Source organism: Melospiza georgiana, chromosome 16 (assembly GCF_028018845.1).
Source record: "Melospiza georgiana isolate bMelGeo1 chromosome 16, bMelGeo1.pri, whole genome shotgun sequence".
Lineage (NCBI taxonomy): Eukaryota > Metazoa > Chordata > Aves > Passeriformes > Passerellidae > Melospiza > Melospiza georgiana.
Window position 1 is genome coordinate 14141103 of NC_080445.1, and position 103842 is coordinate 14244944.

At 44.9% G+C, this 103842-nt stretch overlaps 1 protein-coding gene across 2 annotated transcripts; it reads right to left on the bottom strand.

Moving 5' to 3' along the window:
- Positions 1-1089: 1089 nt before the first annotated feature.
- Positions 1090-87952, bottom strand: ADCY9 (adenylate cyclase 9). 2 transcript variants are annotated; one of them, XM_058035906.1, is made up of 10 exons: positions 86088-87952; positions 40777-40949; positions 34925-35029; positions 30168-30385; positions 25654-25756; positions 22001-22209; positions 14925-15084; positions 11679-11827; positions 8799-8840; positions 1090-3211 (listed from the first exon to the last, which is right to left on the bottom strand). In XM_058035906.1, the coding sequence occupies exons 1-10, from the start codon at positions 87784-87786 to the stop codon at positions 2023-2025; spliced, it is 4047 nt and encodes a 1348-aa protein (XP_057891889.1). In that variant the 5' UTR covers positions 87787-87952; the 3' UTR covers positions 1090-2022. The 2 variants fall into 2 exon arrangements, with proteins under 2 accessions (XP_057891889.1, XP_057891892.1); XM_058035909.1 differs by lacking the exon at positions 34925-35029.
- Between the last annotated feature and the right edge of the window lie 15890 nt (positions 87953-103842).

Consider the following 103842-nt stretch of genomic DNA (forward strand, 5'->3'; position numbering starts at 1 on the left):
GCACAGGGATTTGGGGGTGAGGATCCCCTGGTCTGTTGTGTGCTGGCAGATTGAGCAAAGAAGATGAATTCTGAGCAGCTTTGCTATCAATGGAATACTGACATGGATAAGGAGCAGCTTTGCAGGACCTGTGCACAGAGTTCTGTTTAACTGAGATCCAGAAATCCCAGAGACTCACATCTCAGAAAGGCTTCACAGGCTCCATGCAGACTGTGGAGAGGAGATGGAACAGGAGCCCCACAATGGATACATTTATTACTCATACCCCAAAATCACATGGGGATGAGAGGAAGAATCAATACACTCTGACTCGAGTTCAGATGGAAAGAGCCCCCATTCCATCAGCAGCCAGTGCAGCACCACCTTTCCCCAGCTCTTCCCTGGCTGACCAACTTGTTTTGGGAATAAAAATCCTTTCACTTGATTTGGTGAAATCAGAGGGAGTTGGCTGAACTAGAACAGTTCAATGGTCAATATGATCCCCAGCAGGGCACCAAATGCCAGAGAGGGAGGTGGTGGAAGAATGCAGAGGGCACAGACTGGTACAGCCCAAGCCCCCAGGCCCAGAGCTCCCTCTGTGCAAGCAGCTCCTGGGCTCCTGCAGGCTCTGCTCCCAGGGACCTGCACAGAGCTCTCTGCAGGGCTGGGAAATGTTTGTGCTTCTCAGCTCACTACAAGGACTGTTCCCTATTCCTGCTTGCAGCAGCAGGAAGGGAGCATTCTAATTTCCTCCCTGCTGCAAAAGCACAGAGGTGTGTGTGTGTGTGTTTCTGTGTGTGTGTGTTTCTGTGTGTGTGTGTGGGTGTGTAAAATCCTGAAAATATTGTGCAGCACCATTGGTTCAGTCCAGAGGGAAGCTGGGATACTCAACTGTGTTTGGTGGCTTCCAAAGTGTCACCAGCTTGGAACCAAATATTGCCAAAGATAACATCCTCACAGTGGTTGGTAGTTCAAAGAGGCTCAAACTCTGTCTCATCACTCCCATTAGACCCATGAATGATTTATCTCTCCCAGTCCCCTTCCACGAAAGTCCCAAATGAAATTAACAAAACCCCAAGAAACCAAACAGGAATAAAATAAATAAATAAATAAAGGCATTCCCAAAACATTTATTTTGCTTCTCTCTTTGTCTCTCTCCAATCAGCTCAGAGACACCGATGGCACCTACCTTCACCCACTGAGCTGCACACGGAGCAGGGAGCCCTGAACTGCAGCACTCCCGTGGTTTCTCCTGCTTCTGGACATCTGTCCCCAGAGCTGGCACTGTCCCAACCCTCCTTCCATTCCCAGGATCAGTAACTCATTGGCTATATGGAAAAGAAGTGTATCCAAAGCACACGATGGCACATGGAGGCTGCAGAAGCATGGGGAAAGGAGAACAGAAGGGCAGCAGCTGCTCCTCCTGCCCTGACTAAAGGCTGAGCCACGGCACAACTCCCCTCCAGCCCGGCCCAAAGGGTGCCACCCCTCGCCCAGACATTCTTGTGGTGCATTACTGGCACTTTATAGCAGTCTCATATGGCAGATACATGCACATGTCTGTGTGTTACATACAAAAGGTCTGATAACAGTAAAACATTGTTCCGAGAGATATAAAAAACCCAAGGAGTTGCGTTAGCCAAAAAAAGTGTTTTGTGAGAAACGACAATAAAAATGATATAACCACAGCTTTTCTTTTCTTTAAAATTAGATAAATACCCAAAGCTATGATTTCACTTGGGGCCTCTGTACCTTGACAGGGAGTCCAATGGAGTATATCTGAAGGCACTTAATATCCTCTACTCAGCTGTAAGATGGTTGCACAGGGAGCTGGGGAGCTTGGGATGTGGTTTGGGGCATGGAGGAGAGAGATGGATGAAAACAAGCCCTGAAGAGCCATGATCCACACAGCCCCAGGTGCCGAAATGAACACAAACGTACAACCCAGGTGTGGAGAAGGTCTCTCTTGGAAAAGAAAACTGCCAATTGCAAAAGTCTGTGTGTTTCTATGGACAGAGCACTTCATGCAACTCTGACAGTTCATCATACACTCTTAGAGATATTTAGCTTTGTCAGTTCATTGACCTCCTCAGTCCCCATCTCCTCACAGTCATCCTTTTCCACGGCTTTGCCAAACCTGCACCTCTCCTCTGCCTTGGCCACGTCCTTCTGGAGCTTCTTGGCGGAAGGAAGGATGTCCTTGGCTTCTGAGCTATCTGTGCCATGGGCTATCTTATCAGAATTCTGTACAGAAGGCACCAGGTTGGCAATCTCATCCGTGGGAGACCGCCCAATGCTGCCATCCACTTGAACCCGAATGTCTGGAGATATGGACAACTGGTGGTGGGGCACGATGCCGTTGTCCATGCACTTGGGGTAAAGGTAGGTCTTCATCTGCCCCTTCCCCTTCACATTGACCGTCCCCCTGTAGTCAAAGTCATACCCCATCTTGCTGAGGATGCGGTAGCTCTCCTCACTCACCTGGATGCGGCACTCGACGCCGGTGGTGTCCATCCTGCTGGCGATGTTCACAGTGTCCCCCCAGATGTCGTAGAGCAGCTTGGTGGTGCCGATGACCCCGGCCGTGAGGGGGCCGTGGTTGAAGCCGATGCGCAGTTTGAAGTTAAACCACAGCATGTTGTTGTTGAAGTCGTCCACCACCCGCATCATTTCTTTGGCAAATTCAAAAAGGGTCTGCAGGTGCCCGTGGGGATGGCTGCTGTCCTGGCACTGCGACGTGTTCAGCCCCGACGCCGCCATGTAGGTGGCCCCGATGGTTTTGATCTTCTCGATGCTGCTGTAGTGGGGTTGGCTCAGCAGCTCGTCGAAGTCCCCGATGAGCTCGTTCAGGACCCGGTAGCACTCCTTGCCTCCCTCGTAGTTCTCCTCGTAGAACTCGCTGAAGTTCACGATGCTGGCAAAGATCACCCCGCCGCTGTCGTGGTTTTTGGAATAGCTCTGGGACACCTTCAGCTGCTCGGCCACGTGGTAGGGGATGATGTTCCTCAGCAGCCAGTCAGCCTGATCCCTCATGCTCTGGATCTTGGTGCGGTGCAGGTCGGCCTCCACGTCGCCGTGGTAGTGCAGGCGGTAACTGACCTCGAACTCGCGGTTCAGGAACCAGACGAGCAGGAGCAGCAGGAAGGACACCAGAACCACCTCCTGGCCGATGAGCTCCGCCGGCCGCCGCGCCTCGCTCGGAGCCGAGCTGTTGCACGGGCTCTTCCTGGAGCTGCACAGGGGGAGAGCACACAGGGGTGTTTTAGCTTAGGGCATGGCCATCCCTGCCCCACAGGTAGAAATGCTGGATTAGAAACGCTAAATTATGAAATATCCATTGAGAACTTCATCTGCTGTTAAGGAAATGCCAAAGAATTAATTTAATTTTTAAACTCACCAAGTACTTCCATAAACCCACAAAGATTTCTTTATCATCATGTTCAGTGGCACAGGCCAATCCTGTTTTAAGGACTTCAGCAAGGAAACAGGTACTCTTATATCTAAATATATATCTAAAAACACTGTATGTAAATTTGTACCTGTGTGTGTGTTTAGGTATCTGAGTGCACTGAATGTCTGTATGTGGGGGTGCCTGTGAGTTTCCTGGAATTTATTTGGTTTTGTATTTTTTATTACCTCCAATATTCAGAACCAGCTGCTTTACACTCCTGTGCCTTTCCCTTGTGTCGCACCAAGGACCAGGAACCTCTGCCATGTGCCTTTCAGGCTACACAAGAAGGGTTTGGGAGAGGATAACCCTGTAAAAGACACATTGTGGAGAACCCCATGGCAGGGGGTTGGAACTTCATGAGCTTTAAGGTCCTTCTGACCCAGCCCAGTCTGGGGTTCTATGAGCTGCATGGAAGTGGGGAACATGGCTGTGCTTTTCTGTGATAAAACCACTTCAGCTTTTCATGGCGGAGACAGAAAGTTTCTCCAAGTGCCAAGATTACATAAAATAATCAAGAATTCCTGTCTGCCATGGATTGGGAGCAATATTTCAGATCCTTTCGACAGTTCAGTGCCTGCCTGTGCAGATTATGAGGTGCTGATGGAGCCTCTGCCAGTGCCAAACCACCCTGAACGAGGAGACATCTGCACTCTCCAATCTCAACTTTCTGCAGAGATGCAAAGGCACAAATTGAATCTGAGCAGGCCCCACCTATGCACTCCCAGAAGCGAAGGCTGAAGGCAGATAGCTTGGCACGCAGTCATTTCTGCAGGGATCCAACTGCATTTTTGGGATAAAATTATGCCAAAGCTTGAGATCTGATATGAGCAGACATGCGCTGAAGTTCTTTGAGTTAAGAGAAGGTTTGAAAAGGGAGAGCATCACATCAACCTTGCTCCTGGAGAGCCAGACAGGAATCCACACTCAGCACCTGCCTGCACTTCTCTGGGAAGGCAGGAGGGGATTAAAACTCAGCACAACTGGAGCAACAGCTCAAGAAGAGAAGGCTGAATTTGTTACTGTAACATATGAAAACATTCCTGAGTTCATTTTGTTGCTTCATGTCCATGGGGGACAGGCTTCCACTATGGATATATTTCAGAACTGAACTTTATTACAGGCACAGTTTTTTTTTTTCTGAGTTTCATTCTCAAATACTTGATTGACAGGAAAGTGTGATGAAACAAAACCACAGCACAGCTGTGAGACAGATGAACGTGCCCCATATCCAAAAACATTTCTCTGTGCCATAGTCTTTGTATCTGTTCCCTTTTTTACAGAAATCCTATGGGGAAAAAAGTTTCTGGTGAGTGAAATATTTACAAGAGAGTGCAGGCTGAATTTCAGATGAAAGACAGGACAGATTACATTGAAAATTTGTTCTTTTGTTTTCTACCATAAATACACTTCTCCCAGGAGAAGTGAAGGTGTATTCATTTATTCCCTCTTCACAAGGGGACCATGAAAGGAGGAGATGTCCCAGCTCAAACAGAGCCCCACCATCAAGTTCCTGTAATTGCTGTACCAAGACACTCCCTCCTCCCTGATTCTCAACAGAACCTCTGGTCTGAACCTGTTTATTTCCTCCCTTGAAAGACAAGTCAGAGACAAAGACAAAGACAAGGTTTAGTGGTGGCCTTGGCTGGGTTAATGGTTGGACTCAATGATCTTTGTTGCTCCCTTTTATTCTATGATTCCCTGATCTTGGAGGTCTTTTCCAGCCTAAATTATTCCATAATTAATGACTAGCAGGGAACAATTCCTGAAATACAATCCCTGTTATTTTGGAGGTGACAAAATGCCCTCCCAGCTTGATGGGCCAATAAAACAAAATGATGTGGGTCAGAGAAAATATCTTGGAAAATAAGAAGAGGTGGGGGAAAGTGAGGAAGGAATCTGGATTCAGGAGCACAATTCAGATTCTTTGAATCTGAGTTCATTCTTTCATACATCTTGTGGGCAGAGATCTGTTACTGACTCTGTTACTGCTCTGAGAGTTTGATCCAGATAATCCCCTCTAACATCAGACATTCCTGCCACAGGGATTTATTTAAGCCATTAAGGGCTTTTTATTTACAGGTTGCTGTACAAAACACTCTCAAAGCACTTTAACTCCTCTGCAGTGAATGAGGTGAGCACCCAAAGTTCTGTGAGGAGCAGTGGGAGGCAGGATCTGCCTTTGGGCAAGGAGCTGCTGCTCCCACTCCCATTCCTGGAGCTCCCCATGAGCTGCTCAGCGTGCCCTGACCTCGTGGGCTCCAGCCCTGAGATGGGCATGGCAGGGAGGGACTCACTGTGCCCTGACCTCCTTCCATGAATGGGGAATGGGGTGGGATCCCTCCTCCAGAGCAGGAGATTTTATCCCATTGTGCATCAGGATGGAAAGCTCTGATTCCAGCCTGAAGGAGAGAGGAACTGCATCACCCTCATGTGGAATTCCAGCCTGGGATGTTGCAGTGACCAGGGTACAGGACCTAAAGGGCTGGAAATCACCTAAATCACCTCCCCAGGCAGCAGCCATGACCTGGAGTCACTCTGGAATGAAAAGAAGAAAAACTGTCCCACACCTCCAACAGAAAAAATCAACCCCCCATCCCAATCTTTCCCAATTCTCCTTTTTATGAGGTGCTGCAGCAGAAAACTGATTTTAAAAATCATTCCAATTGAGATCTTGAGCTGACAGTGTCTCTTTAACTCAAACTGGTGAAATGCTGCCTGGCACAGCCCCCTCACTATTAACTTGGCACCTCCATCCAGGCTGGGAACATGGAACAAGTGAGACTCCAGAGACAGAATCTCCTTTGGCTTGATCACAAATCATCAAGATAATGGCTTCCCACTTACAGAACTTTCTGGAAAGCCAGTTTGCTTCTGAGCAGTAACCCCTGTTTGGATTTGGTATCTTGCTATATTGAAAGAGGAGCTCTCCCTGCTAAATCTGAGAAGAATGCAAGGGAGGAAAGGTGTGGAAAAGGGGATCAAAGTGCTGCTGTCCATGAAAATCCTGCAGTGGGTGCCTACAAACCCTTCCCTGCACTCAGGTGAGTGCAGACTCCACTCAAGTGACCAATTCCTGCTTCCCCTTGGAAAGTGGCACATCCCAGCAGCTCTGAGGTGAGGAAAGAATGAAAATGAAAATGAGAAATGTTTCCTTCAAAGTTCATGGCTGTATCCTTTGGGCTGCCTGGAAAACAAGGGAAACTCCACATTTTTATTTACAGACAGTCCAGAGGTGAACTCTGTGCTAAGGCTTCATTACCATTGTTACTGTCTCCCTTCCCAGGCAACATTAATATTATCTCAATTCTTGATCAAGGAAAGGGAACAACCCCATTACAGACAACACACAACCTTGTCTAGCCCTCCTAAAACATGAGAAAACTTCAGTGCTGAGTGGGGTAAGCAAGGAACCTGATTTATGTAATTCTGGCAGAAAGGTACAGCAAAAAAATTTTGTTAGGCTAAGAGAGTTTCACCTTCTGTTAGTCCATTATCAGAAAAAAGGGGAAATTCTGTACTCTAGAAATGTGATATTCAATAATATACAGCATAAGAACCCTGAGGAAAGAAGCCAAATTCTCTTTAATGGCAGAAACAGAATAGGATTAACTCCCAGCTCTCTCTTTTAACTCCCAGTGTTTGTTAATGTCCAGGTTTGGGCAGGGTCAGGCAGGGGAGCTGGACTGAAGGGCAGTGCTGAGCAGAATTAGCACATGGGTCTCTTCCTCAGCTCAAGGAGCACAGACAACATCCTAATAAAAAGTGAAAAATGAAGTTTAGGAATGTTTAACAGGTGACACATCTTGGTCACTGCCTTACTTGGCCTTCAGATCACCAGCCAAGCCTTACAAAGGAGGGAAAGCTTCACTCCACAGCTGCTCACCACAGACACCTCCATGGTCTGGTCAGCAACTCTCACCTTCCCCTGTCATCACTCAGAAGTTACATATTTATGGAAGAAAAATATCTGCAGGACAACAATGCTTGACAGGTGATGTTTTCACAGATTTCTGTCACTGAGGGGAAGACCCAGCTGTCAAAGGTTTAAGGCAGGATGAATTATTGATCAGTAATCAGCAGCTGCCCTGGAGCCTGCTGGGGAAGAGATTTGGAATTCTGAGGAGCACAAAAGCTTCACAAACAAAAAATAAGGATCCAAACTTAGGCTGATCCTGTGACACTACCGGAGTGATCAGCACACTGATGTTTACCAAAAAGAAAAAAAAAAAAAAAGCCTCCTCTATTATTTTGGTTTTAACTTTCCATTCTGGATTCAATGAACTGGAATTCTGTTACAAAAAAGAACTTTCATTAATCAAAACCAGGAAAAAGGAAAATCCCTGCAAGAAAAGCCAGAGCCCCCCCAAACTCCAACACTGCAGTAAGAGCTGAGTCCTTGGTGAAGAAATACCCAAAGCAACCCTGTTCTCATCCCTCTGTACCAAACCCCATGTGTTTTCTGAACTACCACAGCATTTGTGGAGATGAGAGTTATTAGAAAGGAATTTTGTTTTTACACACCCTCCCAGGACAAGCAGCATGCTCCTGAAACCCCTTTTACCAAAGTCACAGCTCCACAGTTCATTCAAACCCAGCAAGGCCCAAATATTGCCCCAGATCTGCAATGAGCAAACCCAGACTTGTCTAATACCAAGGGCCAGTAAAACACTGAAATGGTATTGCAAAAACTTGCAATAAACCCATGAGAAACTCAACACTGAAATCACCAGAGTGAATCTTTAACACTCTTCTTTTAAGGGGCCATTAATTACCCAGGAAGGGATTTTTGTTTGCTTTGAAAGGCTCCAGGGTAAATTCCCTTTGCTCTCAGTTTTATGACTCCCTGCCCTGCCTGGGAAGGTGACAGCCAGGCCCAGAGTGTCACATCCCAGCCTGGGAAGGCAGCTGGCTGCACATCCAGCTATTCCACAGCTTTTCCTCTGCCCCAGGGAATTCTCACCTGCCCAGCTGTGAGAGCATCCAACTCCCACTGCTTCTGAATGGTGCAAATCAGCCAAGGAAATCAAAGAAACAGCTCGTGGTGGACACATAATGCTCTAAAAACTGCTGCTACTGGAAAAACAGATGCTGTTTTAAATAGTTCCTCCACAGTTCTATTGCCTAGAAATCCAATTTAAGGAGAAAATATCATTACACAACTCTGTGAGTGCAGCACCAGCCCTGATGAGTTTTGGTCATACCCAAGTAATCTGTAAAGGAAATTACAGGAGAAGCTTAAACACAACTTGCTGAACCAATTTGTTGAATTCCCAAGTTATTACTGTGGATGCAAAGTTTTGCTCCCTGTAATTCAGTGAAAATGTTTTTATCCCTAAATATAAAGATGGTAATTTTATAGAAAGCTTACCTAAAGTTCTGTGCCAAATCTAGATGAGGAGCTTCCATGGAGCTGAAATGAGAAAAGCACTGATTTCAGAGGGAAAGCTAAAGCAATAAACAAACATCCTGCAGCATTCCAGACAGAATTTTCCATTTCCCTATTGCACAGACCAAGAACTGCACTGCAGACCTGATAACTGCACACAAACTTTGTCTGAACATGACTTATCTGCTTGGGAGAGAGAACCAGCCAGAGTTGCAAATCCCTGAAAAGGGAAACTGGAACTCTGTCATGCCTGGAACAAGTAATTGTTAAACAATCCCATCTTACCTGGAAATAGGGAAAAGCAATCCCAGAGCTCTAAGACTCCATTATGCCTCCATCTTATGTGAGAACACAGCACAAATATTTTAAAAATAAAACACAAAGAGAACAAACCCCAACATCTCCAAACAAAAACCAAAACCAAAAAACCCCAAACAAAAACCAACAAAGCAAACAAAGAAACAAACCAAACCATCCAAAACCAAAAGACCTCCCAAATCCCCAAAACCCTAACACAGAACCTATTTTTAAGATGCCATTAGAGAAAATAAGTAATTCAAACACTTTGCTTATTTATTTGAATTACAATTTCTATACTGCAACCAAGTAGCAAGAGAGTATCAAACTCTCAGGATTAGTTATAACTGGAAAAGGAAGTCAAAGTGCAGACAGGGCTGCAGCTGCCACCATGACAAAAATATTATCAGAATCATGGTAAGAGACAAACAAAAAGATGATTATTAACAACCTGAAGCAATGGGTTTCACTGACTAAACCTATGTGACTCTTGTTCAGGATTAATTTTATCAATTCCCTTTCAGACCTGCAGTTCAACAGCTCTATTACTTGAAATGTTTATTTTTGAGGGATGAAATAACAACATATTCCATGATTTCTGAACCTTGCCCATTAATGGTCACTGCTGCTCACACCACAGGTGGAAATAAGAGAATTATTAAGAGAATGGGGTTTCTTATCATTCACAGAGCCCCTTTAGCACTCAGCAAGAGCTGATGCTGTGACCTGACACAAGAGCAAGGTCTCCACCTCCCACCTTTGGAAGAGCCATCAATAAAGCTGAAATGCAGGGAAAATGCCCAGTTCTGGGTCCTTCTCTCTGCACAAAGTCTCAACCCAGAGCTTGTCCAGGAGAGTATCCATGGCCCCTGCACCAGGCTCTGCCAGGAGCCCCAGGAGCTCCAGGAACTGCTGGGGAATCAGGGAAGAGCAAGCAGGGAACCAAGAAATGGCACTGAGGGTCTGCTCTCTGCTAATTCCCCTGCAAAACCAAGCCTGGGTTGAGTTTGGAGCCAGGGGGTTGGGCTCTGCTCCCAGGGAACAAGAGGAAACAGTCTCAGGCTGTGCCAGGGGAGGTTTGGATGGATAGCAGGGGAAAATGTCTTAAACAAAAGCCCTGGCAAATCCAGGAGTACCCACCCCTGGGGGATTTAGAAGTCCTGTGGATGTGGCACTTGGGGACATGGGGCAGCGTGGCCTTGGCAGTGCTGGGGGACAGCTGGATTTGATGGCCTCAGAGGGTTTTTCCAAACTCAAGGGTTCTGTGATTCCCTGGCTCTCAGTGAAGCTGAGCCACTGAAAGCACCTGTGCCACAAAGGGAAAAAGGGAAAACCACAGGGAGAAATCTTTGGGACTGGGAGAGGGTCACTCAGGGCTGGGGACAGATGGGGGATCCTGAACCCAATGGGACAAACCCATGAGGAGACCAGGGAGGCTTCACAACCAAACACTCCCTTCCTGCCCTGCAGCTGGAGAGATCTCCCCTGCCCTCCCTGTCCAAGTCCTCTGCAGACAGACAAGAAAGGGATTTTTCTGCAGTCACTATGATTTACAAATCATTTGTCAACTGACTCCAGCTCCAGGATATTTTTTCCAGGACTTTCTCCCTCCAACCCTTACAGCCACCTCAAATCACAGATGTGAACAGGGGTAAGAAGGGACTTTTATTCTCCCTTTTTTTAAAATATAAATTTGATCAAGATTAAAAGAGACCACTGAAGACACATAAAGAGGCAATCAAAGCTAAATACTCACTAAAATATGTATCTGCAAACTCTTTTTGGTTTGTTTGGGTTTTTTTCATGTTTTTCACCTTCTGATTCAGCAGGTCTCTGATGGAGAGGAACTGAATGATTGAGGAGAAGACCTTCCTAAATCCATCCCAAGGTGGGGTCTTAAGCTACTGAGAAGTGCAAGTTGTTTATGAAATTTTGCCAATAGGAGTAGAAGGCTGGAAGGACCCCCTTGACAAGAAAACAGCAGGAGAATAGTGCAAACAAATTCTCCTTGCAGAAAACAATTTATCAGGGGAAAAACTGGGAAAATTTAAGGTTATTGCACAGAAACTGCATTATCTTGATTCCTCTGGTTACAGTTCTGCAGAGTCCTCTGAAAAGGCAGGAAACTGAGAATGGAACTGGCTATTAGATCCTATTAAACCTAAGGACCTGCCTTCCACACTGGAAAATGAATTGAGGAAGGAGGTGGAAGAAGAATATGTGGATCCTAAGAGCAAAAATAAATCCAGAGGGGTGTTAGGGAGCAGTTAGGCTCTCTGGCACCACAAAATACCTGGGAAATTCCTTAATAAAACAGATTTTCAAACTAATGGTGAAAGGCAATTCTGTGGGTCTGTAACTGTGTCCTAGAAACACATCAGGAAGCACAGAGTGTCACACAGAAGAGGCACCCCTGAAATCCTTCAAAAAATAAATAAATAATGAAGAAATAAAAATCATTAAGGTTGAGATGCTGGAGAAAGTCATGGCAGACAGCAAATCCTGTGCACCAGCCCCTTGTTTCCCTGGGAGGAGCCCAGCTGAGCTCCCTGGAGTGAGGCTCACCTGGAGGGACACAAGGAGACGTAGAGCAGGATGAGCAGCACTGCTCCCACCACCGTTGCCAGCAGGGATCTCATCCAGGAGCTGAGCTGGCAGAAGTTACAGTACTGCACAATGGTGATGAGAATGGCACAACACATGAACATGGTGTACTGCAACAGAGAGAGAGAGGGGGGTTAGCAGCTGCCCAGGGCCCTGCCACACAGCCAGCATGGAGAATTCATCCTGGGTGATGGGCACAGGGGGTGAGCCCACGTGGAGATGGAGATCTTCCCTTCCAGCAGCAAGAAAACCTTCAGCACTGGAGCTTGGTCACTGAACATGTTCCCTTCCAGCAGCAAGAAAACCTTCAGCACTGGAACTTTGTCACTGGACATGTTTCCTTCCAGCAGCAAGAAAACCTTTAGCACTGGAGCTTTGTCACTGAACATCTTCCCTTCCAGCAGGAAGAAAACCTTCAGCACTGGTGCTTTGTCACTGGACATCTTCCCTTCCAGCAGCAAGAAAACCTTTAGCACTGGTGCTTTGTCACTGTTTTCCCTGGATGGAGGTTTTATCACACACCAAGTTATTTCAGTAATTTCCAGATCCTCCAGCTTACCTTGGTCAAAGCTCAGTGCCTCTTCTCATTCAAACAAAGGGAAAAAAAAAAAAAGGTGAAAATTCATGGTAAACTCCCCTCCAGTGCTGGGGTTAGATCCTGCCTGCTTTGAACTGAATATTGAGATTCTATTGCATTGGAAATGCAGAGTGCAACTTCACCCACCTGTCTGCTTTTAGAGACTCCTCAGAGAAGTTCCCACAGTGCCCTGTAACAGCTGAGTCCAGGGAAGGAAGGATCTGCCTCAGTGACAAAAGGCAGCTGCAGTCACTGCCAAAGGACAAGCTCACATTTTGATTACGGTTTGATTGATATGAGGTTCCAAATTCCTCATCTCAAAACCCTTTTACCTGTCCACAGCTTGCCTGGATAAATGAAAGGAAATGCACATGCACTGCCCAGAGCACCTTCATTTCCCCAGTACAACCTTACAGTGCTCAAAACTCTCAAGTGTGCCAATGATGTGCCAATTTTGGTTTCCCAAATATATTCATGACCATCCAAGCTAAACTAGAGACTCCACACTTGGATGAAGGAGTTCTGGTCTAGCTTTATGCTGTGTTTTACAGCATGAAATGATCATTCTCTCCCCTTCTCTCTCCTTTTAGGTGTCCTGTGCAGCTGAAGTGCAGACTCTGCAGCCTGGCAGTCCTGTGGCATAACAAACAAGCATGTGATTGAGAGCAGACACAGAGGATGGGAAAAATCCTTACATAATTCACCATTTTTAAACCACAAACAACAATTGTTGGATTTTTTAATGACTTAAAAACGGATAAAGGAATTTCAGAAGTGTCCATAAAAACCCCATAACTTAAACTTACTTTTTTCCCCCCCATTTGAGGTCTCCTGAAGTGGCAGGGCAGTGCTTCTCACTCCAAGTGATGCCCCAGCATGAAGCCAGCCTATAGAGGGTCAGGATGTGCTGGATTTTACTATGGATGCATGGCTTTGGAAAGTTTTTTTTTTTTTTTTTTTTTCATGGTTGTTTTTGTTAATTTTCATTTTATAATTATTTTATATCCAGGGAAGGTATAAAATGCTATGAATTAAAAAAAAAAACTTTGCAAAACCATGTCATAGTAAAGGAGGAGACTTACCTGACCCTCTATAGATTGACCCCGTTTCCTAGAGCTCCATGAGTGTGGGAACACTGAGCACAAGCTGAGCTGGGACATCCCTTGGAGAGTGAGCCAACAGCCCCACGACTCTGGAGCACCTGCAAGAGGAAAAAAAGCAAAGCTCATTCTCAGTTTGGTGATGAAAATCACCATTTTACTGCTGCTGCCTCAAGTGGTTTGACTCAACCTGACCTGTGTTGAGAACACACTCATAAAGTGGTTCTGATATTATCTGAAACATCTGGAGAGATGATCAAGGATGGTGATGAATGGGATGGTATCAAAATCAACAGACAGATTTGAGAGATTTGAAGGTTTTCAGCACCCTTCCCTGGAGGAAAACATGCCTGTGGTTAATTTACTGATAATCATGGAGGGGAAAGACCATCATTAGACTGAATGAACAAATAAATAAATTTACAGCTTAAAATTTCTTCCCTAAAGCTCCAAAAGGTAGAAACTGTAGAATGATCTTAAGCATGGGATGGACCAGAATGTCAGCCACACCCTGCTGTGGCTGTGACAACCACAGGATGTGTGTTTAAATCAACAAGGACCAAAAAATGTGTGGTCACATGTTCCCATGGAACAAACAGCCCCCAGCACCAGGAATAAGCTGTGATAGGAAGAGTGAAGAGGATCTGGTCATTACCTACACCCTGAAATAGCAAAGCTTTGTGAAATAGAATTCCCTGAAGATCCTGCAAAGGAAGGATTGCACACTGTGCTGCCTCAGAGAAACCTGCAGAGAAACAATCTTTCATCTCCAGCTTGAGGCCATTTTGTTCACAGTTTTTAAGCCTTGATTTTATGCTACAGTTGGCTTTTAAATTCAACTGTTCTCCCCCCTCCTCACTGTTGCCCATGGCTGGAACAAGAGGTGCCTTCCAACACAAACCATTCTGTGATTCTATGAATGTTTAACCCCTTGTTCTCCCCTTCTGAGTGCTTTTAATAACAGAGACACCAAATTCCCTATGGATCTCTGTGTCTGGGTTAAACATGCCAATTTCTTTCCATTCCTTTTCAGAAGGCAGTTATTGGATTCCTTTAACCATTCCCACAACCCCTGCAATGGCCATTCCTAGGTACCAAGTGCTCTCTCCTTTGAGTTCCTTCATCTCACTCTGCAAAGCCAAAACACCCCTCACTAATCCTGTTCCCATTGTTGAGGTTCACTGATACAGCTTCTCTGACTCCAAACTCCAAATCCAGCCCAGGACAATAATTCTGGGATAAACCACTGGAATTATCTCAAAAAAATTCCTGCAGAAGTGCTTGGTTTAAGAGAAAAAGGTATGCAGGCAGCAGGAATTTCTAGGTATCCTCTCCCCTTTTGTCAGAGAGTTTTCACCATGGCTGTGTTTACATAACAGACCAGGAATTCCTTCATCCACAAAGCCCCATCCCTCCAAGGGATCTCTATCACACAGATGTAAAGCAGGAGGGAGGTGGAGGAAGGCAGGCAAGCAACAAGCTTTGGTAGCTGCAAACACTCACTTTAGGGAATGGAGTTCAACAACTTACATGTATATTTGTTTCAAAATCAGAGGTGAAGTGCGAAAAAACTGCAAGAGCTGGGAGAGAAACCAGGATTGCACCGAAGAAGTGTCGGGGCAGCCAGCCAGATATCACCTCCAGGAGACGCTTGGTGCAAGTCATCACCTCCTCCAGGAAAAAAGCCATCCTGGAACACAGGAAAGCAGGGAGCCAGGCATTAATGGCAGCACATCTCCCTGCACCCCTCATTTACCTGTAATAACACAGCTTCAAATCCATCACTTGGGTTCTGTGAGCAACCAAGGTGCCACAGCACCTGCTGGTGACACCAGGGAATAATCCAGCCTGGCTGCTCCAGTGAGGAGAGGCAGCAAAGGGAGGGAGAGGAAGCAAATTGAAAGCCAAACTTCACTTCCTTGGAAGCTTAAGCAGAGAGAAGACTCCTCTCCATTCATAAATAAAGCAGGCAAGGGAGAGGGGAAACTTTCACAAGTGAAACCTACTGAAAATAACACCAAGAACGTCTGAGGAGCAGGGCAGCTCCAGCACCCATCACAGTGCAACCCAAACCAGTTCTCCCAGTTGGAAGCAGCCATTCTGCAGGCAGCTCCCTGTCATTAGGAAGGGGAAGGGGAGCGTGGGCTGCGGGCTGGCAGGAGCCGAGCCCGGCTGGCACCGCCCCGCGGGAAGGAGCCGCTCCCGCCCGGAGCTGCCGAGAAAACCACGGCCCCAACCTGTGAAAAGCTGAAGGAGCCAACTGGGAAAGCTCTGGAGAGCAGCTTACCGGAGATGCTTCTCAAATGAGAGCAGCTCTAATTGCTAAAATGAATAAGGGAAGGGAAAAGGATGCTCAATGCTCAAGGGCATTGCATAGAAAACTTGTATTTATCCATAGAAATACATCTTCGGGATAAATCCTTCTCAAAGCTCAACATTAGTCACTTGAGAAAAAGTGCAACTGCTGTTCAAGTGTCTAATTATTTTTAAGAAGCTGTAAAAGGTGGTGGAGCACAGTTGGCTGCATCCAGAGCCATGAATGGCACGTGTGGAGTGATCAGACTCAGGCTGAGCAGGTGATTCTGGACTGCAGAGCCCAAACAATACAGAATCACACCTTCTGCATGGACAGAGATGCTCACAGCTGAAAAAAAAACCCCAAAAATGAAATTCCCAGTCTCCAAAGTCACATAAATTACCCCACATCACCTATACCTCCAAAAAGAGAAAATATATCCACTCATTTTTAACCCTGTTGTCTGAAATACCAGGTTTTATATGGGATAAAAACCTGACACAAACTAAGCTGAATTTAAATTTCTATATGCCTGTTTGACACTCATTCCACACCTTTAAATATAAATTGTTTGTGAATGAGATTTTAATTCTCCAGTCTGGAATTCTGTGAATTGCAATCAAAAGTATTTTGTGCAGCATAAAGAACTCTTCTCTAATTGCATGTGTTAAAATCTGTAAATTACAGTTAAATTCATGGGAAATGAGGAATTTGGGAGGATGGAACACATTGTAATTCATCGGGAGCCCACGAGAGGGTGCTCACAGATTTGCAGGTTTAATGAACTTTCACTCACACCAAAAAGTCTAACTGTGTTCCATTGGAAAACAGAATTTCCAGCAAAGCCCTGAAATTTCAAAACTGCATATAAAAGATGTTTTAAAAGGGTCTCTAGAGTATGAACTGGGGTTTCTGAAGGGGTACAGAGTGTAAGAACTGTCCCTGTGCCCAGGTCTGAAATCACCACCCAACTTCCCAGCTCTGAAATGAAGCCCCGTCCTCCAGCACCGATGGGTTGGGATTGGCAGTGCCAGAGCTGAGCTGGGAGCCCGGGAAGGGGAAAGGGGAAGGGAAGGGATGCCAGCCCAGGGCTCCCTGTGAGGCAGCAGTGCCACCTGTGCCCACGCTCCCCTGTGGCTGGCACAGCCCCTGTGGCACACGCCCAGCTCGTGTCTCTCACCCCAGCCCACACACCAGGGACTCCAGGGTTGGCATCTCCCTTCCTGCCAAGCCTCCATGCCAGGACAAACTCCTGTGGGAACCATAGCAACAAATCCAGGGGTGCAGCTGAGGGGTTAATCCTGCCAGGAGGACTCTGCTTTATTTAGGCAGGTGCAGATTCCAGGGCAATGCCACCTTTCTCCTGCTAATCTTTACCTTCTTGCACTCATTTTTTTGGGATGGATTTTATGTTGGGCTCTGCACTCTGGAATTACAGGATGGAATTCTCCTCCTTAGCAGTGAATCCAGCCCAATGCTCCCAGCACAGGAAGTCAGGGGTGCATTAAATCCAGACAGCAGTGAGAGCTGCAGACAGATTTAATGGCTACAGGGCAGTATCAGTAAATAATGCAGTGTCAGTGGGCAGCTCAACAGGGCTTAAATGCTAAAGCATCTGAGCTGTTTACACAAGCTGGAGTTCAAATTAGTAACTTTGACATAAATGATTAATGGCTAATGGAGACTGTTACCATCATTTTTATATTTACTGGCAGTTTAAAATCAATTCCCAGAGTTCAAATCAAAAGCTTTTGGCATAGCAGCAATTTGGTGGGATATTAAATACCAGATGTTAGAAATAAATAAAGGCAAACAGACTACATTGTTTTCCTCAGCATCAATACTATGTATCAGCCATGTTAACAGATCTGCTTCATTAGGCTCGAGGGGCAGAGAGCAATTCCTGCTCCTGGTCATGAGGAATTCAGGAAGATCCAATGCTGCCCACAGGTCTTGGCTGAGGACAGACAGGGGTGGCACCTCAGCAAGGCTGGGAAGGTGAAGCACCAGGTATAAGACAGCTCTTTGGTCACATAAGAGCACAGCTTCCCTTTGGCTATTGGATTGCACTTGCTTTCTTCATCCAGAGGATTCTGTTCTGCTGTCTAAAAAGGTCCTTTTAAATTCATGAATTAACTGAAAGTTGACTCTCTTGAACAGGGCTAAACACCCACTCTTCTGCCCTCCACCCCTCACTGAAGCACGCTATCAAAAGCAACACATTTCTTGTAAATAAACTTATTTATAAGCAGTTTTACTCGAGGGTAACGTGTCAAAATTATCTAGTGAACAAAACTTCTAGATTTACACTAAATATTGGGCAGCTGCTGGGCAGAATCTCTAATCTCTATTCCTGCAGAGCCAGTCCTCAGACTCCCAAGTGGAATCTCACACACCGTTGTACATTCAATGACAACGGGGTTTTTTTAAATACCAGAACTTTAGGATCTGTTACACTTCAGCTGAGCTCCTCAAAGTAGCTGCATTTCAAGTGGGCAGAAGGACATTCTTCAGAGAACATTCACAGAGGAGATGACATCTTCCACGTGCTCACAAATGAAGCACCAATTTTTGCCTGCAGCTTTATACAATTAATTTTCGAGTGGCTCTTGTGCTAACAGTGGGATGCTCATCTATAGGTACTCCAATAATTTATTATCAGACACTTCAGAGGAATCAAAACATCCTTCCCCCTCGTAAGCTTTGCTCCATGAGGACTTCTGCTGTTGCAGAATTCAAGTTTTAAGGTGTTTCCACTGCCCAGGCTGTGACAGTGCTGTGCTCTCCCCTCCCACAGCTGGGCTGAGCCAGGGGAGCCCTTGCTAGGCTGAGCCCTGGATTTAATTATTTAATTACAATTTAGCTGATTTAAAGGCAGGGTGTTTAGCATTATGATAATGAAAATACAATGTGAAACTTAGGCAAGAATTTTCTGGTCTTAAAATAATCCCTTTTCCTGAAATTCTGGGAGTGTGCCCAGCATTGTAGTCCAGTCTCCTCCCCAAAGATATCTCAGTGGTATTCTGTGATTGTCATTTGGGATGACATTTCTGCACAGGAAGTTCTGCACTGTTTCTGTGCATAATGAGTGGTCAGAGGGAGCAGTCCTCACTTGGAAGAGGATTTGAAGAGGAAAAAGATGATTTTCACCTCCCTGACAAAGTGTGTGCCTCAGGTTATGGAGACTGGGGTGGCCCAGAAGGGTATTTTGGGTATTTACTACAAAGCAAATACACAATAAAAATTCAAAACATCCCTGCTGGTTTGAAGGAGAGGACAGGGAAAAGCAGAGGTCACCTGTCCCATCCAGCCATTGCTGGTTCCCAAGGTAACCAGGACAGTTTGAGGGGTCTGGAGATCACAGGTCAAGCTGACAGCACAGAGCTGCAGGGAAGCCAAACCCCTGCACAGCCACTCACACACAAAACCACTTTGCCAACTCTATACAGACTGAAAACAACAATTTTTCTTCTCCTTAAGGAACCCATAAACCACCAATTACAGAGCAATAAAACCTTATGTATCTACCTATAAATATTTCTAATGTTATAGCAATAATTTTTATAAATGTACAAAATAAGGCAAAAGCAATGTCCTGTGGGGAAAACAACAAATTGAAAAACACGAAAATGAAGTAAGAATTCACCTGTACAGCAAGTGAACACAAATTTTCTCCAAATATACCTGGACAGCAGAGAGTAGCACTTCTGGAAAGCAGTGGTTGAGCTGTTCCCATCTGAACAAGTTCATGGCCACCAAACCCAGACCACCTGAAAGAGCTGCCTGAAAACTGCCTGAAATTCAACTTCTGCCCCACCCAAACCAGAGTACAGACACTTCTGCAAAGGGGAAAATGCATTTCTGATGCAAGAGAGAGGACACACCAATAATTAACACAGTTTAGAATGACAACTCTAGCAGTTCAACCATCTCCCAGTACAGCTTTTAACTCTGAATTTTTAGATTTTCTAAAAACTATTCAAATTGCAACAAACAAACACACCTGCTAAGAAATGCTATCTTTAAAGAATTTCATAGATTGCTTCTCTCCACTCCACATTCCAGCTTTGATGTAAATCCACTTGCACACATTTATATGCCCAGTGAAGTACAAATTCCTTCAGTGACTAAAGCATTAATTCAGTAGTTTTTAAACTCGACCCTGCAAAGCCAAAATGAGAGTGCAAACTGCAATCTTTTGTTTCTTTTGAAACAGCAGCAGAAATTGCTTCCAGCTCGTAATTACAAAAGCATTTTGACTGACAGATCTGCAGAAGTCCAGGAGAGGACACCCATGTGCACACACCACCCTTATCCCTGTGTCAGGGAAGGGAGGGAACACCAGGATGAGGAGGGCAGAGTGAAGGGGCTCCCTCAGGCCCAGACAAACAATCAGCTCATTCACAGGTCAGTCCCCTGGGTTAATGACAGGTTACACCCAGGAGAGCAGGAGCTGCACTGAGCTCTGAGTGTGTGAGTAACCCTGGGTGGAGGAGTCACCACAGCAGCGCCCTGGAAGCCCAGAACAGCCCAGCACTGGGGGGACTGGGCACAAATGGGGAATGAGGAGCTGCTGTTAAAACCCTGGCACCTGCAGCCAAGTGTGCTGAGGGCACAGGAGAGGCTGAGGGGCAGGACAAGGGCTCAGGAGTGGGGTTGGCACCTCTGAGCACAGCCCTGCCAATGCCACCCCTTCTGCAGAGACAGAGCAGTGCCCCTTCCCTTCTGGGGAAACACTGGACTCCTGTTATATGCCAGACACAGAAAACATGAACTATCTCAATGTTAACCCATGAAACTTAAAAAAAATAAATTCTGGGCAGACACAATGTGCCTTCAGCAACTTCTCTTTTTTCCTTCTTTGAGGGCAGCATTGCTCTTTGCAGCTCTGACACATGATGTCAGTTTTAACCCCAGAATTCTGTACTTTTATCTTGGAGTTTAAGGGAGCAGTTTTTTGGGTGGATTTGTTTGCAGGAGAGATTGTCACAGACATCTTTTGTGAAAAATCCTTTCTTTAGGATTTTTCCCTCTTCTGGAAGGCTGAGGCCCCAGAAAGAGAATTTAAACAATGATTATCTGCTGCTGTGGAATGCAACAGGAGCACCTGTGATTGGCCCATGTTCCATGTTTACAATTAATAGCCAATCAAAGACTGAGCTCTCTCTGGGACAGAATCAGAGAGAGCTCCCTTGTTTATTCATTCCTATTCTATTCTTAGCATAGCAGCTTCTAAACTTTTCTCTCTATTCCTATTAGCATAATCATAATGTAAAATATATAATAAAATAATAAATCCAGCCTTCTGATCATGAGATCAAGATTCTTGTCTATCTCTTCACCCCTGAGGAACCCTTGCAAGCCCTGTAACAAGAGATCAAAGTTTTCTGTTTGAATTCTGACAGTGCTGTGAGGAGAGAAGACATACAGTGGCACATGGCATCCCAAGGAATGGTCAGAGGGGCAGGGATGGGGTGCAGATTCCATTTCCCTGTGTGAACTCTATCAGTCACAAAATCCTGCTGCAATTCCTGCAGCCAGAGCTCTCCCTGCCCAGCCTGTGCTGTGAGCCTTGGCTGCTCTGCCTCTGCTCTTCCAGCCCATCCCAACCAGTGTTGTGGTGTGCTGTGATGTCCCATTTTGGCCTTCCAGGTCATCCCCCCAGGTGTGCCTGTGCCTCTCTCCCTTCCCCCTTGCCCCCATGCTGAGTGAGTCCTGTCAATCAGGCTGAACATTCCAGCAAGGCGTCGTGTGCTTGGTCAAGTTCAAAGGATGCCCCTATGCCCAGGGGTCATTGGCCTGTCTGGGTGTCATCTTCCCCTGAGACCCTGCCCCTCTCACCTGGTTGGTGGCTCACCTGTACCTCCCCTCCCCCTGTCCCTGAGCTTAAAAGGTGATCAGACCATGCGGCCGGGAGTTCTGTTGGAGCAGCTCCTCACGTTCAGACCTCTGTAACCATGGAATAAACCTCTGGACATTAAACCCTCCAGCAGAATCCTCTCCTTTTTCTCTTCACCATCGCCTGAAGCCATTCCTCCTGAGGTAAACGGGGTTCCTAACAAGCCTGGACTTGTTCAGTGCCCAGCTGCAACCCCCAGCAAGCCAAGGTATCTCTGGGGTGACACACCGCAGTTGCTGCCTTTGGCCCGGCAGCGAGGGTCAGACTGGCCCAGGCACAATCTAACTGGTAATACTGGGAGCCTTTTTTCCAATAAACCAGCTCCTGGGATGCTGTCAAACAAAATGTCCCTGAGCCAGGCACCAGTGCAGCTGTCCCTGCTCTCTGCAGGCTTTGTCACACTGTCCTTACCTGATGGAGACGACGAGGGACAGCACTTCCAGCAGGATGGCGATGACGAAGACGGCGACGGCGGCGGGCGGCGGCGGGGCTGCCACCATGCCGTGCCTCAGGAAACACGTGATGGAGAGGATGAGGAAGACTGTGGTGGACAGGAACACGTCCAGCAGAGAGCTGAAGGTGGCACTGGCAAACGTCTTCACTGGAGCATTCCTTATAACCTGTGTGGAGCACAGGGATTGAGGGAAGGGATGGAAAGGAATAAATGATATTTTGTTGGATTCAATTGGATGATGAACAACAGAATGAGGAAATTTTGGCCACTTCATTAATCCAGTGTAAGCACTGGTTGGAAACAAGAAGCAGAAGAGGTGGTTTGATGGTGTCACAGCTCTCTGAGCAGACCATGTTGAGAAGAAGTATTGGTGGCACAGCCCCCAGGCCTGGGGTGGTTTTTACACACTATTATGATATAGAAATAATACAACACAAAAACTGAATATTCTGTGCAAAGAAAGATAAATATAATAAGTAGAAGGTAAGTTATGGGATATTTTCTTCTATTCTTTTAATCTAAAATAATAACAGATTTTACTACAACCTTTTTAACCTTAAGAAAACCCGCCTAACACCACTCCACAGACACAACTCCTGTGGCAGAATTCACATTTCCCTTTCAGACCAGATTAAAAGCTGTGTAATCCAAATTGACCAGAGCCCAGGACATCCAGTTCTGCTCTTCCATAACCCCTCACCACACATTCCCATCCCATCCTGGCCTGGCCCAGTGCTTGTGCAGCTGTGCTTTGTGCTACCATGGCCAGTCCTGCTGAAAACCAGATCAGGAGCTCCACATGCTGATTATGAAGGTGAGCCCAGTCCTAGGAGTGTTTGTATCTGCCCAAGCTTAGAAAGCAAGCTCCAAAGAAAACCAGAAATTATGTTATCAATGTCACCATGAAGGCGCCCAGTTGGAGCGCTCTGGTTTAATTTGGAAGTTTCTTTTGTTCCTGTGCTCAGCAATACTGGGAAACAAACTTGTTCCTCATTTGTACCTCTCTGCAACATAACAAATCCAGCCAGCATCACTTCAGTGCCTAAATGACCTTTTAACTTGAAGGGGTGACAGAACCCTGTTCATGCACACCAAGTGCCATCAATTGAATTAAGGGAAGCAGCACTGTGTCCCCAGTGACAGAGTCAGAGATGCTCTAACAGTGCTAAGTAGTGCCTTCATTCCCAAATGAGAACAGACTGAGGCTCTTGGGAAGCAGAGCTGATTCCAGAGAGGGATCACAACCTGAGCCTGCAGCTGGCACTGCATAATCAGAGGGGAATTCAGGAGTGCTGGAGTCACTTTTAGCAGCATTGACTGTCAGGCCATTAGAGAACCTGGACTGTTGTCAAATCTTTTCACTCTCCAAAAGATTTCATTGTTGTTTTGAAGCAGAACTCTGCTAACATTAAAGCTTTAACAAGTTTTTGCCCCAGTGATCTAGAGAGAGAAAGAAAAAAGGTTTCATTGTTGTTTTGAACCAGAACTCTGCTAACATAAAAGCTTTAACAAGTTTTTGCCCCAATGATGCAGAGTTACTATTAGAGAGTGAAAATTCCCACTTTCAAGGAGGTTTATGTAATAATTTTCAAATTATTAGCTTGCCACTAACAAAATGCACAGGCCACATTTCTGCTCTTTCTAGGAATTTCCTACATAGCTACATTAATAGGTCCATCTTCATATGCTTTACTATCTCTGCTTTGCTTCTCTTTCCAGTCTTTCCACTGGAAACTACTTGATTTACTATTTTATTACAAAAGAAAATAGTAAAACTTTGCAAACTTTACTATTTTCTTTACAATAGAAAATAGTAAAGTTTGCAAATTTTGCAGGCTGCATCCCACAGGAAGTTTCTCCCTGTTGTTGCTACAGGAACTTTATGCAGAGAGATGAAACTAAATTACAGGATGAGCATGGAGCTCACCAAAGTGAGGAGATTGAATTCCAGCACAACTGGGCTTTCCTTTGCTAAAATACAATAAATTAAGTGAGGTGTCACCTGGAAGTATTGGAAAACAAGCAAATATTGCTAAGGAGAATGTGACAACAATGCCCAGAACTCAAAACAACAAACAGCAAAAGCAGAAATTGTGCTGCCCTCAGATGCAGGACACACTGGGAAGAAAAGAAACCCACCCCTGATTTCTCCAGATGCAATTGTGCAGAGGGATCACCCAAATGAGCAGCTCATGGTGCTGGAAGGGAAGGGCCCACTCCCCTTCCTGCTGCCGGACGCTTATCTGTGCTGCCTCGGGCACTTGCCAACCCCTCCAGAGCTGCTGCTGCTTCCACCCAGCACAAAACAGCCCCAGATGCAAAGAGAAAGAGCCCCAAACAGAAAATAAAAAGAGCCCCCAAACAGAAAAACCAATCATGAATATTTCATGCTAAGCCAGTAAATGAAGTGTTCACAAGGGGGAAGGCTGAGAAGCACCAGAGCCATCAGAAGGAGCAGGGAGGAAGAGGAGGAGGAGGAGCAAGGAGGGCAGAGCATTTGCCTTTTCTTGGCAGCAATTTTGCAGCTGCTGGTGGAAATGCAGCCTCAGTTCTAACTGACACCTAATGTCACTTTAGGTAAATTTAAACTATCTTGCCAGTTCCTATCAGTCAGGCAGGAAAATGCACTGCTGTGGAAAGCCTGTGATATTATTAGCCCCCAAGGGAATGAAGGAGTTTTTAGACTCAGTGCAGAATACTGAAGAAAACACCAAGTTCCTTACAATTCCAGTGTTTTGAGCTGCACACTTCTGGAAATAGGACATTTGAATTCAGGTTTGGATTCAGGGATAACCATGAAACTGTGACTAAACAATAACCAAATTCCAAGTTACCATTGTCAAAGTTAGAATATTTGATGAGAAGACAAGCAGCAATTGGTCCTTTACCATCTCAGCATGGTTCTCTGGCCACCCTAAAGACTTGGAACATTAACCTGGACCTGGAGATAATCAGTGTACCTCAGATTTCCAGCCCAAACACTGGACTAGGGTATGGCAAAAGATGTTCCAGAGGCTGGAACTCCTCTGCTCTGATGTCAGGCTTGGAATGCTGGGGGTGTTCAGCCTGGAGAAGAGAAGGCTCCAGGGACACCTCAGAGCCCCTGCCAGGGCCTAAGGGGGCTCCAGGAGAGCTGGAGAGGGACTTTGGATGATGGCCTGGGGTAACAGGACACAGGGAATGGCTTCCCACTGCCAGAGGGCAGGGATGGATGGGATATTGGGAATTGGGAATTGTTCCCTGTGAGGGTGGGCAGGCCCTGGCACAGGGTGCCCAGAGCAGCTGTGGCTGCCCCTGGATCCCTGGCAGTGCCCAAGGCCAGGCTGGGCAGGGCTGGGAGCAGCCTGGGACAGTGGGAGGTGTCCCTGCCATGGCAGGGGTGGGGTGGGATGAGCTTTAAGGTCCTTTCCAACCCAAACCATTCCATATTTCTATAATAAACTGAAATGAGACTCTTTACAGAGGCAGCAATATCAAGCAGCAAATCACATTTGACATTTCACAACCCTTCTCATGAAACAGCTGCAACAAAATGTGTTAAAAACCCCACGGACAGGCAGACAGGGCTCAGACAGATCACAGACAGAAACCAATGCCAGCAGAAACACACCTCCTCCTGGTAGCTCGTCCTGTAGGACATCTCCAAATCCTGATCCAAGAAGTTGAGGCTCAGCTTGTTAATAGGTGGTTTAAAGAAGTAATCTTTCATGAGGCTGAAGAGAGAAGACAAAATCAACATCAGTTTGTTCAGCTGTACCTCCTTCAGCCCCCCCCAGACTGTGGCTTCTGTTTCCAAGGATGATGGCACTTGGCTTTGAAGTTCCTGTGGTTTTTCTTCTTTCTTGATCACCAAAGTATCCTCTTACCCACATCACTTGCTCAGTGAAAGGAAATATTCCACAAAAAAAGCAAACTTTTATATTTCCAGGAAGAGTCTAATAAGTCCTTCCAGAAATTTAACAGATCTAACTGATGAGTACAGATAATTGTAACATAAGCCAGCAAATAGTAAAGGTTAATTGCTGCTGCAGACACACAACCTCTGGAGCCACGTGGCTGTGGGATATTTGTGTCTTGGGTGGAATTCTATGGCTCAAAGCAAGCCAAGGATGACAAAGGTGACAAATTGTTATGGGGGAAAAAAAAACCCATTGCCCATTTTAGAAAACAGCAGTTTCTTGTTATTTCAGACACTAAAATAACTAAGTAACTCAACTGGGAACATTCCCTTAATGATCTGGGCTGCAGAGAAGAAATGGAGAGCTGAGATTTACTTCTGAACTGGGAGATTTGCAATGACCAGCACCATCAACAAAGGCAGTGACAACTAATGACATCAGGGCTAAGGAACCCAGAGGCAGCATCCACCAGAGGGTGTTTGTGCCCTCCTTCACCTTCATCTTTCCTACAGAAGGTGGAAAAATCCCACAACAACATAAAAGAGACTTCAATCATTGCAAGTCAGGTTTATTCCCCATCCCCTGGAAGAAGCTGAGTTTTGCAGTATGAGGTTTATGAATGAAGTTTCCTGATGGCACCTCTGCCAGTCTTTTGTCCCCTGAAGGGACTGGAGAGCACCGAGTGCTTCATGCCAGGGTCACAGAGCAAGGTCACACCTGCTTGTGGCACTGGTGTGCCTGTCCCCTGCTCTGAGCAGCTTCCAAACACACTCCTCCCTGCCTGGGAACCTCCTCTCATTTTCAACCAGCTGATTCCATGTGTTATTTACAGGGAATTGTTTCTAAAATCCACCTGAATCCAAGGCTCCTATTCCCACCCTGGGAGCTTCAGCATCAAAGCCACAGGCACAGTGGGCAATTTCCAAGCTGGTGACTGAGCAAAAACCAGAGATGCACATGAGGTCAAATTCCAAGCAGATGAAGAAGCTGAAAGAAAGATCCTACAGAGCTTGTCTGTGCCTGAATTCTCTTTTTAAGGGGGTTTGGTTTCAGGGTTATTTTCTGTTTATTTTTATGGAGCTCTTGCCTAAGAGGTTTTCTTGGAAGCTCCCAGCAGAAGATGGCATGTGGGAAGCATTTTTTTTTTAAACTTAGATGCAAGATCAACCAAACACACATTCCTAGACTGATGCTAGAGAAGACAAAGGAGTCTAAGCATGAATAAGGCCAATACTTGGTAACCTTTAAACATTCTGGCTTTGGCCAACACATTAAAAATATCAGGATACACTCACTTGAGTCACCTCTCTCTCTTTCATTCTTGTCTTCATTCCTCACCTTTCTTAGACATTTCTAAGAGCATCTTATAATAAAATTTTTGAAAGCTTTTGGGTTGTTATTTTTATAAAGTACTGCTGAATCCCCTTTTTTCCTGCAGGGAAGCTCAGGGGGGGTGCTGATGGTGCTGCTGTGCTGGTGAGGGTGTAGGAGGATCAGTCCAGCTCCACAGTGCAGCACGAAACAGGAGGTGGAACACGATGGAGCCAGGGAAAGGCAGCATTCATGAGGCCTTCTCAGCTCCCTGTCAGCTCATTCTGCCTCCAAAAGGAAGAGCCCACTTGATGAAACAGTCAAGTACAGAATCTGTTTCCCAGGAGGTCTCTGCCTCCCAGCACAGGGTGTTCCCCAGATCAAGCAAGACTGGGAAGTGGGAAATGAAAGAAACAAAAATAATTTAAAATAATGAAAAAATATTTCAACAAGAAACTGCCCGAAGGAGGGGATGAAGGGTGCACAGAACCCAGTTCTGGGGGAGCTTCAGACATCCCTGAGATTCTGCTCTGGAGTCTGAAGAGATCATTGTAGTACTGCCCTGAGCAGCACACCAGTACTTGCTTCATGTACTTCAGAAGGTTTATATATCTTCTATAATCTAAGAAATACCTAATTTTTGTTGGAAACAAAAGTCCTCAAAGCAAGAATCCTTTGAGGACATTCCCAGTGAAATTAAATTCAAACATTCTAAATCTTACACTACAGTTTTCTTTTACAGAGCACAATAATGTGCAGGTTACAATGAACAAAGAACAGGATTTTTATAGAAGTAAAGCCAGACTTGAAGCTGGAAGTATTCACTGTTTGTCAAATACAGAGAATCAAGTTGTAAGAACTGGTAACTTTCACAAAAGGACTCTTTTGTAATGTACTAATACAAACATACCACACTAATACTGTCTTTATTAATATTATTTTTAAAGAACATTGGAATTGTGCCCAGGTATCAGCTCCAAGGTGAAATCTTGGCATGCCAAAAGCTCTCAAGCACACAGCTGAGCTCAATATCTCCAGTGTCCAGCATTTCCTCCCAGCTAGCCCCAAGCAGCTTCCTAATGCAGTCTCCAGGCTCCTGAATCCCCCCAGGAGATGTTTAACCCTTCCCAGCTCTGCAGGAAGCCTGTGGGATTAATTGATGCACTTTATCATCATATCTGGGTTAAGTATTTTCTGTTAACAGGAATTTATATCCAAGTGGAAATCACTGCTCAGTGCTCAGAGAAGATCACTTGGCTTTGCAACAGCATCAAACCAACACAGCAGAACTCACTGAAAATTGAGATTTCTGTAAAATGACCATGAGGAAATGTTGTTCCCTCCTTGAGACACCTCGAATTCAAAAATCCTCAGAGATACTGGATTCATCAAGACTAACATTATGTTTTACAAAAGGGGACCAAGAACATTTTTAAAATGGCTTATTCCATATAATTTCTCATTGAGAAATGTTGAAAAAAATCAGTGTAAACTGGTAGGCTTAAAGCATTTTGCATAGATCTAATTAATCAGAAGATTATTTTTGGAAAGTTATGTTTACATGAACTGAACTCAGCAGAGAAGTTTCCCTGGCAACAAGAAATGGCCCACTTAATATGGTAATGATGATATTTAATTGGGACCAAAAAAAAGCCAGGCTTTGACTGATCTCAAATCATGGTACTCCTTCTTCCAAATCAGAAAAAATTACCCATTTTGGGAGTGGAGGAGGAAAGCACCAGAACACAAGAACTTGAGTGAGGTATCTTCAGCAGACCAACTGCATAAATTAAGCTGTTTCTCTAACTTACAGTTTGCAGAGTGCTGGTTACATTTTAAAAAATATTCCTGTTTGTTCTGGCTGATTTCTGCCAACACCTGGACATTCCCAATTCATTTATTTTCTAATATTTGGAAATATCAGCTAAATCTCCATTCTCAGCCACTAATGACAGACCACACACTGAGAAAAAAAAATAAAGAAGCCTAAATTATGACTCAAATGGCAACAGGATAAAGGTAAACTGACAAAACCTAGGTAAGAGACTGGAGAGGGACTCCTGTCCCTCCTTCTCACTTCTCCCTGCCTAAGTCATGTTTCCATAAAGGTGATGGTGTCCCTGTTCCAAGCAGCTGAGTCCACAGGAGAACACAGTTTCAAGGATATTTAGACAAAATAATCTCAATCTGAATGGAAGCAATGAAATAAAAATAAAAATAAATAATAACAAACTCCAATTATCTGTTTAACTGCTCCAGTCAAGTCCCTGCCATAATGGAGATATGGATGTGTGTTGATAAAAATCCCACATTTCTGAATTTTGAGAATATTTCCTCTGCCCAAAATAAGCTTTTTTGTTTGAAACAGAGAGAGAAACTCATTTTACAATGTCTAAGTAGATAGTGAGTCCATGAGAATTCACTCCTATTATTCTGCCTCCAAGCCCAGTAGGATTTCATTAATAACATGTTATCAGACATCCTTCTTTTACTACAAGGTTTGTGGTTCAGATTTTCTGTTACACCCTAAACTGCAGAGGAAGGCACACACTACATGCATTAAGAGGACTTTGGTTTATAAAATGGAGCTCAGCTTCGTGACAAGTGATTTAAAGAGCAATTTCCCCTTTAAAGACTCAGCTGAAGGACTGACAGGAGGACTGTTCACCCTGGAAGCAATGAAAAACTGGTTTAACTTATTTTAAACAGAAAGTTTCTGACATCAAGTTTCTCCTGTAGTTTAAGCAGAATAAAGACTAAAATCAGAAAACTTATAATGTGTTGTATGTTGACAATTACTGAAATCAGAAAAAACCCACACAAATAGTAAAGATATGGGACCCCAGTATGCCTTCTCAGGATTTTCCTTTATACCTTCACAGTGTTTTCTACTGCACAGCTTCATTCTCCTTACCTGTCTTCTTTAATCACATCCACAAAGTGGGCATCTGTCTTTTCCCTGATGTTTTTGAACCTCAGGGGGAGCAGAGCTGACTGGTCCAGGCTGACGCCGCCCCAGCGCCCCTTCTCCTGCAGCATCTCATACAGAGAGGTCTGGCTGTTGCTCAGCTTCTCCTCCTGGGGAGGACTCAGAAGTCCATTCTGGGTCTTTGGGCTGTGTCCTCCTGGAGCCTGGACAGCAGAGAGCAAAACACAGCCAGGGAATGTCAGAAAAATGGACAGGAGAGGTTGCAAGGACAAAAACTGAGAGGGGCTCTGCCCTCAGCACCCTGAGCTCTGCCCCTGCCCTGAACCATCCACATTTCCTGGGCTTGTACCTCCCACACCTCCCATGTGCCTCCTCAGGTGCCACCTTTGTGCTTTCTATCAACCAGCTCTCCAAGGAGCAGAAAATAAAGCACATTTTCACACACTCAATGATAACCAACCACAAGCCCAAATTTCATTCACTCATTTTATGGATAAGATTCTTCTAGAAAGATTTTAAATACACATTTAATTTGTGCTGACTCTCCCTGGGTCATGAGACAGCTCACTCTGTCAGCCCTTGCTGATCCTGCCCCTGACCACCACAGGCCTGCTGCTTTCCCAGAGGTTCTTCCTCACCTGTGGGATCAGCCCTTTTGTACATCCCATCCTACAACAAAAACTCCTGCATCTCATCCTACAACAAAAACTCCTGCAAATTAAACTATATCTCCTTCTCTAAGATACACTTCTTTTTACTGGTTTTCTTTTACCTTTTTGTTAGTTAAGACAGCTTTAATTTTGACAATTTGCAACATGGCTTAGGTACACAGTATCACCAATTCTGCTGTCATCGGAGAGCACAAATTACTTTTAAACAAAAATAATTCTATTTTTGTGGAGCCTGAAGTTCCCTCTTTTGCATTTTGTTTGACCTAGACCAATATGTACTGAAGCAATTCCAAAAGAATTAGACAGCTAAGTGTGGTTAGAATGAAAATGAACTGCAGTTAGTCAGGATCATTTTCAAATGCAAACACAGAACAAACTTGGCATATTTGAGTGTTCATCTCCCCCCCTCCATATCTTATCACTTATCATGTAGCATTTATCCTCATCCTGAAGCCCACTCATGACAGAAGTTTCTCCATTCCTGCTTGTACAGAAGTGACAAGCTCCTCCAGAAGACTATTCTTAGATGCCACCACAGTGACCATAAATAAATACCATAAATATCATCACCACCCCAACCACGTGCTGAAATATGTTACTGACATTGTAAAATCAACTTAGTTAAAGTTAAAAAATATATTCTTTCTGGCTGCCCATGCAAAATCAGTTCCATTTCCTTGTGTGATGTGTCCTGTGAAGCAAAGGAGGCAAATAAACACAGAGAGGTGAAGGGAAAGGTTCAGACAGAGCCAGGCAAGAGAAGATTGAGGGGGCAGCAGGAGAACCCTGCACAGGGAAGGCTCAGGAAGCCCTTAGGCTTGGCTCCTGCCACAACCAGGACCTCCAGAGCTAAAGGCACAACAAGGTGTGTTGGAATGGTTCCCTGGAGCTGCAGGAAAAGCAGGAGGGAGGTGGGTTGTGCTTCCCCTTCCTCCTGCCTCCCTGGGGAATGGGGATCCCCACCCTGTGGGCTGCCCTGGCCCCTGTGAGCCCCAGAGCCACGTGCTGGGAGCCAGGAGATGGAAGGAGGCCCAGTCTGGGCCCTTCTAGCCCTCACAGCAGTTGTTTTGGCAGCTTGCAGGTGCTCCCAGCACAGTGACAGCAGCTGAGGAAGGAACAGGAAATGGGGTGGTTTCCTTGGGGTGCTGCCAATGCTTTGCTGCAGACCATAATCAGCAGAAGGGAAAGGGGATTGCAGCCACAGATCCCAGCAGGGGCACACCAGGGGACACAGGGACACTCTTGGAAGGGAGAGGCACAAGGATTTCTCACATAAAATGTCACCAGGTTCTTTTCTAAGAGAAGACACTGAGCAGCTCCTGAGCAAGTGCTCCTACACCTCTGCCAGGTTATCCAGGCTGCCCTGAGGGAACAGGGCTATGGAGCATCCTGCAGAGCCAGGCTGTAGCCATGATATTTTCTGAAAAATCCTTTCCTTAAGATTTTTTCCTCCTGAGAAGCTGGGAGGCCTCAGGAACAAAATGTAAACATTGATTATCTGCTGCTGTGGAATGCAACAGGTGCATCTGGGATTGGTCTCATGTGGTTGTTTCTAATTAATGGCCAATCACAGTCAGCTGGCTCAAACTCTCTGTCCGAGACACAAACCCTTGTTATCATTCTTTCTTCTTCTATTCTTAGCCAGCCTTCTGATGAAATCCTTTCTCTATTCTTTTAGTATAGTTTAAATATAATATATATCATAAAATAATAAATCAAGCCTTCTGAAACATGGAGTCAGATCCTCATCTCTTCCCTCATCCTCAGACCCCTGTGAATTCTGTCACACCAGGGCAAACCCCTCTGGTTTTGGGGTGAGGAGGAGTAGCAAAGGGAAACCAAATCAACTGACCAACTAGCTCTTAGTGAGAGCCTTCATTGCTTGGTGGGTTGGTTTTTCTCAATTTATGCTAAAGATTATATTTGCTTAGAGCATCTCCCAGAACAACCTGAGGCCTAAAGAAAAACTGAAAGTCATAGTTACAATCTTTTCTTTCCCCCTGTGAAACAATCTTTCTCCTCTTCCTCACCACTCCAGCCAGTTGGTACTTGAAAAGCAGAAACCAAGAACTCAGTTTTTGCCATGATCAGCTCAAACAAAAGATTTGGACTCCTAGGCACTGTCTGCTTTCCCTGCTGTTCCTCAAGATCATTTGAAAAATGCAGCGAAAATTTCTCTCTTTCAAAGAAGGTCAGCATGGACTTTCTCTTTAGCTTCTTGGCAAAGGCTCAAATCCCCAGGAAAATTCTTCCCTTCAGTCAGCTCAAGGTTTCTCTGTGCTCTGTTAATCTCAACAGGCAGGGATTAGAGTATGAAACTGTTTGTGTAGGAGAAAATCCCTATTTATTAAATGTTGTTAGCTCCAATGTTACTGGGACTTCTGAAGGAACAGGCTGTAGGGTTTCCCTGAGAACTTGGAGGCTTGTGTGGAGTTTCCTCCCAGCAAGAGACAAGGAAGCTCCAGAGGCTTGCAAGTCCAAGGATATGATTAAACATCATTAACATTCCCTAAAGACAGGGGGCTGGAGTGCAGCACGGGCTGTGGGAAGGGAACAGAGATGGGCAGAGGGAGCTTCCGTCTCTGCTTCCCAAGAGAACTGAGGCTGCAAGGAAGGCTTGGGAACCAAATGCCACAGCAACTCTGTGCATGTGGCTGTTCCCTGAGCTTTCAGCTGAACAGGCACCCCAGACTCACTGACAGCCATGACACAGCTCCCATTTTTGGCTGAGTGAAAAGTGAACCAAACCCAAGGAGTGAGATTTGGGCTCCACTGGAATTCCTCCAGTGCAATTACAGAGCTCTTCCTCAACTCTGTATAGAAATCTCCTCCAAGGAAGGTCAGATGATCTGCTGATTCACACACATGAAGCCAATGCAGGTACAGCAGGAAGCAATTTAAAGCAGGCAGTTGGCACCTAAGGACAATCAACCCCTCCTCAGCTGATTCTTGGAGATCCCTGCACGTGGGCAGAGGCCACCTGGGGAAGAAGCATCTCCTGCCTACCATCTTGGCAGCCCAGGCAGATCTCCCTCATGTTCTCTGTTTTAGAGATCTCCAGCTGGTTCAAGACAAGTCCCTGCTGACACCTCCCTCAGGGCTGAAGGGATCATGGTTTTATTCTTTTCTTAAGCTGTTTCCTGGAACTCTGGCACAGAGCTGCTGTGTAACACACCCCTCCAGCCCAGTGAGGCAGGCCCTGCTCCTGAGCTTACAGCTTCAGCATGAGGCAACATGTCAAGTAGAGAGAGGGACAAACACACATTAATGCAGTGGCTCAGCACTGTCAAGGTTTTCAATCTGCTTTACTGGTGAGAAGAGCTGTAAGACAGACATGAAGAACAAGCTCACTGTCTCAGAGCATGTCTGTGAAGTGATTCTCCCCAAGGAGGGAAAACATTCTATTTATTTGAATATATAACAACCAGGTAATGAGCACTGGTCCTCAGTCTGCATTTAGTTTAACATTCAGGGAGGAGTGAGAGGGAATAGGCAGAGCAGAGAGGCTGCAAAGGCCACAAACAGGATGACAAACAGGCAGTGTCTGGCATGGCACAGGAATTAGGTGGCTTTAGTGAGAATATCAAAGCAACAGGCAAGGAAACAAGCATGGCAGCAGCATGAGGAATATGAGAGAGGCGGTTTCTGTAGGTCAGGAAAGGATGCAAACTGACTTAAAGCTGTGAATTCTGTGTGTGAACAGAATAACCTCGTCTTAGAGCAGTGATGCAGGAGATGCTGGAGAGACACAGAACTTGTGGTGAGGTGACCCAGCCTGCTGTGTGAGCATGGAGAGTGTGGGAGTGCTCCTTGGACCTCCCTCTTTGGGTACCATCAGCATAGGTTAAAGAATCCTAACTTCAGGTCCTTCTCAGAATCAAGCTGAGCTCACAAAATTACTAAAATTTTGAAAATTGGGGCAGGGAAACTCAACTAAATTTCTGAACACAAAAAATCAGCATCAGTTCTGCTGCTTAAGAGCTTAGATAAAGGAATAGTGGTGCAAAAATAAGAAAGCTGGGGGAAGCAGAAAAATAAGGGGGAAAGGGAAGTGAGAAATACTTCAATTACCTTTGTACTGTTTTTATGCTCATCCTGACAACCATTTTGGATAGCTCCTTCATCTATGCTGACATCGCACTGGGGAGCAAGGGTGGTACTACATGAAGGGCAAGGCTGAAATGAGACAAAAGAATTTTAGCCAGGAATGTTCTGGTGTCCTTGTAGGATGATGCAATTCGTAATTCAGTCCACTTGTATACTTGCAGCACTGTTCAAAGATAAACAAAGCTACAGAATGGGAGGCAGGGAGCAAAATTTGACTGGAACAGAATGCACCATTTCAAAAATAAATCACAGATTTGCTGTTTGCTGAAGCTAAATCTAATCCAGGAAAGCTTCACTAGTGTAAGATCACAGATACACTGTAATCACTGTGCACAGGCAAAGGACTTCCCCAAGAGGAATAAAACATTCTTTAGCAGGAGAAGTGCAATTTCCTGGGTGAAACCTGCCTGTGAAGGGATCTAAATGCCATTAGGAGACAAGACAGCACAAAATGCAGCAAAATCCAGAAAAAACATGAAACACCATGATGCATTATGAACAGTCCAGGGAAATGGAAAGCAACAAATCTGAAATTCATACAGGCAAATGCTTTTTCATACAGAGCTCTAAAACAGGAGAGGGGAGATCAGGCTGTTGGAGCCAAACACCCAGCAAATGTCACAGGGAACAAGGAAAGCAAAACCATCAGCATTTGTACCAGTTTCAGGTTGTGCATTTTGGAAGAAACTTTAAATGCTGCATTTGAGCTCTTAAAACAAGCTAATTCCTTCAAGCTAAAATGCAATCTTCTTTAGGGGAATTAAGCCTGGAAGTTCTTCACTCTCTTCTCCAGTGCAGGCAGTGTCGAGGCAGGATCCTGCTCAGAGGGACCCTGAGCCTGAGCCCTCCTGGCTCTGGAGATGTTCAGGGCGACCAGGCTCACCAATAAACACCACAGCAAGTTTTCCAGCAAGAACTTGAGCCTTTTGTCCCAAACTCAACATCCCATTTAATTTTGTCTGTTTGTTCTGGACATGTTCAAGCCTCTCTAGTCCAAACCCACAACTTCTGCCTCCAGGTTCACTCCCCATTTCAGAGACCAGCATGTCGAGTCTTTTCAGGACTAACTTTTCACCTAATGCTCCCTTTCCACCTTTGATGTCCCACCTGGAAACACCCAGCTTGTTTAATTTTCAGATGTTTCTCCCAGCCTGCTCTCCCTGTGACATCTACCCACTCACCAAGGCCTCTCAGAGGCTTTCATGTAGGACCTGGAGGCTCCTCAGCAGCCAGCAGATCATCCTGTCTGCTGTTCCTCAGGGACACAGTCCAGGCTGGGCACTGAAATTACTCTGAGTTTCCTAAGCTGGCATCAGATAAACAATTTACATCCAGTTCTGAACCTGTGCAGTCTGAACAAATACCAACACAGCTGAAGAAACTGTGGAGTTGGTTCTCAAATGGTTTTGCTTAAAAATAATCTCTGAGTAACTATCACAAAAGTCTTGGCCACTTGGTGGAAGGCATTGCTAGATGGACTAAAAAATAAATCAGCAGTGGGCTACCAAGCCTTATTAACCCTCTGGGGAGTCAGATTTACATTTATCCATGACAAAAGTCAGGTAATGGTGACAAAAAAAAGTAACAAAAATTGAAGAAACCTCTCCCTGTTTGATCCTGCTAATAAATTAGCAAGACCACCTCCAACACTCAGCTCCCAGGGTGAAGCCAGAAGACAAAGGGCTTGGAAAAGCAGCCTGACCTTTGAGAAGAGGCAGAAGTTCCTGTGACTTTCCCCATGTGTTCAAGTCAACATCATTAACTTCCCTCTCTATGGCAGGCATTCACAGGCTGTGTGCTGTGACCTCAGTGCCATGAATAAAACATTAATGCACTTCCAGCAAACACTAAGACAAGCAAAGGACTTTCTGTTTTCATACCAAGCAATCATTAAAACATTTTTACAACAGCTTATGATTCCCTGTCAAGTGAGGCATGTCATAAAAGATGATAGGGAAGATAAACTGACACCAAAACCACTTAAGCAGGGTAGAGTGTTTTCATTCAAAAACCCACCTGCTATTATAGATTTACTCAGAGTTCTTACCCTCTGTATTCACCATTTCAGTAATGTAAACACATCTTATTGACATTCAAACTGCAACAAGGTTTGCAGTTAAATGAACGACAGATGCACCAGAGGAGGAAATACAATTCCTTTCATGGAATTCTCCCTCCTGACTTTCCTTTACAGATCTTGTCCTCTAGAACATCCTTTTAAGCCCAAAATGTGAAAGTCATCCTTTGCATCCAATATAGCCACTTATTCCCTTTAAAATAAAAATATTTCAACTTGCCTGTAATTTTGCCTCTCCTACTTAAGTCTCTTTTGCAGAGCTGGAGTCATCTCCTCCTACACTGACACCATTTCCAGCTTTGTATTTAAAACAGTCGGCATGTAAGTCATGATTCTTTTGCAAATTATTATCTCCAGACCCTACCAGCAAGCTGCAGGCTTTAAAAAAAACCCTCACGAAAAGCCCAAAAGCTGTAAAAAAGAAACCCACTCCTTTTCAAAAATTGTGCATGATCTCTGATCAAACTGCAGTCATACCTTGTGGGGGTTTTTTAGCATACATATATATTTAAAGCAAAAGAGAGGAAATTTAAATTCAATACAATGAAGAAATTTTTTACAATGGGAGTGGTGAAACACTGGCACAGGTTTGCCCAGTGAGGTGGTGGCTGCTCCATCCCTGGAAGTGTCCAAGGCCAGGCTGGAGGGGGCTTGGAGCAACCTGGGAGAGTGGAAAGTGGCATGGGGTGGATCAGATGGGCTTTAAGGTTGGAAGGACCTAAACCATCCCATGATTCTGTGATTCTCCCCAGCAGAGAGAAGGCTGGGGCACATCCAGAGCGTGCTGTGGAGTCAGGAATCCCTGGAGCTGGCTGTGCTGGAGAGGCAGGGATGCTCCACACTGCTGTGCTGCCTCTCCAGGCTCACAACAGGTTGTAGGCAGTGCTCACACAGTCACAGGGAAACCTGGGCTCATCCAGAACTCCCTGCAGCACCAGAGCCCTGGGGCAGGGCAGGCTCAGGAGTCACAGCTTGTGAGGCCACTCAGGGAATCCCTGGCCAGAGCCGCAGTGCTGAGGGGGGTGAGTAAAACCAGGCACCTCCAGACACAAACTCTGCAGTAGCTGGAGCACAACAGGGCAGCCAAGGCAGCTGAATCTGGGCTGGCACTTGTCTGAGATGCTCTTCTGAGCAGCTTCTTTTAGTTTCTCTATCTCACTCACAGCCATGCTGATATTTTTACACTCTACAGACTTTCACCTAGCAATAAAACATTTCAAGAGCCAGGAGGTGGACTGTAATGATCCTTGTGAATCCCTTCCACTCAGGATATTCTAAATTAACACCCAGCAATAGTCCTAGAGCAGAAAATCAGAGACTGAGTGTGGTGGGGCAGCAGCATGCTCCACATCACATCCCAGCTGCTCAGGAAGAATGGTGCACATGTACCTGCCCTTGTGCAAGGTACATCACCTCACATTTCAGAGCTGATCCTTAACCACAGACTCCATTTTGCACCCAGATCATTTTAACAAGTACCAGCCCAAGTTTGTACATAACAATGTGTCGGTTTCTCGGCTGTTTAGGTGGCCTGGAAAGGCCCAGGGTGGCCTTGGACAGTCCGTGCTTCAAAGGACGAGGAGAGACTTCAGATCTTTTCTCAGTCTCGGTGTTTATTAATTGTTTATCTAAAAGATTTTCTCTCGGCCCGACAGAGGTCTGCACAGCAGCCAGCCATGGGCACACTGAGAGCCCCCGGGGCGGTCACTTATCTTTATACTCAAAATTACGTATACAATATTTATTATTTTTCCCCAATACCTTTTACCCTTATTAACCAGTGCACTTTTAGTAATAACCAATCCCAAAGTGCCAACATCACCACAGAAGATGGAGGCCAAGAAGAAGAAGAAGAAGAAGAAGAACAGGACACGCCCCAATTCCTCCATCTTACTTCTCCAGACCCCTCTGTACAGAAATCCTAAACCCTGTATCTCACACTCTAATTAACCCATCCCTTCACCATTTATCCCAATGAAATCCTCCCATCCTCATACAGGTGTTGTCTCCTATGCAGGATCAAAGTCCAGCCACCAGACACTTCTGGCAACATTCCAGGACCTCCGAGCCCCCCAAGGGTGGTCTCGGTGACTCGGCACGTCAGTCCTGAGGTGCTGAGATCCCACATCAATGTTACCAAGCCCCAGCTGCAGGGGGGTCAGTCCCATCCTCCACTGCAGTTTAATCCTCAGTCACAGCCTCCTCTGCTGTCTGACATTCCCAAGGCATCCTCACTGTCTCTCAGAACAGCAGCCACAGCTTCACTGCTTGGCTTCATCCCTCCTCTCTCCCTTCTGCTCCACTCTGGCAGCTCAGCAATCCTGCTCCACTTGGCACATTCTTCTCCCTTCAGTGCTTGAAATGAAGGAGTTTCTGTCACTGCCACACCTGGAGCTCTGCAGGACCACAGCCTGGGCAGCACTCACAGCTTTATCTGCACAGCTCCCCCCAGCTCTAAGATGTATTTTCCTGCCTTATTTGCCTTTGCCTCCACTGAAAGGCAAGAAGGAGCTGGAAAGCTGGTGCCAGTAGGATGCCAAATATATTCTTTCTTACACAGGAAAAGGAATAGCAACATATCACCCATAACTTGGATGCTGTCAAACCTCACTCAGAGCACATTCTGGGGAGGGATAAAGATGGCTACAGCTCCCTTCTGTGGTTAAACAGCCCTGGCCTACTCTCTGAGGAGCTCACTCCACCTTGGACCATCTCTTTGGGTCAGCCCTCCAGCTGATCTCACCTGCAATCCAGTGTTTTTACTTCAGATCTTAAAACTGGGAGCAGAGGCAGGGTAAAGGTGCCCTACTCATGCTCTCCTAATCCAGAAACAAATGAGAAGCAGTAAAAATGAAGTAGCATGAAAATTATCCAGTTATCCACACATCAACTCTGTCAGCTGAGTCTCAAACCTGAGTTGAAGAGATGAAGTCAGGAGTGACCACACTGAAGTGTAAGGACAGGGACCTGCAGATGGCCACCCCTGGCTCTGACATTTGTGCCCACCTCAGGCAGCCCAGGAGAAGGAATTCTTAGCACAAATGAAAAGAGAGAATAGACATCTGTTGTTTGGGAAATCTGCTCTGAGATGGAAGATGGAGAGTAACAGCAAAGCTCTGAAGCAATACACATTGTTTCACAGATTTCCTTGTCAAGAGATCTTGTGAGAGGTGTGAACATAACAAAGTGTCATCATTCCTCCAAGCTGAATCCATACAAATCATTGCCCTCAGCTCCAGATATAGGTTTCTAGAGCAAGCAGATAAACCAATCTCCCAACCCACCAGTGCATTTTCTCCCATCACAAAAACAATCCAATTATCTTCTGCAGGGAGGTCTGTTGAATACTCATGGAAAGGTTCACAGGTACATGACCTTCACAACAGAGGAACAGCAGAAGCAGCAAAACCAGAAAATCCCAGAAGTTCCAGCAGCTGCATAAATCATATTCTTCCCCCCCATAAAATCCAGACCATTTAAAAAGCATCACTGACCTCTCAGAACTGAAATACAACTAGAAATATTTATGTGAAACCACCTTATTTCAGGGATTGTTTGCCAAGTGGGGAGCGAGCCATTTAACTTGGTACATTTTTCCTCCCTCAAACTCTGTTTTGTCACTCTATGCACACACACCCATACATATGTAAATATGTAAAGCAGTGCATAAACAAGCCCATAAGGTTTCCCCAGCCCTGCTTTGAGATCTGTGCTGCTGGGCTTTGAGAGGACAGCTCACCTTGGGCTTCTCCACCTGTTTGGTTGTCTTGGAGGGGTCGCTGGAGCTGTCGGCCGCCGACGTCCCCGGAGTCCTGGCTCCGTCTGCAGACTCCAAGCCAGGGAGCAAAGCTTGGGAACAGCTGCACTGGGGCTCCTTCACCTTCTGACCCGAGATCAGATAAGTCTTTAAACCTAGAACAAATAGAAATGACCAGTCAGAACTACAGAAAGGCAGAGAGAACACTGCTTTGGGCTTCTCAGACACAGTGACTACCAAAGCACTGCCAAGATTCAGGAATACAGCACACAGAAAAGACAGTGGCTGGGAAAAACAACCAGAAATTCAAATATGTTCTGTGCAAAGTGGTGGCACAAAGGGTTCCCCAAATCTGCTGTTCCAGACACAAGAGGTGACTCCAACACACAGCAATGTGTACTCTCTTTATTCCATTTTCACTCATGTATTTATTCCATTTTCACTCATGTATTTCTGAAAAACACAGCTAAGACCTTATGCATTTGCTTCTAAGTCATAATTTGAGCTTTCACTTTAACTCTTTACTTCTGGAAAGGATCTGCAGCCTGGTTTTCACTGATATCTGTATTAATATTCTACTTCTGCAAAAGCAGCATGTACTCCTTCACTTGCCAGAGAGATGTCGTGAACATTACTTAGTGCTGGTAGCACATTGAGAAAGGAGATGGCATTTAAGTGCTAGAAATTCTGATGGGTTTTCATAGTTAGTGCAGACTTCACATTTTTAAAGAACAAAATCAATCTCCCTCTCTCGCACGTACACCCACACACGCCCTCTGCAACTGGTGTATGAATTGAAGCATAATTGGAAAGCAGATCCAATATTAAAGGCCAGGCTGGTAAACAGCAGGTTGTATCAAGCTGAGCTGTATCAAAAACCTGTTCAAAAAATGAAAGATGGGAATTTCATTTAACATAGCACTTCTTTTACATCCTTGAACTTTGTGCTGTGGTGTTCTGGGGTATTTCTAGACACAAAGGCTGAGAAGAAGCTCTTAATCACTTAAGCTTTCTGAATTCACAGACGTTCATTTGATTGCCACTGGATGGGCAATGTCCTGCTCAGCACGGAGGGGCACCAATGTCCCCCAAAAGGAGTGTGCACAAGGGGAAAATGTTTCTTTCTCTGTGCTGCCAGAGGCCACATTCCCAGGGGATGCTGCCCCAAATCCCCCCTGCCCCAGGCTCCTGGGATGGCTGCTGGGTCCCATCTGGGGCAGCTCTGCATCCCCTCCCTCACCCTGAGGTTTGGCTCCCAGAGCAGCCAGACAGGGCTGGCACAGCCATCCCCCATTCATTCAACTGGCTCCGTGCACAGGGTGAGCACTGGAAATAGATGTGTCAAGCTGCAGCCTGAGGAAGAGGGCAGGTTCCTGCTCCCTGTGATAAGGTCACTCTCTCAAAACCTCCTTCACAGACAGAAAATCATATTCCATAAACCCTGCTTTAGGTCTGTAATACACAACACAGACTGAACGTGGCCAAAACCTTTCCAATAAAAATAACTCAGGCACACTGAGAGCAATTTTGCAGTTTCTCTCTTTATTCCACATGACAAGCAGCACAGAAAGCCACATCCCTACCCACCATGTCCCCCTCAGGCTCCAAAGCTGCTGGGAAAGCTCTGCTGCTCTCAGAGCTCCAAAGCCAGGCACACTTGCTGGCATCTCGAGATGTTACACCATAGCCAATCTTTATTTTTATATCATTTATAGCAGTGCTCAGATTTTATTTGGCAGTGCTGCTTAATAAAATCCTGACTGCTGCTGGCTTCCAGATGTCGAGTTCTCTCTTTCAGACTTCTGCTGATGGGGGCTGTTGTTTAGGAATTCACCACAATCAGCTCACAATTATATGTTTACTGTGGTAAAGGCTGGAGCATTAACTGACTACTCCTATTTTTAAAAGCTACCTTAAAGCAACAGGAGCAATTTCCCTGCTCCTATTATTTCCTCCAATTTTTTTTCCTACACAAACATCTTTTCTTTGTTTATTGTACTTTTGAAAAGGCACTTTTCATGTCTAACTGTGCCGTGCAGGAAAATTATTTTGTCAATCTTGTTGCATGCAGTAAAATTATCTCCAGTTTGAGCTCCACACCAAGGAAAAGGAGGAAAAGGAGGAAAAGGAGGAAAAGGAGGAAAAGGAGGAAAAGGAGGAAAGGCTACAACACACCACACACTGCAAATGGATCTGGGAAAGCAGAATCCCAGTCTGAAATATCAACTCCTTGACCCCACTGCCCACCTTGTCCTCTCCATCCCTGCCAACCCCACCAGCCCTCAGCACATCAAGAGCAGCCACTCTGTCCTCCAGGCTTTAAATGTGGCTAAAATGTTTGGTTGTTGGCACCAAGGACGCTAAAAATCTCTGTATTCCCTCCTCGTGCTCCCAGCCCCACCATATCCCTGCACAAGGAGTGTTACTCAAAAAGGGAAATTTAAATTGGGACAGAAAGAGAAAAACCAATATCCTGCATGTGTTTTGTGTGGAGCCAACAGGAGAGCTAGGAGGAGAAAAAAGTTCTTTTTGTAAAGTTTTGGAAAAGGAGAGGTGTAAAAACCTCTCATCTTTACAAAACTTTGCTAACATGGTTTAGCTGATACTTGTTTGTTATTAAATCCCTATGATGGGAAAACTCCATTTACCTCAGTGTTCCTTGGAACTCTGAGACACTTCACAAAGCACCTCCCAGGCTGAGTCTGAAATATTTGGGTAGAAAAGGGGTCATTAATTGAGTAGAACTGTACTGGTGTAACTAAAATGCATCATTTGAGAACTGTTCTTCCTCCTTTGACATTTCCAGGGAATTGGTACAACCAGCACTGTCATTTTCCACACAAGCAGGGAGTGAAAAACATCCAGAGCAGCACCTTTAAATCAATTAAGTAACATGACAATAAGGAATGAATAAATAGAGGAGCTGCTATTTTATGTGAAAATGCAATTTTTGGTCTGTGTTGCTGCGCAACCAAGTAACTCAAGACATGGCAATGCAGAAAATGATATGAGGTGCTTGGAGTGCTATTTATAAAGGCCAAGATCAATCTTGTACTCACTTCCTTCCCCGAAATTTATCCAAAATAAATGCTGAAGCACAACCTCAAAGTGCCTGATAGCAAATCTGTCCTCTGGCAAGCTTTAACCTGCAATTCTGCTTTTTCCAGAGGTGGTTCTTGGAAGGAAAGACAGGGAACAGGCTACAACAACCCCAATAAACCAACTGAACACAGTAATATTTTCTGCCTTGGGAAAAAACTGAGCTCTCTGGTGTTTCTCTGAGGAACACAAACCATTCCTTTCACTGCTCTTCAAGGTCTGAGATCCTGTAAGCATTATAAAGAATAACAGCTCCTGCACACTGAGCCAAAACACTCATTGCTTGAAGTCATCTACTTTGAATATTGACATGGCAGTGTTTGCAAAGTGTATTTTTGACAAAATAATAACAGATGAGATCTTCATAGAACGGCTGTGGCTTTCTTAGTCCTACTACTGTGGAATTTCAGAAGCATTAGTGAGTCTCTGTACTTGGCTCCTTCCTTCAGATTGCCTTGCTTTGATCCCTGGCATTTCTCTGAGCTTACAAAAACAGCAAACCCACCCCAACCACTAAAAACCACTGCTAAGAACAACAAAAAATCAGATGCATGTGCTCACACACAAATTCTTTTCCGTCTGCACAAAAATAAACAGGAGTTATTATAAATAAGGCTGGGTATAAACATCCCAGGCTTCCCCCAGGTTGTGGTGGCGTGAGAAAAGCCAGAGGCTGTGAGCAGAGGGGATTCAGGAACACAGGGAAAGGCTGCAGCTCCCTCCTACCATGAGCAAAGGGGATTCAGGAGCACAAGGTGAGGCTGCAGCTCCCTCCTGAAGTGATAAAAGGGGATTCAGGAGCACAGGGAGAGGCTGCAGCTCCCTCCTGCAGTGGGAAAAAGGGATTCAGGAGCACAAGGTGAGGCTGCAGCTCCCTCCTGCAGTGGGAAAAGGGGATTTAGGAGCAGAGGGAGAGGCTGCAGCTCCCTCCTGCAGTGGGAAAAGGGGATTCAGGAGCACAGGGAGAGGCTGCAGCTCCCTCCTGCAGTGGGAAAAAGGGATTTAGGAGCACAAGGTGAGACTGCAGCTCCCTCCTGCCATGAGCAGAGGGGATTCAGGAGCACAAGGTGAGGCTGCAGCTCCCTCCTGAAGTGATAAAAGGGGATTCAGGAGCACAGGGAGAGGCTGCAGCTCCCTCCTGCAGTGGGAAAAGGGGATTTAGGAGCCCAGGGAGAGGCAGCAGCTCCCTCCTGCCCTGAGCAGAGGGGATTCAGGAGCACAGGGAGAGGCTGCAGCTCCCTCCTGCAGTGGGAAAAGGGGATTCAGGAGCACAAGGTGAGGCTGCAGCTCCCTCCTGCCATCCCCAGGGACACCCAGAGCAGCCCTGGGGTGAATCCCCATCCCCAGCAGGGCCTGCAGAGGAAAAGCAGCCCAGGTAATGTGTGGGAAGTTACTGGCCAGGAAGCAACAGGGAAAGGGAGAGGGAAAATGTTCTGATCCTTCAAGTCCTTCATTCAGACATTTACTCCTTCCTTTCAGCTCATTTATCCTCGCTGCTTCAGGTCAGAAGTTGCTGTAATCCAATCTAATCTGATTTTTACATTAGGAGAGGACATCCCTCCATGCATCTGTTTAGGACAGGATGTCTTTTCCTACAGGAAATGAGGGATTAACACAAATACTGATAAGAAATTCTTGAACAAAATATTCAAGTGTCAATTTTTGATGCTTCACCTGTTTGGAAATGAAACTTTTTACCTCTCTGTTGATAACACGCAGGAAAATTTCTTTCTCTAGCAAAGATTTTTACACTTCTAATGTCTCTGCGTAAGAAATTCAAATTCTTTTGAAATGCTTCTCAGCACTGATTTGAAAAGAGACTAAAAACAATGGCAACATTTTCAGTCCTTGCCTTATGGATTCATTTCATCAAAATATAATCTCATTTTTCTCATACACCCCTGTTCCTCCCTCCCTGGATCACTTCACCTTTTTAGCTGCACTACGGGCAGTTTGACAGGTGAGCATCCTTTTCTGATTAAATGTTTGCCAGTCCACAGCCCTCTGTGCTGGGAGACAGCAACATTCCTTCTATTGATGTAATAAAATCCAAATTGTATTGATTACAACCCCTTTGACCAAACAGCTTTATATTAATGCTGCTCTTTCACTGTTTAACTTTCCAACATTTCCCTTGCAGTCTCCTTGCTTTAACCATTTAATCACATCTCAGGTCTGAGCTCCTTTCTGAACTGATGGATAACTCATTTCTGGGTTGTGCTTCTCTGCAATCCACCAGCTTTTTGCTTTCTCTTTTTACAAAGACAATAAAAAGTTTCCTCCATGCCTTTTAAAGACATATTTGCACTTTATCAAGAAAATACTGATATTCAGGCACTGCCACTCCAGGGAAAGGAAACACAGACCAATGGTGAGGTTTCCTCATGCAATAAAAGATGCTGCTCCACAATTTCATTAGACTGACTTGCTCTGTAAAATAAATTATTCACTGTGATTTCTGGTATGTAACATGACTGGCAAATAGTAACTAAAAAAATCCCATCAATGTATTTACTTCTAATTGCAGGTTTTTTATGCATCTCACTTTTCTGTGCTGGTTGGTTTGTTTTTTTCCCTTGTCAAAGCCCAAATGATTTTTCAGGCACTAACCTACCTTATCATGCAACAATCCAGCACAAATCACCAGTCCAGGAGCTTTAGCATTCTTTGGGTCCAAGCTGAATCTAAAGATGATTTCCAGTAGCAAATATTCTCCCTCATTCTTAAAGTTCAACAGTTGCCAAATCTGTATTTATGGGGACTGGCTTCTCACTTTATTACAGCCAGGGAGTTCACACAAATTTCTTCCTTCCTCCCTGCACAACACTGAACTGGGAACTGGGATTTTACACCACCACAACAAAAAGCTGTTGTTTTGTCACCACTCAAGGTTTAGTTTGGGAATTAAGGAAAATTTTTCAGAGAAAGGGCAGCCAGGCATTGGAAGGGCCAGCAGAATAGCCAGGGCTGCAGGGCCACCAGGAGCCTTATCATTCATGCTATTACAATTAGAAGCGAACTATTTCTTAATTACTATATATATAGATATATAGTTATTTATTTTATATTTTATTTATATATTATTATATATTAATGTATTAAAATATATTATATCTTTATATATTAATATATAATAATATATAAAATATATCATATGTTAAAATATATATTTATTTATATATTATTATATATTTAAATATCGTAATATATTAAATATTATTTTACATCTCTTTATATATTATCTTATTTTGATACAATTATTTTATATTTTATATATTTATGTGTTTATTACATATATGTAATTATTTTATTATATATTTTATAGTTCTATTTCTCTCTCAACGTCTCTTATTCTACAGCATTTCTTAGTTAACATTTATCTCAAAGTTTACATACAAATGTATATTATGTGAGCCTTCTGTCAAGATTTTAAAATTTTCTATGAATTTATTTCCCACACATACATAATTAATGAAGAGTTTTATGTTAATTTTTATAACCCCATAATAACCCCATGTTTGGGGTTATTGTGAATTTGTTATTATAAATAATATAACAATTGTGGTTATTATTATTATTATTATTATTATTATTATTATTATTATTATTATTATTATTATTATTATTATTATTATTATTATTCTGCTTATTCTTATAAACCCAGCTTACCTATTTCTACTCCTCCTACAAACCAGGGTGTGTGTAACATCACACACAGCAGTTCAAGACCAAATACACCCTACAGACCCACATCATCATATCTATTCTTGAAAAACAGTCAGGGAAGCACCAGTAAAGGTAAACACAATACATCTGACTGCTCTGATGGAGGCTGTGCAGAATAACATGAAAAAAATATTCATGAGGTTTTATTTCCATTTTAAAGCCCTAAAAATACCCCTAAGAGAATTCCAGCTTTTTATCTGCAGATATTTCAGTGACAAAGCTGGAAGCCAGAATCACACCACTGCCTTTTATACAGCAGGCTTTGTGACACTCACTCTGCAGGGCTGCACAAAAGGACATTGCATATAAAAAATATATATAAAAAATTGAATTTATTTCCCCCAACCTGCAAAGCAATGAAGCAAGTCCCACCCTCTAACCCACAGAAACCACTTCCAGCTCAGTGCAAACAAAGCCTGTAACCCAAAGCACTGAGATTCCAAACAAGCCTACCTGGAAAAGCACTTTCAATGTATGGAGCAACATTTCCTGTGGCTAAAATGAGAAAAGAGAATTTCTGAGCCAACTTGCTATCTTAGGTCTCTGGAAAGCAGAAACAATGATAATAAGAAACAGAACTTTATAGACTGGAGAGACAAAAGAAACTCAAAAAAGCCAAAGCCCCAAACCTATCCCCATAATCTCCAAGGAAGATCTGCAGAGAGCCAGAGAAACCAGAGGCATCTTCTGTATTATGGTAAACTGCTCTTTTCCTTATGCCTCCTTTGTTCAGCAAAATACTTATTTTTGATCTTTTGATCCTCCAACAGACAACAGTGGGTTTGCAAAATGCTGATCAACAACACATGTGTAATTTTGGTATTCAACATCTGCCAGTTTTAAGTGGGGAACCCTGGACCCAAACCCACAATTTACATTTCTAGCTAAGCTGCAGAAAGGAAGTTGCAGGCTGGTAATCCATCCTTGTTTGGTGTCTTTTATCTTCTTCTCACCTGGGTGAGATAAAATAACCCAGCCAAAGGAAAAACACAGCAGAAAAAGGCCTAGGCAAACATGCAGCTCAAACACACTGGTCCAGCTGCCACTGCTGGCTCAGAAAAAAAAAAATATATATAAATTATTATTTTTTAACTCTCCTGGCAGATGAAAGAGGCTGAAGAGAGACTGATTCCTACACTGGGCTTTATGACTGCCCTTATTTATGTTCAGCTCTGCTGGTGCCCAAGTGCCTCAGACCGCAGCCTGAGAGTGAACAGCAGATGAGCCCATTCCCTGCAGTGACTCTGGGTTTTTAACTCATTTTTTCACCTCAGTTCAGCTCACAGCTTGTCACCTTAATAGCACAGAAAAGCAAGTTTAAGGAAAGGTAAGCCTGGGATTTTGCAGTCTTGCCAGGGGCAAGGGAAGCTTGAAGTCCAGCAAATTTACTAACATGCTGCAGAGAAGAGATTCTGTCCTAAGGGTCCCTCACAAAACCTAGGAGATATATCATGTTCCTACATTTAAAGCTAAAAAGAGGCCCTAGTTCCAGCTCTAGGATGTTGGGGATTAACTGGTAAAAATACTGTCTGGCTTTTACTGACACTGCTCAGCCACCCTGTAAACTCTCCTGCAGTCTGGGTCACGAAAACAAATTCCATGATGCAATGCCACGCCTGAAAAGGCATCTGCTATTATTTTATTGACATTATTTTTCACATTTATTGACAATCCCTTTGCCCTCTGTGTTAATTTTAACACCTGGAAAGGAATAAACATGCTATGAGAACCAGAAATGTTTGAACAATGCAGGTGGCCAAAGCACAAGTCACCCAAGCAAATGAGGGCATGGCACTTGCAGGGGGGTCCAAACACTTCAACAATTATTATATTCCTCCCACAGAATGCCTTTTCTGGAAACAGAAATAATAATGAATTAGAAACTGAATCTAATAAAGACACAGCCCATTCAGAATTCATCATTTCCCTGCTGGAGTGGGAATGAGGTGCCAGAGCAGAGGTGGAAGAGCAGAAGGAGCAGGGATGGAGACCGAGAGCCTCAGCCCCAGTGCAGCCACTGCCCAGCAGTGTCCTGCTCCTGCTGCTCCCACTGCAGACTGGGAGCTGTGGGATGCAGAGCTCCATCCTCTGAGTGTGGCTGCAGTGAGGTAAAGCAGGTGTAAATACACTTTTGACACACAAAATGCCACTTTTGGCAGCTCAGGACTCTGTGCTTCAAGGAAAATTATAAGGTCACAGCACTGTGAAGTCTTTTGAAGACATTACTGAGAGTCTCTTTCTTCCAGTTTCTTGTTCAGGATGCAAATGTGGGTTTGGAGTTTTTTCTCCCCCTCATCACTGCCAGGAAGGTACCTCAGAGCCCAAACCCAGCCAGCCAAGGCCAGAACCAACGCCAGCAGCTCCACAATGTCAAACACAGGGCCCAGATCAGCCCCTGGGGCTCTTCTGCAACACAAATCCATTACACACATCCCTGTCCACACCTGAAACCCCTGCTGCATGGCAGCAGCATGGAAGGCAGCAGGATGACAGAGGAAACCTTTGGGAACAGTTTTCTGTATTGCCTCTGCCATCCAAGCTTTTGGGCAGGATCTGTCCACGTTTCCCTGGTGAATTTGCACACATGGGAAGTTCTGACATTCCACATCACCCAAAGAGTGCAGCAATCCTTTGGGATGTGTAGAATATACTTTCAAAACTTCCTTTTATTATAAACAAAAAAGCATTTCCAACTTAAAACCACTGTGGGAGGGAAACAAGCAATGTGAACACGGCACAGGAGATATCTCCAAGGCAAGGACTTCAAACAATTTATTTAAACAGCAGCATTATAAACCAGAGATCTATGAACAGATAAGGATTTCTCAACAAAAAAATTCCACTGCTCTAGACAGGACAATTATACAAAGCCACAAACATCCAGAAAGACATCATATATATTACATTTTCTTCCCACACAGTAGCTGGCATACCTCAGGAACTATGGATGGCTGCACCAGCCTCTGCTACACACAGGCAGAATTAAAAAGAAGTCAAAGAGAGGCTCTAGGTGCAAGTTTTCTTAGCTCCAGGCTTTTAAGAATGGAAAATCATTCATTTTAAACTAAAAAGACGAGGCCACAGTGAAAGCAGTTGGAAGCTTATTAAAATCCCACCCAGGAAAATTCCACTTGGGACCAGAGGATGCCACCTATCTTTTTGATTGATATTTCAGAATTAATGAATAACAAACGTGCAGGATGGAAGAGAGGACTCCAATAAAGAACAATAGTCTGATGCAACTGGAGCCTGCTCGGCCCATGGTAACCGAGTGAGCTATTGTGGCTCTCTGGACTAACACTTTTAATAGAATCCAGATTCAATTTAAACAAGACTTTAGAAGCCTGTTTTGTTCTACCGCTGCAATCCCTTTGTGTTGACAGGGCTCTACCATCAGGCAAATTCTTTCCCTGTTGCATAATGCAGGTAGCTGGATGCTTAATCAGCATTTTACAGGGAGCAGGGCAATCCCACAGGCTGGCAGTGTCCTGTGCTCCAGGGATTCAGAGGGAAGCAAAACACAAATCAGCTCAAATCCACGTGCAAAGCTGGTGGGCTCTGCATGGGGAACACAAGTACCTTCCATGTTGTTACCTTGAACAACAATTCATTAGCTTGATTAGCCTTAAGACATACTCAGAGAACATAAAAGATTTGTCCTTAAGGGATCAAATGAAAAGAAGTAAATCTGCATATCTTAGATAATTCCTGCATTAAAACATAGGGTTTTTAAAGAGTTGTATATGTCTGTGTATCAGTGCTCCAAGCAAAGAAAAAGGTCACCTGGGGTCCCCAGCACAGGAAGGACATGGACCTGTGGGGAGAGAGTCCTGAGGAGGTCACCAAGGTGAGCAGAGGGATGGAGCAGCTCTGCTTTGAGGAAAGCCTGGGGGAATTGGGATTGTTCTGCCTGGAGAAAAGAACCTTTGGGGTGACCTAATTGTGGTCTTCCAGGACTTGAAGGGAACCTGCCAGGAAGATAAGAGAGACTTTGGGCAAGGGCCTGGAGTGACAGGAAAGGAGGAATGGCTTCCCACTGTCACAGAAGGGCAGGGTTAGATGGGTTACTGAGGAGAAATTGTTCCCTGTGAGGGTGGGGAGGGCCTGGCTGTGGCTGCCCCTGGATCCCTGGCAGTGCCCAAGGCCAGGCTGGACAGGGCTTGGAGCAGCCTGGGACAGTGGCAGGTGTCCCTGCCCATGGCATATTTAGGGAACAAGATGAGCTTTAATGTGGGATCTCAGCACCTCAGGACTGATGTGCCGAGTCACCGAGACCACCCTTGGGGGGCTCGGAGGTCCTGGAATGTTGCCAGAAGTGTCTGGTGGCTGGACTTTGATCCTGCACAGGAGACAACACCTGTATGAGGATGGGAGGATTTCACTGGGTGAATGGTGAAGGGATAGGTTAATTAGAGAGTGAAACACAGGGTTTAGGATTTCTGTACAGGGGGGTCTAAAGAAGTAAGATGGAGGAATTGGGGCGTGTCCTGTCCTTCTTCTTCTTCTTCTTGGCCTCCATCTTCTGTGGTGATGGTGGCGCTTTGGGATTGGTTATTACTAAAAGTGCACTGGTCAATAAGGGTGAAAGGTATTGGGGAAATAGGTAAATATTGTATACGTAGTTTTGGGTATAAAGATAAGTGACCGCCCCGGGGGCTCTCAGTGTGCTCATGGCTGGCTGCTGTGCAGACCTCTGTCGGGCCGAGAGTAAATCTTTTAGATAAATAACTAATAAACACTGAAGACCGAGAAAAAACCTGAAGCCTCTTCTCATCCTTTGGAGCGCGGGCTGCCCAAGGCCATCCCGAGCCTTTCCAGGCCATAAAAACAGCCAAGAAACCGACACTTTAAGGTCCTTTCCAACTCAAACCATTCCACAATTCTATGATCATTTCCCCACCTGCCATCAGAGCCCACCAGCACAGTTTGAAGAGTTGATGTTTATACCAAACACTTGTTCAACATATTTTATTATTAGATCAGTTAAAAATGGTATTTCTTCCCCCATCCAGGATCTTTGGTCAGAACTGACAAGTTACCCAGTGAGCAAGCACAGTTTTGACAGAGCCTGCAAAAAATGCTGCTCATCACATGGGCTGGAGTTGAGGACACATATTCCAACACTTGGGAAGCCAGCATTCCCCCCCAAGGATTGCTGGCTGAGGGAACCATGTGAGCACCAGGGTATTTATTCAAATTGGCTGCAAGAAGCCAGACAAACAGAAATCATGTTGCAGTAGTGAATTCAGTCATTTCACAACTCCCCCAGCGCCGAGCCTTGTGCAATCCAAACGGGCAGTTGTAATTCCAGGTAAGTTGTTATTCATAACTTACACACCACTTGTTTACATGTGGTTGACAGTTTTAAATGGTTACTAATTCAGTACTGAAAAATAAAGCTAATGCAAATAAAACTGCTGCAGGAGGCACTTCAGAATAACAATATCTCACAGTGGTATAAACACTGGTGAGGTGGTGAAGAAGAAACTCCCAAGAGCTGCCACCACCTAAGTATGTATCACTACAGAGCTGTATTTTAACTGGCAAGCTTCAGCCACTGAGTATTTGCAGTGTTTCTAGCTCAAAATAAGAATTTCAGAGCCACTGCTCTTTTCAGAACAGCTACATGAGTGTTGTGTCTCCCCCAAGCAGAGGATCAGCTTTTCAGTTTATTCCCCTCCTTAGGTAAAATTGTAAGCAAATAATCAGTCCCCAAAATAAAAACCATCTGAAAGTCCAAAAACAAGGTTAAAAAGGAAATATTACCAGAAATGTGTTTATTTACACAGTCAAAATGTTTCTGAAATTCCTTCCATTTCCTCAGTGTACAACACTGAAGAAACCTCCAGTCCTGACAGGCCACATTTGAATTGTCCCCTCCTCTTTGCACGCCAGGCTGGATCCACAGCATGGATCTCTTCCACCCAGGTGACACTAAACCCATCCTGGAGATGGATCAAGAGTTGCTACACATGGGGCAGGCCCTCAAGGCCATGGGGCTGCAGTGATGCTGGCTGCAGGACAGCCCTGTCACCCGGTGAAAAGGACACTGTGCTCTTGGCTGGGCAGCGTGGTGGGACAGCCATGGCCAGCTCTTCACTGGAAGAGTCTTCTCCAACAGCTGATCCAACCTCCAGTGAAGGTTTCCACCTTGTGCTCCTCGGGCTGTGGCCTCCAAGTGTGCCAAGGCACCCAAACTCTGAAAGCACCACAACCAAGAATCAGGAATTGTGGAATGGTTTGGGTTGGAAGGCACCTTAAAACCCATCTAGTTCCACACCCTCCTGCCATGAGCAGGGACTTCTCCACTAGACCAGTTCCAACCTGGCCTTGATCTTCTAGGACATTCTACTGCTCTCCCCAATGGACCACTGTCCAGTGGAGTTCACTGCATCTCTTATTTCTGGAAAACACCACAAAGGGCAAAAAGGGTGATGACACTCCCCACCCCCAAAACTGCAAGGACAGAAAACAAATTCTCTGTCACACAAGCAGCTGCTGAGGGTTTTAGCTCATCCCTCAGAGCTCCTAGCACAGAGGAGCCAAACACCTGGGTGAGGAATCATCAGAGCTCACAGAAATATCTTGTACCAAGCCTTAAACCACGTGTGGTGACCACAGGTAAACCTGTGCTCCTGTGTACTCACTGCAAATGCTGGAGCACTGCAGCAGCACGTACCTCACCAAGTAACACAACACATGGATTAGAACATGATTCATGCCCATAAAGTACATAACACAGGCAATGAATTCTTTCATGTATCCACAGGAACACCCAAAGAAACAGATATGGAGATTTGTCACTTGGTACCCAACAGATTTGCTTGATCACCATTACATCATGTCAGTAAATCTATCCAGTGGGAAGGACATTAAATAACATGCAGTTAAAGAAACATTCTCTAAATGCACATCCTTTGAAACATTCTATTTGTTCTTTTGAAATGAGTCCACCCCCATGCTCCCAGCAGCAAATCTTTGCCCAGTGCTGATGCTCAAACCTATTTTTAAGGGTGAAGGAGGTACCAGCACCACCACACAAACAAGGAGAAGTCCTTCAAGTGACATAAACCAGACATGGGTAAAATCAGCATTTCTGTTTCTCCAAGGTTTGAATATTCTATAAATCATCTATTATTATTCTCTGCACTTGGACCAGTCCTGGCAACCTAGCACATACCAGAGCAAGCCCCCAACCACCAGCTCCTCCATCAGCTCATGGCCCACATTTGATTTTTTCATCCTTTGCAAAAACATTCTCAGACTTTGTGCTAATAACTAGCTGATTACATTTCAAACCCTCGGGCTAAAAGTTATTACTGGGGAGTGCAGGAATGTGTCTGGAATGCAAAAACAACGGGGGTGAAAAATCAGTGGGCTCTGAGCTGGTATAAATAGATAGTTCCCTGTGGAAACTCATCTCCTCTCAAAAACCAAACCCAAAGACAGTGCCCCTTATCTCCTCCAGTTAATCTCACTGGAGAACTGAGTCAGCCATCTCCCAGCCCTTAGAAGAGGCATGTCCAATCTCCACAAATCCATCAATAATGTTTTGTTGTGCTTGCATGCCAGACAGAGAAGCACCCTGCGTAATCTGTTGATAAACTCACGTAAGAGACGGCAGTTTCGTGATATGCCAAATGCTTCACATCTTGGAAAGAAATGGGGAAAAAGTTATTCTTAGGGAAGCTTTCTCCAAGGTTGAATGATGGCAGGTTTATTGACAGAAAGTTTCTGGTATACAAACTTACTGTGGTCCAAGCAGATTCCTGCATCAGCCTCCACCTGGAAGTTCAAGCTGAGGATTAAGCCATGAGATCATCACTGAGGTCTGGTCTCTCCTTGCAGTCTCTGCAAGGGGGTTTCAGCATCAGCAAGAGAGCAGCCCTGCAAAGGCTGTGAACAGGATTTATGGCACCCATGGAAATTAGGGATCCATCCCCCCAGTTTGATTTTTGGGGCTTTGTGCTGCCTCTGTGTAACTTAGATCCCTTCTCATTGAGTTATTCTCAATCACTTTGAGGTACAGAAGACATTGGGGAAAGTAAAGATTATGGGTCTCCAGAAGAAGACTGTTGTAAAAACAACCTATTTATTTGCAGCCTTTAGGCAAAAAAAAAAAAAAAAAAAAAAAAAAAGCTTTAAAAACAACCTAAAGAATTAAGATCAAATGAAAGCACAGAAACAAAGAAAATATCCCCTTTCCCATCACACTCTAAAAAAAAAAAAAAAAAGCTCTTGGCTGTGCTTAGAAAAACTGAAAGAAATCCAACAAAGACTAAATATTTCCCTAACCTCTGTATTTGCCTCTCTGATGCTGCTGCCATTTGCTGCCACAACTCTGTTAGAATTGGAAGAGACAACTTCATAGCCCAATTCCTTTGTACTTCCACAGAATCACTTGCCTAATGAAGTCTTTCATGGCTTATTTGAAGATTTAAGCATTCAAAAACAAAATTCCTCAATGAAGAATGAAGTGTTTTGTGGGATTACTCTTTCCCTGAGGTTAGGGATCAAGGTTTCTCAGAAACACCATGAGTCACAGTGGTTTTAGCTTACTCATCTTAAAAAGTGTGGGTTTTTTAATCTGATAACAAGCAATTCCTTTTTTCAAAAGTATTTGAGACAACTTGTTTGAATGAGAAACAGAATATGCTTTTTGTTACCCTCACACTTGTGTAAACTATTTTATGCAAAGGGAGGATTTTATAATCAAAAATTTTTGATTTTTGACATTTTTCAGCATGACCCTGAGATAACCAGTATGAGCTTTTGCTGGTTTAGAAGCAACAGCTTATCTAGAGTGCAGCAAGGCAGCTGCACACCTCAGAGGGGCAAAGCAAAAAAGCAGAGAGAAAAAAAATCACAGTGCTAAAATCACCATTTGATTTACAATGTCTTCCCTCAAGGAAACTGAAATTAAAGACTGATATCACAGAATGGTTTCAGACAGAGTGCATGATTTACAGGTGAGCTCACAGCTTGCTCAGTACATCTATTCCTTGGCACCAGCACCAAAATCCACTCTAAGTTTTCACATCACTGTGTGTACAGAGAGATCTCTGCTCTTTATGGATATTTTGCCCTCCTGAGTGGATTTCTGACTTCGTTTCACTTGTCCTGTTGCTCTTGCACACTTTCATTCCTTAATCACCAACAGATAAATCACAGATGAATTTGATGTCAAAATAAAAGCTTGTCCTCCTAAATTATTAAATTTAAAAAACTTTGTTAAACTTGTTTAATGTTCATATTTTTCAATAAATGAAGAAATATGTTGTAAACATAGTTTTGAATATAAAGGAAGACATGTTTCTGCTGTGGGTATCATAAGCAGGAGATTTTTCTTGATCATCACAGGGTATCTCAGAAACACCAAGAAAATCAGAATGGTAAGTATATTATGATACACAGAAACATGGAAATACAAATTGCTAATACAATGGGGCTTGTTCCACTTGGGACACTTCCCTAGGCTGGAAACCTCTACTCATGGCTCTCAGGAAAATGAAGTTTCAAAATGAAAAGCATTATCTTCCTACAGAGCACAAAACCCAACCTATACCAGTTTTTTTTGGTGCTAAATCCATAGGTTGCTTTTTTTTCCCAGTTAGCTTCCTAGCCCAAGAAAGGACATTTCAATTTCTCATTGATCTGTGCCATTGGAATCTCATGCAAGACTTTGCTTGGGGAACTGGAATGGAACTGTATGAACTTAAAAGTGAGAAAATAAATATTTTTCTAATAGTTGCTGGAGGGCTCCACTGAGTCACAGCCATCTAGCCAAGGTGATACAGAACAGCTGGGTGTCCTCTTTGCAGAATACAGGGAATACACAGAATATGGAATTCATACACTATTTCCTAGAAAGAATTTCTCATACCAAGCCTATACAGTAGTTTTAATTTTTTTTTTTATTTATAAAGCTGCCACAGTGTTAAGGAGCGAGGTCTGCTTTTAAAAGGAGGTGTGCTTTTCATCTTTTCTGTCAGAAGCATAGAAGTTGTTTACTTTAGAGGAAAACTGATTATTTGAAGTCTGCTCTCCCATTAGCACCAGAGCACAAGCAAAGCATTTATCTTTTCTGCTGGACCTGGATTGTGCATGCACGCAGGGAAGCTGCACTTTCTCTCCCAGGCAAACCAGCAAGCACAGAAGCCTGGGGGGGAAAAAGATAATTAAAAATAAAATGTAGCTGTGCTGACTGCATCCTGAAGCTGTTATTTTGGGGTGGAAGCTGTGCTGCCCCTGGACCCTCTCCATGGCTGGTATCTCCTCAGTTTGCACATCCCTGCTGTGCCTGCAGCTGGGGCTGCCACAGGAACCCTGGCTGGAAATGAAAACAAAAAGTGCTCTGCTCCTTTCCCTCCCTCCCTCTGCTTCTGTGTGTGATCAGATGGATCATCTGCACCTCCATCTCTCTGTGGTTTTATTCCCTCTGTTTCACTCCAATGAGAAGAGATGAAATCCATCTTGTAATTACATTTTGAAATGTTTCTCCTGAAAAAGAGGGGATAAATCAAAATCTACGCAAAGGAAGAGCACAAGTCTTCCCAAAGCAGCTAAAATCCTCAGTGCATCTGCAGGAAGGAGGCTGATTTTCTCTCTCAGCCTCTCCCACCGTGTTTGCCTCCACACAGATGAGCCTCAGTGGCTGGGAGAGAGGGATCCTCTCTCCTTGTGGCTGCCTCAGCCTGAAAGCAAGGTCTGAGAGCAAGGTTTGGCACTTCCCCTCCTCATTCTGCTGGGATTCACAGAGATCTGTTTGCTGGAAGCTGAGGAGGTGAAGCACTGGGGTCTCTCAAATGGAGTTTTTGTCACCGAGTGCTGCACCCAGGTTTGTTCTGGCTCCTTGCCACACAGAATGACAGCTCAGTTTGCAGATCTCAGTCTGAGCAAGATGACAACTTCATGTCACCACTGAGTTCACAATGCCAAGCTGGGAGCAGTCAACAGACCAGGCTGCTCTTCAGAGGGACCTCAGCCCTGAGAGCATCTCAGTGAGCACCAAAACAGCACCTGGAAATCCACCCACAGCTCTGAGATCCCCAGGGATGCACTGGGGTGACACCAGGGAGGGTGACACCAGGGAGGGTGACACCAGGGAGGACCCCACAATGATCAGGGGCTGAAGTACTTGGTGTGTAAGGACAGAGCTGGGTTTGGGGAGCTCTGAGAGGAGGAAGCTACAATCACCTACCAGAGCAGGCTCTCCACAGAGGAGCACAGCACCAGGCAGGATGTGACAAGGACAAGATACAGTGGGAGAGATGCCTAAAACCAGCTCCAAACCTCTGCTGAGCCTGAGTTTGGACAAGGCACCTTCAGAGGTCCCTCAACAGCCTGTGTGTTATGCTGTTTAACCAAACCAATGGAAATCAAATGGCTGCCACATAGAAAACTACAGGAAAAGTCAGATTTCCCTCCAAGATCTGCTGTGTGCCCCCCTGGTTTACATTGTCACTGATGCAGCAGAACACATAGGCAGGTAGAAGTTTTCCAAGTTATTGTCATACTTGGCTTTAAAACTCCATTTCATGCTCTAATTTTCCCAGAGAAAGGTCATATTAGGTGAATTCTTTGAATTCAGGTAAATATGAATTCCTTTTAGTTGAGATTTCAACATTTTCAACATTTTTCCTTCAACATTCTTACTGTTGTTTCTTCAGAAACAACAAGTAGGTTAGAAATGAGAAATTCCTGCTCTGTTCTGAGGAATTTCCACCATAACCTCACATGGCCTTGGAAAACACCGACCACATTACTGGGACTGCATTTCTGCACCATCAGTGAGATGCCTGTGTGGGGCAAGACCTCCTGATTCACAGTGGGAAATCCAATTTTCAGGTCCTGTTGTTGAAAGGAAAAAAACTCCAGAGGTGAACCGGTTCACCTGACTCAAAGCATGAAGGTTACAGCTGAAAAGTATCCATGTGAAATGCCACAGGAGTTATTTTTATCCCTCCCTCTCATTTAAATTTAAAGCAGGACAGCAGTAGTGATACTGTGAGGTGCTAATGTTGTTGAAATGCAAGGGGAATCAATAGTTTTCCAGGAAGAGAGAGCTTGGAAAAGGAGATGAGCAGTTTAAAACTGCTTCACCTCTGCCAGCAGCAGCTTCAGCCACCTCCTGGATAACCAAAACCCAAATTATCTCCAACACCTCACTTCTACCAAACACACTCATTTTTCTCTCATCTCTAACAAGTCCTTAGCTTGCACACTCTCAACAGCTCTTCTGAGTTAACATAATGAATAAAAAATATGCAGCATATTGAATTAAAAGAAAAAAAATAAAATCTGGGAACAGCTCTGCCAGCTCTGGCTCTGCCATGCAGATTTGGTCCCTCCTGCACAGGAGACAGGAGGCAGAGCACACTCACAGCCACCCACCTCCCAGCTCAGGAGAACACAGAGCTCCCATCAAGTGTCTCACCCCACATTTCCAGCCTGGAGGAGAGGCCAGAGCACAATTTCATGAAAAGTGGTTCTCATCCTCACTCTCCATACGTGTCTCTGGAAACTTCCCACTTAGGGGCAAGAAAAAGCTGTGATGTACAGCCTTTTTTTTTTTTTTTTTTTTTTTTAGTTGAGCAAATTAATTATTGTGTTTGAATTGGCTTCCTTTAGAAACCTGCAAAAAAAAAAAAAAAAAAAAGGAAGGAGAAAATGCAAATAGTGAAGTCACAAGTCACATAAAGCTTCCATGGCAAAATCCTTTTGAATTCCAATTGAATTGGAAGTCAGCAGCCTCGGAAATGATGGTTCTAAACCACAAACAAGCAAGGGAATGTTTGGTAACCCCAAGCAAAAATCCCCTGGCCTCTGCAGCAGCACAGCTCAAGCCTGCAGCTCTCCATCTATTTATAGACCTGGGGCACATATCACTACAATAGCTGATTGTGCTTTGCAGCTGTTTTGTATATCTAGAAGGGCAGGAAAGAACAGACTGCACTTTGATCTTGCCCTTTTTTGGAGCAAAAACAACAACAAAAAAAGGCCATTAGGAAGGACTCAATATTTGGGAATCACAAGGGTCCATGCTCCCAAAGCCACAGCTTACACTTGGCATGGAGGGCTCCCAGCACATGTCCAATTGTTTACTGGGATTAGAAATCCAGGCTCCAGTCAATATTTATTCTAGAAGCATGCAAACTATTTCACCTCGCATGAAAACATATGTCAAACCTAATTATAGGAATCTTTACTCCCCAGAGCATCTGTTAAGTGATACACACATGAAATTAAGAGTCAACCTGAATGCAACTGCATCATAAATTAGCACTTTGTGTTTCTGGGGAGATAAAAGAAATTAAATATTTGCTCAAGATAACATTGTGAGATAAGAATCAACTATGTACAACCTGTACAACATGTGGGGATTAAAGCTTTATAGATTATACCAATGTATTGGAGTTAATGCTGCTGAAGGCAGAAATATGTATGGTTTACAGAAGTCAAATCAGTAATTCCTACTTCAGGAAGTGAGCTGGTCCTTCCTGAGCTCTGAAATTAGGGAGGAGCTACTGGAAAACTCTCACCTCCAGCATTCAAACACTTGCATGATGGGCACTACTATGAGGAGAAAAAAATCTACTTTTTTTAGCACTAAGAAGGGAATAAGCCTAAAGCAAGCACCCGAAGTACCTGGCTGTACCATATCCAGAATACCTGAAGAATATTTCTAATCAATTACTGACGGATTTACAAACTGTGAAAAAATATGAAATGTGATTTAAATGTGCTGCTTAAGTTACTACCTAAATGAATTTGAGTAGTTTGTTTCCAAACAGCCACGTGGACTAAAGTATGTGAATATGCTTAAAACACAGCAAGTGAGTCTGAGATTTTAAAGTAGCAAGTAAAAGAGATTTTAAAAATCACCATTAGAAAAAAATAGAAGGCAAAAAGTGCTTGTGGTGAGCCTTGTGGTGGGCTAAGAGAAGTGAAAGCTGAGAGAGCTGGAATTGTTCAGTCTGGAGAAGAGAAGGATCCTGAGTGATGGAACTGCCCCTTCCAGGGAAGGGGAACCTGCAAGGAACACGAGAGAGACTTTGGACAAGGGATGGAGGGACAGGGCACAGGGAAGGGCTCCCACTGCCGGAGGGCAGGGATGGATGGGATATTGGGAATTGGGAATTGTTCCCTGTGAGGGTGGGCAGGCCCTGGCACAGGGTGCCCAGAGCAGCTGTGGCTGCCCCTGGATCCCTGGCAGTGCCCAAGGCCAGGCTGGGCAGGGCTGGGAGTGACCTGGGATGGTGGATGGGGTGGAAGGAGATGAGCTCTGAGGTCCCTTCCAACCCAACCCTGGCTGATTCTGTGATTCCAGAATGGATACCCCTGGGTATCTCCCTGCTGCACAGCAGCTGCAGGGCAGCCCTGCTCTTCCACTGTCACAGACACATTTTATGAAAAATCCTTTCCTTAGGATTTTTTCTCCTGAGAAGCTGAGAGGCCTCAGGAACAAAATGTAAACATTGATTATCTGCTGCTGTGGAATGCAACAGGTGCATCTGGGATTGGTCTCATATGGTTGTTTGGAATTAATGGCCAATCACAGTCAGCTGGCTTGGACTCTGTCTGAGACACAAACCTTTGTTATCATTCTTTCCTATTCTATTCTTAGCCAGCCTTCTGATGAAATCCTTTCTTCTATTCATTTAGTATAGTTTTAATGTAATATATATCATAAAATAATAAATCAGCCTTCTGAAACATGGAGTCAGATCCTCATCTCTTCCCTCATCCTCAGACCCCTGTGCACACTGTCACACTCCACAGTTCCCAAATGCTGATTCTGGAATGTCAGGGAGAGCAAATAAATGATGGAATTGGGGAGATGGAAAAGGAGCAGGAGGCTGCAAAAAATGCAGCTGATCAAATGGAGGAGAGAACAAATCTAAGAGGAAAGTTGGCAGGATTGGTCTTTTGTTAAGTGCTAAACAGCCTCTGAATTATCTGTATTGCATCATCAGCACAGCACATTTGATCATTCTGAACAAAGCTTTCAGACTTTTAAGTATCTAAGATGGGACATTAAATAGTACTCTCTAAAACCTCATTTTGAGAGAAAATATTTAGGTATATTCCTATCCTGAATACCAATTCATTTCTGCTGTGGGCTGTATCTCTCTATCTTGTTTATTGAAATCAGAATTTACAGAAATGAAGAGTTTTTTGTTTCATTTTAAGAGTACTTGGGACAATGATTTTGATTAACACTATTGTATAATTATATATTAGATTTGAAACTAATACATAAAGGAATAACTTACTAAATTAATTATTTATATTGAGGTAATAACAAAAATGTGTGTCAGGCTGAGAAGGGGTATGGGAGTGCAAGAGCAACTCTTTATTGCTAAATGCTTCAGCATGTTTCACATAAATTACAAAAACCAGTAAATTAAATAAAAACCAACAAGAGAAAGCATGAGCTGACATAGACATAATGAGATTTAGAACCACTGACAAAGTTATTAACCTGGCCTAAGCAAACCAGAAATTTCAGAAAAGGAATACTCTGAAAGATTCCAGTGTGTTCACACCCTACAGGGCAATCCAAGACCAAATTTTTGCATTTCAGACTCATTATTTTAAGAGCTATAAAAGTTGAAATTCAGAAGATCACTCACATTATTCTCTTCCAGAAAAGTTTTGGTAAAAATCTGTTTTCAGTACAAAATATAAGCAGATTTAGCTGCAGTTACCAGCAGGATCACCAATACCTGCTACCACAATAACTTCTCAACAGAGGGATGCCTTCCTACAATATTATTTCTACAGCAAAACACGTTAAACATTAAATTCAAATGTCAGGTTGGCTCAGCCTGAGCTAAACTTTAGCTCTGAGTAGTTTACAGCTCTTGTGCAATATCACAGCACTAAAAGCTGCATTTTTGTGCCCATGTGGAAGCCACCCAGCCCTCCTGCCACAGAGAATGGACAGGAAAATTGTTCATTGCTGCTGAACAGAACTGAGCTAAAACACCACTGGGCTCTTCCCTAAATCTGCAAGAAAGGGAATTGTAGAGGAGAGGACTCTCTAGAGGAGAGTGGGACAAGGTACCCCAAGACACAAGGTAGGATAAATTCCCTGCTCTTGCAAAACACAAATGCTAAAGATCAAATTCCAGAGAAAAGAAGAAGCAAACTCCACTTGTTGAGTGAGATGTGTGAGATAAGTTAACTCAGTGTCTCTGAGGGTAACACACAGGTAAGTTAACTCAGTGTCTCTGAGGGTAACTCACAGGTAAGTTAACTCAGTGTCTCTGAGGGTAACACACAGGTAAGTTAACTCAGTGTCTCTGAGGGTAACTCACAGGTAAGTTAACTCAGTGTCTCTGAGGGTAACACACAGGTAAGTTAACTCAGTGTCTCTGAGGGTAACACACAGATGAGTTAACTCAGTGTCTCTGAGGGTAACACACAGGTAAGTTAACTCAGTGTCTCTGAGGGTAACACACAGATAAGTTAACTCAGTGTCTCTGAGGGTAACACACAGATGAGTTAACTCAGTGTCTCTGAGGGTAACACACACATAAGTTAACTCAGTGTCTCTGAAGGTAACACACAGATGAGTTAACTCAGTGTCTCTGAGGGTAACACACAGATGAGTTAACTCAGTGTCTCTGAGGGTAACACACAGATAAGTTAACTCAGTGTCTCTGAGGGTAACACACAGATAAGTTAACTCGGTGTCTCTGAGGGTAACACACAGATAAGTTAACTCAGTGTCTCTGAGGGTAACACACACAGGTAAGTTAACTCAGTGTCTCTGAGGGTAACTCACACGTAAGTTAACTCAGTGTCTCTGAGGGTAACTCACACATAAGTTAACTCAGTGTCTCTGAGGGTAACACACAGGTAAGTTAACTCAGTGTCTCTGAGGGTAACTCACACATAAGTTAACTCAGTGTCTCTGAGGGTAACACACAGATGAGTTAACTCAGTGTCTCTGAGGGTAACACACAGATGAGTTAACTCAGTGTCTCTGAGGGTAACACACACAGGTAAGTTAACTCAGTGTCTCTGAGGGTAACACATCCCCCAGAGCAGCTCCCAGGGAATGCTGCTCCTGCTGGAGCCAGGCAGAAACCCTGGACCTCAAATGACTCAACCCTGGCATGTGACAGAGCCAGCTCCCATTACCTGACCGTATTCCTCCTTTTTTCACTGGACAGCACCAAATCCAGCCTGGAATAGATGGATAAACCTCCAAGAATGTTAAACTTCACTGCCCATCAGTTTGTGCTGCTCTGACCCGTTCCAGGTTATGTGACAAACACGCAAGGGATCCATGTCAGAGACGTTTTTGTGACCACTTTGGGATCCACTTTCCAAAACAGAAATGCAGCTTTTAGAAAACATTCCCATTTTAACAAGCAATGGTGCACACTAATAGAGTCCTAGAAATAGTTTTGCAATTGAAACATTACACACAGTAACCGCTATTTATACTTCAATATGTCAGCCCTAAATATTTACTTTTCCACTCACTCGGTTTATATGTTGTGCCAGCAGAGCACTTTCTTGCATCATTTAAAGAGCTTATAGAAATTTAAAACTATCAGAGCAATGAGGAAAGGTATTATGAAGTAAGAAATTAAGTTATAAGGCAAAACATATTTGCTACATTTGATGCAAAAATTAATTTCATGCAGAGATGCACGATTTCTACAAGTAATTAGGTACTTCACATTATTTGTTCTGATTTTAAAAAATCAATTTTTTTTGGAAAGCAAACTGTTTTGAACTTTAAACTCTATCCAGGCTTTCCATTGCTACATGGAGACCATTCATCAGCTGGCAGCATTATGTTATTCCCTGCCACACGGGCTCTGAAAAACCAACGAGTAAGTTCAGAGTAAGTAAATGTTTCTAAGTAGAGCTGCACATCACACAGCTGTACCAGCAGTTACTGGACATTTTTCCCAGAAAGCAAATGGGCTGGGCAGCTGTATTTTGACAAGAAAAGTTGTTTCCTTTTATGGGCCAGAGTTGGTGGCTGTAGTCTGGGGTGGGAAGGCAGCGGGCAAACACCCCAAGCTTCATCCGACAGCGCTGCCATCCCAGATCCAGCTGCTCTTCCCAGGGACACCCTGATGGCTCCCTTCTAGCACTCACTTATTTTCAAGTGCAGAAGAAACACTCCAGATAGGATATTGTATTCTTTACTTTCCCTTCTGCTCTATTTTAGGTCCCATAAATGCAGAGTTTAAACAAGCGACTCGGACTGAAATCCGTTTATGGGCACTTCCCACCGGATTTGGGCTCCTCTCCTGCAAAGGAACCAAGACAGGCTCAGCTGCTCTGCCACCTTTCCACTTGTATATTTACATTTTTGTGCCATTAAAACCAGCTAAAATGGATTTTGAAGAACAAATGGCCTGGAAATTCACTGCCAATTCACCAACACTGAGATTGCACAATGTCCCATGTTGTGGCTGTACAGAATTAAAGGATGACTGTGACCGTTTCCAATCAAGATTTTGGCTGTTTCCTTGGGAATTCTGAACTGAGGGGCACTTAAGCTGGAACAACTGCAAGGAAGAAAGCAAGAGGGCAGAGGAAGTGGGAAAGCCCTGTAGCAGATGAGCTGCAGATAGACAAGGAACACCTGCCCAGGAGCAGATCTGCTGAGCAGGATCCCAACCCTGCCCACTTACTCCCATTCCTTCCTTTACTTCAGCTCTCCACTTCTATCAAACACTGAGCCAGCCCTTTTTTGTAGCTTTAATCTCAGTGTGGAAACCTGGAAGGAAAGACTGGAAGGAAGAATAGGGCAATGGGGAAAAGTAAGACGCTGGAGGCATGGAAGAAAAACACTTCTATAAGGAAGATAAAACAAATTTTCCAAAGGGTTAATTGGAAATTCAACAGTTCTAATCTACATGGAAAGTAGAAGGCCAAGAAATCAGGGCTGAACAGTGTCTGCATCATATTACAAACAGCAAAGCATAATTACCTCCCCTACTTAAAAATGCTTATCTAACTTCTGATCTTTTCTAGAACAAAGCAAAACTGAAATTTTGATGAAGGCAAACTCAAGCAGCAAAAAATGGCATTTTGATGAAGGCAAACTCAACCACTGCACAAGCAGAGGAGAACCAGCCTCTTGAACTGAATTTACTTTCCCATGTGGTTCCTTACTTGAATAAAAGAAAAGAGAGGGGGAGAACCAGCAGAGAAAGGGGGAAAACCAGGGGAAAAGCTGCAAGTGAGCAGCAGGAATGGAGGGAATCAGCCTGAGGGGCATTAGTGCTGAGCCTGGAGGCTGAGCTGTAGGGATGCAGCTTTGCTGGTCAGTTATTTGCACAAGCTTTACAGGCATGGGAAAACTGCAAAGGTTGTCAGGAAACACAAAACCTCCTGTGATGGAAAATCCTGCAGGGAAACACATCCTGGCCACTGCCTCAGCCCCAGCCTGGTTGGGCTTCTCTGCTCCTGCACACAATGTGCAACTCCAGCAATTCTGAAAAAACTGAGCTTGGAAACTGAATGGAGAAATTAAAAATTTGTCTCCTTTCTGTCAGAAGCACCAAAGAGAGATTATTTGCAAGGGTCTGGAGGGACAGGACAAGGGGCAGTGGCTTCCTATTGCTGAAGGGCAGGGTTAGTTGGGATATTGGGAATGAGGAATTGTTCCCTGTGAGGGTGGGCAGGCCCTGGCACAGGGTGCCCAGAGCAGCTGTGGCTGCCCCTGGATCCCTGGCAGTGCCCAAGGCCAGGCTGGGCAGGGCTGGGAGCACCTGGGACAGTGCAAGGTGTCCCTGCCATGGCAGGGGTGGCACTGGATGGGCTTTAAGGTCTCTCCAGCCCAAACCAGGCTGAGACTCCATGTTTCTGTGAGAAGGAGGGATTTAGATTTTTGGAGTAAAGCTCAGTTCTACTCCAATTACATTGATCCCACAGGAGTGGGAGACTGGACAAACAGGCCACCAGTTCTCCCCACTGCTTCTTGGGAATGTGTTTATCATACCAAGGCCTTCAAATGAGTGAAATATATTTATATTTTGCTTTTCTTCCCCAATTCAAGTTTAAAACTCAGTTTCCACAACCTGTAGATGGAGAGATTAAAATGAGTTAGGGACACAACTCCCGCTGTAATTTTAAATTGCAAATTAAAGGCAAGGCATAGCCTGGAGAAATTTGGGGCTTGTGAAAGTTCAGGGTTGTAGAAACTGTTTAAATTGTAAGAAGGTTATAATGGGAAATTTAAATAATTAGATCTGGCACTGTTACATCAGACTTGAACAAAACCAAATAAAAGATTCAAGTTTCAAACTTGGAGAGAGAACAAATTATTGAGGAAACTGCATACAAATATACACTGGCAGACTTTTGTAATAAACATGGCCCTGTGCAATTTACCAGGGAAATTAAAGAGGTATATAAATTAATAAAATAGATGCAAAGAAATCCTTATGTAAAAAAACTGATTAAAATTAATCTAAAAATACAATTCCTTAAAACTTGCTGCGACCCTCAAAAATTAGTACTTCAAGGCAACAATTTTCCCAATCAAGAAAAGAAATATAATTCATTTGAAAAAATCCTAAAACAACAAAAAACCAAATAAAGCCACCAAAAAAAGGCACCACAAACCCCCAAAGTGTGCAGGAGGGAGAGGGAAGTCTCAAGTTTTCGGTACCTAAAAACAGCCCTTGAAGGGCTCCTCCCCTCAGGATATTTTGATCTTAGTCACATGGGGTTTTAAGGTATTTTTATTTAGTCTCCCTGTAGATAACTGCAAGGAGGAGCTGCTAACACAATATTAAATTAATGATTTGATGGCTGAGAGAGGCTTTAAGTCTGAAATATTACTAACAAACCATTAGGGCTCAGCAGCCTCAGAGAACACTCACACACACACACACACACACACAGAGCTTCCAGCACTTGCCAGCTTCATCTCAATCAAAAAATCAAATTTCTTTTCTTGTTCTTTGATATTTACCTGCTTATTGATAAGCCTATATAATTGTACAGGTAGATAAGGAAAAATGAAAACAGAAAGGGAAAATATTTGAGAATGTCTTACGATGCAAGTGCTCTTGTTTGCACAAGGAGGAAATGGATCTTTTCCTACCATGGCTCATATTTTCACCCAAATCACCTATTTTTCATTTTCATCTGACCATTTGCAACATAATTTTGGAAAATCTACAGAAAGAATGGCTCACACAAAACCTTTTCCAGATAGCTACATCTGGTTTGCTTTTTTAAGTTTAGACAGTGTGAGTGAAGTTTCCAGTTAAATGGACTTGGAAACACAAGAACTGCAGAGCAGGGCAGAATAAATTCCAACAACAAACACACTTGTAATCACAAAAACTTATCACACAAGTGTACCCACAACAAAAGCACCTTCAGAGCAGGGATCAGCAGCTCTGCAAACCTGGCTGAGTGCACTGGGATTGGGTCAGCTGGCCAAGGATAAACATGGGAAGGGAAGACACAACAGGCACTGCTGCCCTGGGCTGGCACATCCACCTGCAGGGACATGGGCTGCTCCTGCAGCTCCAGCACCAGGCATGGAAAGAGACATCCAGCTTCTGGCTTGGCATTTGGAAAGGCTGCAGCATCCAAAGGTTTTCACATCAAAAGCAAAACAACCCCCAAATGTTCCTTTGTGATGTATTTTTTTCAGTTCTGAACTAACTGAATCAATGGGTTTATTTATATACTTATACATGTGCACATAGAGACAAAAATTAGTATCATTGGGTGTTGGATTTCTACCAATAGGAAAAACTTTGGTAATGAGAAGCAGAGACTGATTGAATGCTAAAATAGAAAAGAAGAAAAAAAGAGACTGTAACCCTCTGAAGCCCCTTGCTGTGCTCAGCCAGAAATGGGTACCAGATATCAACATGCAGCTGGCACTTGTGGGCAAACCTGGACCTGTGCACCCCTGAGCTCCTTGGGCAACACAGGGATGGAGCACCTCCATGCCAGCAGTGAGGAGAGAGAGGCACAGCTCCTGCAATCCATTGGCTCCATGTGGCTCTTGATGACAGCAAAGATGAGTGGAGCAATTCTCTTTCATTCCATGTCCTGGACAAGCCAGACAGTTCACAACGCACAAAAAAACCCCAAAACAACAACCTCAGTAAATCAGCAACAGCTCTATGCCAAATTATTCAAATTATTCAGAAAGAGGATTAAAATTCTTGCAATGCCCTGTTGCTGAACACTGTGTGGTTATTCCCAGTGGCACAGCAGTGATCCATCCCCATGATCCATGGCTGCTCCAGTGCCTCCTGGGAGGTGCTGAATTACTTTCTCATCACTCCAGGCCCACCTGCCCCAAGGCCACAGCCCAGAGCTGCTCCCACAGAGCTCCTGAATCCCTGCTGGAGGTGTTGGTGCTCCCACCAAGGCAGTGCTCCTGCAGCATTCAAGCACAGAGATTCCAGCTCCAGCTCCTTCCCTTCCTTGTCTGGAGAACGTGGCCATCTCTCCCATCCAGAGCTTTTCCCTCCAGACTGCAGGAACTGCAGCTCCTTGCTCTTTTCTAGATATCCATCCATCCATCCATCCATCCATCCATCCATCCATCCATCCATCCATCCATCCATCCATCCATCCATCCATCCATCCCACTTGCTCTCTGCATTTAGTTCACATCTCTTTAATTCATGTTTCTTCTACTATTGAAACAACTTCTGAGATTTAAGGACTAAACAGAAAACACCCCTCAAAAAGTGCTTCAGATTGGTTTCCTGCAGATTTTAACTTTTTACAATCTCTTCTCTCACACTGTAACCCACCCTGCCTTTGGCTTTCACTTCACCACTGCCTTCCAGTTTTTCCAAACACCATCACGAAATTCCTCTCTAATTTACTTCTCAGAAGATACAATCTAATGGGTAATTAAAAATACAAAAGAAAATTTAGGAATAAGTATTTTCCCCTAACAGCTTCCATCCCATTAAAATATTTTGCAGTCATAATGCCTACAGGGATTATCTTCAGTTGCAAGAGAACAATGAAAACAAACACTTAAAAATTATCTTAAAAAGCCACAATATTTTGAGAAAAGCTGCTACAGTGCTATGGGACCTTGGAAACTTGCACCAAAATATGTGAGATACTGCTCAGAGGTCAGTTTTGCTCTTCAGTTCCATGGCTAGAAACAACAATATTACCAATATCTGCAAATCCCACTTTTCCTATTTCATATCAGCAAATTGCATTGGCAACACTGTTACAACTCCCCCCATGAAATCCATCACTACTTGTTTATGCTTTTGCATTATTGGCAAACAAATACTAAGAAATATTGAAGTAAATAAAAAGAGGGGAATAAATGAGAGAATTAACATATGAGCAAGTCCATGAAACTTAAAAATATGGAGTAGTTTTTATGTGGGGGACAAGGACTGTAAAGTTTGTATATAAAGGAGCCTGGTTCTCTTCCAAGCTTCACGTTCCAGCCTGAAAATAACTTCTTAAAACAGCTGTCAGGTTTTTTTGGGAGGAGGAAGAATGATCTACCAGCAAATACGACCTTTCTTCAGAGCACATGAGTTATCATGGGTTGTGCTTCACAGAGAAAATTCAACTCCTGTGTGGCCCCTAAAATCTGCAATCAAGAACATGGAAGAGCATATGGAAGGAAAACTCAGCCTTCATGGAGAGCTCACAAAATAGAGAAGCACCATGGTCTCAGTGCTCAGGAGATCATGGGAATTAATCATCCCCACTGGGCCAAAAATCAGCTGTTAATCTCCCTTTCACTTAGATTCTTTTAAAACTTTTTCATCAATTAACAGCTTATTTAAGTAGATTTTAAAAAAAATCAAAAAGGGCAATATATTTTTAAATTAAGCAATTAAATCTGATAATAGTATATTTGAGATTCAAACATGAAGAAACTCAATTTATTGTGTTGTTAACATCACTTTAGTGATGACCTCTCAGATTTTCATGGTTTATATACATTTGCTCTCTGCTTTCTTGGCTGATAGAAATATGTGAACTTCTCATGTGAAGCAGCTAAAAGCATGTGAACTTTTTTGTACAATGTACACTGACAGTTCAAAAACTCCCAATTTCTCCCCACATGGAGACACGCTGACAACAGAAGTGCTCACATGAACAGTTGTGCTAAGTAGTCCCTGTATCCAAAACAAAATTATTAGCTGGATATATTTACTGAATCAGCCACTTCCACATCTGGCACAGGTGGAGGCTCCTCCATGTTTTAAAGGTCCTGGAATTTTCTTTGGGGAGCATAAAATAACAAAAATAATCGTGGATATTGTTATTTCAGTGTGTTCAGATATTTCTTCTTTCAGCATGTTCTTTCTATCTTAAACACCCTAAAAGTTAAATTTTGGTTCAGGAAACAGCAAGAATTGCCCCAGATGCAAAGCAGCATTTGAAAACTTTAGGCTATTAAAGAATCATTTCCTTCCTCCCAAAAAGTGTCACTTAAAATCCCTCTGTCTTCTAGAGCCAGTGCAAAAGAAAGAGTAGTCATTAAATGCTTTGTTTTTAAACAGATAAACAAACAAATTACAAAAATAAAATAAAATTCAAATGCTATTGTGCTGAACTTGCAATCCTTTATCCCATTTTTGGAATGTCAGTGCCTGGTATGCCCACAGTCCCCCATCTCTTTTCATTCTAATATCCAAAAGCAGATTTGACGTTTTAAGACTTCCCATTATTTTATGAAGGATTTCTACTGCCACAAAGTACAATTCTCCCCTTTATTCCCCCTTCAACATGTGAATAAAAATGCAGTAGGCTGAAAATATTTGAGACTGTGATATGAGAAAATAAAAAGAGTGAGACACCCTGTGTCCCATGGAACAGTAATTCTAATTTTAGCTACTCACTATTCACTATTTAGTCCATTTAACCCTGCTCCAGTAACAAGCACCTGGATTTCTGGACAAATTTCAAACACAGCATTTTGGGAACCACTGTCACCAAAACATTAGCACAGTTTCTTATGAATAAATGAGTTCATGTCCCTGCCTCAGCACAGAGCAGCACTTGCAGTGTCTCATGGACCACAGGCACAGCTTAGAAGTGAACACAGGGATTTAAACCTGGCTCTAGGATTCCCACAGCACAATGTGCAGTAGAAATCTCAAGCAACACCAGATCTTCAGGATGTGTCTGGTGTCACATTTAAATTCCTCACACTGGCAACAATTCCACTTCATGGAACAGGAAACAGCAGGGTTTTCCAGAAGTTTGAAGCAGGGTTTTCCAGAAGTTTGTAAGAGCAAGCAGGAACACCACAAAACAGCCCCTGAGACACCCAACAAGAGCTTGAAGTGGAGCTGGATGGAGGACTCATCTCCTCTGGCAGGTTATTGAGCTGGCATGGCCAAAAATGACCCACTCAGCAAAATGTCTGGACAAGGGGGTTTTAGGAATGGGCTCCACAGCCACAGGTGAGTTTATTCATCAGGAAAATAAAAAGATTCTAAAGAGTTTTCAAATCAGGCACCTGACCCACCCTCCCACTGCAATATCCATGCACAAATACCACTCCTTTAATCCACACCAGTTATTCAAATACCTGGTAATCTTTCCAGTGCTTGTACTGTGCCAATGTGGGAGATTTTTATCCCCTGACAAAGGAAAGAGTAAATACTAAAAAGTAAAATTTCATCCCCATTTATCATGGTTCAGATATATATTAACATGGAAATAACCAAATGTATATGAATCAAAACTTCCTTGAAAGTAAAGCATGATTTCCTTCAATTTAGGAGACAGGGCAAAGTCAGACCAGGAAAAGAAGCAGCTCAGAAAATGAGAAGCATTTCTTTGTCCTGCAAGGTTCTAACAGAGCTGTGAGCAGCTCCAGCACAGGGATGGGATCCTTGCTGGATTTCCTGGATTGTGGCCCAGCCATGAATTCAGGCTGCCTCACCTTCCTTCCTTCCTTGATCATCCACAGCCCCTCAGCACACATGGAGTGGGTTATTGGGGTCTTTCTGCTGTCATTCTGTGAGCACAAACCTCACTGGGCTCAGCCCCCCTGGCTCCTCAGCACCTGGGGAGCCCAGGCAGCAGCAGAGGCATCATCAGGTCAATGCTGCTCCTCGCCTCAGTTTACAAAAAAAGTACCAAGAATTAACCCTTTCAATGATATCTAACACCAGCTATACTTCACTGCCTCACTCTCCATAAGATTGCCCTCCAACAGTCATTACAGCAGGGCTGTAATTTTATACATGCATTGGAAGGGCAATAAAATACATAAATACAGCAGGTCATCCTTCTTCTGACCCCCAAAATCTGTGTTTATAGAGTAACTCTTTGTGTTTGTTGCCCAGAGAAGCTGTGGCTGCCCCTGAATCCCTGGAAGTGCCCAAGGCCAGGCTGGGATGGGGCTTGGACCAACCTGGTACAGTGGAAAGTGTCCCTGCCCACAGCAGGGGGTGGAGCTGGATGAGCTTTAAGGACCCCTCCAACCCAAACCATTCTGTGATTCTCTGATTTGATACTGAATCACCTAAATACAGCAGCAAAGACTTTTGGAGCAACATTTTGCTTTACTTATATCAGTGAGTCATAGGCTACATTTAAAGCTGTTTTATTTAGACAGGCTATAGGCATGCTCAATGTATATTAGATGCAGCTCCTGAATTGTGTTATGTATTTCCCTCACCCAGGCTGTTGTGTTACCATAACATCCCAAAGATGACATTTAACACAAACAATCACATTATTTCCACAAATCAATAATTCTGCTATTTAAAACCTATTTCATTCAATAATTTAAAACCAACCAGCTCCTCTTTGAAGTGTCACAATTCAAACTGTAAACTTCAACAAGTGCCATTTGAATTCAGAGGATTTGGTGTTTCAAAAGCCGCCCCAAACACTGGTGGGGCATGGTCCAACTGCTGCACTAATAAGCAGCACAAGAATTAACAAATCCTTTGCTCCAAATGAGGCACACAAATAATGCCCCGTCAGCACAATCCCACTCCATTACAGCAGCAGCACAACTCACAGTGATTTATGACCCTCTTGGCTGCACACTTGGCTGGGGCTGATATTAGGATCATACAACTCCCATCACAACCTAAATCCCAAAATACATAACTAATACCATTTCTTTAAGTGCTCTGCAAATACACTGCTTCAAAGAAACACTGGTGAGGATGAAAGCCAAGCAGGCAAATCTCCTAACTTGGAAAAACAAAATTTTAATCTGAATTTTAAGACAAATTCCAACTTTGTCACCTCCTGAAATCTTGGAAAGAATGAAATGCATAACAGATGTACTCCATTTTAAATATAGCCACATCACGCACGCGTTTTTTAGAACACACAGAAAACACTGTGCCTGATAAAAATGCCTCCCTTATGCTCTGATTCACTTTCAGTACCCCATTATGGACACAAAATCATTCCTGACTCCTGATCAGCAAACAGCAATGGCCAAACTGGCTCTATCTCTGAGCAGGGATAGGCAACAAAGCAAAAGGATCATCCCAGGGCTCAGAAACAGCACCTTCCTGTCAGGATCCTCTGCCTTCACACTTAAAAATGCCAAATGCCATTCTTGATGTGCTGAACCCACCTTGCACTGCCAACAGGTAAATTCTGTGATGCTCCCTATTAAACAGAGCCAAGCAAAATTTTAGTAATTAGTGTCACCCAGTTCCTGAACACACAGCCATTCATGCTACAAGAATTAAACACGTTTTCCAAGCTGACTAAACACGATCCAAGCATCTGATTCTGGAGAAATAACAGACTGCAGCAACAACTCAGATCATTTTCATATAAAAAAAACATTCTAAGGGTGCACATAGTTACTGAAATGCTATATATACACATATACATGGGGAAAGAGAGAGTGACAGGAGAAGGGGGAATGGCTCCCAGTGCCAGAGGGCAGGGATGGATGGGATATTGGGAATTGTTCCCTGTGAGGGTGGGCAGGCCCTGGCACAGGGTGCCCAGAGCAGCTGTGGCTGCCCTTGGATCCCTGGCAGTGCCCAAGGCCAGGCTGGGCAGGGCTGGGAGCAGCCTGGGACAGTGGAAGGTGTCCCCATCCAAGGTAGGGAAGCAGAACTAGATGATATTCAAGATCCCTTCCAACCCAAATCATTCCACAATGCTATGAACTCAACAGCTTTATGTAAGATTTTCGGACTTATCTGCAGAAAATTATCATCAAATATCAAATTAAAGCATCTGACACAGGTAAGAAAATATTACTTCAGTGAAGACTAACAGACCTTTTGTTTATTTCTGTATCCACAGAAATTTCCAGCAGCACCAGTGTTTCATAACCAAAGACAGATATATGTTACTTTAACATTCTCAGCAGAAAAATGCAGTTGCTGATCATCAAGGATTCCAGAACCTCGGGTGAGGCACGGGGTGTGTATGTTTCTCTTCAACAGTTTATTGGAATTATGAAACAACTTATAATAAATTTTCTCATCCTCACATGGTACTTTTAAGAACACTCTCTGCTTCTAGATGATGCCACATTGCCAAGCAGCAAGTGAAAGATTAAACACTACTCATATTGTTTCATTAGTAACTTATATGTGCATGAGAGAGAATCTCTTTCATAACATGGATCTTACCAGCAAGGTCAGTCCCAAACAGGGAGTCAGACAGATGCAAACAACTTCCCAAAATCATGGAATGGTTTGGGTTGGAAGGACCTTAAAACCCATCCAGTGCCACCCCTGCCATGGGCAGGGACAATTTCCACTGTCCCAGGTGCTCCCAGCCCTGCCCAGCCTGGCCTTGGGCACTGCCAGGGATCCAGGGGCAGTCACGGCTGCTCTGGGCACCCTGTGCCAGGGCCTGCCCACCCTCACAGGGAACAATTCCCAATTCCCAATATCCCAACTAACCCTGCCCTTCAGCAATAGGAAGCCACTGCCCCTTGTCCTGTCCCTCCAGACCCTTGTAAATAATCTCTCTTCATGTTTCTTGTCAGCTCCCTTCAGGTACTGGAAAACCACCAGGTCACCCAAAGCCTTCTCTTCTCAGGATGAACATTCCCCATTCCCTCAGCATTTCCTCACAGGAGAGGTGCTCCATCTCTCTAATCAACTCAGTGGCCTCCTCTGGACCCACTCCAAATAAAAGCCAAGTTTTAAAACCTGGAAATAGATGGGAAAAGCTGGAAAAGCCTTGGACCAAAGCCTGGTTATCTGCTGGTGCACAGTCACAGTGTGTGACACCACAGGGTCTCCATCCCTGCCCTGGAAGCCTGTGGCCACTTCTTCTCTAAGCACAAACTGAGCTCAGACCTGCTGGAACAGCTTTTCCCAAGCATCATGCTGTCTAAACAAAGGAAATTTGGAGCTGATGTTGTACCTGGTCTCTTTGCAAATAATGCCCTTATAGAGGAACATTTCCTCATGACATCCTGCCTGTAGCACCACTCCTGTCAGGCCCTGAGCAATTCCAGGAGATTTATCTGCTGCTCGCCCGTCCAAGTCGGTCAGAGGTTAGAGACACTCAGTACCTACAGGACACACTTCAAATGGCCACTAAACACCACTTAAAGAAGCAAAGATTTGGTTCCAAGAACTACTGGAAACACCTACGAAAAAGCTTCCCAGGGAGGTCATCTGAAAACAGCACAAACAAAGATTAACTTCTGCTCCATCTCTCAGGCACGTGCATCTGAGTCAAACAGCAAAGCTGCACATTTAAACACTGAAAAGATCCCATTTCTGACTCAAACACGCTCATTTATCTAATAAACTTCAAGAATTAAGCATCCAACATCAGAAGTAGTTTTCATACATTTCCTGTGGTCTGTGTCAATGTTTCATAGCATGTTTTATTTCAATTATAGACTTTACCTTTTTTTATTAGGTGGGTGTTGCTGAGGGTTTTTAGTGGTTTTTTTAGCTTATTGAGCAGTTAAACACAGTCAAACTACAACAACTTTGCCCCTTCAAACATACAAATAATTGTTAATATCAATGGTACTGTTTATCAGCTAGTTTTGCTTTCCACTTTTCCCCCTCTGTTTTGAAGGCCTTCCCATCAAGGCCTAAAAATCAGTAACACTGGAAGGAAATTAAGCCTTTACAAACAGAGACAGCTGGATTTGGATGCTTTTGAGGTCTTTTCTGCCCAGCCCCTTTGTCCCCATTGCAGTGGCAGGACCTGTGCTTTATGGAATCATGTACCCAGCAGGTTCTCTGGGAATTCCAGCCCGTGCAGATTTGAGTTAACTTCAGCTGAAGGGGAAAAAAAAAACCACCAAAAGGAAGCAAACTGCTCTTTCATGAGCAGATGATCAAGATGTTACTTTTCCTTTGTTTGCATGTTCCCATACACATTAGGCAGGCAGGCAGAAGGAAAGATCCCATCACCAAGCTCTAGTGGACTTTATTCAGCCAGTTCTTCTGGACTGTGCCAATTTTGGAGATTTTAGAAGTAATGCTATTTTATGACAGCAACGTGATTTCTAAATTTATCAAGTCAAGTTGAAGGCAACAGTTTTATACGTGCAACAAGAGGAACATTAAGTGCTATCAGTGAAATAAAGACTTGCAATATAATCGTTATTTACATGGTTTGCCAAGAATCCCCACAGTAAGTTACTGTAGCAAATACAAACTCAAAAAATTTACAAGCAGTTGAGAGGGAGATTGTGATCCTGAGGGATGTTAGCTGAAGAAATATATCTAGAACATGTTGTTCCTCCACAAAGAAATTTCAGAACCATGAAAAAATACCAATCCCTCAAAGAAGGCTTAGTGCTCAAGGTTAAAACATTTGGGGGGGCAAATGAAAGAGAATGTTCATTTGGTGGAAACAATTTGGCTTGAAAGGGCAGTAAAGATTTCTGGGGTAGTCCAATACTGAGAAATGCCTTCCCAGAACCACCTCAGCAGCCAAATCTATGCTGCTGCCTAAGACAGAAGCCGTGCCCAAACACGACCTCTGAGGAAAGAACGAGCTGTAATTCCATGGTACATCCCCAATTTAGGCTTCTCTTCCAACTGCCACTTTATATTTTCACAAATTATTACTTGGAAGCAAGCAGCTACACTTTCAAACCCTGCATGGCTCCTCTTTAAATTGAGTTCCAACAATTCCCTCCAAACCTATGAAAGAGCCATCACAATAATGCAAACTTATATAACAGCACCTGTTAAAATGTGTTAATGAGACTATATTGACTAGCTGGCTTCTCTGCAAAAGCAACTCCCACTGGAAGTTAAAAATTTAAAGGCTAGGAATTTATTTTTCTTCCTTTCTTTTCAAAGGACAGAAATGAGATTGAGAATCATCTAAAAATAGCAGAGAATTTTCAAGTGTCAGCTGTAACGCAAAGAGGAATGGATGTCTCTCCTTACAGAGCCAGGATGGATGGAGGGAGCTTGTGATCCAGGATCAAGATAGAGAGCTTACACACAAACTGTAGATGGTCAGAAATAATTCTAATTTCCTCATTTTAATAATATTCCAGGGCAATCTACAGCAAATTGAAATCCAGTGATATTGTACTTTAAAACTGGTGAATGTAAATTCTTATATTCTTTGCCTACTAGCACAAGTACATAGTGTGAAATAACTGCAAAAAGAGTTTCAAACAACCCATTCAAATAATGCATCCTCCTCACGACAGAAGATGAATATAAATTATATGTCTTTGACTTTGTTTTGTCTTTTCCATCAATCTTTTTCCCCAAAAAGCACCATGTCAAGGCTTTTATTTAAAAACGGTGATCTCTCGCATTTAAGCAGTTACCTACCTCTCAAGATTTTCTGATGTAAACAGGAGAAGAAAACTCAGATTTGAATTGGTAGGGTACCTGTGTACACCATGCACCCAGATTTGGGGTAACCAAAGGCAGACATACAGGTCAAAGACTCTGCAGATGATCAAGGATGCAGCAGAAGCCACACTGTCCCTCCAGTATCCCAGACCTGAGATTTCTGGAATGAAGCTCCACTGTGGCCATGCTCACTTCAGTTCCTGCAGGATATAAATGTTTTAAGGTCTGTTCAAACTGTTCCTTCACCCCACAGTGTTCAGGGCTAAAGGGTTTAAGCAGGCAGAGCTGCAACATCTGACAACCAGACCCTCAGTATTGCATTGACTTATTGATTAACTAGTGGCAGGACATGAGAAATTGAAATCAGAGCCCGTGTTGTTAAATAAAGTGTATGGTTAGGCTCCATCCCCTTCAAAGTGAAGAACCTTACACAAGTTCTAACACTGTTTATAAATTATTTTTCACTCTGTCCCACTTATCAAAACTCAAAGCCTCAAATGCCAACATCCAAGTTTCCCTTAAATAATAAAAGCAGCTGAAGTGTGAGTATTTTTAATGGAGAGATTTTTTTCTACTTCGTTTTGCACAAATAAAACTATGAGCAACTCAAAAAAATCTTCCTCAAAATGTGAAGAAATTGTGACCTTCCTGTCCAGGTCTGGCAGTACCTGCACACAAACTCAGGCTTACTTAAAGAAAAAGTTCTGTCATTTCATCAAGTCATACTTGGAAAGCTCAGTATTCACTAGGTTTTCCTACTGAGTTCTTTCTTTTGTTTATAGCTGTGAAAGACATCTTCACAGAGTGAAGACTTGACAAGAACCAGGTTGAGCAACTACAGTCACTATTTACCTCCTTTTCTTTATGCTATTACATGGTAAAATTACAGATCATGTCAAAATGTTAAATCAATGTAGAATTTGCTTCTCCCTGGCAATATGCCTTTGTGCAAATTACCTCTAATTATTATTCTTTATCTGTCACTGAATACTTTCTATTTTTGAAATACCAGAGTGAAGTCAACCTGTGTATGATATTTTATTTTCACTGTCACACATAAAATCATGAACCTCACAACATGAGGTTCCCTACCTTATGTCACACATAAAATCATGAACCTCACTACCTCAACAACAGTTAATAGTCAGATTATGTAAAGCTGATAAACTGACTGGTCACTACAATTTTCTATCATGAGCAGCACTTAAAATTCTGTTTGTGGGAAAGCAGAAATATATATACATGCTTATCTAATTACCATTTTTTTAAAAAATGGACATTTGTTCTGTCTACTTTGGCCTGATCATCAGATCAGTATCAGAACACGTGAAATCCAGAATCAGTGTGTCACAAGCCAGCTCAATAAATATAAAAAGCCTGTATCTAAAGACTTACTTTTATAGAACATGATGAAACCAGAAATTGAACAAAAAGACCTGCACAGCAGCTGGCAAGACACAAGACAAGCACCCTAACCCCCTCATTGACTCCAAAACCTTCACTTGCTAAGGACTAAAGCTGCCCTTAGCCCCAGAGCAAAGCTGAATCTGCGGAGCTCTCTGCAGAGCCATCCTGCTGGCACAAGCACAAGCCTTCTAGATTTACACTGTGCCCAGCAGGCTGGCCTCAAAAAGCCAAGGAAAACTTTCATCTGATCTTTCATCTACCTCTGAACTTCCAGAAGCACAAGACAGCTACAGGTTCTCTCTGTGCAGAGTGCTGGTAAAGGCCAGGGAGTCAGGGCAGGCAGGGCAGACTCCAGGGCTTGTTTTAAGATCTCCCCTGACCAGCTGCAGAGCGGAGGGAAAAAAATTCAATTATTTCTCTTCATAACTGACCAAGATTTTTGTCTTTCAGGAACACCCCTGCCATGTTCCCTGCAGCCCAAACATGAAGCAGCAGTGGAGTATCAAGTCACCAAGCAGAGCTGCAGCCCATGTGCCAAGGGAGAAGATCACAGGCTGCCACCCTGAAAAGAGCCAGGTTATTCATGGACTAAAAGGTTTCACCACTGAGCAGGCTGGGCTCAAAAGGCCAAGGAAAACTGTCATCTGATCTTTCATCTACCTCTGAACTTCCAGAAGCACATGACAGCTACAGGTTCTCTCTGTGCCCAGTGCTGGTAAAGGCCAGGGAGTCAGGGCAGGCTCCAGTGCTTGTCAGGGGTGCTCTTCCCTGAGCAGCTGCAGAGGGGAGGAAGGGAAGAAAAATTCAATGATTTCTCTTCATAACTTGACCCAAGATTTTGTCTTTCAGCAGCACCCATATCCTGCTCCCTGCAACCCAAACATGAAGCAGCAGTGGGATATCAAGTCACCAAGCAGAGCTGCAGCCCATGTGCCATGGGAGAAGCTCACAGGCTGCCACCCTGAAAAGAGCCAGGCTATTTATTCATGGACTAAAAGGTTTCACCATTGAGCAAAATGGTGATTTTTATAACCAATTTACTTATTACTAAAGAAACATTTAAAATTATTAGTAAATATTAAAAGAAACACAGAGAACAGTGAAAGCAGCACATCAAGAGGAGATCTTTGAAAAGCTTTATCAGGAACTGCTGGCCACAGGTGACCTGGTGGGTGCTCCTGCAGTAATTGCTGTGAAAGCCACCCTTCCCTGTGCCACCAGCCCTGCCTCAGCCAGGTGACAGAGAGCACAACAATCCCTCAGCACTTTCTCCATGATGAAATAAGGGATAAAATCAGAGAGAAAAGTGTGGCTGTATTATCAAGAGCTTCTAACAGGAGTACAGCAATAAAGCCACTCCTTGAGGCAAACTTAACAAGGAGATGTCTGGCTGCAAAAAGTTTGGGAATTATTTTGGGTATCAGTGCACACAGAGAGGCCCCAAATGAAATCTTGGTTCTGCTGTGCTATGCCCTATAAACACAGAGAAAGCATTCTTGCCCCAACATACTTATTTTGAGCACTTAAAAAACAAGATGCCAGTGACCCTGATATTTCTGGAAGAGTTGCTGGCTGGTAAATAGCAATATTGTGACCTCCCAAGCAACAAGAAAGAGAAATGCAAACAACCAAGAAGAACAGAGCAAAACAAAAATATTTCCATAAGCAGAAGTTTTTCTATCCCAAGAGATCTCTGCCTCCAGAGCTCAAAAGGGACACATTAACCTGTGTTATGTGACTCTCAGTATCTCACAATCCTCAATAAATTTATTTGCTAGAAAGCTCTGCAAGAAAACAGAAAAAGTGAATTGTCTCAAATCCTACAGGAAAATTATTATGGAAGATATAATTGGACTGATGGCTGGGGTTTATCTGTGGATCTCAAAAATTTCTCTGCAAAACTCTCCTGCACTCCCTTCACATCCAAGGGGATCAGGTACTGTGAAAACAGGGATCTAAGGAATCTTAAAACCTAGAGCAGTCAGAAATAGGCAAATATTTTTGCAAGGCATCACTGGTAAGCTCTCCTTGTTCATTTCTTCTAGACACCATCTATTTAATTCCAAAGTCAGAAACTGCAGGGAACACACCAGGGCCTCCCTGCTTGCACTAAGGAGCCAAGGAAGCAAAGGGGGAAGATAAGATACTCCCATCCTAAGATTCCAGAAAGAAATTGAGTTTTGCCTCATCTCCAAATCCAGGAAGAGCAGCACTAGGATAACCTGGAGCACGTGAAGCTGAGTGTTTCAAAGGGAATGGGGAGCAGGGTTTTGAAGCAGTTTCCCAAGTGATTCCCCACACCCTGGAGAGCTGCACCTGGATTCCTTGGGGGTGAAGGCAGCCAAAGGAGCAGCCTGGCATGCTCCAGCCACAGAGGGGCTTTTGTTCCAAGAGCTGCTCCAGAAGCAGTGTTAGGTGCAAGTCCTGAAGTGTGCAGAACGTGGACATGGTGTGCTCAGCACCTCCTACTTGTGCTCTTTGAAGAGTTTACTTGCTCCTGTTGACTCAGCCTCAAAGATAGCTACGGCTGCTGCAGCTCAGACAATTAAGAGATAATACACTAGACATACAGCATCAAAAATAGGATATAATTAAGATATCAAAGGTTGAAAGGAAGCTGAGAATTGAAGTACTGGTAGGGAAACAAAGCTTATGTGTGCTATCTGTACAGCACTTTTATACTTGAAGAGAGTACAGGGTATGAGATAATTAAACAACCACTACAAACTTCCTCTTCTCTATTGCTACTATCAACAGATTTTCAGGGAAAACAGTAAAGCAAAGCTTCCTAACAGCACCTCCATTCAAGAACTGAGCAGGTGCTTGGCAGAGATCAATTAATTAAGAGGTGAAATCTCAGTTTTCCTTATTAAATCTCAGAGCTGCTCCCTAACAAAACCCTCCCCTGCAGCAGATCCTGCACACCAGCCCCTGGCACTGCTGTTTGATGGCTTTTATCATTGCCTTTGATGTATATTTTCCCCTGATGGCATTTACCTATAAGCTGAGTAATCTGGCTGCAGAACAAAGTTCTGAGGAAACAGGAAAAATGGGCAGCTCTGAAGCACCCACTAACTACCACATCCCCTGAGGGTCTGGGCAGGGAGGGAACAGAGTTAAGTGTGCTACAAACCTGTGGCTAAGGGCAAAGTCATGGCAAAGGTCTGCTTGGCTTAGAAACACACACAGCCTCTGATTTCTATAACTGCATAAGACATTGGTAAGAAATGGCAGCTGATTACAGCTCTACAAAAAAAAAATACAGAAGTGAAATGGGGAAAAAGCAAAGCCCAACCCATATTCCTTGTTAAAGTAATTCTTACCACATGCTCCAGCTGCTTTTGCAGCTACACTTCAGGGTAAGAAGAGACCATTAAATGTCACTTCACAAAGCAAATCTCATCTTATCTAGACTGCATGTCAGTTTGTCCATCTGTAGTACCCTGGCTGAAGCAGGAGCTGTGAAAGGCATTCAGAGCTGCAAAATCCAAACCTCTGTACTGAGGAGGCAGAGCAGCCTGTGCCCTCTCGTGATAAATGGCAACCAAGGACAGAACAGAAGTCTGAGAAAGACCATGAAAAACCCACTGCTGGCATGTGGTATAATTGCTCTACACAGTGCTCTTGTGATCTCCTAGAAAATATAAACAAATGAATAAGAATATTTAGGAGCAGTCTCCACAGCTAAGTTCATGTCAGTTTGGGACTAATATTGAGGACAGTAATAAATGCAGCAAAAATATTGAATTTTATTTGTAGCTACAACACAGCCTTCACACTGCATTTGGCTGTAAAGGTACATGGAAGGGGGAAATATCACAGGGCTGTTCCTCTACAACCTGTTCAATCTATTTCCATTAGAACAGCAAAATTCATCTTAGAGTAACAACGAGGTTACATCTTATGCTGTTTTCTTGAAAACACACTCCCACTGAAATCCATCAGTGTCAACACTTCCCAAAGAAATTCAGTGAATCGGTATTTTTAGGAGCCGAGCAGAAAGCCCAAGCCCAGGGACACACATCTGCTTCAGCCCCGTGGCCCCAGGCAGCAATGTCACAGCTGATGTCGCTGCTGCCTGGGAGGCTCCTGCTGCAGCCACGCTGCCCTGTGCAGGCAGACAGCTCGCTCACCAAAAATAAGTTTTTGTGTCACATCAAAACAAGCACCTGCCAGGGGCAAGCAGCTGCCACTGCCACCACTGCTCTGCAGTGCTGTCCCCACGTCCTTACTCACTGACCTTTCCACCACCATCCCGGCCTCCTTTTGTGTTTGCTGCCACAAATATCTCCTTCCTCCATCACTATGCCAGTTTATGACTCCTTCGGGTTCTTCCACTCAGTTTTCCAGGTTACTTCATCAAAATGGGTATTTTTATAAGCAGAACAAATAAACTCACAGGGCATGCCAGGGTTCGTTACATATTCCACTCCCATTTAGATCCATCTGCTCCCCACCTTGGACTGGGAGCACTGCAGACAACAATCTCTCTGTGAGACAAAGGCAGGGCACTGGAGAGACACAGCTCTGACAAAAGAGACAATTAAACCCTCAGCTCGTACAACCCTCCTGCACGCGCCTCTAAGGGCTGCTAGAAAGCAGCCAGGAGTTTCCCTTCAAAATGAACATTGTGAAAAAATGAAAATCAGACTTCTAACCAAGGGGAACCGAAGGATCCTTAATTTTCTTCTCCAAAAGGCAAATTTGCCATTTCATCCCCAGATCCCTTGAGCTGCAGAAATGAGAGCATCTGCCAGCTCACTGAGCCACCTGAGTAACTTTTTCCAGCCTAACTCCAAACTGCAACAACTTGCCATATCAAACTGCCAAATCTACAGTGCTCATTTCTTTCTGTGAATCCAGCTGTCATTTTTCCCAAATGCCTTCTCAGTCCCAACTCTCCTGATGCCAAAAAAAACCTTTTCACAGATATACATAATTTTGCAAAACACATATGCTCTCTGTATGGCACATGGAGTCAATTAACAAGTTTACTTACAGAATTAAAGGATGACACACAACAGTAAAACAAAAACCTCTCGCAGACAGCAAACACATGAACCTTCTCCTCCCTGCAAAGCAACACTCTCAGAAGGAGCGCTGAGTTTCAAAGCCTATGTTGAGTACCACAGATGATCTCTCACGCTTATCTCCCTGGCATCTTTTATCCTGTAATTCCCCCGGTGTTTGTGATCGTCAGCACACCGAGTTAAATGTAAAACACGGTCAGCAAGCACAGAGCAGGCACTGGGGCAACTCTGTTACCTCACAAAAGAAAAACAAGCACAAAATAAAAGCACGTACCTTTTAACTGGTCGGCTACCACGCTCTGACCGACGCGCTCCACCACCTTGCCATCCTCCATTTCATAGCGATCATCCAAATATTTGGCAGTAGCTTCCGAAATATGGACCTTGCCAGCCACCCCAAGCTGCTCCATCAGATTGGCCAAATTGACATCGTTGGACCACACATCGAACTTGAACCTCCTCATGCCTAAGATGCCACACAGGACTGTCCCGGTGTGAACACCGACTCTCATGTTCACCATTTCTTTCTTCTCCTGGCAGAACTGCTCGATGGCTTTGATCATCCCCAAGCCCATCTCGATGCAGCAGTAGGCATGGTCTGCCCGGGGCTCAGGGCAGCCGGCCACGCAGTAGTAACAGTCTCCCAAAGTGCTGATCTTCTCACATTTAGTGTCCTCACACAGACGGTCAAAGCGTCCGAAGAGGTCATTCAGGAGTCCCACCAGGGCGTGGGCTGATTTGTTGGCGCTCATTTTCGTGAAGCCGACGATATCCGCGAACAAAATGCTCACTTGCTCGATCTGCTGCATTTTAAAGGGACGGAATATTATGGGGGTTTTCTGTATGGAGGGCTTCTTCTTCCTGTTTTTGGGGCTTGAGGTGGAATGACGTTTGATGGAGTTTTCACTTTCATCATCCCCCTGCTTCATTAAGTCATCGGCTATTATTCTTGGCATAACAGAATGAATCATCCTCTCTTTCAGGGCTTTTTCCACTTCCAAGTCTTTTCCATGCATGATGGATTGCCCCACTTTCAGGAATGTGCTTCTTGATCTGACTTCGGACATGATAAATAAATGAATACCGATGGCGTGGATGCAGATGTGCAGGAAGGCTTTACTCAACAGCTCCCAGTAAACCGCACCAGCTCCCAGAGGTGTGAAACAGTTCTCATCACGGAAGTGATAACCAAAGGTCTCGAAGAGGACCGAGTACGACAGTCCCAGGAACAAGCTTAAATACAGGGGTAAGTGCATCACTGTGTAAAGCAACAAGAGCACTTCAATACACATAGAAAAACTGCCCACTTGAGAAAGACAAGTGTCCGTGGGATCTGCCGGGAGAGTCCGGTTGGACATGTCACCACTTCCTGAGACAGGCTTCAGAGCCTGGAACTGCGGAGCGAGGGTCAGAGCAAACACCAGGAGGGTGAGTATCAGCGAAGTCCATACGTAATGGCGGGCATAAGTCTTAGTGAAAGTGAACACAAAAAAAGCTACACATACCAGGAGGAAGCACAGAGCCGGCACCATGAAAACAATCTGTTTCTCTCTCATGTGTATGCCGAAGTAGATGCCCCAGAGCAGACAGGCCACGCCAATGTAGAAGAGGGCATAGCGAAACCTGCGCTGCGTCTGCGGGAAGCATCTCTCCATGCAAGCCTCCTCCAGGTTGTTGGAGTCGAACTTGGGGTTCCACCACTTGGAAGAGGCCCTCTCGAAGAGCTGCGGCAGCTTCTTCTGCCGGCGGAGGCCGGAGCCAGTGCCGCCCGCTCCGCCGGCTCGGCGGGCGCCCCCCGACTCCCCCGAGCTGCAGCTGGAGGAGATGCTGTACTTGCAGTGCTTGGAAGAGGTGCCGCCCTGGTGCTGCTTGGGGTTGATTTTCACCGTCACGCTGTTGCTGTCCCCGCTGGAGTCGCAGCTCACCTCGGTGCTGTGGTGATGCAGCAGCTGCTGGTGCGGTGGGGAAGCCATGTTGTCAATTCCTCCTCAAGAGCCCGCGCCGGACTTGGGTCTCTGGGGTTGCCGAAGCCACCGGGCTCCTCGCAGAGTCGCCTCTAGTCTCCTCCGGTCCCCGCCGCGTAGGGGCGGCCGGGCAGCGCCGCGGCGATCGGCCGCTCGCCGGGCTCCGCACACTGCGCGCCGGGGCTGCCCCGCATAGTCCCCTCGCCTGGGCCGAGCCGGGCCGGGGCTGCCGCCGCCCGCCGCCGGCCCCGCTCCCCCGCAGCCCTCCCGAGGCGCGGGGCGGGCGGGCCGCTGGCTCAGCCCCGCGGGGGGGACGTCAGGCCCCCGCCGGGAGGGGACCGCTCCTCCATGTCGGCTGCAGCTGCCCGCCGCTTCCTCCCCGCACGGCCGCCGACGAGGGGCCGCCTCCCGCCCTCAGCCGCCCGCCCAGCCGGGACGGCAGCAGCAGCCGCTGTCCTCTGCTCCGCCCGCCCGCCCGTCTGAGGGGAGGAAGGGGAGCGCGGGGACGCGCTCAAGCGGCCGCCACCATCTTCCTCACGGCGCGGGGGGGGGTTCGGGGGGGCTGCGGGAGCGCGCCCCCGCTGGCCAATTGGGCGCGGCGGCGCGGCGGGAGCGCGCCCCCCCCTACACACAAACACACACTTCCCGCCTCAGTGCGAGGGTCGCGGGCAGGAGCGGGGACGGTCCCCTCAGACAGGGACGGGTGTGATGTCAATATCGCTCTCCGTGAGGCAGGGACGGGACAGCGAGGGTGGCGGGGGCCGGGCGGCACCTTAGCGGGGACAGTCCGCGGGGCCGAGCGCCGGGGTTCCCGGGCTGCCCCCGCCACCGCCCTCCCCACCGGCTGACATTTGCCATGCGCAGACAACATGCACTTCACCAAACAATTCAGCCCGAGCCCCGCTGCAAACTCGCTGGGTTATTTTTCTCCTCGTTCTCCGCTTGTTTATGGCTGACGCTATCTCGCCTGCACCGCTCCCTCGGTTTCATTATCTCTCCTCGCAGATGGACCGTAGCTTTCCTTCTTCACAGGGCTTCTCTCTGCTGGTGCTAGAGCTCCCTCTCCTCTCCCCAGCTCTGCATCCCTCACCCTTGCTCACAGGTGATGTTCCCGTATTGGTCCCACCTCATCCCCCTCAGCTCCAGCCCCAGTTCTTCCTGCTGTGGCTTCTCCTTCCCTGAATCCCATTTTCTTTATTCCAGGTGAGCCTTCTCCAGTGAAGCACTTCACTCCAGCCTCCCTTCCTCCTGCGGTCCCTTCTCCTCTGAAGACCCCAGCATACCGTAAAATAAAGCCAATGGCGCTAATGTAAAAATAGTGACATTGTGGCCATGGGAACAGGGCAGTGACCATCCCCTGTGCTGGGCACCTCCAATCCCGGGGTGAGTTTTTGGCCTCTCAAGACAAGACAGACATTGAGGGGCTGGAGAGTGTTCTGGGATGGGTCAGGAGCACCAGGAGGGGCTGAGGGAGCTGGGAAGGGGCTCAGCCTGGAGAAAAGGAGGCTCAGGGGGGACCTTGTGGCTCTGCACAGCTCCTGACAGGAGGGGACAGCCGGGTAAGGGTTGGGCTCTGCTCCCAGGGAACAGGGACAGGATGAAACAGCCTCAAGTTGTGCCAAGACCAGTTCAGATCAGATACTGGGATCAATTCTTCACTGGAAAGGCAGTCAGACACTGGCACAAGGTGCCCGTGGCAGTGGTGGAGTCACCATCCCTGGAAGTGCTCAAAAAACGAGTGGACATGGTACTTCACAGTATGGATTAGTGGGCACAGTAATATTGGGTCAAAGGGTGGACTCAATGGCCTTGGAGGTCTTTTCCAGCCATAATGATCTATGACTCTCTGTACTCTTTTTCAAAAATAGTAATAGAAAATCTGTGGCCACACCATGGCTGAAATTGAAACCTGCCCTATTTTCCATTACCTTTGTAAAGATGTCCTGTAACCATGCTGTAACATATGTTCGTAGTGTTATTGTTTAGAAGAAATTTGTATTTCCTGACATGCTCAAATATCAAACTAATCTCCAAAAATTCCAGTTAATAGCAATAATTGTTCTGGTTTTGCTGTGACATAGTTGTCTCTTGAATTCCAGCTAATGGCTCAGCTGATCAATATTTTATAGGAAGTGCTGCTTACCATGCAGCTCTTACATAAACACTGTTGGGAAGAGAGAAATCCCTGAGCTGACAGAGCAGAAAGGCAGGATGGCCTCCTGGGCTTGGCTATTAATTGATAAAATTACTAAAACTTCTTTCCAGCCTTTTTATTGATTCATCTAAATATACTTTAAGTTACATTCTTACTTCATACAGGATGATGAATTTATTTAATCTGCAGGATTAAAGAAGTGCAACAGTTTCCAAGGATTCAAAGGTGTGGTGGGAAAAGAAAAAAGTTTTTTACCTCGTTGGCAGAGAATTTAAGGTAAAACTACCAGTGTTTTTATTTTTTTTTTTTTTAAGCAAACCTGTAAGATTTATGTTGGGTGATTTGAACTTAGAGATTTAAAAGGTACTGAAATTCCAGCATAGATTTTTTTGTCTTGTTCCCCTGGGCTCCATAAAGTGGGACTTTGTATGTTCTTAGAATAAACAGAATCACATCAAAGATACTGGCTACATCACAAGTTTTCACTTAGTCACCCACATGATGCCAAATAGTTCCTCTTTCCCAGCTTTTGTTTATGAGTTTGAAGGAGGGAGATGGGATGGAAGGAGACATCTGACTTGTCAGACCCTCCTTTGGTAAACTGCACATGGGGGTTTCAGGGTTATGCAGAATCCTTGCTCCCCCAAGGAGCTCCCATTAAACTTTTAACCTGCAGGCTCCCATCCTGCTCCTCCACTTGATCTTTTGGGTGGAACAGCCACCAACACTCCCCATCTTCCCCTGTCCATGGAAACATCCTGCATGTGCAGTCAAGGAACAGTTCTCTTCAATTTTCATTAGCTCTGGCTGGGACAGATCTCGTGCTGTCTCCTGAAACACTGAATTTTTAATTTCACTTTGCTTTTGTTGTGTAAATTTTTCTCTGTTGAATTCAAGTAGCAGATTAAATGCATGAAGCAGAAAACCACAAACACCAGTGATGCTTGGATTCATTTTAAGTGTGACTGAGATTTGTTTTAGAGAACAAGAAGTGGTTTGAGGTTGTATTTGTTATTTCCTCACCACCACCACCTTCTGATTTGTTTTTATCCAGATGGGTGTAGCAGCCATTGTGTCCCTAAGGCAGCACCTGAGTGGGTCATGTCTGTGGCATCCTTTAAGGAAGATGCTTCCTCTGGATCACTTTTTAGCCAGCACAATGAGCCATCCTGTAGAGCTGGGATCCTCCATGCAGGCTGGATCCTGAGCCCTGGCTTCATTCTGGACTTGGTTGTGCTGCTTCCCTGTGGAGAACTCTGACCACCCTTCCAAAATACTCTGGGACTGCTTTCCTTTCTCAGAGGAAAATTAGTTAGAGGAAATATTTCACAGAGCAATAGCTGGGCAAATGCAAACCCTCCTTGCAGAGTTCTTTTAACTTCAAGCCACTAAATACACATTTAGTCTATGGAACTGTATTTACTTCCCCTCTCAGAGGAACAAGCTTTGTCAGCTGTAATGATGAGCTGTTGTTTGACATTCATAATATTGTACTTGACTGCTTATCTGATGGAGGCATGCAAAGCTATTTAGGGGCTTCTGAAATGTGACAGCCCACATGATGCTTTTTTAGACTTCACAAACCGCCTTCAGGAGGGAGGAGAACCTGGCTGGCTGCAACAACAGCCTGCCTTAATGCCAGCAGGGCTGCTGGGGCTGGGGAGGAGAAATGGCCTTTGAAGGTTTGCAGCTTTTGTTGTGTGCTGTCAAAGGAAGAGCTTGCAGCCTGAAGGAACAGCATGGTGGATGCCATGGGTGGGGACTGTGGGGGTTATTGATCCTGCCTGGAAACAGCATAAAGATGGAGGCAAATATGTTAAAACGTGTTTGGACCATCCACAGACAGAAGGGGGCTCAAGGGAGACAGCTCAGATGCCCCATGTCATGCTATCTTCTCTTAATAAACAGAAAGATCTCACTTTCTGACAAATTGCTGTATCTTCATCCTTACTGACATGCAGAGCAATCATTGTAAGTTTTGTTTTGAATCCTGGAAGCCTCCAGGTGAAAGAACTCATTTAGGAAAACCAAAACTCAACAAATCTTCTGGCTTCTTTTCACAGACTAACAGATAAACCTTGACAAATATTGTGAAACACTGTTACTCCTTCGTGGTTTTAAAAATTATAAAGTATCACAATGTTTATTTCATTATTCCATAGCAGAAGAGCACAAGGGTTGCCTTTGACATCTGTTCCATATGAACCCACAGCAGCTGAGTAAATGGGTGGGGCATTCTCACCTCCTTGCAGTGCCCAGGTTGGTTTTGTGTTCTCTATTTTCATCCTTCTGAAATTGCTGTTCAATTTATTCATATCACTGAGAGGATTTCATATCCCAGATGAGATGCACAGATTAAATAAGCAAGTAAGCAGTAGAAGATCTTTTTATGTGACTCAAGAGAGAGGATGAATCCCAGTCTGGATGAGTGGAAATCTCTGACTCCTCTGGGACCAGGATTTTACTTGCAGGCTTTATGGTTGGCTCATTGGAGTGGTCTTTTTGCCAAAAGCAGTGCAGAAAATTCCACTTATCTGACAAAATGTCTGCCACCAGGAGGTGGCTTCACTCAAATACACATTTCTTTAAGATGAAGACAAGCTTAAATTTATTGCTCATTTCATTCATAACCAGAAGTTCTCCTCACTTGCCCAGCTGCTGAATCAGCTTGGGTACCTCAGCCTTGAGTCAGCAGAGCCCAAAATAGAAACTTGCTCCATTTCCGAAGAGAGGAAGTGCCACTGTTGTCTGCAAATACAGCCACATCTGACATGCTTTTATAGCTACAAACACTCAGGGCAGGGACTTCCATGGCACTCTGCTGCTTAAAAAAAAAGGGGGAAGTAAAAAGTCACTTTCTTATTCAAAATAGGAGTGTTAGGGTTGCTGTGAGTGGAACTGTAGGCATGTGGGAGTCCCAATGATTAAAGAGCAAGAGAAGGACTTTACAAGTGGCAGTCATTGATGTCACCTAGCCCAGCCCAGCACCAAGCTCCCACTCCACCTGCTTGCAGTTTCTCAGGACATGCTCAGGAATTAGGCAGACAACAAACAGGCTATAACCAAACTGAAGCAGAGTCTTAAGCCATTAGGAAATAATGGCAAGAAAACATGGTAGAAGCTCTAAAACACTGACTAGAGATCAGCTACCAGCATTCCCAAGGTAGAGCTGAGTCAGTCCTGCTGCCATGAGGTAACTCCATTTTATAGCACAGCATAAAACAGCAAAAAACCTGGGGAAATGACCAAGAGCTGCAGTCAAATAATGGGAAGTGACACTAAAGTCATCAGCAGGACTTCATGAGTAGGTGGAAGGCAGTGAAAAGGCACATAAAAATACTCTTATGTGATACAAATGAGGGAGGATTTTCTGTGGCTCCAAGTCAGGACAAGAAGTAGAAGAATGAGGAAAATGTGAGTTAACTGGATCTGCCCTTCTCAAGATCTGCAGTTTTTTCTCTTGCAAATGAGCATCTGTGGTATTTGGCATCCTACAAAAGGACCCCCTTGTCCAGCAGCACTGGGGTGCCCCCTTCCCATGGGTGCTCCTGGTTTTCTTTTCCTGCATGCTGCAGGATGGTGTCATGTTCTTCTTGGTCCAAGCAAACTGGTGCTTGCATTAAATGTGTCTGAATTGGCTCTGTTTTCTACAAGGAAAAGCCATTCCAATGGGCAGACAAAAATCAGTAACTGCTTTTAAACCATGGGCAGACAAGATGTGATCCTGGACACAGAATTTTCCTGCAGTACCATGGAGGAAACTGTAGATACTTGAAAAATTTATAGTTTCTGCAACAGGTGTGAAGGTTGCAACACACAATTTTACCATTTTTGCAAATTGAAACATGTTTTATATTTAGTTGAAAGAGGTGAGGTGAGGATTTACAGGTGTAATTACAGGATTGTGCACACAGTGCAGCTTTGGGAGGAAGACCTACTGCAAATCCACAGAAAACCCCAGCTGAGGAATTGCATGTGCCACAAGCAATTACACACCATCAAACTTTGTGAAACATTTGCTATGTGTGCACTAGGCCCTTTTTAAATTTAGATTTCTGGGAAGAAGAGAATTGCTGGGGCATTTCTGTGACCTGATCCCTCGTCTTGGTTGATCCCTGATGGAAAGGTGACCCCAGGCACGGCTGAGCTGGGAATGGATCTGGTGAGAGCCATTGCTGTCTGATCCAAGCACAGTGTTCCCAACTGTATCCCTGAATAGATTCACTTGCTCTTTCCCTGGCTCTATTTTAGCCACAAATCTCTTATTCTGCCCCGTGGGTGCCAACATTTTGTTAAAAAATAACCAAACTCAGTAATACTGGTGCACTTTTTTTTCCCCCAAAGGGTTGAAGTGAACGTTCTTCTTACCTATACCTAGGACTTTACCTGTGTACCTGCAGCTCTGGTGACATCTAGAAAGATACATGACCTTTACTCCTTCAGTGGATCAGATATATCTCAGCAACTTAGCAATGTTGGGACAAGTATGAAGTGGAAGGCACTGAGAAACTATTAAATCGATTTTTAGTTTGTATTTAAGACAATTTCTACACACTTTTGTGTTCTCAAGCTTGGAGAAAGTTCACTTTTTTCTACAAACACAGCAACCTGTTATTACTTCAATTTTTTATTGTGGTGGTAGGATTGAGACTTAGATGAAACAAGAAAGATTCATACAGGGCAATGTATAGAATCAGACAATCATGGAATGGTTTGGCTTGGAAGGGAGTCTAAAGATCATCTCTTTCCAACCCTCTTCTAGACCAGATTGAACGTGAAAGCAAACACCTTCCAAAAACTCATGTTTAAAACTGAGCATGAATGAATGTTTTTGCCATGTGCCTTGTTCTGTTTCCAGAGGAAACAAAAGAAGAAAATGTTGCTGAGAACACTAAAACATAACACTTTGGCAGAGGTGGTTGTCACATCCTCCAGGCATTTTGACCTGTGGTGCTGCCCTGGCAGTTGTGGTGTGTTGTGGAAATAAAGTGTGAAGTCACTCAGGAGTGGGTGCTGCTGGTTGTGGACGAGGCAAGTACATAAATACCTTTTGTCAGAGGTAAGAGGGAAGGCTTGCTTCCACAGGGGAAGGGGAATAATGGTTCTGAGAACTGAAAACACAGCAAATGTCTGTTAAAAGGGGGAGCTGGGGAGCAGGACAAGGTGGCACATAGAGCCCAGTGAAAGGTCACAAAGGGAGAAATGCTACAATCCAGCATTTATTGCCTAATGGTGCCAGGATTTAGAAATGGGGACCCTAATCCTTTTATAAACCAGAAATCTCCTTGATTGGTGAATGGGATAACCAACAGCCATCATCAATAAGTAAAAATCACACCCTTGTGCTTTGTCCACACATTGAACTCTCAATGGAACAGTCAGGCAAAATCCCTGTCCAGTAATTTCCCACCAAAGGTTTCCTCCAGACTGCAGCTTCCAGAAGCTCTGCATGATTTTACCTGTGAGAACTGCTCAGATTGCTTGGTAGATTTAGTGAGATGAGTTATTCACCAAAGGGATCTTGGTTATGATGGTACTACTATGTGTGATCTCATGCCTAAAACTGTCCCACATTTTGTCTATTTATTTGGGAAATTAATTTCTAGAACACTTGGAAAGCAAAAACAGGAGTTGAAATTGCCTCTCAGTATTTCTTCAGTCCAAACAAAAAACCAAACCAACTCATTGTGTGTCTTACATGTTCAGTCCAAACATCTCAGTTATTAATCTTAAATTCCTGGGTGCCTGGAGAACCTGTTCTTGAATAAGCTGCAAAGCTGAAGGCTGGCTGAAAATATTAAAGTAAGGTATCCCACCATCTTCAGCTGAAGGATTTTCCACAATTCTGCAGTGATTTTGGGAGGCAGAGCCATGTGGCCAGAGAAGGGAAAAGGCTCCAGCCATGCACCAGGGAAGTAGGGGCTCAGAAGCAGACTGATTGTTCAAAGTGGCTTTTTCCTGTCTGTTCATTTATCCTCTTTCACCATCCTTGTTTCCATTCCTTCCTCAGCTTTATCTCTGTTGAAGAGAAGAGAAAATATTCTATTCCCCTTTCACAGTTGTAACACATATTTATTAAGTCTCATTCTATTATAACTCAAATAACTATTGCCATGTTTGATTCTCTATTTGGACCATTTAAGCTCTTAATGAAGAATTTGCCCTGCATCTGGATCTCTTCCTTCCTTTTTTTCATTGAGTTCAGTTCACAGTCAAGCCCCATGGACTGCTTTAGACACCCTTTGAGTGGAGATGTTTGGATTCTTATCTGATTTTCCCTCCTGCCCTGTCTCACCCCTCCAGCTGCGCTGCTCAGACCAGGTGACACCAAGTCCATCAATCACTTTGCTACAGCCTCAAACTCCTTCTTCCAAGCCAGAAATGTGGGCAGGGCTTTTGGAGAGATTATCATCTTCCTAACCTCAGCCTGAGTGCAAAGCAGCCCACAGCCCACCTCTGTCCCTGTGAGCAGTCCTGCTTCTCTAACCATGGAAACTTCAGCAACACAGAGTTGCTGCTTTCATTTCGCCCCAAAAAGGCAGTGACAGATTAGTGGGAGGATGTTTCTTTCTCCAACAGAACAGAGCTTCAGGTGGCCACTGCCTGGGGCCCACCACCTCTGCCCTGCTCAGTGTCCTAGGAGAAGTGCAGATGTAGAATTTTTGGGCTGAGGTCTTATTTAAATTATATATTAGGCTGAAAAATGAACACACAGGAATGAAGGATGCTCCCAGTGCCTGTTGGAGCTGACAGCAGGGATGGTCTGGGCTGCTCCATCCTCCTCCTGCATCTCAAGGCAAGGACGTGGCAAACACCATGGACTGAAAGAAGTCCCTTTTATAGGCCCCAAATCTTACAGAAAATAAAGAGTTACAAGGCTGAAGAAACCTCTTAGGCTGGAAATGTATTCAGTGTTTCTGCAGAATGGGGAGAGCACAGAGCTTCACTTACCAAAAGCAGCCAAATCTACAGGACTGTGGGGTTGGAAGACTTTTATGTCTAGCAAGTAATAACTGTCTTTAATTAGCTTTGTTTACATGATAGATGTCAATGTCAAGCTCTCTCCATGAAAAGGGCAGAATGTCCTTAGTGGGAAATGTGAGTTTTGAAGCCTGACAGCATAAAACCAGCAGGAAGGTTTGTGCTCAGACTGCTGGGGAGAAAAATCACCTTTGGCTCAACAAAACAGGAAGGATTTCAAGCCCACAGCAGAAGTTTTTCAAGAAACTAATGAAAATGGAGGATTATAGTTTAAACTGTTTTGCAATCACTGGCCTCAATCCTGCAGACACTTTTCACACACACTCAACTTTATATCTGTGGTTGGTTCTGCTGACCCTCATGGGATTATTGACACCTGGAGATAGAAGTGAAGGCCAGACTGTTTACAGAGCAGAGTTTAAACTATAGCATTTGAATTTTAAAAAAAGGCATTATATCAAGGTCTGCATAATCGGCTCATTGGGATCCTTCATGTTTGAAAAAAAAAAACCCTGAGAAACTCAGGAATTAAGATTCATTAGGTGGTCTCAGATCTGTTCCCTTGTGTGAATAGGACCTTTTGTTGTGCTGGATCACAGCACTGGGCCACAAAACTTATTCAGCAAATATTGAAAAAAACCCACCTTCATAAAATTTGAATCTATGGCTCACATGCAAATACTGTCTGTATTTCTTTCCTCTCTAAAAAATAGTATGTTTGACCACTAACTGAGACTGAAAGGTTTCTCCTCATCAACAGAGAGCAACTAATTAGGGAAAAAAAAAACTGGTTTATAATTTTTTTTTTAATTTTGATTTTTTTTCTTTCTTATCTCAGCAGTATATTGTACCTGCCACGAAAGCACTTTTTGAAACCCCCAAAACAGGAATAAATCCCCTCTGCGAGCTCTGGTTCCACCATTTATCAGACTGCTGGTGCAGGAGCCAAACTGCCATTGGGCTGACTCACATTTGGCATTTTGAGTTTATGTACGTGATGATGATGTTTGCAAGCAACAGGGGAAAAACCCTGTGTTCATCAGCACCATGATCCCAGCAAAACCTTCCCTCCTCAGCTGCATCAGCAGAGCCCAGGGATGTGGCCAGAGCCTAAGGCTGCTGTGGGCACTGTTGTCACCACTCTTTGCCACCCAGCACCACAATCCTCACGTTGCATCCCAGACTTCCAGCTGGCCATGCCCTGTGGCTGCCAGAGCCCCACATCTGCCCAAATTTAGGCACACCTGGTGCCCCTTTGCCCTGCCCATCCATCCTGACCCTCTGTGATTCTGCCAGCATCCTTTGTGGCTCTGGAGAGCCAGCTTTGGCACTCAGGACACCTTTCACATGATCCTTATCCCCCCAGGTCCAATATTTTCAATGTATTATTCCTGGCACTGGTATTGTCCTTGACACCAGGTTTATTTTTATCTTGCTGGCCCTTTTTATCTCCAGCTCTGTTGCCCTAAGTCTTATCTTGTTTTTTGCCTTTTCCCAGGCTTTAAGGACCTGATGGGGACTCTGGCCACACAATGACCTGGCAGACTTGGCTGTAAATGGCTGTCACTCCCACCTGCCTCTCCTGGCATTCCCTAAGCTTTAACCACAATTTCTGGCTGCATCACAGTCCTGTTGGTCGGAGGCAGAAGTTGTCCCTTCAGGCCCTGCCACCAAGTTGCTCTAGGTGTCCTCTGGCTCAGGCTGACCCATCACCACCTGCCCCATGTCCCACCTCTGACATCCTGCCTCATCCTTTTCCAAGTGAAGAACCACAGCTGGAATGAAAAGGGAACAATGCCATGGGAAAACCCTGTCCTGGGATGCAATAACCCCCCAGCCTATTCAGTTTTGCCATGATTGACTGGGCCCTGCAGGGTTGGAGGCCGGGCTGGCTCTCCTGGAGCATTTGGCTGAGTCTGTCACCATTTACCTAAACACATCTCAGCTGCTGAAAATCCCATCCAGATCTGCTGCAAAGTGGAAATAATTTGTTAAATGCTTTATACTGGGGCAGTAGCACACCTTCCTCTTGCTGAAGCATTTGGATTTCTGCCCATGGAGAGGACCAAAGAGAGCATCAGGATCCAACTAGGTGAGCAGATACCCAGAGCACAGCCTTGATTTTGGCTGGGGCTGCAGCTGCAGTTGACATGAACTTTCCACTGGTGGCAATGGGTCAGAGGCAGCTGGGGCTCCTTTCCTTCCCTCTCCAGCCCTTGCCTTTGGGAGCTGTGGGCAGGATTAAGGAGAAAAAGCAGTGTATGGGTCATGGGAAGAGGGAAAACAGCAGCAGCTCAGCCAGCCGAAGAGGAAACAGGGGACACAGATGTCTGTGGAGAGCTGAAGCCACTTGCAGAGGATGCATTTACTTGTATTTCCTTCCAGAAGAGCTTAATTGCAATGTTTTTTAATGACAGGTAGGATGGGAGCTGGGCTTCTGCCTAAGCACTTCTGTGTCCTGCATAGAATGCTGAATTTAATATTAACAACAATTAATCACTGGCAAGCAGCCGGCCACATTCCCTGCCTGGGAGGGCTTGGTTTGCATGCTCAGCCCCACCAACCTCCATCCCCAGGCCAATGGCACTGGAAAGTCACCAGGAAGCAAGGGCCTTCCCTGTGCTGCTGGATTTGGGTCTGGATCTGAAGTGATGGTGGCACCAGCATCCTCTTCCCATTCCCACCAACAGAACAAAGGTGGTTTTGGACACCTCTTGTCTCTCCCATGGGTAGGAATTTGCCACTTGCCACCATCTCACCCACATTCCATTTCCCTTCCTTCTGCCCCAAAAGGCTACTGGGATAATTTCAGATCAGAGCAGCCCATGTGGGTTAGGGTGGATTGCAGGTTTGCCAGGAGGCTGATGGATTTATCCTGTTGTTGATACGGTGACTCGCTCTCTCATTAGCAGCACTAATTGCTCATTGCAAGTTTTGCACAGGTACATGAGTATTTTGGAACAGCTCATCTTTGCATCCTGTAATTAAATGACCACTAATGAACGTGTTAGAGAAGGAGGAGCCAAATGCTCCATTCCATGCTGGGCATCCATAGAATAACTGCTGGGAATTCACCAAGTTGGTGCCTGGGCTGCAGCAGCTCTTGGTGAGGGACAGCAGTGTGTGAGCACCCTCCAGCCTCTGCTCTGCTTAGAGGTACCCCCAAGCCCTGGCCCACCACACCCCAGTTTTCAGGGGTAACATTTGCTGGACACCTCATGGAGTGAAATCCCCATCCCAGGGCTCCAGGATGCCCTGGCTTCTCTGATGCTTGCCCTGAATATGATGTAGGTGTACTAAAGCAAGTGGTGATCCCTTGGGGCCAATATCCAGGCTTTTCCCATCTCCCTCAAGCAGACAGTCCTTTTGGACTTTCCTTTTTCCAAGGCAGAAGCTCCAGAGGTGGGCTTGCTCCCCTTCCTTCGCCCTGTCTCCTCCAGGAAACACCAACCTCATGTGCAAACCCCAGTTCTGGGTCTGAACCCCTTTGCAGTCTGCAAATCCTTCTCCCGTGGAGACGTGTGGATGTAGCATTGGGGACATGGTTTGGTGGTGGCCTTGAGGACATGGTTTGGTGGTGGCCTTGGCAGTTTGGGATTAACAGCTGGGTTTGATGATCTTAGAGGGCTTCTCCAACCCGTGATTCCATTTGTGTCAGCCAAGGGAAGTGCTCCCAAAGCCCCTGCACACTCTTCAGGACAGGGCTTTACTTGCCTTCCTGGTTAAGTGGCCTGCACATTTTGGAGAAAATGTGTTGATTTGGGGTTTCTCACAGACACAAAAGGATCTCAGTGCTCTGGTTTGAGGCAGGAGGTGTCTATCTGACATGTCCTGAACTTAATGTTGAAACTCTTCCAACTCCAAGCCTGAGCCTAGACCCTGTCCTGGGAAGGGATGCCAAAGGCCTATGGGGTCTGTGCAAGCCAGGGTGCTTTTGGGGCTGCATGAAGTTCCACAGACCCAAAAAGGAGGGACTTACAGGAAAGGGGGGTTTGTTTGCTCCAGGAGCTGTAAATGGCAGCTTGAACCAGTCAGGCATCTGCTGCCAACAGGGAGAGTGACAACCCCAGCTCTGTGATGGACAACTGGGTGGGCAGATTTTTGGCAGAGAGTGAGTGGCTTCATAAAAATCTCACAGCCACTGGGGTCTTACAATTGCAGCACAGGGAGTTTTGGGGGACAAGGTTTGGAAGGAGTTTGGCCCCAGCATTGGATTCATGGGAACAGCAGAAAACAGACTGGGTGGGGACCTCCAGTGTGCAGCAGGCCGAGAACCAGGGCTCCCCCCAGCTCCCAGCAGACCTTTCCAAAAGCTTTTATTCTTTTTCTGATGACTGGATATGGGATATTTTCATGCCTTCAGGAGATCAAGGGGCTGAGGTGGTGGAGGACAACCAAAAGGGACTGTAAACCCCTTCACTGGTGTTTGAGGAGCTTCAGGAGAACTCTGGAAACCTTGGTGGGAGCACCCTGGGAGCTGGCAGGATCCGGCTGCCGCCAGGCTCTCGGCAGCACCGGCAGCTCTTCCCCAGCAGTGTCACTATGATAAATGTTTGTCTTTTCCGTCCAAGAGATACAGCAGAGCCACTGCCAGCACCGTGTCTCAGTGGAATTGGGGTTTGCTCTGCCAGGAGCGTTACCGGCTCATGATTCACATCTTTACAGCAGCTTTGGAAGGAAAATGTGCTTCTCGCCAGGCAGACCTTTATGCACGTCGAGATGCCACAGTTTTTCCAGACTTTCCAAAGGAAGCCACAGCCAAATGAGACATTCCTTCTCTTCTTCCAGCTTTCTTGGAACAATCTTCTTTGATTAGTAAGTGAGACAGATAGTTGGAAAGAAAGACAGACAGACAGGCTGGGAATAGGGTTATAATGAGCAGTTTGCATGAGCCCCAGTCGCCGATGGGAAGGTATCTCCATCCACCCCTTGCTGGGTGGCTGCTCAGAACCCCTGCTGTACACTGTAGTCCCCCACCCCTTTGTCCTCCTCCATGGTCCCCAGCCCCTTGATGGCATCCTGTCCTCCTCTATGGTACTGCATTCCTGCCCTCCTCCATGGTCCCCAAAGCCCTGTCCTCCTCTATGGTCCCCAACCCCTCTGTCCTCCCCCATGGAAGAAAAAAGGGGAGCAGGGAGACATCCATGGAGAAGGACAAACCTCCCTCTTTCCTCCATGATACCTGACCCCCTGCCCTCTGCTGGGATCCCAACCCCTCTGTCCTCGTCCAAGCTCCTCAAATCCCTGCCTCCCTCCATGATCCCCAACCCTGCCCTCTGCTGTGATCCCCAATCCTGGGTTCTCCTCCATGGTCCTTGACCCCTGCCTTCTGTCATGGTGCCCTGACAGCATGTGCTGAGGCACGTGGGATCTGTCTCACCAGGGAGGATCACACTGCCCTGAGGCACAAAGCAAAGGGGTTGGGGTTTGCTTTGCCTGTATGGCACAAGGAGACAGGTTGGAAAAGCAGCCAAATGACTCAGGCATGGCTGGCAGGTCGTGTGCAAGGGACAGAGGCCAAAGCTGGGGTGCAGGGAAGGAGATGGGAGTTCCTGCCTTGCTCCCTGCAGCTGCACCCCCTCATCCACCCCAATCCCAGTGCTGTCTCCCATACCAGGAAGAGAAACAAAACAAGCATCTCCAGGGAGTGTGTTTGGAAAATATCAGGTTTTATTAGACAGGCTGATGTTCAAGCTGACAGTTTTATCCCAATGCACATGATCACGGGCATCTACAGGGCCTGTGTCCCAGCTCCCTCCCTCCCATGAAGCTCTTAGGCAAGATGTTCAACTCCCCCAAATTCTGGGGAGGTTTGAGTTTCTCAGCAGAATGAAAATGTCTCCCTGCTCCCCATTTTTCCACTCCCAGATTCCCAGAGGTCTCCTGAGAAAGCTCAGTGAGAACTGGGCTGGGAACTGCAATCCTCTTGGGACTGACAGCCACCTGGATCCGTGGGAGAGGAGGCATCTCAGTGGTGGCATCTCCCTGAGGCAGCACGGAGCTGGGTCAGTGTGTGCCACAGGGAGCAGACCCCCAATGTCAGGGCTTTGGAAGGAGAACCCAAAAGAACCATATTGGGGGGAAAAGGGTTTTGGCTGTCATGGGGGAGCCCATCCAGCACACAGGCACCAAGGCTTTGCACAGGGCGTGCAGGTGCTGCAGGGAAGAGGAAGGGAGGAGAGGAGGCAATGAGGGCTGGAACATAAAGCAAAAGGAAACCAGAGAAAGGGTGGAGAGAATGATTGGAGTGGCCTGAGAGCACTTCAGTGCCTTCAAGGTCAATACTTCTTGTGGGGCAGGGGGCCTTTCCCTGGGTACCCCATGGGCTTTAGGGTGACAGAGGAACTAGGAAAGAGATGGTGCAATACAGTGCTTGCAAACAGAAATGTTTAAAGGCCTTTGCTTTCTGTGACAATGACACACACTGTGATAGCAGGAACAGTGACAACATCAGCCAGTTTCTCTTGGTGATTCTATTCCATTAGCTCTCAAAAAACCATGCAGACCAGTCCAACAGAGGAGAGTGAACGACAGATGGAGAGGAAAACTGATGAGCAATGGGATCATGGACAAGAAAGAAGGAATTACAGCAGAGGGGCAGCAGCAATGGGGCAGGTTTGAGACCTCACAAGCACATCCCTTCTCTCCACACTGCTCTGGGTGCTGCCCTCCCTGGCACTGCTTGCCTTCCCTTGCATCTCTGCTCCCTCTGCACTGCAGGCAAAATCCTTCTTCCTGAACCACGCCCTGCCCTGTGCTTGGACGTAGATTTCGGTCTCAGCTTCATTATTTCAAATGTCAAGTCCTACCTTGAAGCAGAGGCCAGGAACATTCAAGTCCCTGCAGCAGCATGCCCTCAGACTCACCTGGACTCAAGGGCACGACTTCATTGCAGTGTCTGGGGGACATGGAGTTCTCCCAGGCCTCCT

Coding starts and splice junctions, on each gene's coding strand:
- ADCY9 (XM_058035906.1), bottom strand. CDS start 87,786: ATGGCTTCCCCACCGCACCAGCAGCTGCTGCATCACCACAGCACCGAG. Junction 30,386..34,924: donor AGCATAAAAACAGTACAAAG/GTAATTGAAGTA, acceptor TCTGCTGTCCAG/GCTCCAGGAGGACACAGCCC. Junction 15,085..22,000: donor TCCCTCGTCGTCTCCATCAG/GTAAGGACAGTG, acceptor CCTGTGTTCCAG/GATGGCTTTTTTCCTGGAGG.